General features: G+C 40.8%; 2 protein-coding genes and 1 pseudogene across 2 annotated transcripts; 1 reads left to right on the top strand and 2 right to left on the bottom strand.

Moving 5' to 3' along the window:
• Window positions 1–6,140: 6,140 nt before the first annotated feature.
• Window positions 6,141–8,180, bottom strand: LOC109428995 (uncharacterized). The gene is made up of 2 exons (XM_019704838.3): window positions 6,903–8,180; window positions 6,141–6,842 (listed from the first exon to the last, which is right to left on the bottom strand). The coding sequence occupies exons 1-2, from the start codon at window positions 7,812–7,814 to the stop codon at window positions 6,579–6,581; spliced, it is 1,176 nt and encodes a 391-aa protein (XP_019560383.3). The 5' UTR covers window positions 7,815–8,180; the 3' UTR covers window positions 6,141–6,578.
• Window positions 8,181–48,987: 40,807 nt separating this feature from the next.
• On the bottom strand, window positions 48,988–97,558 carry LOC115267715 (titin). The gene is made up of 4 exons (XM_029874881.2): window positions 97,064–97,558; window positions 59,302–59,418; window positions 50,192–52,603; window positions 48,988–50,128 (listed from the first exon to the last, which is right to left on the bottom strand). The coding sequence occupies exons 1-4, from the start codon at window positions 97,076–97,078 to the stop codon at window positions 49,862–49,864; spliced, it is 2,811 nt and encodes a 936-aa protein (XP_029730741.2). The 5' UTR covers window positions 97,079–97,558; the 3' UTR covers window positions 48,988–49,861.
• LOC115268092 (eukaryotic translation initiation factor 4E1-like) lies at window positions 69,156–70,087 on the top strand (annotated as a pseudogene).
• Window positions 97,559–144,179: the final 46,621 nt, after the last annotated feature.

Genomic DNA, 144,179 nt, shown 5'->3' with positions numbered 1-144,179 from the left:
ACAAACAAAAAATTCGTATGAACAAAAGTCTACGAGGGGGAGGGGGGTGGTCTGTGATGGCCAAGAATGAGTCGACGTAGTTTATGGACAGCGCCTGGTTGAATTCGTGAAAGTATTCCTGGAGGAGTCCCTGAATGAAATCCTGGAAGAATGCCTGGATGATTCCCTAGTGGAATTCCTAAAGCAATCCTTAGAGGAATTTCGGGAGGAATGCCTCGACGAACTCCGGAAGAAGTTCTTGGAGACATGCCTGTAATAATTCCTGGAGGAATCTCTAGAGAAATTCCTTAAGAAATATCCAGAGGAATTCCTGAATAAATTCCATGGGGAATTCAGGGAGCAATCCTTAGAGGAATCCCCGGAGGAATTCCTGGAGGTTTTTCTTGAAGAAACACTGGAGAACTTTCAGGAAGAATCCCTGGAGGAATTTCTTGAGATATCTCTAGAGGAATACCTGGAGCAACTCCTAGAGGAATCTCTAGATGAATTTCTAGAGGAAATCCAAGGATCGATTTCTGAAGGTATTGTAGAAATTGAAGAGAAATCACTGAAATTTTTGAGGAAATCATGAAAGAATCCTGAAAAGAAAACGTACAGGACACATTCTACCGGATCGTTACAACGTTTTGATGCCTTTTCTGTCAGATTTTCCACTATAACTCGTAAATTCGACCGTAAACCCTCAAATATTTTTACATATTCGAATTCCTTGTAAAATTTCCAATAATTTTAATTTGTTGAACAGTTAGTTTTTATTGGGAAAGTATGTAAAAAATGGGAATGAGTAGCGTGTCGTTACAACGTTGTAACGTCAGGCTACTAATTCCCATTTTTAACATACTTTTCCAATGAAAACTAACTGTTTAACGGATTCAACTTATTGGAAATTTTACAAGGGTTTCGAATATATAAAATATTTGAGGGTTTACGGTCGAATTTACGAATTATAGTGGAAAATCTGAAAGAAAAGACATCAAAACGTTGTAACGTCACGGTAGAATGTGTCACAGGAACTCTTGGAAGAATCTCTATAGCAGTTTCCGATAAACCCCTGGAGAAATCTTGGGATTAATCCCAAGAGGAATTCCGAAGGAATCTCGTAATAACACCTGGAGGATGTCTTGGATTAATTCCTGGAAGAGTTTCTGAAAAAAATACTGAAGAAATCACTCCTCTACAAATGCCACAAAGAGTTCTTTAAACATTTCTTGCATGATTTACTTCTGAAATTCATCATTTTTTGTTTCCAAAATGTATCCATGAATTTGAGCCAAGGATTTTTTCAAAAATTCGTTCAGAGATTACTTCGAAAATGCACATTAGGGCAGTTCAGATTTCAAACATGTTAAAAATTCAAATCTCCCATATGTTCATTGATGACAGGTTGACGGCTGGGTTGAGGTTGCTGAGCATGTAGAACGGATGAAACAGCTGGCGGGGATGTTGAGGGATATTCGGTGCTATCACTGGTATTCATCGTCGGTGTGCTGTAAGCGGTAGACTTTACTGCAAACGCATTGAACTGAGACCGTGCATACTTGCCTGTAAAAAGTGTTTGGAAACCTCGTTCTCCATACTCATACACAGGACCGGGATGACTGCAGGACGCTGGCAGGAATGGCTCGACTGTGACGAGAGGAACAGGGGTTTCCATGAAGCCGGCAGGCATGCATCCCGGTGTCGAGAGGTTAGATATACGAAACGTATCGCAGCGGCTGTGGACAGGAGCGATATCAGGGCGGATAATGTTCTTATGTGGTGGATACTTGCCTGGAAGCACGGGCTGGAAGACCCCTTTGCCGGACTCAAACACAGGACCAGGACGACTGTTGAGCGCTGGCTGGATGGTCTCGACTGTGATGGGGAGCTCAGGGGCTTCCAATGTGCTGTATGTCGTGCGTCCTGGTTGTTGGCGAAAGTCAGTGAAAGCGGTGTAGGTTGGAGCACATGATGAAGTTCCAGAAAAACTGCGAGAAGGAATGTCTTCAGAGGAGATAATGTCCATATTTTGATTGTACTTGCCCGATAGCACGGGCTGGAAGACCCCTTCGCTGCACCCAAACACAGGACCAGGACGACTGTTGAGCACTGGCTGCGGGGTCTCGACTGTGATGGTGAGCTCTGGGGCTTCCAATGTGCTGTATGCTGTGCGTCCCGGTTGTTGGTGGAAGTAGGTAGTATATGATGAATCGCTAATAGCAGGGAGACTGCGAGAAGGAATGACTTCAGAGGAGATAATGTCCCTATTTAATTCGTACTTGCCTGAAAGCACGGACTGGAAGACCCCGTCAACCGACCCAAACACAGGACCGGGACGGCTGATGAACGCTGGCTGGATGGACTCGACTGTGATGGGTGGTTTAGGGGCTTCCAATGTACTTAATACCGTGCGTCCCAGATTCGATGAAATAGGCCGCGATTGTTCAGTGGAGAATGGTAGATTCACTTGGAGTTCTGAAGACGTACTGCTGCATCGTTTTTTGGAGTTGCTTCAAACAAACGAACTGTGATCCCCTCTGGCCAATACCAGGCATCGCTGACGACTTTGGAGTAGGATTTGCAGATAGTTATTTTGAAAGATACAAAGGAAAGATCAGTCAAATTTTTCCCGCGAGGCACAAGCTTAGTCACTTTTATCAAAGCCGGATGCGCATTAGTAATATCGGCAATGAACGCTTCGACTTCCTCTTCGCTTTGGTCTGGAGCAAAAGGAGTCACGTAATATGACTCGACATCGTTTGAAGATTGGTCTCTGCTGGCTACTTTCAAAGTGTGGTTGTTTGATCTAGTTTTTTTGTTGGTATGTTTTCCAGAAGGATCCACAATACTTCCGCTAGTACTTGGACGATTGGAGTAATTCGATGAAACAGCAGGGGTGGAATCGCCTATTCGAGGGCAGGTAGAGTTGACCGGTATTGTAGATGGGTTTTCCAGTATCTGCACACGCTTGTTACCTACGACGAACTTTTCCAAAGGTTGAGCAATGGAGCTGTTAACTTCATCCAATACTTCGAAGAAAGAAGTTTCGTCACAAGATCTTGATCGATTTAACACGTCGTCGGAAGAATCGTCTAAAATCATTTGATCGATGCTCCGAGTAATCACTGAACTATTTGTTGACTTCGATAGGTTACTGCCATAGAGGGTTTTATTGATTTTACTGAGATTCTCTCCATAATTACCTAGTCGAGTGTCCATGGAATCAGTGCGTATCAAAAGCTCGCGCAATGCTTTCATAATGATTTTCTCGCGCTCGTAGATGGTCGGATCAAAATTCAAGCGACATGAATTGCAAAACCACAGTAGTCCTACTTTTGCCGACCAGGAAGAATGGTGAGATTTGGTCATGCCGACGCAACTGTGATGGAAGATCGATCCACACGATCCACTGCAAAAAACCGCTGTTTTTGAATCCAAGTCACTGGAACATACAGGACAAGAATCCATCGTTGTTTGACTCGTTGAAGAAAAACAGTTCCGAAGCTCCGCAATGTAACGGTACAACGATGCTCAAATTAAAGCGCCTACCGGTATGCAACGTATATAGCAACAGTGATGAGCTTCTCAATTTTGCTGGCAGATGGCGCTTCGGAAATCCGACAGCGAGTGAGGGTATAGACACAATAGCAATAATCAAGTCCAAACAACACTAAACAAATCACTTAATATCACAATATGCTTAGGTCAATCGACACTTATTTCACCACACAACGATAACCGAGCCGGTAAACAATGACCGTAAAACGCTTGCACGATTTTTAAAACGAAAAAACACCGAGTGGCCGAAAGTAAAGTTCACGCGAAGGACGACAGCTGTATCGATGGGCAGAGGTTCCCAAGCAATTCTTCAGATCTCAATGGTGAATGTTGCCGAAGACCGCAACTCGTTTCGACTCACAACACAAAAGTTATTTATTAATATTCATCCATGCAAGCTTGAACAGAAGACCATAGCTCGATCGACACGCTTGACACGTAATGTAATCATGATATGCGTGTTACCTCCTTGCACACCTTGCAGGACATCGTGTATAAAGATGCGCCGGCGAGTGAGAATTTGTTTAATATCTTTTTACCCGATTGCCGATACCTTTTTTTTTTGCCTAATCATGCGCCAGCAGGCATAACGGAGCCAAGTTCATTTGAAACTTTTATATTTACAATTTCATGTTGATTTCATATACACTATGTTAGTTTTGTGAAACCGTAAAACTCGCGGTTTGGTCGAGGTTAGGGAGAACAAAATTGTTTTAGGCAGGGATGGGATTATGCACGGCATAAATATCACAAGGCAGGTTAGTAACCTATGTTAACATCATTTTTGGATGTAAACATGTGACGTCGTCCCAAGCAACACACATGTTATATAAAAGTTACGACAGCGCAAGTTTTGGTTGCATAGAAGTTTATTTTACGTTATTTCAACACAATGTTAGAATTACGTAAAATAAACTTCTATACAACCAAAACTTGCGCTGTCGTAACTCTATTATAACATGTGTGTTGCTTGGGGTTCTTATCGTTTTACGTTGATCAAATTGGAGTGGAGTACTAGATCATTGTGTAAACGCCTATGAACGATTTGAATTACGTCATCAAAAAACTGTTAGATTTCCGGAAGGTATCACCTTCTAAATATTGTACACCGTGGGATTATGGAGACTATCCGTTGACCTTCGGCAGCGTCGAGTAGAGTATTGACGTTTCGCTGCTGGTCAAACGTAGAGTGGACAAACGACCAGTAACGATACAAACAAACGGGTTACAAGTGGTAGTCGAAATACGCGTATCTGTCAAAGGATAAGCAATTAGGGCGGAATTAAAAGGTACGAAACTGATTACACTCATTCGAAGAGGGTATTCTGCTTAGAGGGTTCGAAAAGTCGGTACAAGATCTCAACTCTAAGTTTTTAAAATTGCACATTTCCTACAGTTGAAGATCGAGAATCTCGAGTAACTTTCCAAATTGGTATAAGATAGTTTCAAATTTTGAGTTGAAATATCTCTAAAACGGTTGCTTTTACGATGTTAATGAATAAGACCATTTTCATTCAAAATACACCCAAGAATCATCATTTGTATTCCAATCCATACGATTTCTTTGAACAGCCAGTGTTTTGAATATGCACCAATTTTTGACGCTTCAGATTTTTTTCATACCATTCACCATTCACCGTGGATCTAAGAGGGTTCGGGGCAAATTCGGGCTGTCATGTGACACCAGTGTTATGAATATTGTTGGAGCCGCTTTTAATTGCCTTCATTATAGGTTAAAATTAAAGCAATATCCACAGAAGTAGAAAATTTTTCACAAAATTTGGTGATATAGTTCAATTAGTAGAGGGTAGTAAGGTCGCCTGATTCCGTGGTAGTAGGGACCGTTCAACGTGTATGGGAAATTTTATTCTATTTCGTCTAAAAATGATCAAAACAACCCAGCCAAAGGAATTTTCTTCGTTTCAATTCATTTCAAATAATAACTTGCAAGATTTTATTAGAAAACCGAATGTTCAAATTTTAATTTTTTTTCTAGATACATATATGGGACAATATGGGGCACGGTGAATGGAGTCCATTGATTTTTAGGGTACCCATTTACCGTGCCTTTTTGTTTCAATTAAAAAGTACGAGTGATCGTACTTTCTTGTTAAACTTACCTCGGTGATGCAAAATACATACCTGTTATGTGAATTTAATTGCTTCTTGGTGGAATAAAAACGTTACTACATTTAGTTTATCGCTTAAATCACCTTAGCGCACTTTTCGTTTTTTCACTATGAATGCAGTTTACACGAGCAGAAATCCGCTTCATGTAAACACACTTTAGTGTCAAAATGATACTTTTAAATGTTTCTAATGAGCGTTTTGACATGGTAACAGTACATTAGTGTTGTATTGGTGAAATTGAAGGGAAATTGTCATATTATTCAATCGTAATATGGAAATAATGAAAAAATATTCGAAGGCACACGGTGAATGGCGCCTTGACGGTACATTTATTTCTCCATTGTCACCTTTACGTTAAATTGAGTGTTTTGACTCGAGTTTTTGCAGAAAAAAAATTACGAAAAAAACGGGTTTACGAGATATATGAAATCATAAGTTTAATTTGGATTTTTCTCCTAGTTACTCGAGGGTCGATATCTTTTATTATTAGTTTCCTATTTTAAAATGAATTTCAAGGTTTCATTCGAATCACGAATCATCAAATCTGGACGATCGGTGATTCGGGGTGGAAACAGTCACGAGAAGTATTATGTTAATTTCACGCTTAATAAGCCTAATGTATACCTACCAGGATACGTTTTAAAAGCACGAGCAAGGAAACAACTGTCATCTGAAGTGGGATAAAATTATAATATGATAAACGCATTTTCATCAACTATTTTGAATATGAAATATGTTATATGATGAGTAAAATTATTTTTATTGAAAACATGCAAATTCTGCCTTAAAAAATGCACAAGGTACAATTGGTATCATTATTGTTATCATTACTATACCCAATTTTACGAAGCGCATAATGTGAGTTTTCGGATTATTAAAGCTCCTCGGATTCACGGACGGACGAATATGGACTACGGTACTTCATCAATTGTTAGTTTTGTCAGGTGGATGAATTTACTGAAAATCTCACTTTCTATAGACGCACAGTATTCGAGACCGGGTCCAAAGCCGAATAGTTTCATGATACAGACATTTGGGAAAACTTTGAATAGGTTGTCCACGTAATCCTTTTCATCGGAATAAGATTCATATATTAGGAACTTGAGCTCTTTTACGCTATTGATTGGCTTATACGGTGCCAATAAAGGCATACGAAGATGGTTAGTCCTGAGAATCTGAAAAATAACTTTATTAGATATCTGTTAGACAATATGTTTAAGTTTAATCATAATTACCTGGAGGTTTGGCAAATTACACAAGTATATCAACGAACCGTTCTCCAACATATCGGTTTCAATGTTCATTATTTCCAGCTTTGTACAGCGGTTGCATATAGTTTCCAATTCGGATTTTTTAATCATAACATTCAAATGAAGTACTTTCAACTCACTTAAACCTTGGAACAATTGCAACAGTCTATCGACATCGTCTATTTGTCCTCGAAGCTTGAAAATTTCCAAATTATCGAATCGCAGCTTACACCTAGGATACTCAATAGAAAAGATGCAAAGCTTTAACGACTTCAGCTGGTTTGAACAACCTTCCAACACCTCGAACATCCGCACATTCCCGTTGGAGTCAGTAGATGCTAGATGCAAACGCTGTAAGTTCGGTGCCATGCATAGCACATCAAACTGGTACCTATTCAGTGCTTCATCGGTCCAGAACCTCACATGCACTTCATGCAACCAGCTCAAAACTGGAAACACCAACGGTTCATTTGGAATTTTTTCCATTTTCGTCATAAAAGTGGTCAGTCTCTTCAAATTAGGCATCATATCTGCGTACGCCTTCAACTGCGCTGGCTTGGCTTCGCTGTCGTTCAAATTGAACCCTTCTATCGTCGTCCCAAATTTATCCAAAAAGCCCACGACAAGTTTGAACGAATCAGTAAACATTTCATACACAATGACGTTCCGATAAAGTCGTGTACTATTTCGCAATAATTCCAGAACTGTGGCCTGATTTAAATATGTTAGGACAAATTCCACATCGGCTAGCACCCGTGCAGAGAAGGCTTCCTGCCCCCAGAGCCGGCACACCAACGAGGCCGTTTTGCGATCTGTCAGAGGGAGATAGCTGAAGATTTCCGGAAGGATGCCATCCGGCAATTTGTTGATGTGGTCATCACAATCGGACGAAGCCATTATTGAAGGGAACACGTTTACACAAGGCACACGAATGGCCACGGCGAGACTGATACTATAGCACTGAGGCCGTGAAGGAACTCGTTGGTTACTGAAAGAGACAGGACAATTGCACAGACAAGTAGAGGTAACACTTTTTCCAAGGAGCTTAGCAAAGGCACGAAATGGTTGATTCGGGATGTGGATTACTGATACTCATGTTTGAAATTTGTAAACATTTCGTCAAAGCCGTAGGAATGGAAGAGCCGACTGCTTTCCTATCGTCGTCGCACCTTTGGGTAATCCCTGAGAGGTAATCCACATCGCTGCTGTAGTATGTGTTGCAAACGTCAAACTGTAGCTGTCAAATTGGCAGATGATGTAAGAAAAATTGACATTTTTTTATTAATTTCATCATTGCATCTATTTTTCTGTGGTAAGTCAGTTTCCAAAGCAGGGTTAACTTATGTTTTTTTTTTAAATCTACCTTGCGAAGGTAGGAGAAAATATTCGACTCACTTGGATGGAGGTAGTAATATAATATCCTTTGAAAACATACCAAACCACATCTTGATAGGTGTATTTTGATGTCATTCACATCACTGACCCGATGTGGATTTTACCCATAGGTGCGGCGATAGGAAACTAGTCGGCTCTTCCATTCCTACGGCGTTCTAATGGGAGTGACGTCATGTTTACAAATTTCAAACATGACGTCACTCGCATAAGAACGCCGTAGGAACGAAGGAGCCGACTAGTTTCCTATCGCTGCACCTATAGAGATAAGTGACATTTAAACACACGAACACTAGCGTGATTTTTTTTTCCATGCACAAAAATGCACGCTTATTCAAAGGCTATTCAGATTGCATATGCAAATATCACCCAATTGATTTGGGTAAAACGGCTAAATAATGATAAAACTAACAACCGGGTTAAGAGTACACATATTTTCCCCCAAGTTTTACAACTACATCTACAAAAGATACACGCACACATTTGAACGTGTTTACCACTATGGTAATCCACATCGGTACAGGCCGAAACCGGAGCCGACACTCAACGGGCCTTTTTTGCTTCGTTCTCACCAACAGTGTTCTCAGTACTCAGTGTTTACCGGGCTGTGTACCGAGAGCTCACGAACACTATGAAACGGCTGTCATTTGTTTTTGTTTTTACTAAAGTGTCTCATGCTCGTCTCGAGTATACCAAAGTGGCGAATCCTAGCCGTTTTAACAGGTCTTCTGCTAGATTGGAACTATGGGGATGACAGCAAATCGACGGTTCCAACTTTGCCGTTTCTCTTCTTTGTTTTTCCAGGTTCATTCGATTTTACCTACTGTACCCCAAAATAGACGGCAGCAATTCAAAAAATAGTAAAGTTGCGATGAAAACTACTGGTTTTAAACAATTTTACTAGAACTTAGGACTTGTTGACTTGACACAAATAACACAGCGCAACATTGTTTTTTGTCTCAAGAGCAAACTTATGTGTCCCTGACAGATTTTGGGCTGCTGAATCACTATTTTGAGCTATACCTCAATTTATAGGGCAAAATATACGATTTTGGGCTTTTTTGACTGCCAGCCATTAAGCATGGACATATTTTTTTAAGCAATCAAAAGGTAAAATGGTCAATTAACATCTAAATTAACGACTCATGCAAAATATTTCGTTTTACCAAATCGAATTTGATAGTTTTGGGCGATTAATGTTAGGTACGGTTTTTCCCATACAAGCTACCCTTCAAAAGTTGCATGCAAGTTTACCTGCTAACATAAAATGCCTTAAACTATCAAATTTTGCCGGAAAAATTTGACCGGTTTGACCGGAAGGAATGTCTCCAGAAACTTATTCTGCCACTCATCCGAAATCACAAAGGTCCTACATTATTTTGGACGGGTTTGGCATCCTGCCACTATGCACGTGACATCTTTGACTGGTATGAAGAAAACAATGTTCAATTTGTGGAAAAGGCAATGAATCCTCTAAATTGCCCGCACATAAGACCCATTGAGAAATAGTTAACTTTGATGAAAGGGAAACTGCGGAAAAAGGATAAAGGAGCAGAGGACGTCACCAAATTCAAGAAAAACTGGGTCAATCCAAGCAAAACCATCGTCGGAACGTTGTCCAAAACCTTGTGAAGAACACTAAGAAGAAAGTGCGAGAGGTGGCAAGTTCCACGAAAAAATAGATATACAATGATGTCATGGGCTTTTCTGATGTTCAATAAATAATGTTATTGAATTTAATTTACAAAATAAATGAAACATTTTCGAATACAGAATTTTTCAGGTGTACTCATAATTAACTATACAATCCTTAGTCACTGCCCAGCAAATCATATCCCTACCTCCTCGTGGTATTGGCCGGAAACTATGAGCAACCTTAGTCGTAGGCTGGCAGGAAAGGGGGAGGGGGTGGTTTGCTTCGCCAAACCTGAGCGTCTGTTCTCCAGGAGGAACAACAGCGTCCCGCATACCCGCATTCTCGCCGATCTACTGAAGGACCGCAGGTTCGGCATCGTAGCGCTGCAGGAGGTGTGTTGGACAGGATCCATGGTGCGAACGTTTAGAGGTAATCATACCATCTACCAGAGCTGCCCCAACAAACATTTTGGATGTACAAGAGTGGAACAAACCACTCTCAAGCAAACTTTAGCTTGAGAAACTGTTATTCAGCTAGTTCTGTTTCTTGGGGCGGCAACACACGCGAGCTGGGAACAGCTTTCATCGTGATGGGTGATAGGCAGAGGCGCGTAATCGGTTGGTGGCCGATCGACGAAAGAATGTGCAGGTTAAGGATCAAGGGCCGATTCTTCAACTTCAGTATAATAAACGTGCACAGCCCACACTCCAGAAGTACTGATGATGACAAGGACGCATTTTACGCGCAGCTCTACCGCGAGTACGATCGCTGCCCAAGCCACGACGTCAGGATCATCATAGGAGATTTAAACGCTCAGGTAGGCAAGAAGAAGGAATTCCGAGCGACGATTGATAAGTTCAGCGCCCACCAGCTGAAGAACGAAAACGGCCTACGACTCATTGATTTCGCCGCCTCCAAAAATATGGCCATACGTAGCACCTTTTTCCAACACAGCCTTCCTTATCGTTACACCTGGAGATCACCACAGCAGACGGAATCTCAAATCGACTACGTTCTGAATGACGAACGGCACTTCTCCGACATTATCGACGTCAGGACCTATCGTGGCGCCAACATCGACTCCGATCGCTGTCTGGTGATGGTCAAACTGCGCCCAAAACTCTCCGTCATCAACAATGTACGATACCGGCGACCGCCACGGTACACCCTAGAGCGACTGAAACAACCGGATGTCGCCTCAGCATACGCGCAGGATCTTGAGGCCGCGTTGCCAAACGAGGCCCCTCTAGAGGACTGCTGGAGTACAGTGAAAGCAGTCATCAACGACGCAGCCGAGAGCACCATCGGGTACGTGGAACGGAATCGACGGAACGAATGGTTCGACGAAGAGTGCAGAACGGTCTTTGAGGAGAAGAACGCAGCGAGGGCGGTAATGCTGCAGCAAGGGACCCGACAGAACGTGGAACGTTACAAACAGAAGCGGAAACAGCAGACCCGCCTCTTTCGGGAGAAAAAGCGCCGTCTGGAAGAAGCGGAGTGTGAAGAAATGGAACTGCTGTGCCGTTCCCAAGAAACACGGAAGTTCTATCAGAAACTCAACGTATCCCGCAACGGCTTCGTGCCGCGAGCCGAAATATGCAGGGACAAAGACGGAGGCCTCTTGACGGACGGACGTGAGGTGAACGAAAGGTGGAAGCAGCACTTCCATCAGCACCTGAACGGCGTGGAGAACGTAGGCACGGGAGCCCACGGCAACGGAAGAAACGACGACGCCAGTGCAGCGTAGGACGGAAATGAACCAACTCCCACGCTGAGGGAAGTTAAGGATGCCATTCGCCAGCTTAAAACCAACAAAGCAGCTGGTAAGGATAGTATCGCAGCTGAACTCATCAAGATGGGCCCAGAAAAGTTGGCCACCTGTCTGCATCGGCTGATAGTCAGGATCTGGGAAACCGAACAGCTACCGGAGGAGTGGAAGGAAGGGGTAATCTGCCCCATTCACAAGAAAGGCGACCATTTGGAATGTGAGAACTTCAGGGCGATCACTATTTTGAATGCTGCCTACAAAGTGCTATCCCAGATCATCTTCCGTCGTCTGTCACCTAAAACAAATGAGTTCGTGGGAAGTTATCGAGCCGGCTTCATCGACGGCCGGTCGACAACGGACCAGATCTTTACCGTACGGCAAATCCTTCAGAAATGCCGTGAATACCAGGTCCCAACGCATCACCTGTTCATCGACTTCAAAGCGGAATACGACAGTATCGACCGCGCAGAGCTATGGAAAATCATGAACGAAAACGGCTTTCCTGGGAAGCTGACTAGACTGATTAAAGCAACGATGGACGGTGTGCAAAACTGCGTAAGGGTTTCGGGTGAACTATCCAGCTCATTCGAATCTCGCCGGGGACTGCGACAAGGTGACGGACTCTCATGTCTACTCTTCAACATCGCTCTGGAAGGTGTGATGCGACGAGCCTGGCTCAACAGCCGGGGAACGATTTTCACAAAATCCGGTCAATTTGTATGCTTTGCGGATGACATGGACATTATCGTCAGAACATTTGGAACGGTGGCAGAGCTGTACACCCGCCTGAAACGCGAAGCAGCAAAGGTCGGACTGGTGGTGAATGCCTCAAAAACAAAGTACATGCTGGTAGGCGGAACCGAACACGACCGGATCCGTCTGGGTAGTAGTGTTACGATAGACTGGGATACTTTCGAAGTGGTGGAGGAATTCGTCTACCTCGGATCCTTACTGATGGCTGACAACAACGTCAGTTGTGAAATTCGGAGGCGCATCATCAGCGGAAGTCGGGCTCCTGAAGAAACTGCGGTCGAAAAAGATTCACCCACGCACCAAATGCATTATGTACCAAACGCTAATAAGACCGGTGGTCCTCTACGGACACAAGACATGGACCATGCTCGAGGAGAACCTGCAAGCACTCGGAGTTTTCGAGCAACTCGTGCTATGGACGATCTCCGGCGGTGTGCAGGAGAACGGTGTGTGGCGGAGAAGGATGAACCACGAGCTCGCTGCACTTTACGGCGAACCCAGCATCCAGAAGGTGGCCAAACAAACTTTTGATAGATTAATGCTAAGACTCTTCTGCATACACCAATCATCTCATTAATAGGTTCCCACTTCATGAGCGCAGCGGGAAACATACTCCGTGGTAGTAAGGAGCGACAGGTCCCGCGGGACCTCATTGGGGACACTTCTGGTCTTCAACCTAAACACGCCGTCCGACATATCAATCTCCATGACAGAAGTATGTATCAACTGATATGATCGTTTCGGAACACCTGGAACAGGTTCCGTGGGAAGGGGGGGGGGGATGGGTGTTGTCTCTTAAACACAATACCACACGGAATAATCACTTTTAGTCATTTTGGAACCCCCTTTTTCAGACCTCAGTTTAATCCGGAATGGTTCCGGATAATGCATGGCCTCTTGAGTGTAATAAACTTGCCCCAGTTTATTATCGATTGAGGGTGACTTCAAAAAAAATTCGAATGAATATTGACGAATTGTCGGGGGTCGGGTACGTAAAGGTTAATAATATCTGTAGAAATTCTCAGAAACTCAAATCAAGATAAAGTCTACGTTTCAGTAGAAAAGTAGTGCCATATAAGGTATAGCTTGTCGCAGCTCCTTATTCCATTTGTTTAATCAAGATGCGTGTCATTTATCCATTTCCTAAAACGGCTTCCATAATTGAAGTTTTTACCAAAATCCATCCCCATTGTGATGGCAAACAAATTGCTTACCTCACTTCACGACCCGACCTTGAACGTCAACTTGTGCTAATTTACTCAGCATGGGCTACAATTTGATATGCCCCTTTCCAATTCAGGAGGAATGGCTGTGCAAATTCTTATTTCGAGAAGCGCCAATGCAAAGGTCACACCAACGCCATCCGTCCGTCCCTGGTCTGGTCATCTAAAAGCTATTCCCATTTAAATAGCACTTTTTGCCACTATCTCATTACTATTGCAATTAATGGTGCTGACAGATGCGATGGTTCTGATAATGTTCAGCGCGGGGGTCGTCCACGGCTGATGGGTATTTATTTATTTGCCCCCAAGGGTCAACTGCTTCTTGGTCGCCGCCACGGTGCTGCAGATCATCATCGTTTCGCGAAATGGTAGTAGCGATTACCTCCCGCAAGCCGTGTTTATTGTTGTCCGCGGCGCAGATGATCATGAATCTGCGAGACCTCGGTGCACGGGACCATTCACTTTCGGGACCAACAAAACGAGAAACCGAATAGAGAGTGCAGTGCGGACCGAACCGAAAATTAGACCCAGACATCTTCATGGACTCGATCTGACATCGCATCGGACACACAATGTGCAGTGGAATAGAATCGGATTTTCGCCGGTTGCACTTCCACCAAACTGAAGCCGGAGCGGAGTGCAGCGGGGCCAAATCGTGACCAATGGTCCCAATTACTTGGGGCTGAAGCTGTGCGATTAATCATATTTTGTTCCATCTAACGTGTCCAATGGATCACACGTTTTACATTTATCGAGCAACAAAGTTGTATCGAAATGTTAATATATAAATTCAAAAATCGGATGTGAACTCAAACTGATTTCATTTAGATGGAATTTGATCATTAGTATGTGTGAATGTATATGCGTATGTATAGCCATTTTTATATACAGCAAGGAAGGCGATATCCCCACTAGGTGAATTCATCAAAATTTTCCCATCAACCCCAACCCATGCACAGCGAATAGTACTTTGTTTAGTTAGAAGATGGTGTTTTGATTTATTGTTCTCCGTTTGAAGGATCCGATCACAACATAATTATTTTTGGGTGAATGGGGAGGCATACACAACCGCCAATTTGGCGCAAGAATCTGCCCGAACAGGTTCGTGCAACACAATGGACCATTGCCGCGTTTTCATGATTCGATTTGCAAATAAAAGTTTAGATAGATGGGTAGATCCAACTAGCTAGCATCCAACCGGCGCACGATCTCTCGAACGTGCAACCACGGAGGTTGGTTCGAATAGCAGCGTTGGCCAAATGAATTGCACAAATCGTGAAAACACTAATAATGGCTTCCTCAATTTTGGGAAATGGTTGCTAATCGATACAAAACATGTTCGCTCTCAGGGTTAATAATTGGTTGGGGAGTGTTTCGTTGCGTGGCCATGGAATACAATTTATTTGCGTATCGGAAGCGATCGCAACTAGTAATCTGAAATCAACGAGTGCAGTTGTATACTCGAGTATGTTTCTAAACGTTACTTCAATAAAATCAATAATATCCCAGGTCCTCGACGTGAGAGTCAAGTGTTCTCACCATCCCACCACGATGGTCCCCATTGCCAGTAGTATCAAATATGGTCTGAGCCTATTTTCATGCTGACCGTCCATCAGTTTATCGAAAATGCCGCAATTTGGTGTGTCACGTGCATAGGTTTGGTCCACGTGTGATTGATTTCTGCGAAAAAACCGGATCTGATACTGGAACACTATCGGTAGTCATGCATGTGGTTCGAGTTATTTACTTGCTTGTCGTTCATCAGGTAGTCGAAAAGCCACGATTTGGTGTGTCGCATGAATGGGTTTGGTTCACTTTTATATTTGGCCACTTCCAGCGGGACACACGGAACAGGTTCCGTCATCAAGTTGTAGAAAATGCAGCAATTACATGTGTCACAGCAGTATTCTAGTGGAGGTTCGACTGTATCGTTTCAACTATCATTAAAAACGGCTACGCAGTCTCGAAATTAGCAAACGATGTTTATTACTTGCCCAACGTATCGACACGGGGTTAGTGTCTTCTTCAGGGAGAACTAGAATTTAATACATGTACTAATTGGTCTGTTACATAATTTTGTCACGGTAACTTACACTAATTTGGTCGTTTTTGGTCTTGTGTTTCGTCTAACTGTAACTGTCCTGTCCTGTCCTCCCAAAATTATGTAACAGACAAATTAGTACATGCATTAAATTCTAGTTCCCCCTGAAGAAGACACTAACCCCGTGTCGAAACGTTGGGCAAGTAATAAACATCGTTTGCTAATTTCGAGACTGCGTAGCCGTTTTTAATGATAGTTGTCACAGCAGTTTGATGACCCGGTTCCAGGACATTCCTTCCGGCGGGGTACATGAAGCCGGTAACATTGCCGATAAGTGGTCTGTGTCTATTTTCTTACTAACAATTCATCAGGTTATCGAAAAAGCCGCGATCTCATGTCTCGCATTATGGGTTTGTTCCAAATCAACATGTTACCACCTGCGGCGGGATACCCGGAACCGGTTCCGGGACAGCACCAATTGTCTCAAATATGGTTCAAGACTAGTTTCTTCCGAACTGTTTATCAGGTTTTCTAGCAAGCTGCGAATTGATGAGTTGCATTCACGGGGTCGGTTCATTTTTTACATTGGAGCAATTCAGTCGGAAAACCCGGAACCGGTTCTGGGACACTACCGGTAGTAATACGATCTGAGGCAATTTTCTTGCAAGCCGTTCATCAGATTATCGAAAAAGCTGCAACTTTATGTGCCGCATGCATGGAGTTGGTTCACTTTTACATTTGGCAACTTTCGGCGGGATGCCCAGAACCAGAACACTACCTGTAGTCTTAGATGTGGTCTGAGACTTACCATTCTTCAGGGTATCGGAAAAGCCGCTATTTGGTGTGCCGCATGCATGGGTTTGGTTCTCTTCTACATTTGACTACTTCCGGTGGGACACCCGGAACCGGTTTCAGAGCAATACCGTTTGTACCAAATACGGTCTTGCTCACTGATCATCAGGTCACCTAAAGAGCCGCGATTTGATATGCCGCATGCATGAGATTGGTTCGCATTTATATTTGACCACTTCCAATGCGGCACACGGAACCGGCTCCGGAACATTACCGGTTTTCCCAAACACGGTCTGAGGTTATTTTCCTGCTTACACTTCATTAGGTTATTGAAAAAGCAGCTATTTGATGTACCGCATGCATGGGTTTGATTCACTTTCATATTTAGCCACTTTCACCGGGACACCCGGAATCGGCTCCGGAACACTACCGGTTGTCACAAAACATGGTCTGAGGCTATTTTTCTGGTTACCGTTCATTAGGTTATTGAAAAAGCCGCTATTGTATGTGTCGCATGTATGGGTTTTGTTCACTTTTATATTTGGCCACTTCCGGTGGAACACCCGGAACCAGTTCCGGATCACTTCCGGTTCGGATTTGAACTGAGGCTATTTTCCTACTATTTGTTCATCAGGTTATTGAAAATGCTGCTATTTGATGTGTCGCATGCATGGGTTTGGTGCACTTTTATATTTGGCCACTTCCGACGGGACACCCGGAACCGGTTTCGGAACCCTACTGGTTCAAATATGGTCTGAGACTATTTCCCTGCTTATCGTGAATCAGGTTATCAAAAATGCTGCGGTTTGCTGCGGTATGCGGACGTCGCATACATGGGTTTGTAGCATTTTTATATGTGACCACTTCCTGGGGTACCGATCCGGAACACCTAAATGGCCATAACTCCGGAACGGCTGGACTAATACGAACCATTTTCAATAGGAGACAATGGGACCAGATTCTGTGTCGAATGAAACGTCGATCAGTAAAATCGGTTGAAGTTTACTGCCAAAAAGTGACGTGAGTTAATTTATACACACAAACAGACATCACCTCAATTTGTTGAGCTGAGTTGATTGGTATATGTGACTTGACTCTCCGGGCCTTCTATCAAGAAGTCATTTTTGGAGTGAAAATATAGCCTTTCCAGCACACATAGTGTACGAGAAAGGCAAAAATGAAGTACGCAAGATAAAGTTTGCAAAGGGCAGCTTGTTAATCCGAAGATTCCTTTAAAATTACACTTAAAATTCGATCTTAAAATCTACCTGGAATTACTTTAATTAATTTAATATTCGATTGTATGTGATCTTTTATGTTATATTGTATTATGTTTTCTGAAAACGCATTTGTGATCGTTTCCGGTCAGGTACTAAATTCCGGACTGCTAACTTTGGACCGAGTTTTCTTTCCGATAGGTCATACGAATGTGTGGGACTAAGTACACTAGAACAAATCGCGTGGAGAGAATATTAAAATTTCAAGCACAATATGTCATTAAACAGAAACCTAATCCATGCGACAGTTACAGGTTCTGCCGAATCACACTGCATGGAGCCGCCAGTTTCCGTTAACTCCAGCAAAAAAATATATAGGGTTTCAAACTACTTGGGCACCCGCGTCAATTCCCGGCACCTCACATCAAAACAAATCAAAATATCACTTGCCGCATATTTTCCAAACGCACTCCAGTAGGTAATAGGCAGACAATTAAACGTTCCATAATAAATACAAAATTTCCCATAAATAATTCGAAAAGTCCCGTGAAGAAATAGGGGTGTATGCAGTAATAAATTACAAAAGTTCCATAAACAAATAAAAAAATGCATAAATAAATCAAAAGTTTCCATAAATAATTGATTTTCGAGCAATTAAAAAAGTCGAAAATGCAATGAATAAATCAACTGTTGCAATAAAAAAATCCATTTTCCCACCAAATAACTTCAAATTTTCCATAAATAAATCGAATTTTTCCATAATAAATTTGAAAACTCACAATAAAAAAATATCGAAAAAGCAATAAAAAATTCAAAAAATGCAATAAAAAATGACTAAATTACCCATGAAAAACAAATGCAGGAAAGTATGTGAAATGCTGAATCGCACTTATATGACTGTAACGACTGAAAAGCTTGCGTAACTATGATTGCAATTTACCGAGCAATTGCTTGCTGTCCGAACTCGCTATCGCTCGTCGGACCTAAAAAGGGGATAACATCTATGTTTGCATTATACCGGGCAAATTCTTGGATCTGTGGTTTGCCTAGAACCGAAACGATGCAGTTGCGGTGCATCGGATATCGGAAACTTCGGCGGCCTTCTGCCGCCTCAGTTCCTCAATCCTCTATGCGGCTTCGCCGCATGGTCTACATATTTTTTTGCCTCAAAATGCATTTACGTTTATTGCTCGTTTTTTGACATTTATTGATAATTTATTTTTTAATTTATTGCACTTATTAAATTATTTATTGCTTTTTCGATATTTTTTATTGTGAATTTTCTAATTTATTATGGAAAAATCGGATTTATTTATGGAAAATTCGAAGTTATTTGGTGGGAAAAATGGCTTTTTTTATTGCAACAGTTGATTTATTCATTGCATTTTTGACTTTTTTAATTGCTCAAAAATCAATTATTTATGGAGACTTTTGATTTATTTATGCATTTTTTTATTTGTTTATGGAACTTTCGTAATTTATGACTGCTTACACCCCTGTTTCTTCACTGGCACTTTTGGAATTATTTATGAAGAATGATCACTTTCTTATGAGTCGTTTATATTTTAGCCGTAGGTAATAATCTCCCGCAACATTTCCGCAACGGGATCCACAGTCAATGAGCTACACATTCACTATGAAGCCGCACAAGTGCTCAAAACAAATATTACGAGCAAACGAGTGCACTTCGTCAGCACAAAGATGGGTGCCGAAGTGATTTCCCATTTGATTTTGCTGGTAGTTCGGCACTGGTGCCGAGAGTTAGCGCTGGACTAGGTGCAGTAAACTCGTTTTAAATCGACTTTCAGGCAGAAAATCTTCAAAACAATCACTGCTAACAACAAGTTTTCGCAATAAGGTACCTGATTGAGATGGAAGAAGTGGACGAAAACGGTCGTTTCGTTGTGAATTTAGGTAATGCACAATTTTGTTTACATGTTGTGCCGGGAATTGGGTCAACAACCCTACTCAAGAGTAGGTAAATTCAACCCAAACGTGAGTTTTTTCAACCCAATTTTGACATAAACGGCATTTACCCAAAATTGGTTTTTTTGGGCCAAAGTACCCCCAGGTCGTTTTCTTTTTGACAACATCGGTGGGAAAAAGAGAAAACAACCTCATTTTGGGTAAAAAGTTTAATCGATATACTTACTTTTGAGTGAAATAAACCCGAAAAATAGGTAGTTTTAGTTCTTCGTGTGAACGAGAACACTGTAACTATTGGTAAAAATAATGTTTTGAAAGCTTTGAAGCAAATTATGAAAAAATAAAGCCAACAAATAAACATTTCCAGAGTCCCAGAAGAAGGTCCCAAACGGACCGAAACGTCGGACAATATAAAATAACAGCGTTTTGATCTTGTCAAGACTGAGAAGCCCTAAAATATCAGTTTCAAACTACAATCAAGCACACCAACGATTTGCAGATCCCTGTAGATTTTGTGTAGACAATTCTCCAGGAATTTTTCTGACGTTCTTCCAGAAATTGCACAAAAAATGCTGTAGAGTTATTCGAGCAATCCCTGTAGGAATTTCCAAGAAATCTCTGGAAATCATTTAAAAAACTCCTGGAGATATCTTTGAAAATTCCTGGAAGAAAATCTCGAAAATTTTCTGGAGGAATTCCTGAACAAAAAATCCTGAAACAACTTCCTGGAGTAATTCCTGGATGAACGCCAAAGATAAAAGCTAGGAAAATGCATGAAGATGCACCTTGAGTTACCCCTTGATTGTCAGAATAATATCATGAGAGACTTCTGGAGTTACTCTGCAAATAGTTCAAAGGCAAACTAGAGTAAGCAATTTCTGAAGGGATTCTTGGAAAATCCGAAGAGAAATTTCTGATGGAATGCTTAAAAAATGTCTGCAGAAAATCGCAGGTAAAGCTACTGAGGAAGTTCTTGAAGAAATCCCTTAAAAATGTTTTGGGGGATCCCTGGAGGATTTTCTGAAGGAATCCATGAAAGAACTCATCTAAAGGAATTATCACAAAAAAATCTCGTTCAATTTCGGAAATGATTTGTGCACAACCTCCTTAACTACTACCAGAAGAAATTTCTTTAGAAAACTCTACTGAAACTAAAATACCTGAAAGTATTCTGTTCGGGTGCGGTGTGCTAAAACCGCTGAAGAAATTAAAAAAAAAAACATTTTTTGAAGGAATCTTTGGAATAATACCTGGAAGAACTGGAGAACCATTTGCATAGTAATAGAACAATTTCTTGAAAAGTTCCTTGAAAAATTGTTGGAAGAATCTTTGAAAAAAAAATCTTAAACTCTATTATAAATGGAGTTAAACCTGAAGAATCCTCAGGAAAAATTCAAGCAATAATTTATGAAAAAGTTTCTGGAAAAAAAAAATCTTAAATGATCTCCTTGACATAGGGTGATGAAGGGTATTATCGGCAGGATTGTTCTTTTTATTATGAGGGTTTTTGTGTTGGCCAAAATGCTTGAAATTTGGGCATATAACTCAGCTTGGTTGGGAAAGATTTGAGGCCAACTCTGAGTTCAACAGGTTTCAAAAAAACCCCATGGCGAAAAGAACAAAACTGCCGAAAATACGTAAGTTTTCCTATTTTAGGAAGGATTTTCGGAGAAATTTGAAAGAAAAACTCCTACAAAATAATCTGACGAAATTTTTGGAGGATGTCTTTTAGCAATGTTTGAAGAAATACGTGAAGAAACACAAGGATTCTATGAGGAATTTCGAAAGGAATTTCTGAGGAAACCCGTGGATCTCTTTTGAAAAAAAAAAAGACTTGAGAAACTACCGAAGAAGTTCCAAGAAAAATTCCTGGGATAATGTGTCAAATAAATGCATAGAAAAAGGAATCCCTGAAGGAGTCTTTGGAAGAAACCCGGAAGGAATTCATAAAGAAACACGAAAGAATACCGAGAGAAATCCCAAATGCTAGAAAAAAAAATATCCTGGTATAAATCCGTACAGGATTATCGAGAGGAGTTACAAGATTAAACTAGGTGAGAACGTAAAAAGAAACCCATGGCGAACTATCGGGAGAAATTTCTAAATATTTTCATAGATACAATATAAACTAAAGTAGACCAAATTTTGATCTTGGAATCTTCCTGCATTTAAATTAACAAAGCTAGAAAATTACAAGATCAAATAATTGTTATGGTAGATCTTACGCCGTAACGCACCATTATAAGGTGATCTACCCGCGTTACGTGATTACTCACGTTACGGGATTTTTTGTTACTGTTACCGAAACTAGAATCATTATCGATATGAAAATTTTGAAAATCGGTACAAAAACAACAAAGATATATTTTTTTTAGTAATTAGACGTCAGACAGTTAGCCTAGTGGTTAAGGCTATGGATCGCCAATCCGGAGACGGCGGGTTCGATTCCCGTTCCGGTCGGGAAAACTTTTCTCGACTCCCTGGGCATAGCGTATCATTGTACTTGCCACACAATGTACAAATTCATGCAATGGCAGGCAAAGAAAGCCCTTCAATTAATAACTGTGGAAGTGCTCAAAAGAACACTAAGTTGAAGAGAGGCAGGCCAAGTTCCAATGCGAACGTCGAGCCATAAAGAAGAAGAAGAACGTCAGACAAAAATGTATCACAACTGGGCCGGCTGGGTCTAAAATCTACATATTTTAAGTCTCAGAAGTACTGACGGCGTCGACTAGAATTGAACCTAGACCGACTGGGATGAGAGACAACCACGCTTACCACTATACCACCGGCGCTACTGAATACCTCATTCAGGTTGTAGGTATTGGGTTTTGTATACCTGAGTTTGGTATTCTACAGCTATTTTCTCCAACTCGGGAATCATTTTTTTGTCAATTTCACTTACTCAAATACTCAAAATTAACGTTTTATTAGCAGAATGAAACACGTTCAACAGTTTGTTTTTTTTTTATTATTTTGGCTTTGACTTTCCTATCGTTTGTCACTATTCCTTCTGAATTTTATTCGGCACATTTCTTTGAGAGTTTTTTTTTTTCAAAAATTAGAAGAATAAGAGATATTTTTTTTTAAATTTGTTCAGTAACTCCTTGGCAATTTTTCTGGGAATTGATTTAATTGTTTCCATAATTCCATGACGAATTTCTCTGCCAACTTCTTTGAAAATTTCTTAGACAATATCTGCAGTGATACATCCGACATCCTTATTCCTTTAAAGTTGTTGAATTCTTTAAATAATTGCCTAAGTAATTCTCATAGAAATTGCCTAAGCAATTCACAGTGGAATTCCCAAAAAAAAGCTTCCTGTGAAACTTTCAAAGACAATTTTAAGAAAATTGCCGAAGGTTTTTCCAATAAAATTTCCGTGTTTACAAAGAAATAGCAGAACAAATTCTCAAAGAGTGCTAGAATTCTCAATAAAAAACGGCCAAAGAAATTCCCAAAGAAAGTTCCAGAAAAAGCAATCGGAAGACTTTGGAAAGACAGTTTATGGAGGAGCAAATATAAATAAAATAAAATTCAAAAGAATTTCAGAATAACCTAAATAAAATTGCCGCAGAAATTTTCAAAGGAATTGCAAAGATATAACCGAAGGAGTTGCCGAATGATTTCCGCTCAAACTTCAAAATAAATTGCTAAAGAAACTGCTGAGTAAACTGCAATGAAATTACTTAAGTTACAAATCGCACGCCTTTAAAGTTTAAACTGCCAATAAAACCACACCCATTTTCTTTCAACGTGATAGGACAACAAAGTTTGCTGGCTACAGCTATGACCAACAACCTATGGTTTGGTGTACTGAATACAGCATTTGGTATGGAGCAATTTTCAATAATTAATTTCGAGAACGTGTGTTTCTTAGAACTATTGTGTAGTGGTTTGATATAAACATCCTCATAAATTATAAGCCTGCATGTGTTATACTTCACAGAACAGCAGTTGCTACCCAAAACTGTGGAAGTGCTTCACCTAAACCACGAGCTTATAATTTGAGATTGATTTTCATTGTCGCGTGTCGAATATTGTCAATCACTTTGCGGTTGCTTGATTGAAAGTTGTTTCCTGCTTTTTTCCATGATAGAACTAGTTGCTGTGTGATATGGGTGCATCAAGGCCAGGAGTACGCAAATCGTGCGAGTTTTTCCTATACCATAGAGATGCTCATCGGAAGAGGTGTTTACGGTTTCATGGTTAACGATAGGGAATCGCTACCATTCCGCTTTAGTTAATTTGAGATCATATTCCTACCGGTTCTTGTATAAATCAATGTGCTGCGTGCAAAAAGTAAGCATCTGCAAAAAAATAATACGCTAAATTGTTTCATCCTTTAGAGCACCGTATAACCACCAATTAGATGCTGAATTAATTGTTTTAAACTCGAAATCTTCAGTAGGGTGTTCGAAACGTGTTTTTACTTGAGCTCACGAGAGGCGGCATACTTATCGACCCTCGTGGAGAGCATCACATCGACCGTCCGACACCAGGAACTAATTTGCACTTGATTCGATCGCAAAAACAAGACACTTCGATCTTTCATTGCTATAATGACCCTCGTCATGAACGGTTGCTCTCCATAATCTCCATCCATCGACCACGAACGGGTGGATTGGAGGTATGTACCACCTGACTGACTGTTCTAAAGTAGGAGATCCGCTGCCGATAAGGGCCTCCAGCGACTAGGATGGAAGAGAAGATGCGACTTCGATGACGACGACGACGGTTAGAGATGAGCAGATGATGAGGTTAACGAGTCGAACTGTCTTCCCCATCGCTGTGGCTGGCGTCGAGTCACCGAAGTGGTAGATTGAAAACCTGCAATTTACTCAACCAGGCAACAAGTGTTATATGTAGCGTGTGGTCGAGTTTGTAGCCCCCAGGCGAAAATGTTCTTTGCGTTTGACATGGACGCTTCCATCTCGATCTCGATCGGTGATCGCTCGATGGAATTGGCTTCTTCCGCAATGCTCTCCGATCCGACCGAGCTCGCTGGGTGGTTGTTATGATTTATGGGTGGCTTGATGTGCGACTGTTAGAGCCATTTCTCAGAAAGATCGTGGCGTGCTGGCGGCTGACAGTTTGATCTCATCGGGTCTTATTAATGTGGGAGTTGGTATTGAACTTGATTCTGAAAGAAATTGAAAGGGGTTGATGTTCAAAAGTTGCAAACTGAAGTCTTTTAGCGTATCGAAGCGCCATCGCCATCGTTTTAGAGCCTATTCGTGACATACAAACACCTCTTCATTTTTATTTATATAGATTGATCCCAAATTTTGTCATCCTTACGTGCTTCTATAAATAGTCATCATCTTCTACCATGAGTCATTGGACTTGCCAGTCAGCACGCTCTTGAAAGGCGATCCTTGTCTAAAACCATCAGTGTCATCTTATCACCCACACAATCCATTCTCCTGCTCAGACCACCTGCTGCGAAATCGTTAGTTCCGCAATAGTGGCATAATGGAGTATTATTCTTCGCCAACAGCCACAGCCCTCCTCTACCAGACCCTTCCCATTTTCGACATCTTCGATGGAATCACGAATAACATCATGCATTCCATTCGCTGCGCCGAGCACCCGAGATACCGGATTCCATCAGGCAATCACCCACAAGATATGTACACCAGACCAGACACCGTGCAATATGAGAAACGTTCACGATCGTCGAAACCGATCGTCTTTGATGAGCGACATTTGACAAACGGAAGGAATTTCGATTTCAACTATTGGTTCGGATTCGGATGACGGCTCCCATGATCGACATTGTGCCAACCTCGAATCAGGCGGCTTCAATATTCTATATCTTCAGGACACCAATCCCTCCCAGCAGAGCATCACGCGAGCGGCAAGGCAAGCCCCAATAATGTTACTCCCACTAACACGGCATTCGGCGAATGAATCGATCCGGTTTGTTATGTTCTGATGATCGTCAGTTTGTTCCGAATACGATCGTGATGATGGCCCTCCAAAAGGCCCCGAAGGAATGTTTCGCCAACTTTTGTCGTCTGTCGTGTTTGATGGCTGTGCTTCCAGCAAGGCAGTATTGATTTATGGTTGAGATTAGTTTAACATTTTATTGAAATGAATTTGAGTCTGAGTGGCTCACGTCTATCAGGCAGGGCTGTCAGCGATAGGACACAATTTGCATGGATTAGGTCGATTCAAGCTAATGGTTAGGATGGCAACACTGTTTCTGGGAAAATCTGTCACAAATTTAGAACGATGACGATCTTGCTAGGAAATACCTCAGAAAGGGTTAGGCAATCATCGAAAAATGAAGCTCATCGTCTGCTATTGATTCAAACCATGAGCTGGTTCATAGGCGTTTCAAAGCCTTCAGACCGTTTTAGAAGGTTTCAGATGGCTTTTAGGGGGTTCTGCAGGCTCTCAGGTTAGCTTCACCGGTCATCAGGTGACTTTTCAATGGAATTTCAGGAATATTTCAATGCATTTCAAAGCGCTTCAATGCGTTGCAGGGTGTTTCAGGGCGTTCCAGAAGGATTTTAGGGAACTTCACAGGCACCCTGGTGAGTTTCAGGGAGACTTTAGAGGCGATTCAGAACATTTCAGGTGGTATCAGAAAGACTTTGAGGCGTTCCAAATTAATTACGCTTGTAGATCCGATGACCAATACTCACTGGAGTTTTTGGAGATTCTTAAACATCCAATAAGTTTAGCACTTGACAGCACATAGTTTCGTGAGCCTGTACAAGCATGACTTCCATACTAACACACAAGTTATGCATGTAGATTCGGTAATTTATACACATGAAGGTTTTTTTTCAATCTTTATTATTTCAAACCTCTCTCATCTCTCACCTCTGAACACACCCCAATTTTCAATCGCTACTTCTTTCCCGTACACCAACTTTATCACTAATCTCAAGTATTCCAACTGTTTTAAACACCATCTAGGTAACATTACCTGAATGGAGATACCTAAATAGATCTTACCTCTAAGCCTTCGCACTAAACTTAACAATCGTCGTAGGGAGTGACAATGGGTCAGAGGGGCGAAATTACTTACTTATTTACTCTCAGTCCTGGGCACCCACGGTGGTGCAGAGGGCCGAATTGAAATAGTTTCATCCTGGGCGATTGCCAGCCATCGCCTTGACCTGTGGCCAGGCCAAATTTCAGTCGACTTGCTTGATTTCACATGTGCCTCTGGGGCTGCCTCTGCTGCGATGTCCTGCTGGGTTTCAATCTAACGCTTTTTTGCAGATTTCATTTCCGCCCCTGCGTGGAGTGTGACCGACCCACCTCCACTTTCGCTCCCGGATTTTTGTCGCTATCGGCTTTTGATGACATCGACGATGAAGCTCTACGTTGGAGATCCAAATGTGAGGCCACCATGCACGAATTATATAACGCAGGCATCTATTGATAAAGACCTACAGCCGTTGCATGTTCTCCGCTGATACACACCAGGTTTCACTGGCGATCTGGTTGTTTTTCTATACATTCCTTAAACTCGCAAAAGCAGCCCTTGCCTTTTTGATCCGTGCACTTGCATATGTCGATCTTGGTGCCACCATCGACCGCCATTTGGCTACCAAGATATTGGAAGCTTTCAACATTCTCCACTGATTGCCCAGCTACCGTAAAGCTGGAAGGATCGACCGTGTTTGCATCCAACGATTTGGTCTTGTTGACGTTGATGGTAAGATCTGCCGCCGAGGAGCGATTGGCATATCAGAGCGCCGTTGAGCTACAAAAACAACATCATCAGCCAGTTCGAAGTCATTTAGGTGCTCCATGGTAATGGGGTGCCACAGTAATCCACGATTTGGTTCACGGTCAATCGCACCAACCAGGATCTCGTCGAATACGATGAGGAACAGTAGCGGTGATAGTATACATCCTTGCCTCACTCCAGCAACGACCCGGATGGGATCGGACAAAACACCGTTGTGCAGTACTCTGCACTTAAATGCTCTGTACTGTGCTTCAATGAGGCCGATGATTTTCTCAGGGACACCCTTGCGCCTGAGGGCATCCCAAATGTTTCCGTGTTTGAGACGGTCGAAAACTTTTTCGTGATTAATGGACACCAGGTAGAGAGACTCTTGGAATTCATTAATTTGCTCCAGAATGATACGGAGCGTGACAATATGGTCCACACAGGATCGTCCGGCACGGAATCCTGCTTGCTGCCGTCGGAGAGTAGCGTCAATTTTCTCCTGTATCTGGTTAAGGATAACTTTGCAGAGGACTTTGAGAACGATACACAGTAACATGATACCCCGCCAATTATCGCATACAGTCAGGTCACCCTTTTTGGGTACCTTTACTAAGACGCCTTACCTTTACTACGTCGGTCGTTTTCCATATGTTGATAATTAATGCAGTAATTGTGCGGATACCACGGGGTCAGCTTTGAGCATCTCAGCTGATATGCGATCGACCCCTGGGGCCCTGTTCGATTTCATGCTACGGATGGCTGTTTCTATCTCCTGCATTGACACGGGTAATGCGTCGAACCCTTGGCAGATCATGCTGAGGTGTTGAAAAAGGTTTCCAAAGTGCTCGAACCAGCGTTTCTACTGGTCAGCCTGGTTGGTCAGTAACTGTCTAGACGTGTCTTTTGCGGGCATCGTGGCATTCATCTTGGTCCCACTAAGGCGACGTGAGACATCGTACAGGAGACGGATGTCACCGGTGATTGCGGCTTTCTCGCCTTCGTCGGCTAGGGAGTCCGCCCACGATCTTTTGTCCCGTCTACATGAGCGTTTCACTTCCTTTCCGAGAGCCGAATAGCGCTGACGGGTTACGGCTTTGGCTCGTCGTATTTTCGCTCGCTCTATCGCGGCTTTGGCGTTCCTTCGTTCCTCTATCTTCCTCCAGGTATCATCTGTGATCCACTGCTTTCTTCGGGTGCGTAGCTGACCCAATCTCGCCGGTGGCGATGAAGGCGTTCGTGATGGCGCTCCATTGATCTTCTACGCTTCCACCTTCTGGAATATTCGTGGCACGATTCTCTAGCTCCTCGACGAAGGACCTTTGCACCGCAGCGTCTTCCAGTCAGCGTGTGTTGAACCGGTGCCCGATTTTCTCCTCCTGTCGCTGGACCCTGGCAATGCGCAGTCGGATCTCGCCGATTAGGAGATGATGGACGCAATGTCGACGCTACGTTTATTCCGCACATCAAGAGGGCTCCGTCTGCATTTTCGACTGATGCAGATGTGGTCGATTTGATTTTCCGTGACGCCATCACGGGAAACCCATGTCACTGCGCTGGTCGATGAGGAAAGATTGATCCCCCCATCACCATATTACTGTTGCCACAAAACTCTGCAAACAGCTCTCCGTTTTCGCTCATTTCTCCGAAACCATGGCGTCTCAGGACGTGCTCATAGTCCGAGTTGTCGGAACCAACATTCGCGTTGAAGTCGCCCATGAGGATCTTGATATCACCTTTCGGAGTCTTTTCCACGACAGCATTCAGTTGACTGTAAAAGTTCTCTTTATCATGCAATTCGGCAGCATCGGTTGGCGCGTAACATTGGATCATGGTAAGGTTTCGAACCCGTGTTCTGAATATGGCTTTTATCCTCTCATTTATAGGTTCCCACTTCATGAGTGCAGCGTCGGCGTGTGCCCTGAGCAAGAAACCAACTCCACGGTGGCGAGGAGCGCGTTCACCTCGTACGGCAGAATATAGCAGAACTTGACCCAATCTGTGTTCTCCAAAGTTCGGCCAACGGACTTCGCTCAGTCCTAGGATCTCAAGCTTCATACGGCATGCTTCATTGGCTATGCCAGTTTACCCTGCTGGGCTAGTTAATACATTCCAAGTTCCAATTCTTGTCCGTTGTTTCGCGCTAAAAGTCGTTGCCGTTGAATCAGTTCGTAATCTTTCATTTTCGGTTTCTGTAACGTTTTTTTAGGGTTTCGGAAACAGTAGGTTGTTGATCAAAGGTCCCCTATCCACTGTGGTGGGGCTGCCACCTTAGGTATAGCTTCCGGTGGAGGAGCATTTCATATTCAGCCGCTGGATGCCAGAACAGACGCTGTTTGAGCCGCACCTCCTTGGTGAACAGACGCTCGTACCTCCTCAATCTAGCTGAAGTCAGAAGGACAACAGTGCCCAGGCTGCACTACCAGCTAAACACACAACTCTTAGCTGGCGGTTATTGTCATTGCTTGACCCGTGGAAGCATGAGGAAGGAACTTGTTGGACGCTCTCCTTTTCGACTCACCATTTTGCAGCTCAGACGAAAGTCAGAAGAAGAATAGGGCAATTGTGGGTAAAATGAACAGGATGGCGTTTTACAGCATTTAGGCTATTTTTGCATATTTTAACGATTGGGTTCTATGCAACAACATAAATCATTGTACTTCTGCTGATATTGGACTTAAAAATTAACTAAACCACTTTAAAATGAGGAAAATAGCGAATACCATGCAAACATTATGGTCTGATGTAAAATTGAGCCAATCGTAATTAAGGTCCATTTGTCCAAGATGTAGTCGTCGTCTTCGCATTTCAACCAAAAAATCTTTGGAAAACTTAATACACTTTACGTAATAACACAAAGAGAGGATCGATGAAGAGAAATCGAAAATGTCAGTTGGGCCCTAATGTAGAGGTGCCAACCGCGAAAGGAAAAACACAAGTATTTGTGGCGTCTGCGTATTTTCCTGGCGATGTTGAAGAAGTACCTCCTCCAGAAGTTGCAGCATTTGTGTCCCATTGCAGAAACCAAAATAAAGGGTAAATCATCGGATGCGATGCTAATGCCCACCATACTGTATGGAGTAGCACCGGAATCAACAGCAGTAGTGAGTCTCTTTTTGGTTTCATAACTCAAAACGATATCGATATATGCAACGGCGCAGTATCATAACGTCCGAGGCCATAAAGTCCCAGGACTTTATGGCGCATTTTTTCGGGGCATAACGTCCGAACTTGCACATACGCCACGAAGTCCAAGGAAAGAAGGCACATAGGATATTATGACGCATCCAAACTTTTGGACGCTATTTCGCAAAAAAACGCGACTTAATGTCCGGGACTGTATGGCCTCGGACGTTGTGATCCGGCCCCATATGCAACAGGGGTAATTCTCCTACATTTGTCAATGCTATAAGAAAAGTGGTGCTGGACTTAACTCTTTGTAATTCAGTTCTATCAAGTAGTATAGAAAATTGGCAGGTATCTGACGAAATTTCATTGTCAGATCATAGACAAATTCTATTTGAACTTGGTTCAAAGAAAATACTAAGGGAAACTTATAGAGATCCTCGGAAAATAAATTGAGAGCAATATGCCCGAATACTAAACCAGAGTGAACTCATTTCTGATACTATAGTCACAAGCATTGAACTTGAAAAGGCAGCTGACTACTTAACTACTGCAATTGTAGATGCTTACAATGAAAGCTGTCCATCAAAGGAACGCTCCAGTAGCAGATATGTTCCCTGGTGGAATCAAAGATTGTAAAAACTAATAAAATTTGCTCGTAAACAGTTCAATTGAGCTAAACTTACATTTAACTGGTCTCCCTACAGAGAGGCCTTAACTAATTATAATAGAGAAATAAGAAGATCAAAGCGGAAAAATTGGAGACACATGTGCGAAGGCATAGAAAGTGCCCCTGAAACTGCAAGACTTCAAAAAGCTCTCTCGAAAGATCATGTTAATGGTCTCGGAACGCTAAAAAGGACGAACGGGTCTTTTACTGTAAATACTCAAGAAACTTTGGAATTAATGATGGAAACTCATTTTCCAGGATCTATTCCTTTTACCTCTGATCAGAACAGGGATCAAGATATCAGTTGTGATGGTTTAAATAATGGATCGGAAATGTCCAATATAGAAGCTACTGATGTGGCAAACTACGTTTTCACTTACTCAAAAATCGAATGGGCATTAGACTCTTTTGATCCATTTAAAACACCAGGTTTAGATGGAGTTTTACCTGTGCATTTACAAAAGTGCAAGGTAAAAATTATTCCAAGTTTGATAACACTGTTCAAATCTAGTTTTCTACTGAAGTACATTACATCTAAGTGGAGACAAGTTCGAGTAGTATTTATACCTAAGATTAATAAAAAAAATTAAATGTCGCCGAAATCATATAGGCCAATAAGTCTTACATCGATTTTCTTAGTTTCAGGAAAAACTTATAGATGAGTACATTAAATCGACTTAAAGATAAACCATTAAATGGAGCTCAATTTACCTATCAGATTAGCAAATGGACTACATTAGCTCTACATTCATTAGTTGCAAAAATTGAAAAACCCTTATTAATCCACCTAGCGGTGATGGTGCCTTTCTCGTGCTTTAAAATATCCTTTCAACAAAACTCGAGCGACATGTTGATGACATTGACATAAATACAAAATGGAAACTGCTTGCTAAATCTACTCAATATGGATACATTTTATATTAGCATAACATCCAACATTCAGAATATAAGACAACGATTCAAAACTCAAACCAAACAAGTGTCATGAAGCCGCAAAATTTTGAAACGTCATTTTAGATTTTCCGCGCATCATTTTATGACTCCGGATATCTACCCCAACTAAACTAACCGCCATCTTGAACATTGAGACATCATCTTGGATGTTCTGGTATTCATTTTTGGACTCTGCACCTAAAATTACATAAAATAGTCGCCGTATTGAATTTTGGCATGTCGTTTATGATTTTCTGGTTACCAGTTTTGGACGAAGACCGGCATTCTTCCCCATTCAAACTATAGTCATATTGCAGACCTTGTGAAACAGCGCACAGCTTGGGTTTTCTGATTACAAATTTTGAATTCTGGACATATTTTCATACAAAATATGCCCATAATGTAAGAATTAAAAATCCTATAAAATAGGCACTAACTCGAATACTGGGCCATTATCTTGGACTTTGGACCACTTTCTTGGATACTCTGGTGGACTCCGAACATATTTCCCATACCAAATACACTTATTTTACATAGTTTTAGAGCTCAAAATTCCTTAAAACAGCCACCATCTTCTGTTGACGCGATCAAATTCATATTTTTTTTTATTCAACGTTGACCCATCCTGCTATAAATTTACACTTTAGGAATCTGAAATGGTACGATTTGATGTGATCGCTTTAGTTTTGTCTATATTTTGTTCTCATATATGAGAACTTAGACCTATTCGTCACTGTTGTTCATACCTAATGTTTATCAGGTCATTAAACAAAGCCATGATTTAATTTTTCACATGAACGTTGGTTCTGCTACACAACAGCTAGTCTCGAATGTGATCTACGGCTATTTTCTTGCTAACCGCTTATTAGATTATCAAAAAATCTGCGATCTAATGTGTCGTATGTATGGGTTTGGTTCATTTTTATATTTGGTAATTTCCGGTGAGATAGCCGGATCTGATTCCATGAGTCATGGACCATGACACTACCGGTTGTCCCAATTATGGTCTGAGAATATTTTATTGCTATTTATTCACCTTTACCTAATCACCGCGATTTGATATATCGCATGAATGGGTTTGCTTCACTTTTACTTCTATCCACTTTCGAAGCCACAGCTGAACCCGCAACACTACTGGGAATCTAATGTGGTCTGACCCTATTTTGCCATCAGGTTGTCGGTAAGTCGTGATCAGTCTTGTTAGAGATCATAGTCATTTGAACCTTTTCGTCGATATTCGGCCTCCTTTGTCTCCGACATTCGCAACACAAGCAATCAAACTACTGTTCGAAATAAAAATGTCAAACGAATGCACTTCACCACGATAGCGGATTCGGGAGACGGTTCGGCTTTTGTTATTCCTGTCTTCTTCCATAATAAGAGCTATGTTCCCCATCTGTGTGTCGTATTCAATGCAAAATGAAATAATAAACTAATATTAACATTCATAATCGGAATTTGCTGAAAATCTATGCGTAAAGCTAGAATTAGACACATGTCATCGTGTCAGATGACATTGATTTGACCCTTTCTTATGTTTATTGATCTTCGTTCTACTGCTCGTGTTGTGTGTAGGTAAGAGGTAACGATAGCGCACGAATGTAACAAAGCCGACTGACACCCGACTGCGGCAACGAAATGAAGGTAGTTAAAAGTGTCGAATGTTTACAAGACTGGTCGTGATTTGATGTACCGCATCCATGGGTTTGGTTAAATTTTACATTTTACTACCCGGATCAGATTCCGGGTAACTACCGGCTGAACCAAATATGGTCTAACATTATTGTCTTGTTAACTGCTCATCGGTTAACCAAAAACGCTGCAAATTGAAGGTGTCACATGCAGGGTTTGACAATTTCGACGGGACTCTCGGAACCAATTCCGGAACACTACCAGTTGTCTTTAGTGTGACGTAAGGCTATTTTCTAGCTAACTGTTCATCAGGTTATCGCAAAAGCCACGATTTGATGTGTCACATGCCTGGATTTGGTTTACTTTTACATTTGGCCTCTTCCGGCCACTCAAAACCGATTCCGAAACACTTGCTGGCCGTTCATTAGATAATCTAAAAAGCCGCTATTTGATGTGACGCATGTACGGGTTTGTTTCTCTTTCAGATTTAACCACTTCGGCGGGAACCCCGGAACGGGTTCCGAAACACTACTGGTTCAGATATGGTCTGAGATGGTTTTCCTGCTCATTATCCATCAGGTCATCGAAAATGCCGTGATTTGATGTGCCGCATGCATGGGTTTGGTTCAATTGTATATTTGGCCACGTCCAGCGGGACACCTAGAACCGGTTTCGGAACACTACCGGTTCAGATATGATTTTATTTTTTTTTTCCTGCTTACCGCTCATCAGGTTATCGAAAATGCCGTGGTTTGATGTGTCGCATGCATGGGTTTGGTTCAATAGTATATTTGACCACTTCCAGCGGGACGCCTAGAACCGGTTCCGGAACACTACCGGTTCAGATATGGTCTGAGATCATTTTCCCGCTCATTATCCATCAGGTCATCGAAAATGCCGTGGTTTGATGTGCCGCATGCATGGGTTTGGTTCAATTGTATATTTGGCCACTTCCAGCGGGACGACTAGAATCGGTTCCGGAACACTACCGGTTCAGATATGGTCTGAGATGGTTTTCTTGCTCATTGTCCATCAGGTCATCGAAAATGCCGTGGTTTGATGTGTCGCATGCATGGGTTTGGTTCAATTGTATTTTTGACCACTTCCAGTGGAACGCCTAGAACCGGTTCCGGAACACTACCGGTTCAGATATGGTCTGAGATGATTTTCCTGCTTATTGTCCATCAGGTCATCTAAAATGCCGTGGTTTGATGTGTCGCATGCATGGGTTTGGTACAATTGTATATTTGGCCACTTCCAGCGGGACGCCCAGAACCGGTTCGGGAACACTACCGGTTCAGATATGGTCTGAGACTATTTTCCTGCTTACCGCTCATCAGGTTATCGAAAATGCCGTGGTTTGATGTGTCGCATGCATAGGTTTGATGCATTTTCATATCTGGTCCCTCCCTGGGGTACCGTTCCGGAACACCTAAATGGCCATATCTCCGGAACGGCTGAACCGACCCAAACCATTTTCAATAGCAAACAATGGGACCAGATTCCGCGTCGAATGAACCGTCGGTCATTGAAATCGGATGAGGTTTACTGCCAAAAAGTGATGTGAGTTTTTTTTGTACACATACACACACACATACACACACACATACACACACACATACACACACACAGGCATCACCTCAATTCGTCGAGCTGAGTCGATTGGTATATGTGACTCAACCCTCCGAGCCTTCTATCAAAAGTCATTTTTGCAGTGAACATATAGCCTTTCCAGTACACTTAGTGTACGAGAAAGGCAAAAACATTTGAACATAAAGATATACTTTTGGCAGCAGTACTCGACGTAGAAGGCGCGTTCGACAACGCTAGCTTTGCGTCGATGAAAAGAGCCATGACACAAAGGGGTTTTTCTAAAAACATAATCGATTGGATTGAAGTGATGCTTCCAAGAAGGGAAATATCTGCATTTCTTGGGAATTCACTTGTAAAGGTAACAGCTGTCCCCAAAGAGGAGTAATTTCTCCTCTCCTCTGGTCCCTGATTGTTGATGATCTTCTTGGAAAATTACAGCATCAAGGATTCGAAGTAATTGGATTTGCGGATGACATTGTGTTGCGACAACGTCGTCCATCGAAGCACCCCCCGGAAGCTTTGGCGTTTCTCATGCGAATGTGTGAGAGCAGCAACGAAACGAATGCGAGATTGCAGATAGACCGTGATAATTAGAATTTCAAATCATTGTTTGGATGCTGAATTGTATACGCAAAATTGAAAAGTGAATTACGAATTATATTATTTAATTGCCAAATTCTAACTTAATTTCCTATTAGAGTTACAGATCATTCTATATTTCCCTATATGAGCCTTATTTGTACCGATATACAGGATTCGAATTGCCTAGTAAGAAGACCAATTGTGAGTACGAATTGTTGTTACATTATGCATCTATTCTTAAACAATAAATTTACAGCATTGAGCTGATTCTACCGGGAACATTGGTGAGTCTGCTAAAAAGATCTCCGAAAGGTAATCTCCGTCCCCAACAATCTCAAAGAATTGAGGCATCGGTATGCAGGGATCATTTGTTCGTCAGACACGATCGAAATCACGAGCGGCCGCCAGTCGTTCTCAACCGACCCGCGGCGACGGTACACATCTCGAAATTCCGGAACCGATTGCAGAAGTTTTTGAGCCCTCGGTGATAGACGTTGAACACGGCGATGATAACGATTGTGTCGAATGTAGGAGACCCAACAGCGCTGAGTTGTACATGGTACGATGCGGAAATTGCAAGCATTGGTACCATTTCTCGTGTGCGAAAGTGGATACAGTTACGGCACAATCTAGCGATTTCGTTTGCGGTAAATGCAAAGCAAAGGATCCACCTCCTCCCGCCAGCTCGCGTACCGGGCGTTCGAGTGCTGCCAGTTCAAAAAGAGCTCAGATTGCTCGGGAACTACAACGTTTGGAAGAAGAGAGGTTGCTTGTCGAAAAGGCAATTGACGAAAAGTTGGAACGCGAGAAGGAGTTCTTGGCTCGGAAGCATGAGCTGCTTCGCCAGCAGGACGAAGAGGTGTTTAGTATACGGAGTAGCCGCAGCAGCCGAAGTCAAGCAAGCAGTAGGCAGAAAGTGGAAGCTTGGTTCAACAACCAAATGTCCGATTTACCCACCATCGGGTCAAACCAATCAATTCTTCAACAGGTCCCAGCGACTGGACCTGCAGGGCCTGTTGGTTCGTCAACTCCTATGGAAATGAGCAGAGTGGCGGAGGTTGGTCTTCAGCGGGATCAAGCTGGAGCAACGGAAGTGGCGTCAGTTCCGCGTACCACCGACAGCATTTCGATTGGTGAGAGTCCTGGTGCCGAAGATGATTTCCAACAGCGAGGTCAGCAACAAAATGTAGAACGGCCGGAAAGTGTCCCGAATTTACCGTTAGTGAAAATTCAACCGTATATTCGTCTCCTCGAAGAAGCGAACCCTACATGCTCGCTAGTTCCGAATTTGGGAAAAACAGATGCGTGTCCGAGGATCGTGAAGAAGATAGTGGGACCGTCTTTACCCTACGCAGTGTGGCATCGTGAAACAAGCGAAATGCGGAGACAGCATACTCGCGGACAGCAGCGCCAAGAAGAGGTAGACGATTATCGATATCAGCGCGAACAGGAGTTGGCTGATCTGTTGAAGCGTTCCGAGGAACAGCGGGAGCAAGACAGGCTGCGAATGCAAGAAATTGAAGTACTGTTGAAGAAGCAGCAGGACATAGAGAGACAACACCGAAGGGAGAACGATGTGCGGCGAAGTCGTGAAATGGATTTAGTCAACCGACTGAAGCTCTACGAACAGCAGTACACACAGGAAAAGGCCAAGCGAGATGAGGAGAAACAATCATTTCTGGCGATGGAACAGCAACTGACTGAGCAGCTGGAGTTACTGCGTCTGCATAGCGGGAAGGCACCAGTCGCGGCAGAGTTCGGAACACCTCCAGAGATAGTTCATCAGCAAGTCCCCCTAGTGAGTACTAACCCACCGGCAGCTCCGGTAAGTAGTTCTCAAATCGAGCAAAACGACACAAGCCAAATACACGATGGTGATCCGAGTCGACTGACACCTTGTCCAAGTGTCGCTAATCAGTACAGGAGAGTAGGGCCCCCCTATACACCATTTGTAACTTCCCAGTTAGGGCCTCCTATTGGCGATACAGTAAGACAGTCAGGCTTTAATGTAAACGATCCAGCTGGTTTCAACCTTTTCGGGCCGGCCTACCCTCAACCGGTGGCGCAGGGGCCTACACCTCATCAGATGGCAGCAAGGCAGGTGATATCACGAGAGTTGCCAGTATTTGGTGGTGACCCCATAGAATGGCCGCTTTTTATCAGTAGCTACAACCATTCTACCGAGGCGTGTGGCTATTCATCTTCAGAAAACTTGCTGCGTTTGCAAAGATCACTGAAAAGAGCTGCGAAGGAAGCTGTCAGTAGTTTTCTCCTCCATCCATCTACCGTGCCGCAGGTCATATCAACCCTCCAGACGTTATATGGAAGACCTGAGCAGATAGTCCATAATCTAGTTGCGAAAGTTTGGAGTACACCCGCACCGAAAGCAGAGAGACTGGAGACGTTAATTCAGTTCGGTTTGGCTGTGCAGAACCTGTGTGGACACCTAAAGGCGGTGGGAATGGAGAACCAGATCGTGCGTGACTCTGTTTAGAATAATCAAAACTTCTTCGCCCGCTTATCTCTTGGAAAAGCTTGTGCCACTACGAGGAACACGGACGAAAAGCTTCAGAGTTCCGCAGCATAGTTCTTGTTACTATAGCCAATCGTTTTTTGTTAGGGGTGTTGTAAGCTGGAACAGTTTACCAACTTATTTGAAAGAACTTAATTCTACATCACAATTCAAGAAGGATCTTCTGCAGAATCTGCGGTAATTGGGTATGATTAGCAAAAGAGAACAAATTATAGTTTTAAGAAAATACGTGAATTCCAGATGAAGAACCACATTGTAACATTAAAAAAGATGATTATCTTAAGTTACATGCATTTGAATGCCAAATAAATAAAAATAAAAATAATGCGAGTGAAGATGTCATCTTTCCAACCCTATCCTCCTGCAAGAGCTCGTGGACAAGCTTCCGGCAAACATCAAATTCAGCTGGGCGCTTCATCAGGAAACTCTACCACTGGTTGACCTGAACGGGTTCAGCGAGTATATGAGGAAGGTCACAACCGCTACCAGTGGAGTTACAAACTTCTGCACTCCGGCAAAGTCTACGCAGGAAGAAAAGGTTAAGATAAAGGATAAAGCATTCGTGAATGCTCATGCTACGTACGAGCGCAAGGAATCGAAACCATCCTACAAATCAGTAGCTGGCAATCGACGAGAACAGGCCCAGGATTCTAGAGGAAAGATCGCCGAAGGAAGCAAGTGTTGTCCATTATGTAGCGCTGATGGACACACTACTGCGGAATGCACAGCCTTCAAGAAACTTTCAGTAGATGGACGGTGGAACTTTGTCAAAGACAATAAACTGTGTAGGAGATGCCTAGTGTCGCATACTCGCTGGCCATGCGAAGGCGAGCTTTGCGGGATCAACAGTTGCCAGAAACGTCACCATCGCTTACTTCACTATGAGCCATCCAAGAGGCAGGTTGTGAACTCCACCGACGCTACTGTTACTATTCATCGTCAACCCGTGTCACCAACGTTGTTCAAAATCCTACCAGTGACGTTGTATGGATTGAATGGCGTCGTAAACACGTACGCATTCTTGGACGACGGTTCCTCGGCAACCCTTCTAGAGCAGACCATTGCGAATGAGTTGGGGATGAATGGGAAGCCACATTCCTTGTGCATCCATTGGACAAGTAGAATAAATAAGCAGATTGCGACAACGGCTCTGGAAACCTTCAGTATTTCGGAGCCCGGAAGTCAAAGGCGCTTCAACTTGTCGGAAGTATACACCGTTGAAAACCTAGGTCTACCTGAGCAATCGTTGAACTTTGAACAGCTGACGGAAGAGTTCAAGCATCTGCGTCATCTTCCCGTGAAGAGTTTCCGCAAGGCCGTTCCTGGATTGTTGATTGGATTAAGCAATTCGCACCTACTAACAACAACGAAGATTCGCGAAGGAACAGAGGGAGAACCGATCGCTGCAAGGACGCGAGTAGGATGGGTCATCTGCGGCCGTGTACGAGGGGGAGAAGAACAGTTCCAGCACCGTCAGATGCACATTTGCACGGAAACGTCCGATCGTGAACTGCATGATTACGTACGGGAATTTTTCTCCGTGGAAAGCCTTGGAGTTGCCGTAGCACCCAACTTGGAGGGCAACGAGGATCAACGAGCACGCCAAATTCTACAAGAAACAACAGTTAGAACGGGTAGCGGAAAGTTCGAGACCGGATTACTTTGGAAGCAAGATGTCGTCGAGTTCCCAGATAGTAGACCAATGGCTGAGCGTCGGTTGAAATGCTTGGAGAGACGTCTGGAGAAAAATCCGCAGTTGTACGGCAGTGTGAGGCAGCAAGTGGCAGACTACGAGTCCAAGGGCTATATTCACCGAGTTACTGATGAAGAAATGGCAAGTTTCGACCCCAGACGTGTTTGGTATCTTCCATTAGGCGTCGTGTTGAACCCAAACAAACCCGGGAAGGTACGCGTCATTTGGGACGCGGCGGCAAAAGTTGACGGATCATCGCTGAATTCGATGCTGCTAAAAGGACCCGATCTTTTAACTCCGCAGCTGTCTGTTACGTTCAAGTTCCGTGAGCGAGAAGTTGCCTTTTCCGGCGACATACAAGAAATGTTTCTGCAAGTTGGAATCCGAAAGGAGGACAGGAGCGCGCTATTGTTTGTTTACCGCAATCACTCGAACGAACCTATGGTGACGATGGCGTCCGATGTTGCTATCTTCGGAGCGACGTGTTCCCCGGCCCAATCACAGTACGTGAAGAATCTCAACGCAACGGAGCATGAGGCTCAGTACCCAAGAGCAGCTTCGGCGATCAAAAACAAGCACTACGTCGACGACTATCTTGATAGCGTCGACACTGAAGAGGAAGCCGTCGAGCTAGCGTTAGAAGTTGCTGAAGTCCACAGCAAAGCGGGCTTCCGCATACGCAATTGGGTATCTAATCGGACATCGGTTCTGGAAGCAATCGGAGAAGCTAATCCGGCCGTAGTGAAAAGTCTTTCGATGAACAGTCAGAGCGCTTTCGAGCGTGTGCTTGGAATATCGTGGATTCCAGGTGACGATGTGTTCTGCTTCACGATTAATCTTCAAGGAGACCTGGAAAGTGAGGTTGCGCCGACTAAACGTACAATGCTGAGCTTTGTTATGAAGATTTACGACCCCTTGGGGCTAGTGGGCTCACTAGTGATCCAAGGAAAAATACTGCTGCAAGACGTGTGGAGAGCTAAAATGGATTGGGATGAGCAGATTTCCGAAGATCTGTTCTCGCGCTGGAAGCTTTGGCTGCAGATGCTGAAGGAGTTGAACAACGTTCGCACCCCTCGAAGTTACTTTCGGGGTAACGATCCTACCTGTTTCGATACCCTGGAGCTTCACGTATTCGTGGATGGGAGTGCGCAAGCATACTCGTCCGCAGCTTACTTCCGTGTTCGGGATCGAGGGCAGATACGATGTGCGTTAGTTGCCTCTAAAATGAAGGTAGCTCCACTCCAACTAGTTTCCGTCCCACGACTAGAATTGCAGGCAGCCGTAATTGGAGCACGTCTGCGCAAGACCATCGAGGAGGGCCATTCCATAAAGGTAACACGCACCTACTTTTGGAGTGATTCCAGCACTGTCGTCTCATGGATCAAGTCTGACACCCGTCGATACCGGCAGTACGTTGCGTTTCGGGTGAATGAGATTTTGAGCTTATCGAAAACTGAAGAGTGGCGATGGTTGGGAACGAAGATCAATGTTGCAGATGAAGCCACCAAGTGGGGAAAAGGACCGAATTGTAACTCCGACAGCCGATGGATGCGAGGGCCCGCCTTTCTGTACGAAGAGAAGAATCATTGGCCAAAGGACAAGTTCGTGATGATTGAAGAAACGTCAGAGGAATTGAGACCAGCTTACGTGTGCAGTCATTTTTTGTCAGTTCCCATGATTGATATTTCACGATTCTCAAAATACGAAAGGCTGTTACGGAGCATGGCGTATGTCTACGGGTTTTGTAATAGGCTTCTACAACGAATTGGAAGAAGGCCTTCCGAAGGTGCATGGAGTATCAGCGGTGAAGATTTGCGGAGTGCGGAAAGGTGTCTCTGGCGGCTCGCTCAATCAGATGGTTACCCGGATGAGGTCGCTATATTGACACACAACAAGCAGTCAACACCTGAAAACCAACAATCGTTAGGTCGAAGCAGTTCGTTGGCAAATCTTCCTCCTGTGTTGGATGAGCATGGATTAATCCGTGTTGATGGTAGAATCGCAGCCGCAGATTACGTACACTACGACACCAAGTACCCAGTAGTTCTACCTAAAGGACACCCGATTACGGACTTGCTACTGGACTGGTATCACCGAAAGTTTCGTCACGCCAACAATGAAACGGTCGTAAACGAAGTGCGTCAGAAGTTTTTCGTCCCGAAGCTAAGATCATGCGTCCGATCAGTTGCGAAACGTTGCCAGTGGTGCCGCGTTTACAAAGCCGTCCCTGCAGTCCCGAAGATGAGTCAACTGCCTCGGTCCCGCGTTACACCATTCGTTAGACCCTTCACATTTGTGGGCATAGACTACTTCGGGCCCTACCTAGTGAAGATCGGTCGTAGTGCAGTTAAACGGTGGGTAGCGACATTCACATGCCTAACCGTACGGGCTATACATATGGAGGTAGTGCATTCGCTTTCTACCGATTCTTGTAAGAAAGCAGTTAGGCGGTTCATCGCTCGCAGAGGAGCACCACAAGAAGTCTATACGGATAACGGGACGAATTTCATCGGCGCGAGTAGAGAGTTGGAAGATGAGTTGCGGAACATCAACGTTAGCTTGAGCAGCACATTCACGGACACCAATACCCAGTGGCGATTCAACCCTCCCTCAGCTCCACACATGGGCGGATGCTGGGAGCGCATGGTCCGATCCGTGAAGACCGCATTGGGAACTCTGCCGGAATCTAGGAAGCTGGACGACGAGTCTTTCATGACACTGTTGGCAGAAGCGGAGCATATGGTCAATTCGCGCCCTTTAACGTTTTTGCCTGTTGACAGCGAGGAGCAGGAGTCGTTGACTCCCAATCATTTTCTGATGCTTAGCTCTAGTGGAGTGCGGCAACCGATCAAAGCGCCGGCGTGTGAACGAAAAGCGTTGAAGGGCAGCTGGGACCTTATTCAACAGAAGTTGGACGCTTTCTGGAGTCGCTGGATCTCCGAGTATTTGCCAGTAATATCACGCCGATCTAAATGGTTCAATCACGTGACGCCTATCAAGGAAGGAGCGTTGGTTGTTATAGTCGACGGGAAGATGCGGAACCAATGGATACGTGGACGGGTGAGCCGAACTTATCTCGGCAAGGATGGAGCAGTACGTCTGGCGGACGTGAATTCATCTACAGGGGTGTTGAAGAGGAGAGCAGTTTGTAAGCTAGCGGTTTTGGATGTCTGCGATCACAAAGATGAAACGCAAAGTGATCATGGTGATGTCGATTGCGGACGGCGTCGTGTGCGCAGCGGATATGGTGTCGTCGAACCAGTGCCCGTACGACACGAAGGGGAGGATGTTGCGACAACGTCGTCCATCGAAGCACCCCCCGGAAGCTTTGGCGTTTCTCATGCGAATGTGTGAGAGCAGCAACGAAACGAATGCGAGATGTCAGATAGACCGTGATAATTAGAATTTGCAAATCATTGTTTGGATGCTGAATTGTATACGCAGAATTGAAAAGTGAATTACGAATTATATTATTTAATTGCCAAATTCTAACTTAATTTCCTATTAGAGTTACAGATCATTCTATATTTCCCTATATGAGCCCTTATTTGTACCGATATACAGGATTCGAATTGCCTAGTAAGAAGACCAATTGTGAGTACGAATTGTTGTTACATTATGCATCTATTCTTAAACAATAAATTTACAGCTTTGAGCTGATTCTACCGGGAACATTGGTGAGTCTGCTAAAAAGATCTCCGAAAGGTAATCTCCGTCCCCAACACATTGTCATTATTGTCCGTGGTAAATTCGATAAGATTATATCTGATCGAATGCAAGCTGCGTTAAATTTCACTTTAACGTGGTGTAAAAATGAAGGGTTAAATATAAACCCTATAAAGACAACAATTGTACCGTTTACTAAAAGACGCAAAATCTCCATATTAGATTTAAAACTAGGAGATGTTGCTGCTTTCTGGGGCTGCAAAAGAACTTTTTGTAAAAAATGGGGTCTAAAACCACAGATGATACTATGGATTTATACTGCCATTGTAAAACCTATTATTACCTATTCATCTATTGTTTGGTGGAATAAAAAAAACAAGCAAACTTCCACGCAAATGAAGTTAACAAAGCTTCAAAGGCTTGCTACTGCATCAGTAACAGGGGCAATGTATAGTACCCCATCTATAGCCTTAGACGCTATGTTAAATCTTCTTCCACTACACGATTTCATACAAATGAACGCTGTTAAAAGTGCACTGAGACTCAAAAGGTCCTCAATGGCCACTGCAGGTGACCTAAGAGGACATATGAGCATATTAAAAACTTTTAGAGTAAGTCCAATATTCTCTATGAATGACGATTTCATGGTGAAGAGTCATTTTTTTGATCATCTCTTTTGAGTTCCTGATGTGTCCCGTCAGGATTAGGAAAACAGTGAACCGGATTTTCGATCTGGCTGAATAGTTTTTTTCACTGATGGTTCGAAACAAGATAACAATGTAGGGGCTGGAATATTCGGCCCTGGAGTTAACGTTTCATTACTATTAGGTAGCTAGCCGACAGTTTTTCAGGCTGAAATTTATGCCATTTTAGAATGTGCTGACATTTGTCTCAAAAGGCGCTAATATATGGATATAATACAAAAACGCTAATATATGTATGTGCTCGGATAACAAAGCAGCATTGAATGCTTTGAAGTCCAAGGTGTACACATCTAAACTTGTCTGGGAATGTACCGAGCTACTGCAGCAATTGTCCTGTCGCAATAAGGTTAACCTGTATTGGGTTCCTGGTCATTGCGGAATAGAAGGAAATGAAAAAGCTGATCAGTTAGCAAAAATAGGGTCATGTACTCAATTTAACGGGCCTGAGCCATTTTTTGGAATAACTCCTAGTGCCCTCAAAATGGAACTAAAGAATTTAGAAAAAGTAAAAATAAATCTTATCTGGTCAAACACTACAGATTGTCGTCAATCTAAGCGATTCATTGAACCAGATGCATCTGAAACACTAAGGTTAATGACCCTGAACAAATATGATTTAAGCATTTACACTGGACTAGTAACAGGCCAATGCACAGTAGAACCGCCATGGGCCAAAAATCGAAAAATAGATTATCTAAATAATGAGTAGGTATATTTTTTATATATCAATAATGCTCCCAAGAATGCAGAAAACCCATTTTAATGCAAGTTTCTGTTGCATATTTTGCTTGAGAGCGTGAGTAGTGTTATGCAATTGGACATTCTCAAAATTTGTCGAAAAAATATATGACTTATGAGTTGTACACCGTGTCCTCGTATAACAAAACCAAATGGATTTTCTAATGGTTTTCAACGCAGAGAATCAGAATAGATGTTTATCTTTCAAATTCAAAGCACTAAGAAATGTATCTGGATGTTTTTCAGTCAATGGGGATGTGAGTAATAGACACATAATTTTACCTATAGAATATATACATAATAAAACTTCATGTAACATTTCAAACATGTTCTTAATCACATTTAATCAATCGTCAGCCATCAAATGATCAGATTTGAGTAGGAGAACCAATCTGTGAAGGTTGTAGCTGCAAATATTTCCATACAAGTTTGCAGGATGTATTGGAAGTTACCTGTTATTTTTATAAAAATATTCATTGAAATAACTACAAAATTATATATACATACTAGTCCTTCTGTAACTTTCTGAAATGCGTACCAAAATGACTGATTTTTTGACAGGAGATAATCCAATGCTTTTTGCAATAATTGAGGGATATTTTGTTTGAGAACATACTATGTAATTTTTTTTATTTTTTTAATTGTGAAAAAATACAGTTCTGGAGGTATAGCTTGAGGTATGAGTAATTTCATAACAACCATCCTCATTTGGCCTCGTCAAAACTTACCTTTGTAATGGTCAAATTTTATAAGAAATTTCGCATTTATTGCTAACATTTCCTCAAAATCCGTCCAGTGCCTAAAACTGTAGTGATGGAAGACGAAGGAGTAAATACGTTCTTTGAGTAATATTTACTGGACCTAATTCTTCATATTCCCTTCCCGAATCTTTTACCAATTTTATCAATTTATTTATGTATTTTTTTTGTATTAAAGTTTATTTCTTTGATACTATTGCAGGCCCATTGTCGAATGTATAGCAATATAGAGATTTTTGTAAAAATTTCTTTAATTGGGTTAGAGCTGTCTTTGTTTAAAATTCCAAGTACTTCTTTACTGGATAGCATTTCCATTGCAAATACTAGAAACAAAAACGACTGGAAATACTTGAATACTTCAAAACGCAGGCCCATGAATCGTATGACACACAGTTAGCATTATATTTACAGTTTCAAATTTCCTTTTACGTACGTAGGGTATCGCGCTACTTGGGCGGTGGCTTCTATATTCGTCTGTTTCCCACTATAACTCAGTCAATTTTGAACCAATTGACTTGAAATGTTGTACACGGGTAGATACTATACCTATCTCACCGCATTCCAAAAGATGTGTCAATTGGTTCAAATTTGACTGAGTTATAGTGGAAAACAGACGAATATAGAAGCCACCGCCCAAGTGCCGCGATTCCCTATCGTGAAATAATGCCGAATAATTGTCTAAAATTTTGCAATTGAAGAAGTAGTTGATACTGTACTTGAACTATTCTACTATTGTTCCAAAATAATTACTATTGAATATTAGATACTGTAGTTATACATACTAATTCGATTTGTGATGATTTTTCTGTGTTTCGACAATGATAACTACCTTATTTCTGAGGAAATTCTTTAATTTTATATAATTTTTATTACAGCAATTATAAAACCTACTAATAAAATAATAAAATAAAAATCGCAATTATAATGCTTATACTTAGACTATTCACTAGAATCTATTATGATGCTGTCGTGTGATAGATGTTTCATCCTGTTATATTCAGCAGAAACTGATATAATTCGACCCTTTCTTCATAATAATTAAAAATATTTTATTTCGGATTTCAGTGCAAAATATAGCTTTTTAATGGTATGTATTTTCATTATCATTATTAAAAATGTCCAAAGTTAATATTTTTCAAGTGATGTTCAATCAAACGTACTTATATATCCTTTTTTAGTCATAACATGCTATTTTTGGTCACTAATAATGATTCTGCCCTTCAAAAAAGGAAGAAAATGATTTATGACCGCTTCCCTAAACAAATGGAACCACTGTGCAATGCCCTTGCAAATATTACTCTAATATAATTGGGAAATTACAAGATAACAAATGTCGTTTCTGTAAATTTGAGAGCGAAAGCTCTGAACACTTATTGTGTGAGTGTGCTGCACTTTGTCAAAAGCGCCGCGGTTACCTTGATAAAGGCTTGATGGAGCCTTGGGAAATCTGGGCCTCTCATCCCAAACAGGTATTGGATTTCATACGAAATGCAGTACCTGAATGGGAAACACGCCAATAGCTGTGAGGATGATCATTTCTCCATAGTGATGAGTCTTTTCAGTACGGAAAAAGTAAAGAGGATGACTCCACAATAGATCAAATTAATGGTCGCAGTGGTACTATGTCCCCAACAGAAAAAATAGACCCTAATGAAGAATGGAAGTTAGAAAATTAAAGACAGAAAACAGAAACTGGAAGTTATAAAACAGAAGTGAGAAGCCCAGATCCAATAAACCCGACGACAAATAGCAAAAGACAGTGACTTAATATAGAGGCTTGAAACAAAGAGAAGACTGAAACGGATAAAAGACACATGAAAACAAAATATTGGGTCACCAGTTAGCCTAATAGTTAAGGCTATGGATCACCAATCCGAAGACGGCGGGATCGATTCCCGTTCCAGTCGGGAACATTTTTTCGATTCCCTGGGCATAGTGTATCCTTGTACTTGCCTCACAATTCATGCAATGGCAGGCAAAGAAAGCCCTTCAATTAATAACTGTGGAAATGCTCAAAGAAAACTACGTTGAAGCGAGGCAGGTCAAGTCCAAGTGGGGATGTAGAGTCATAAATTAGAAGATAAGAAGAAGACAAATCATAAAAAACAGGTGTCAGAATAATAAAGAAAGTAGACAGTAGAAAAAAAGCCAGAGCCACCCGAAGTCTGATGCTAAAAACAAAATAAATGCCGGAGGGCAAACCACAAGTCAAAAACCAGCCATCAGAAGTAAGAAGGAAGAAACCAGAATTCTGGGATAAAAAAAAACAGGAGAGAAGCCAGAAATAAAAGATAAAAGACGAATGCCAGAGGGCAGAAGACAGCAGAAGACAAAAACATTCAGGTGAAAGCAGGAAGAAACCAAAAGACAAAAGCCAGAAACAAGAAAATTGAAAGCAGAATCTTGAAGTCGAATGATGGAGTCTCCATCATGGTGACTAGAAAAAACTAGATCTAGATAACATGAGTTAGAAGTCGGAACACAGAATCCAAAAGATAAAAACTTTCAGGCAGAAGGAAAAAGCTTAAAGATGAAAAAAAAGAGTGAAGCTGAGAGACGGAAGACACAACAGACAGAAAAATCTGTGGGACAATTGGGTTTTTAAATTAAAAAAAATTCAATGATTTTTTATTTTTAAACGAAAGAGCACCTTTTTCTGAGCCACTATGATTTTTTTCAGATTTTTAGAACTTTATTTTGGTATCTAAAATCAATTTCAAAGAGATTTTTTTAAATCACCTTTTGACAGCTGGGCAGCTGCTTGACAGCTCCGCTCAGTACAAAATGCGACGAGGGGTGATTCGACAAATCGCTCCCATACAAATTTCAAATTGATTTTTAAATAAGTTCCCGGGCTCCAAAATTGATGAAAATTTGGATTTCGGCTCAGTTTGGCATGCAGATTCAGAATATGGAATTATCTCAACACCACTAAAGAAGCCAATTGTCATTTAAAAGGGATGCGTTTAACAGCGCTGAATAAAACAAATACAGTATCTTACATTAACAACATCAACAATTTTATTGCAACATTTTCGACTTTTCTTCCCGTGAACAAGGTACAATTTCCTTTTTGGTTTAAATTGCTTAGTTCCTACGCAACGATAAAATTTACACTGTAAGGTGCTCACTTGATTTTGCAGTTACTTTTTACATTAGTGTAAATCTATCGGTTTAATACTTTTCTTTCTGATTCATCATCATTCTCCTGCGACTTATCCACCTAACGTGATTGCTTATGATGAATATTGAGTATTCGTTCGTTCGGTCTTACTAGGAAAAAGAAACGTAAAATTAGGAAAAAAAAAGATTGCACAAGTCCCGTAGATCACATCAACATTTTGGTGCGTCAGTTCATCAGACAGTTTTTTCTTTTGTTCTGGGATGGAGTGGTAGCTTAAAAAATAAATTAAATAATACAATTAAATAACAGTTGTAAGGTCTAACAGCAAACTGAAGAACCCGGAGGAATGATGTGTGTAACGAAATAAGTTTAACAATAAACATGAATCGGGAATGAGAATACTTATATCAATGCATACAGTCCGACAGTCTGGAGAGCGCCGAACGACGTAAGGTCAGTCTTGATCGATTTGAAATTGAGGGGAACAGGGGAGTACGCGTTTTGTGCTGCAAAGCTTCTAGTAGGTAAATGGCGGCGATCGAGTGCTTTTCTCTAGATCAGTCCTTCTGGTGGTGACTAGCAAAAGCTCGCTTGCCCTCCGATTGATGGTAATACTCAAGCTCTCCGTGACGCAGCCACGCGATTACGCCTTCCCCGAGCGCTTCTCGATCGCGATCTTTTCCGACGTCGCGTGTTTGCTCTCGCTTCTTATTTACACCGTTCCCATCTCAGCAACGTGGTTGGGAGCTTACGAGTGGCTTGACGCTGATGGCGGTGGAGCTACGACCGAAGGCGCAGGCGCCGATTCGTGGGGCGTTGGAATGCTTTCGTAGCTCACTTCCGCGTGGAAGCCTTGCTCGTCGGCCGTGTAGCGCACGTTCTGGACTCGGCCGTCCGGAAGAAGAATGTGGTACTCGCCGCGGGTTACGCCGTTGTCCCGGTTCTGAATGTGACCGAAGTCGTTTCCGGTGTGGAAGTCACGAACTCGATAGCCGAAGGCGTATCCTTCCGAGTCCTACGAGAAAGGGGTAGAGAGTATTAGTGGAGTTCGCATTACGACATGTCAAACGATACTTACGTCGTGATCTTCACTGTGATCATCGTCGTGATGGTCATGCTGATCGTGGGGATCTTGATATCCGTGGTATTCGGCGCGGACTAGCTGACCATGCTCTTCGTAGTTATGATGGTGATGTTCAGGAGCATCGTGAGAAGCATCGTAGTGATGGTGCTGGTGGTAGTGCGAGTGCTGCTTATATTCTACTTCTTTTGGTTCATACTGTACGCTAATGGGTTCAACGATAGTTTTTGGTGTACTGTGGATCGTATGAATCTGTTGGTAACTAGCTGATTCATGGCTCTTCGCATCGCTCTCATAGCTGAAGGATTCGGCGGTTGGGGTTGCCACCGTCGATCCAATAATGTACGTGGCATGAGTAGGAGCGGAAATGGTTGGACCTACGATGTCGGCATCGGAAATATCCGAAACGACCTCCTTGATCGGGGTGTAGTCCTTGGTCATTGGAACCTTCAGCTGAGGGTTCATCTGCACCGTGTGGTACAAGGTGCTCGGTTTGGGACTATCTTCGTACACAATCTTTGGTCCGTTTTCGATCTTGACACTGCGGTAGCCGGTGGTCTTCCTGGGAAGAGTTGGCGCCGGAGTGGAAGATTCCCCAGGGAACATGATCGGAGCCGTGCTGTCCTGGGGTCGTACTCTGGTTTTCATTGCTTGCAGAGGTTGTGCGTTACCCACTGGAATGGGCATATGCAGTAGTTCGTTGAGTCCTTTCAGTTGAACTGTTGGACGTTTGCCGATAAGGGCGGAAAGTGCGGCGATGCTGCTTCCAGTTGATTCATAGCTTTCTGCCGAATGCGATGATTCCGGGGCATGGGAATGTTCGACGTGGTTTCCTTCATAGTAGGAGGGAGCAGATTGTTCCTTGGAGTCTGGAACTATGATCTTAAGACTTTGGAAGGGTTTTGCTTCTTTGGGTTGCTCGTAGCGGAGTTCGACCGGTCCGTAGGGGTTGTTGTATTCGGGTTGTCCAGCTTCTTGAGATGACGATGGAGCAGAAGGCTCTTTGTCATAGGAGATAGAGATCGAAGGCTTGACTGTGATTTTGGTACGAGGTTCCTTGATACGTACGGGGACGGGTACCTCTTTGATCACGTATTGGATCTTTGGTTTATCTTGAATGATCACTTCCTTCGGGGTTTCGTATTCATATGTGTTTTCATGAGAATGCTCGTAGCCAGGCGATAATTCCTTCATTTTATAGGTTTCCATGGTTGGCTTATATGTATTGACATATTGAGGATTGACCACTAGTGGAGGATAGGAAGCCTTTTGGTGCAGTCTTTTTGGTCGGTTCAAGTTCGACACAGCCCACCACGAAGCAGGATTGCCCTTTTCCGGTTTCAAGTTTTCGCTAGAATCACTCTTGGTTGGTTTCACTGGAACAAAGCCAGTCTCTACTGGAGGGATTGGAACAAACTTAGTGTCCTTAGGGTTTTGGAAGGTCGCTTTGGCAGTCGTTGAGCTGAAGGGTTTCTTCGTCTTAGGCTTCTTGTCACCGAAGTAGAACTTTGGTGGCTTGGTAGGCTCTTCAATAGGCTTAACATTCATTCGCTCATTTTCCTTGATCGCCAAATCAATTGCTTTCTGAACGCCGAACGGCAAGTCCTCATAATTTGTGACCTTCTTCCTGTTACCTCGCATGATTTTTACCCGTCTGCTTTCCTCAATGCTCATATCAGATCCAGCTTTCGGGGCTTCCCTATTCTCCTTCTTGGGCTCCCTCTTCCTACCCTCCGGTTGTTCAACAACTTCGTCGTAAACAGATCCCCTCTTGAACGTATCCGAAGTCATAAACGGCATCCTCAAGTTCGGGTTCTCCTGTTGGACCTGCTGTTCAAACAGCTTGGCATCTCGTTCCGGAGTCTTGGCATCCTGCAACTCAAACGAAACCATCTCCCGTCCTTCCTTGTTAACTCCTGGATCGGCCGATCGCTTCCTCCTCTGATGAACCTTCGCTCCCTGAGCCGATTCCGTCTCCGGAGCCTGTGTCATTGCATCCTCCGCTTGGAACCAAATGATCTCCCGTGGAACCGGTTCGATTCGCTTTCCCGATCGACCTTCCTCACGTTTCGCCCGCCGTTTAACCTGCTTCGCTTCCCTCGTCGGTGCCTCCGGTTCCTTGTGAGGAGTGATCATCGCATCGGCCAAAGTAAACCGGAGCATCTCTCGCGGAACAATTTCCAGCCTCTTGGAGCTGCGGGGCATCGCTAGGGAGTCCAGCCGCTTGGTGCGCACCGTGGCAATCTTCTGTAGATTCTCCAACCGGATGCGATCGTTCTGCGACTCCTCGTAGTTTTGGTAGCGTTCGCTGGCTGCTGCCGTGTAGTAGGGGTTGTACCGGGAACCGGCCGTTGCCAAGTTGTAGTCCGCCAATTGGCGGTTCCTTTTGGTCAGATAGGCTTGCATGCCCTGGAATGGGGTTTGACGGGAGGAAATGGGTTAATCTGTGTTATTTGAAGTATGAATATATTCATAATCCATAGGGTCGATCTGTTATGTGGTCCAATGGAGGTCGGGTAGAGTCATCAGGTGATGGTTCCAATGACAATTCGATTGTCTGGGGTTGAAGGGTTAAAAGAAACTTTGTTGACCAACATATGTCAAAGTTATGCTGGGATTAACCTAGCATAATCTCCTGGATTCTACTTGAATCCTGTCCCTGTAACGCAAGTCGACTGGTATCATTATTAAGGACTCTACGGAAATCCTGTCCCAAGATTTGACTACAATTTTACACACCAGACCAAAATCCTGTTCAGGATTCGACCTGGATCCTGTTTAACATTCGACCAGATTCCTGTTCAGAATTTGACCAGAATCCTTCTCAGGATTCGACCAGCATGCTGTTCAGGGTTAGATCAGAATCCTGCTCGGAATGCGAGCAGCATCCTTTACAGAATTCGAGCAGAATCGTGCTTAGAATTCGAGCAGAATCGTGCTTAGAATCCAAGCAGAATCCTGTTCAGGATTCGAGCAGGATCCTGTACAGGATTCGAGCTGAATCCTGTTCAGGATTCGAGCTGAATCCTGTTCAGGATTCGAGCAGAACCCTGTTCAGGGTTCGAGCAGAATCCTGTTCAGGATTCGAGCAGAATCCTGTTCAGGATTCGAGCAGAATCCTGTTCAGGATTCAAGCAGAATCCTGTTCAGGATTCGAGCAGAATCCTGTTCAGGATTCGAGCAGAATCCTGTTCAGGATTCGAGCAGAATCCTGTTCAGGATTCGAGCAGAATCCTGTTCAGGATTCAAGCAGAATCCTGTTCAGGATTCGAGCAGAATCCTGTTCAGGATTCGAGCAGAATCCTGTTCAGGATTCGAGCAGAATCCTGTTCAGGATTCGAGCAGAATCCTGTTCAGGATTCGAGCAGAATCCTGTTCAGGATTCGAGCAGAATCCTGTTCAGGATTCGAGCAGAATCCTGTTCAGGATTCGAGCAGAATCCTGTTCAGGATTCGAGCAGAATCCTGTTCAGGATTCGAGCAGAATCCTGTTCAGGATTCGAGCAGAATCCTGTTCAGGATTCGAGCAGAATCCTGTTCAGGATTCGAGCAGAATCCTGTTCAGGATTCGAGCAGAATCCTGTTCAGGATTCGAGCAGAATCCTGTTCAGGATTCGAGCAGAATCCTGTTCAGGATTCGAGCAGAATCCTGTTCAGGATTCGAGCAGAATCCTGTTCAGGATTCGAGCAGAATCCTGTTCAGGATTCGAGCAGAATCCTGTTCAGGATTCGAGCAGAATCCTGTTCAGGATTCGAGCAGAATCCTGTTCAGAATTTGAGCAGAATCCTGTTCAGGATTCGAGCAGAATCCTGTTCAGGATTCGAGCAGAATCCTGTTCAGGATTCGAGCAGAATCCTGTTCAGGATTCGAGCAGAATCCTGTTCAGGATTCGAGCAGAATCCTGTTCAGGATTCGAGCAGAATCCTGTTCAGGATTCGAGCAGAATTCTGTTCAGGATTCGAGCAGAATCCTGTTCAGGATTCGAGCAGAATCCTGTTCAGGATTCGAGCAGAATCCTGTTCAGGATTCGAGCAGAATCCTGTTCAGGATTCGAGCAGAATCCTGTTCAGGATTCGAGCAGAATCCTGTTCAGGATTCGAGCAGAATCCTGTTCAGGATTCGAGCAGAATCCTGTTCAGGATTCGAGCAGAATCCTGTTCAGGATTCGAGCAGAATCCTGTTCAGGATTCGAGCAGAATCCTGTTCAGGATTCGAGCAGAATCCTGTTCAGGATTCGAGCAGAATCCTGTTCAGGATTCGAGCAGAATCCTGTTCAGGATTCGAGCAGAATCCTGTTCAGGATTCGAGCAGAATCCTGTTCAGGATTCGAGCAGAATCCTGTTCAGGATTCGAGCAGAATCCTGTTCAGGATTCGAGCAGAATCCTGTTCAGGATTCGAGCAGAATCCTGTTCAGGATTCGAGCAGAATCCTGTTCAGGATTCGAGCAGAATCCTGTTCAGGATTCGAGCAGAATCCTGTTCAGGATTCGAGCAGAATCCTGTTCAGGATTCGAGCAGAATCCTGTTCAGGATTCGAGCAGAATCCTGTTCAGGATTCGAGCAGAATCCTGTTCAGGATTCGAGCAGAATCCTGTTCAGGATTCGAGCAGAATCCTGTTCAGGATTCAAGCAGAATCCTGTTCAGGATTCGAGCAGAATCCTGTTCAGGATTCGAGCAGAATCCTGTTCAGGATTCGAGCAGAATCCTGTTCAGGATTCGAGCAGAATCCTGTTCAGGATTCGAGCAGAATCCTGTTCAGGATTCGAGCAGAATCCTGTTCAGGATTCGAGCAGAATCCTGTTCAGGATTCGAGCAGAATCCTGTTCAGGATTCGAGCAGAATCCTGTTCAGGATTCGAGCAGAATCCTGTTCAGAATTCGAGCAGAATCCTGTTCAGGATTCGAGCAGAATCCTGTTCAGGATTCGAGCAGAATCCTGTTCAGGATTCGAGCAGAATCCTGTTCAGGATTCGAGCAGAATCCTGTTCAGGATTCGAGCAGAATCCTGTTCAGGATTCGAGCAGAATTCTGTTCAGGATTCGAGCAGAATCCTGTTCAGGATTCGAAAAGAATCCTGTTCAGGATTCGCTTGGAAACCTGTTCAGGATTCGAATAGAATCCTGTTCAGGATTCGACTAGAATCCTGTTCAGGATTCGACTAGAAAATTGTTCAGGATTCGACTAGAATTCTTAGAATTCTGCATAGGATTCGCTTGGAATTCTGCCGAAGATTCGCTTGGAATCCTGTCCAGGATTCGCTTGGAATCCTGTCCAGGATTCGCTTGGAATCCTGTCCAGGATTCGCTTGGAATCCTGTCCAGGATTCGCTTGGAATCCTGTCCAGGATTCGCTTGGAATCCTGTCCAGGATTAGCTTGGAATCCTGTCCAGGATTCGCTTGGAATCCTGTCCAGGATTCGCTTGGAATCCTGTCCAGGATTCGCTTGGAATCCTGTCCAGGATTCGCTTGGAATCCTGTCCAGGATTCGCTTGGAATCCTGTCCAGGATTCGCTTGGAATCCTGTCCAGGATTCGCTTGGAATCCTGTCCAGGATTCGCTTGGAATCCTGTCCAGGATTCGCTTGGAATCCTGTCCAGGATTCGCTTGGAATCCTGTCCAGGATTCGCTTGGAATCCTGTCCAGGATTCGCTTGGAATCCTGTCCAGGATTCGCTTGGAATCCTGTCCAGGATTCGCTTGGAATCCTGTCCAGGATTCGCTTGGAATCCTGTCCAGGATTCGCTTGGAATCCTGTCCAGGATTCGCTTGGAATCCTGTCCAGGATTCGCTTGGAATCCTGTCCAGGATTCGCTTGGAATCCTGTCCAGGATTCGCTTGGAATCCTGTCCAGGATTCGCTTGGAATCCTGTCCAGGATTCGCTTGGAATCCTGTCCAGGATTCGCTTGGAATCCTGTCCAGGATTCGCTTGGAATCCTGTCCAGGATTCGCTTGGAATCCTGTCCAGGATTCGCTTGGAATCCTGTCCAGGATTCGCTTGGAATCCTGTCCAGGATTCGCTTGGAATCCTGTCCAGGATTCGCTTGGAATCCTGTCCAGGATTCGCTTGGAATCCTGTCCAGGATTCGCTTGGAATCCTGTCCAGGATTCGCTTGGAATCCTGTCCAGGATTCGCTTGGAATCCTGTCCAGGATTCGCTTGGAATCCTGTCCAGGATTCGCTTGGAATCCTGTCCAGGATTCGCTTGGAATCCTGTCCAGGATTCGCTTGGAATCCTGTCCAGGATTCGCTTGGAATCCTGTCCAGGATTCGCTTGGAATCCTGTCCAGGATTCGCTTGGATTCGCTTCGAACCCTGTCCAGGATTCGCTTGGAATCCTGTCTAGGATTCGCTTGGAATCCTGTCCAGGATTCGCTTGGATTCGCTTCGAACCCTGTCCAGGATTCGCTTGGAATCCTGTCTAGGATTCGCTTGGAATCCTGTCCAGGATTCGCTTGGAATCCTGTCCAGGATTCGCTTGGTATTCTGTTCAGGATTCGCTTGGAATCCTTTCCAGGAATCGCTTAGAATCTTGTCCAGGAATCGCTTAGAATCTTGTCCAGGATTCACTTGGTATACTGTCAAGGATTCGCTTGGAATACTGTCCAGGATTCGTCTGGAATCCTGTTAAGGATTAGCCTGGAATCCTGTTACGGATTCGCCTAGAATCCAGTCCAGGGCTCGTCTGGAATCCTGTCCAGGAGTAGCTTCGAATCCTGTTCTGGAGTTGCCTGGTATCCCGTCCAGGATTCGCCTGGAATCCTGTCCAGGATTCGCCTGGAATCTTGTCCAGGATTCACCTGGAATCCTGTCCAGGATTTACCTGAAATTATGTCCAGGATTCGCCTGGAATCCTGGCCAGGATTCAGCTGTAATCCTGTCTAGGATTCTCGTGGAGTTACTTCACCTGGAATCCTGTCCAGAGTTCGCCTGGAATCCTGTTCAGCATTTGTGTGGAAACCTTTCTAGGATTCGCCTGGAATCCTGTCCAATATTTGCGTAGAATCCTGTTCAGAAATCGCCTCGAATCCTGTTCAGGATTTGCCTGAAATCACGTCCAGGATTCACGTGTAATCCTGTGCAGGATTCGCCTGGAATTCTGTCCAGAATTCGCCTGGAATCCTATTCATGATTCGTCTCAAATCCTGCTCAGAGTTCACCTGGAATAGTGTCCAGGATACGCTTGAAATTTTGTCCATGAATTGCCTAGAATCTTGTCCAGGATTCGTCTAAATCCTGTTGAGGATTCACCTAGAATCCTGTTCAGGATTCGCCTGGAGTCCTGTTCAAGATTCGTCTGTAATCCTGTCCAGGATTCATCTGTAGTCCTGTCCAAAATTTGTTTGGAATCCTGTTCAAGATTTGCCTGGTATCGTGTCCAGGATTTGCTTGGAATCCTGTTCAGGAATTGCCCAGAATCTTGCCCAGGATTTGCTTGGAATCCTGCTCAGGAATCTTCTGAAATCTTGTCCAAAATTCGCCTGGAATCCTGTCCAGGGTTCCCTGTGGAAAACTGTCCAGGATTCGTCTGGTATCCTGTCCAGGATTCGCTTAGAATCCTGTTACCGATTCACCTAGAATTAAGGCCAGGGTTCGTCTGGAATCCTGTTCAGGATTCGCCTCGAATCCTGTTCAGGATTCGCCTGGAATCCTGTCAAGGATTCGCCTGGAAACCTGTCCAGGATTCACCTGGAATCCTGTCCAGGATTCACCTGGAATCCTGTCCAGGATTCACCTGGAATCCCGTCCAGGATTCACCTGGAATCCTGTCCAGGATTCACCTGGAATCTTGTCCAGGATTCACCTCCACTCCTGATCAGCATTTGTTTGGAATCGTATCTAGGATTCGCCTGGTGTCCTGTTCAGCACTCGCTTGGAATACTGTCCAAGATTTCACTGGAATGCTGTTCTGGAATCGCCTAGAATCTAGCCCAGAATTCGCTTGAAATCCTGTCCTGGATTCTCCCAGTATCTTGGCCAGGATTTGCCTGAAATCCTGTTCAAGATTTGCCTGGAATCCTGTTCATGATTCGCCTCGAACCCTATTCAGAATTCGTCTGGAATCGTTTCCAGGATTCGCTTGAAATCCTGTCCAGGAATCGCCTAGAATCTTATCCAGGAGTCGTCTAGAATCTTGTTCAGAATTCGCTTGGATTCCTGCTCAGGATTCGCCAGGAATCATGTCCAGGATTCACCTGTAATCCTGTCCAGGATTTGCCTAGTATCTTGTACAGGATTCGTCTGAAATCCTGTTAAGGATTCGTCTGAAATCCTGTTAAGGATTTGTCTGTAATCCTGTCCAGGCTTTGTTTGGAATCCTGTTCAGGATTCGTCTAGGAATCCGCCCAGGATTTGTCTGGAATCCTGTCCAAGATTCGCCTCGAGTCCTGTTCAGAATTCACCTGGAATCGTGTTTTCGCTTGGAATCCTGTTCAGGAATCTCCAAGAATCTTGTCCAGAGTTCACATGGAATCCTGTTCAGGATTCGCCTGGAATCCTATCCAGGATTCGCCTTTAATCCTGTCCAGGATTCGCCTAGTATCTTGTTCAGGGTTCGCCTAGAATCCTGTTCATGATTCCCCTCCAATCCTGTTCAGAGTTCGCCTAGAATCCTGTCCAGGAATCGCCTAGAATCTTGCTTAGGTTTTGCTCGAATCTCTTGTATTCCTCAGAATCTGGCTCATGAATTCTGCTCAGGATGCGCTCAGAATTTTGCCCAGCATACGTTTTGACTCCTGCCTAGGACTGAAATCCTCAATTTATCTGGAATCCTATCTGGGATTCGTCAAAAAGTGTCCGAAAGTTTGAAATCGTTATGCCTTTTTATTGTATCAAACTAGTAGTCCAAAAGTTCGTTATCAAGTAATGTGTCTGAAACTGTTAATAGTTGATCTAGTTGATGTATCCGTTTCAGTTTAGTACGTAGATGTCTGGTCCATGGTGTTGTTTCAGGTTCGTGTCCTTTAGTACCATCTGAAAGCTCTGTTTAACTAACATCTAAAATCTAAAACAAGAAGCAAAAAATGTGTAGTTATGGGTGTTCGTTGAAAAATAACTATTTAAGAATGATTCCTTGCACACGTTCAGATTTAGCACCTCCCATCACTCACATTCTGACTGCCCGGGTTGGCCAGGTAGGCAATATTCGGTCGTCCCAGTTCAAACACGTCCTCGAAGACGGCAGCCGGCGGCCGTGTCCCAAACACTACCGGTAGTAGCAGAAGAAGCTGTGAAAGAAGACAAAGAAGAAGAAGAAAATTCAATAAGTACATTCTCAATTACCCAAATCGACACAACCTTTTCCGATATGTATGTAGAATAAATAATTAAAACATTCGAAGAAGGAAGCAAGTGTGGTGGTGCAATGATCCAATTACACACGCGTATGTATCACATTCAGATGGGTTCAGTTGGTGATAATTGCTAAACCGCGTGTTGTCCACGGCGTCAACAACTGGTCAGATCCACTGTGAGGAATGTGAGGAAAAAATCATCGCAATGGAGAAGAAAAAACAAAATTGATGAAGCACCGATGAAAAAAAAAGCGTCAAACTACAACCGATATCCGAATTACTTCACCGGTCGTTCAACGCTAATTACGCTATGACTTGGTTTTGGCTTTTTTTCATTTATTATGTGTGGCACTTGCGCGCAATTCGGAAGTAGCGATGAGAAGACGTGCACCTCGATCGGAAGTGTGGAGAAATAGCAATTGAGGTTCGAGGACGGAGCTGATCTTGGGGCTTTGTTTTGGATTCGGTTCAATTAAGCGTGCGGAGCATCAGTCAGTGAGTTGGCGTTTTGTTTTGAATTTCGGGCCTACGGTTTTGGTAAAGCCGGTGAGGAGGTTTTAGTGAGAAATGCGCCATGGAAGTCTGACGGTACGCGTTCGGACCACCTTTTTGATTAGGGAAGAAAGGAATGTTAGTCAAACAACCATAGTAATAAAATACTCAAAAATTCATCTGCCTCAGTTGTCTTGGGAGTGGCAGTGAAATAAATCAAAGCGGTTAACCTTTGTTTTGTAGTCAAATCCGCATTCCATTAATAAACATTTCTTTTAACTAAATAACAAAAAAGCAACTTTTTTCACAATTGAAAAAAAAAATATGATTTGTTACTCATTCGCTACACGAGTAAGCAGGGTCAGGTTGATGGGGATGCGGAAGAAGGTTTATGGCCCGAGCCTCCACATAATCTCACTGCATGGATAAAAGTGTGGCACAAGAATAAAAATGTATTGCAAGAATCATCTCTTGATTTGTTTTTGGCAAAAAAACCTAATTAATCCACCAAGCTGCGATGGCGCCTTTCTCGTGCCTTCGATACCAATTTCAATAAACTTCAAGTGACATGTTGATGTATATCGCACTTTCATACGTGTAGCAGAAATCCATTTCATAGCACCAGAAATCATATCATTAATCTGGCTTTTGATGTTTGAGTCTCAAACTTATAAGAAAAAGCCGCTGTCTTGAATTTAGTTCCTCCATCTTGGATGTTCTATTGTTCCATTTTTGGAGTACAGGCACCTCCTATGCCAAATATACCCATATGGCATGGTTTTTGAGCCTAGAACACCATTTAACAGACGCCATCTTGAATTTGGAGCCACCAACTTGGATATTCTGGTCACCTTTTATGGACTCCGGACATCTTCTCCATACCAAATATACCCATATTACATGGTTTCAGGGCCTAAAACTCCATTGAACAGCCGCCATCTTGAATTTGAATCCGCCATCTTCAATTTTGGACTGCCATCTTGGATATTTTGGTTGCCATTTTTGGGGTCCAGACATCTTCCCCATACCAAATATACCCATTATAGCATGCTTTGAACGCCTAAAACGTTATTAAATAGCACGCCATCTTGATTTTGGAGCCGCCATCTTGAATATGAGGCTGCCATCTTCAATTTTGGACTGACATCGTAGAATTTCTGATCTCCTTAATTTCCGCACAAAATTCGCCAACCATGCTAAAGGTTACAAAAATCACCGCAGTTTGATATATCGCATGATGGGGCTTGGTTCATTTTTCATACGGCCAGTTCTACCGTTGCTGGTCCGGATCACTGAAATGCCCATAACTCCGGAACGCCTTGACCAATCCGAATCATGTTTAATAGTAAATACAGGTCAGACTCGATTATCCGGGTGACTTCGAAAAAAAGTCACCCCGGATAATCGAATTTCCGGATAATCGAGCCACACTTTTTTTTATTTTATTTTTAAGATTTATCAATCAAAAACAGTTCGATAAACATAGAAGCAAGCTTGTATGATGTTATAGTCCTTAAACTCAACGGCTGGCATGGTTATAACCATATTTGTTGAGAATGGAATTTTGGCCGAAAAATTTGCATAATAAAAATAATTCTCAAATAAGGTGAATCTGATTTATGGGTGTTGCATTTGACATTTGCTACATCTTTTGACATATTGCCATCTTAAATCTCAAACATAACGAAAAAATATTTGGTCCCCGGATAATCGAGCCCCGGATAATAGGGCCCCCGGTTAATTGAACCCCCGGATAATCGAGTCCGACCTGTACTGCGATAAATTTACGGTTCGATACGAGCTGTAATCCGAAAAGTCGGTGAATGGGAAGTGCCTTAAAAGTGAGTGACCCTTTTTGTACACAGACATACATACACATAATCACACATACACTACCCGTTATAAGTACGGACTCACTTGAAAAAGTATCGCAACACTCAGTGTCATAATGCATCACCCTCCAAAAAGTTTAGCATCACCTGAAAACAGCTAAGTTTGTGCTGCTATATCTCAAAATCATGATAATATGCAAAAAAGTCATCAATCAAGTTGATCGGAAGGTCATGGATATCATAATGATATGCAGTTTGGTTCACAATTCTGCCGCTAGGAGACACTAGTGAGCATAAAAAATGAGCATTTTTACTAGTTCTATCTCGTGATCCTGATGAAAAGGAAATGTTCAAGTTTTCGGCAAAGTTGTTCGGAAGGTCATGACAAGGTGACACAAGTGAGTATGGAAAATTGATCATCGCTGACATTCTTATTTCTCTTCCAATAATAAATATCTCTAATTCTCTCTCTCCCCTCACTCATTTCTGCACGGATGCGGAGCATCCGCATGAATCTTGAACATTACCCAAACCACTTGAATATTGAAACGAATGAAACATGAATCACATAAATATGACACGAATCAGACTGGATACACTTGAATTGGAAAAAGGGAAGATCCGAATCACTTGAAAATGACGTAAATTAGTCCCAAATCACTTGAATATGAAGTGAACCACACATGGAACACTTGAATTAAAATGACTCAGACCTGAATCACTTGATTATGTGATTATGAAGTGAATCAAACCTGCATCACTTGAATATCAAGTGAATCAGATTTGAATCGCTTGAATATGTAGTGAATGAGCCCTGAATCACTTGGATTTAAATGACTCAGACCTGAATAACTTTATTATGAAGTGTATGATCCCTGAACCACTTGAACATGAAGTGAATCAGACCAGAATCACTTGAATATGAAGTGAATGAGACCTGAACCTATTGAATATGAAGTGAATCAGACCTGAATCGCTTGATTATAAAGTGGATCAAACCTGAATCACTTGAATATCATGTGAATTAGACCTGAATCACTTGAATATCAAATAAGTCAAACCTGAATCACTTGAATATGAAGTGAATCAGACCTGAATTACTTGGATTAAAATGACTCAGACCTGAATCACTTGAATATGAAGTGATTGACCCCTGAATCACTTGAACATGTAGTGATTCAGACCTGAATCAATTGATTATGAAGTGAATCAGACATAAATCACTTGAATAAGAAGTGAATCAGACTTGAATCACTTGAAAATGAAGTGAATGGAACCGGAATCACTTGAATATGAAGTGAATCAGATCTGAATCGCTTGAACGTGAAGTGAATCAGACCTGAATCACTTGATTATGAAGTGAATCAGTCCTAAATCACTTGAATACCAAGTGAATCACACCTGAATCACATGGATTAAAATGAGCCAGACCTGAATCACTTAATTATAAAGTGAATGGAACCTGAACCTATTGAGCATGAAGTAAACCAGACCTGAATCACTTGGATTAAAATGACTCAGACCTGAATCACTTGAACATGAAGTGAATCAGACCTGAACCTATTGAATATGAAGTGAATCAGATTTGAATCGCATGAACATCAAGTGAAACTGACCTGAATCACTTGAATATCAAGTGAATCAGACCTGAATCACTTGAATATCAAGTGAATCAGACCTAAATCACTTCGATTCAAATGACTCAGACCTGAACATGAAGTGAATGAGCCCTGAATCACATGAACATGAAGTGGATCAGACCTGAATCACTTGATTAGGAAGTGAATCACTTCGATTAAAATGATTCAGACCTGAATCACTTGATCTTAAAGTTAATCAGACCTGCACCTATTGAATATGAAGTGAATCACACCTGAATCACCTTAATTGAATATGAAATGTTTCCTACTGCTGGGATTTTGCAACTTTCAAGGATTCATGAGAAAAAAGCGGAAAGGTATCCAAAATAAAAGTTTCTCTAATTTTTTTTTCTCATTAACCTGTAATTTATACAACACGATGAAAAAATCTCGCTTTTTGAACTACGCAATAACGTGGTGCTGGCGTGGTGGCCAACCACACAACTGACGGAAGACTGCAGTGGAAGGTGCACTTAATGTTTTTGCTCTTAATGCTTGACCTTTCTCTATGTTCTCTCTCCTCAGCCCGAGGCTGGTTCATCTCCGTTACTCTATGTTATTTATTTTCTAACATACAGGTGGTTTGTTTGTACGGACTCGAAATGGACAGACAACACAATTTTTCGTGCTGTGGAAAGAAAAAAGCAACTCAACCAGTTAAATAAAAAATGATTTTATGTTTTTGGAACAGACAGGAAAGCAGTTCTGTAGGTAATTTTCTATGAAATTGTTTTGTTCGTTTTATTTTCTGGAATTTATCCAGCAATCCCTTTAGAATTTCATCGGTAATACCTTCAGTATTTTATTTGGCAATGCTTTTGGAAATTTCTATGCAAATTTGTTTGAAAATGTTTTCAGCTAGTCTTTTGTAATTCCCTTTGGTTTGTTTTTGGGCATATGTTCTGTTACTGCTATGGGAATTTCTACATCAATAACATTCAGAATTTTGGCGGTAATTCTGTAATCTTTCGGGCATCCCTTTAAATTACCTTGAAAATTACAAAAGCAATTTTGTGAATAATTTCTGCTATTCCTACGAAACAGACAAATTCTTCGTGAATTTTTCAGCGATGTTTTTTGACATATCTGCGTTTCTTTGGCAATTCTTTTTGAACATGCTTTGAAACTTTCTTTATGAATGTTATCGAAAATTCCCTTAAAAATTTCCCAAGCAAATATCTTTGAGTTTTTTTTTTTTAAATTTCTTTGGAAAATTCTTTGGCAATTTTATCAGGATTCATTTGGAAATCACCTTTATTCCTTCGCCAAGTACTTTGAAAATATTTTCGGAATTTCCTTCAGATATTCCTTTGAGGAGTCCTTCAGCAATTCCTTTAACTAGTAATTTCCATTGATTTTTTTTTTCGACAAATTTATTGGAATCATTTTCCGATTTTCCTTTGTGAATTCCTTTGCAATTTCGCTGAAATTTATTTCGAAAACTTCTATGAAAATTCTCTCAGTAATTCCATTACAAATTTCTCAGGCAGATTTCAGGAAATTTCTTCGGATATTTTTCTTTGACAATTCCTATAAGAACACCATTAGTAATTAACCCTCGAGCAGTCGCGTCTTTGACTACCTGCAGTGACACCGCGCTTACGCTTGCGTGCATTTTTCATGGTGCGTGTACTCAGTACACGACGCGACCGCTCCCGGGTTAATGTCGGAAATACATTGTCAGATTCCTTTGGCAATTCCTATGTCAATTTTATCTAAAAAAACAAATGAAGATTTCTCAGTTTCCAAATTTTCAAAGGAATTATATGAGAAATATCCAAAGGAATGAACGAAGGAATTCACAGCGAAATTACCGAAGGAGCCTTAAAATCCCATATATATGGCAAATAGAATGTCTAGTATAACTGCTGTTGGCGCAGCAATGACTGCTGGTAACCCTAGACTCAGATAAAGCAGAGTGAATGATCAGTTGAAGAAATAGTGTAAAGAGAAAGGCCTTCGATAGTGGATGTAGTAGTAAGAAAACATACAGATTAGAATAATAAATTGAAATAGTAGTTGGAAAAAAAGGTTTGAAACCCAATGGAAGGTTGCACTAAGAATTGTGAGTAAAATTGTATTATCTGTAAGTTATTAGAAATTCAATAAATCTATTTAGTTAAAACTGATCAACGAAACAACGGAATGTATACGGAATTTTCTAAACAACTTTCTAAGGAAATTGTCGAAGAAATCCTTAAAGGAATTGCTGAAGCTAAGAAATTATCGTGTCAAAATTTGAAGTCCGTAACTCAAGGCTAAGTGGTCCCTCAAGGGGCCTAAAGTTGTCAAAAATAATACCTTCAGTAATTTAGCATTGTCAAGCTTTTGAAAATTGTATGGGGCCGAAAAAGCATGATTTTTTTTTTCGACGAAATAATACGCTATTCTACTAAAACCGATGATTTAAGGACCCTTTAGGGCCAACAATGTGCTCAGAATTGCGATATCTCCGCTCGTTTTTTAAGTTATTGAGCAAAATAGGGTAGGTTTCCTTCGAGATCTGAAAAAAAAATGTTCAAAAATGCTGATTTTTTATTGTTTTTGTCAATTACTCAGAAACGAGTAGAGATTTCGTGAATCTAAGCTCATTTTTGATTCTTTAGGATCCTAAAATCATCAGTTTTAGTAGAATAGCGTAATTTTTTGTCGATAAAAATTTCCGTTTTTTTGGTCTCATACAATTTTTGACAACTTTAGGCCCCTTGAGGGACACTTAGCCTTGAGATACTTGAAGTCCGTACTTGACATGATCATTTCTTAGTTAAAACGATCATTTTCCAACAATGAACTTATAACATTTCCGGTTTTTACAAAATAAGGGACGGCCTAATGGCCACGAAACCCAAATAATACAATCTATATACATATAAAAATGCAGTGGCATACGTGGGACCGCGCATAACTTGCGAACGGAAGGTCTGATTTTGGTCGTCTTAGTTTTGTTCTGTTAGTTTTCACCCAAGGAAGGTTTATGAGGCAAAAAACATGGAAAAATTGCAAAACGATCTTCTATACATTTTGACCGGGGACTTGGTCTTGGCGAGAAACTTGAAACGTCAAAAAACGCAGTATGCAAGACAAAGTTTGCCGGGTAAGCTAGTGTTTCAATAAATATATTGCGTGGCATAAATCGAGCGTATCGGGAACTGCGATAAGCTGACGGATCCTCATGCTGGCAGGCGGACCCGAGCCCGGGTCCGTGTAGGTAGTAACGTGACAGTAAAAGTTCCTTTTAATTCCACTAAGAATTTGCATCCTTTGATGGATACGTTTTTCGTCCTAAACTGTAAGGTCGTTTTCAGTGTCTTGTACTTGACTCGACTACAAGACTACGCTGCACTTTACGGCGAACGGTAGTCAAAGTCGGAAGGATACGGTGGGCAGGACATGTTGCAAGAATGCCGGATAACAATCCTGCAAAGTTGGTGTTCGCGACTGATTAGGTTGGTACAAGAAGGCGTGGAGCGCAGAGCTCACGATGAGCGAACCAGGTGGAGCGTGACTTGGCGAGCATTGGGTGTGACCGAGAATGGAGAGTAGCCCAAGTAACATTTTAAGTTTTGTTCTGCTCTATAAGAGATCTTCATGACCATTTTTATAAAACTTGCAATAAAACTGATTTATGCATCGAAACCTCTTGATAACCTCTTTAAAAGCATCTTCCGGCTAAGTGGACCACTCTCGGGGAGGTTTTGCAAACCACAATAAGAGTAGCAATAAAACTATTTCAAAAATTAGTTGAAAAATTTTCCATTCACGAAAACAGGTTATGATGATTGTTGTTTTTTTTTTAATAAAAACTATGACACCTCAAGATGTAGAAAAGTTTCTTCGATGGCACGTAAAAATCAGAAGCACACAGCATTCGTAAGTAGAAAGTGATCATTTTAAAGTCATATTTTAGTAGTTATTGTGGTGGTAGGCTTATGCGCATTCAATTTTACCGTGAATATTGGGGTTGCAAAAACATAAAATTAATGCGCTTCGAAAATAATGAATATTATCATCTTGGAATGAAATAAATCAATTTGATAATCTAGTATAACTATTTCGAATCGCAAGAAAACTCAGCTGAAAGAGTTTATTTATGTGAGCATGTTATGGAAACGGCGGCAAACGATCAATTCATTGCTTATTTGAGCAAAATTAACTATTTTCCATTCACGTCAACTAATTCTTTAACATGGCGACGACCAAAATTAGCGAAAATACCTAAAACGAAAGCAAGTTTACTTTTATGATGACCGCAATAAACCTAGCAGTGTCGTAGTTTCTGCTTCTACACCAACAGATGTCGCTACTAATCGAACGGACCGCCATCTGTTGAGAGTTTGAACAGTTTTATTGTGGTAATAAAATAATGAATGCCAGAAGGTTTACATATCGGAGAGTTTTGTTTACTCTTAAAATCTATGAATATCTTCAAGTATACTATAAAACATTTCACCAATGGTTTTCATAAAAGTAGTGATAAAACTGTGAGTTTTGATTATTGCTGTGATAAAACCCTAATAAAAATCAAACAAAACCAATCAGCGATGGAATTGTTACTTGGGAGCAGCCATAAATCGAGTATAGTGGCGTACATACTATTGTTGATTATGTCTCATCTTAAATATGATGATGAGCAAATAAATGTATGTATGTAAAACGAGCGTTTTACCCTTTTCTCCTCTAAACGTTTTGTTTTGATTCCAAAACTTTTGAGCCTGTACGGTTTGGTAGGAACTGACGAGCGGAGGCGAGGAGGATCAAGAACACCTTCCAAACGCGGATCAATAACCGATGCATAGGCAGTTAGCAAGTCAAGAGCATCACCACCGGACCGGCCTATGCCGATTGTGATTGCGGAATAATTAATAGACGGTTATGTTGTTGTTTGGCGGTGGCCATGACGAGGCGGTCAATGTCAGTGGGACGTGAGCAGTGGAGGTGCGTAGCGCGTGGATGGTGGATGATGAATGAAAAAATGTACGGCGAATTGGAGGCAAGAGGGTATGCAAATGTGGACCACGAAAGTCAGTTTTATGATGCTGCAATTTGGTTTGTGAAATGAATGCAGAGCAATTAATGAATGAACCTAATTTGGGACAAGTGACTTAAAGGAAGATGACAGGTAAATTACTTTTGGTGTTGTCACACCAGTACCGTAATTAGAGCAGTCATGAAATTTTGTACTTTTTACATGAGGGGGGCCTAAGAGAATTTAACATCCAAGAGACTGAAAGCGAATAACGACGATCTTCTTGCTTAACGTCCGTCTATTTAATGCTTTTTTTTTTCATTTGGGTCATATTTGACCCAAACCATACATTACGCCAGCAACGAGAAGAAGATGATGATCCTTAGGTCAGATCTTGAGACTTTGGAGTACGTAGAACTTCACGTAGAAAAAACATACACCTGTGAATCGACATACTTCAACAGGACTCCTACGCCCCCACTTAAGGCGAAACTGGAAGCATTTCCTCACTTTTTGGTTTTTGATTTTTTATTAAATAACGAAGCAATATTTTCAAAATCGGTTTTCGTGCACATGTGGAGTATGGATCAAGGTATCTTCGGATTTTTTTTTTCAGTGGAAAATGTTTTTCGCTTATGCAGAAACTATTTTTGAAGGATCGCAGCAAGCTGTGCACGCGCGAGGACGTATTTAAATTGTACTGTCACATTTTTTTCGTGCTGAGGAATTTCGTTTGGACGAATGGCGTGTGGAACTAATACTTCGGAGAAATAGAGGAAGCAAACGGAAAACACCGAGCAGAACCACGCCAACCAGGGAGTCATCGTCGACCCGGAATGTTTGATCAAGCACCCGCTGCAGTCGACCTGGACGCTCTGGTACCAGGAACCGGACCGCACCAAATCGTGGGAAAACACCATGAACGGTGACCAGCTTTTCCAAAGTCGAGAGTTTTGGAGTCTGTACAACCACATCAAGAGCCCGGCCGACGACATCAAGGTCGGTAGCGATTATTATTTCTTCAAGAAGGACATCCGTCCGATGCGGGAAAACGATAGCAACAAGCGCCGCGGCTGGTGGATGTGCCACGGTCGCAGCGTCAGGAGCTGGACAAGTACTGGCTAGATACGATTCTGGGTCTCATCGAAGAGGCATTGTAAGGCAATAGTAAGTTTTCAACGATAAAAGGTAAATATTTTTTATTCACGTATACAATACTTTATTTTTTCGATCATTTCATGCCATCCAAATTCAAAATCTGGTATATGTAATAGAATAACCGTCTTTCAAATGCTAACATAACAATAATATAATGCAAATATAACATAACCAGTTCTGGGGGTTAAGAGGAGGGTTATCAGAGCCGCCAGTCGATACATTATATATGGTTGGAAGAGTGGAGATGCCAACTTCCCTTTAAAACCATTATGTAGAGAATGGTGAACTCTTCTTCTTCACATTCATTGGGGCATCCTCCAATGCGATGGCTTGCACTATATATAATTGTGTGATCTTGATTTAAAAAAATCAAGTTGAGTATAATTATAATGTTTTGCTTGATCGAATCACATTGGGTGGACAGCCCACTGCTATAGGGCTTAGTACCGTGCTACAATGAATGGAGAACTATCATCATCATCATCATCATCATCATATGCAGAAACTATTTTTGAACAAAATTTCACAAAAAATGGTTTATGCAAAAATGGAAAACATTTTCCACCTCAAAAAAATTCAGAAGATACCTTGATCCATACTCCACATGTGCACGAGAACCGATTTTGAAAATATTGCTTCGTTATTTTATAAAAAATCAAAAACCGAAAAAATGAGAAAATGCTTCAAGTTTCGCCTTAAGGAATTGTTTGAAATACACAGTGCTTCCATTAAATTCAATGGTTGAACAAACTTTTCTATTCAAACTTTGTAGAATGATTTTAACTGAACCCCCTTCTAATCATCATTTTATTTCAGTCTGTATTTTTTTTTTGCAAAATCATGATAACAAGACAGTGTTAAATTTACCCCTTTTCCATCACCCGTAACCACCCTCGGAACAATCTGGAATGCCATGCACGCATTCAAGTCACCTTCCAATCAAATGGCCATTTCTCTTAGAGAGGCGACCAATTAAACGGTAGTTGACATCCAGCAAAGGTCCATTTACGTGCCACTAGCACCTGCTTCGATCCGATCGCTACTGGCTACAACCTACCGACTCGCTCAGGATGGTCATTCAGTGAAAGGTATCATAGACTAACTAAACGAACGATTTACAACGGCTGCCAACGCCAGCCACTAGCTAGCTAGCAAGCTAGCTAGACGCTATTGATGATGATGATGTCCATCATCGTTGTTATTAAGGTACTGGTCAGTTTGCCGGTTTCTGTTTCGTTGGGCCGTTTGTTTATACCGATCGACAAAGCGCTGGACAATGGTGCGGCACGGCTAAAGGCAGACAGACACTAACCACAGAAGAACTAATCGACCAATTATGTAGCTTTTGCTGCGTGTCCGCCCGGTCGTCGTCGTCGTCGTCGACGTCGATTGAGTTTGAGTGGCAAGTCTTCGAGGAAGAAAGATGGACGACTTAATTGGAATTTGTCAGGCTTCCTCATTGGGACAGGTTGTCCGTCGTCGGCAAAGGCAGCTTCGTCGTCGTCGTCGATTTCGTAATAGATGTGCGATTTGGGAGAGAGAAGGCCGTTGACCAGCGTGGGGTGCTTAAACGGTATATGCTAAGCTGAAGTCGGGTTTTAATGGGAGATACAGTTGACTTTCCAGTCTTAATATCGTCGGTAAGAAGTCGCGTGAGCAATTTTTTGAAAATTATGATTTAAATCATTAAATTGCATTTTTAAACCTGTTACACAAGAAGTAGTAATTTCGGGTAATATATATTGTTGTTGGTAAATTTGATCTAGTTTAAATAAATTGTATTATTGTATGAAGAGATTGATATTGTACAGTAGAGAAAAAGCGGCAATTAGCGTTGGGCTAGACACGTCACACGGATGCCGGAAGAACGACACATGAAGATAATATTCAGAAGATAACCAAAAGAGGCCGGCAACTCAATGACAGGCCGGGTATTCAATGGTTCTTAGCGGTTGAAGAAGACTTGGAAGCACTTAACTTGGAGGAAACCCTCCATGAATTATTATTAGATCACGATTTGTTTCTGTAATTTTTACGAAAAGAACATGTTTGCTGGAATTGCTTTTATGAGTTCAGCAAGTATTCTCCTAAAGAATTATCAGAGAATTCTTTTGGAATGTATTCTTTCTCATGTACTTCTTCAATATTTTCTCCAAGATTACCTTCAGGGACATCGCCATAAATTCTTTTATGGGTTCTTTCAGAATTTATCAAAATATTTCCGAAGTGTTTAAGAAATAAAATGGTTCCGGATCATTTGTCCAAATGCCACTTGGCCGAATGCCGTTTGGCCGAAAAGGGAGTGACGTAGTTAAGTGATCATGAACAGAGCTAGCTGAATAGCAGTTTCTTAAGCTAAAGTTTGCTTAAGAGTGCTTTATTCCACTCTTGTACAGCAAAAATGTTTATTGGGCATGTCACTGTTTTCTATATCAAAATAACTCGAAAGAACAGCTTATTATACAAAGAAGGAAAAATCCCTTAAAAATATTCACAGTTTCAACGTATACTAATCTCCTTTAGATGAAACCAAAAAGAATAGCCTATGATTGAACGAAGGAAACATTTCTGATGCTCACATTGGCAGCAAGAATGTTATCCAAAGTTTGTCTGTGCCTCTTAATTATTTTCATCATAATTCGGCCAAACGAATTTTTCGGCCAGATGTCTTTCAGTCAAATGGCGTTCGACCAAACGGCATTCGGCCAACGGGCCGAACACCAAAGAAAATACTTGCAGAATTTCATAGATGGATTTAAACAAGATTTCTTCCAAAAATTTTCAAAGTTTTCCTTCAATAATGTCTCCTGGGATTCCCACATATCTCTCAGGAATTACTTCAGAAATTTTCCAAGAGATTCTCAAGAAATGTCACAAATGGTTAATCTTGAAATAAGTCCACTCTTCTTTTTTCAAAAATTTCTTCAGCAATTTCAGGGATCCTGTAGGAAATTCTTTCAAGAAATAATTCAGAAATTCCTGCATATATTTCTTTGTGTATTTCTTCAAATATTTCTAAACCTTTAGGAGATTTTGTTTGGAATTTCACCGTGAGTTTTTCTAGAGGTTTTTCCAGGAATTTCTCCAAAGATTTCTTCAAAAGTTGAAACTCCAACATATTCTTTCAGAGAATTGGGAGGTTCTTTTAGAAATTCTTCTGGAGTTTTCCTTAAGAAGTTCAGATATTTTAAACCCAGGATGCAAAGGACCACGGAGGAGACATTGATTTTCTTCGCAACGTCACTCCCATAAATGTTCACTTACTTTGCTTTTAATAAAACTGATCGGTTGGTACAAGAAGTCTTATTCCATGATTCTATTGTAATACCAATTACGCTGCACAGTAGACCTGGCCGCTTTAATGCTTGTAATGCATTTCCGATGTACTGCAAAAATTGAAAATGACAATAAAAATGGTAGAAGTAGTCAATTTCACCGTTTATCAGGATTCTTTCAATGAATCGCTGTGTTGCAGTAGACTTGACTAGACTAGATTTTCAGATAGTTTCATGGAACTCTTTCAGAAAATGTTGTTGGAATTTCTCCAGAGGTTTCTTCAGGTTTTACTCCAAATATTTAAGGATTCTCTCGGGTACTTATTTAGATGGTCCTCTAGCAATTTCTCAAGAGATTTTTCAGAAAGTTCTTTCAGTGGTTTCTCCAGCAGTGTCTCCAGAGAATGCATATGATTTATACAGAATTTTCTTTAGAGATTCCTTAAGATTTTGTTCGCTGAAACTTCAGGAATTTCTCCAAAGATGCTCTCGAAAATTACTTCCGAATATATTCTTTGGAATTTGCCAAGGAATTTTTGAAGAAATTCTTCGTTTACTACCTGCAGATGGATCTACAGTTCTTCAAGGAAAGAAAAGAATCCTCCAGATTTCTTTTTCAGAAATTCCTTCAAGGCTTCTGTGAAGAATTCTTTCGCGTTTTTTTTTTGTTTTGTTTCGGTTGGATTCCCTTTAGAGATTGCTGCAGGTGTATAGGAGTTACTACTCCTATAAGAAATTTCAAAATAAATTCTTTTAAGAATTCCTCCAGAGGTATCTCCAGGAGTTCTTCCAAGTATTCCTTCAGAAAATCTTCCTGGGATTCCTCTGTAATATAATGAAAAATTTCTTGGTATTTTTCACCAGTACCTTAGCATGCAACTTTTGCAGGGATTTTCACAGATACTTTTTAAGAAATTCATTCAGAAATTACTTCACGAATTTTTCCAGCAATCCTTACAGAAATTCCTTAAGCATTTTCCTTGGAATTAATTTCAGAGTTCCTTAAAAAATTAATCATGATTTTTGTTTGTAAAAATCAAGAATCAAGATTTTTTTAAGAATTTTTCCACAAATAATTTAAGAAATTGCTTCATAAACTGTTGTTCAGGAATTCCTCTAGCAATTTTTTTTTTAGAATTTCTTCGAGGAATCTAAAAAGCTATCACCGGGATTTTTTCAAGAGATTTCTTTTGGGATATCGTTAGAAATTTCTTCAGGGAACCTTTCAAGATGTCTTATTATATATTTTTTGTGTAAATTCTGAAGAACTACTACTGAAATTACTTCCAATACCTGAAGCAACTCTTGCAGGAATCTATCAAGGAACCCCAGGAGATATTTCTGACGAAACTGTAGGAGCATTTTCTCAAAAAAAAATCCCTGTAGAAATATATGCAGGAATCCCCGAAGGAATTTTTTAACGAACTACTGAAGGCATTCTTAGAAAAAAATCAGAAGGAATCCTGTTACGGGTATAAATATTTGTTACATTAATAAGACAGAATAATTGTTTAATGTGTTCAAAGTTTAATATTCTTGCGTCCTTTGTGTTACATGTTGAATTTTAACTTGTAAATATTCCCCTAGTATCAATTAACATTTATAGGGTTCTAGCCGAATAGAGGCCCATGAATTGCAATCCTACTTCGATTGCCAACATTCAGGCCATTTCGGGCCGCGATTAAGTACTAGAGACGTGAACCTTTCCCTGACACAGACTTCAAGTTATAGAGCTCTAGTATCGAAACCCAAAACGGGATGCCCGATTAGGATTAGTTTACCTAGACTAAACCAAGCTATGAACACAGCGACAAATGCTGTGAACTAAAAGACAAACTGCCAACTAAAATACAATTCCAGGATGACTGATGGACACAAACCCTTACATGAAACCTCGTCATCCTGTGATCGGAAGAAGTTATCCAACTGGATAACAGGGCACATTTATGTTATACGCTGTGCTGCGTCAATTTGTGATGTTCCTAATTTGTGCATTTATAAGGTTCTATGTGTATCGTGATATGTTAATACTTTGTAACAATTAATTTCTTTTATTTTTGTAACAATCCCTGAAGGATTTTTAAAGAAATTTTCAGTGAAAAAAACACAAAAGAATAACTTTTGATGAAGTCTCTTGCTGAAATTTCCGAAAAATCTTTATAATGCTGAGAAACTTTCAGAGATAATTTTGAAGAAATCCCTGAAGAAATCTGTTATCAAACCTCCAAGAGAATCCCTGAGGAAATCTCCCTGAAGAAGTACTCTTGGGTAAATCTCTTGAGGAATATCTGAAAAAATCTCTTAAGGTAACAATTGAGCATGAGCATGAGCATGATTGACCGCCCGCGGTTGCTCCTCTGTTATTGCTAGGACAACTGCATTTACACAAAGAACCAACAGATGATGCTTGGGATTAGCTTTCTCTTCATTGTGTAAATGCTGCAATCCCATTACTTTTCAATAAGCAATACCAGCGCCGGCCGCGTCCGAATGCAGGTCAATTGAGGATAGGGAAGGAAATGATGACGTGATTCTCGCTTAGGCCAATAACCGAGGAATTCTCTGCGTTACTACGAGAAATCACTAGGAGTTTGGACAGGGGAAATGGAGATGTGTTGAGGATTTCGACGTGGTAAACGAATGTAATGTTTTGATTCGCGATTAATAATGCGCTCGCGAAGAAATACCCTTCTAAACCTTTGACGACGAACGCGATCTATTGTGGCTCAAAACTCACCATACATAAGTTATTCATTCGCAACTAAGGAGAACACAATGCTAAACACCGACGCATTTGTAGTTTGCGTTTCCGCGCGAGACAATGCTGAAAGCGATCGATTCACAAGTATTAACAAAATAACACGGGATAAATAAATCAGTAAGATCTTACCGCATGGTTCGCCGTCTATCTTTTACCGACCCTCTCTTTTTCCAGAAATTCATGCAACGTTTATTTGAGTCAAAACATTTATTCATTTGGGCTAAAATATTACAAATGTCGACACCGAAGATGACGAACCATTCAAATTTTTGTGTACATGCAAAAAATGAAAGAAAAATATTTATTACCAACTAAATGTGCAAATGGAACTAGCGCCGACACATGACGTGACGAACTTTTCAATATTTGTTAGATAAATACACAAAACCCAGTGCAGAATTTTATACATCCTATAGCATTAATTATTGTGATAAAATGGAACGAGCTCACCAATAAACATCCTTCGAAGTGTCCAGTGCGTATGTGCTGCAGCATCTTCCACAAACTGGCCTCGAAATCACACTGAACCGCTACAACAACACACGGGTACGACGATGTGCACATTCAAATTGTCGACGACGACGCGGCCGATCCGAATGAAAAAAGCGGCACTACCACTTTGCCTCCAAAAACACACTTAACCGCCCCGTACAAAGACGAGCACGCACGCAGGACGACGACGCGATGCAACGACGAACCAAGACAGACTGAAATGTCATCCGCTGCTGGCATCACACGACGGACTCGCACGGAAACTAGTTTTTTCCTCTAAAAGCACACACGCAGGACGACGACGCGATGCAACGACGAACCAAAACAGACTGAAATGTCATCCGCTGCTGGCATCACACGACCGACTCCAATCTCTTAAGGTAACAATTGGTGGAATTACTAGGAAAGATTATGGAGGATTTTTTTTAAAAACTCCAGAAAAAAGTCCTTTAATACAATTTTTGGAGATTTTTTCTGAAAGTATTCCTGAAGCAATATGTGGATGTATTTCTGAAGGATTTCCTGTTGGAATACCTGGAGAAACACCTTTGAAGGCTGTTGTAATGATAAAAAAATACTCTTGGTGTACTCCTGAAGAAATTCCTTAATAAATTGTTTAAAGAATTAGTGGATAAATTCTTGGAGTTTTGCTTAGTAGAAATGTCGGAGATGTTTCTGAGGAAATACATGGAAGAATATCTGGAGGAAATCCTGAAGAGTCCTCTATACGAACTTCAGCTGGAATTTCTGGAAGAATTTCTGCCTGAGTTACTGAAAGTAATAATGCTACAAACTCTGGAGGATTCCTGCAAGATTTTTTTTAATTAATATCTAAAGAAGTTCCTGGAAACATTCCTGCAAGAATTTCAAATGGAATCCCTATAGCAAATGCTGAACAAATCTCTGGTGAACTTCTTGAAGAAATACCTGTACGAATTTCTGAAGGAATCTTTGGAAGATTGTCTGAAGATACTATTGGAAGAATTTATGAATGAATTTAAGGGCCCATATAGCCGAGGCGGTAAACGCACGGGTATTCAGCATGACCATGCTGAGGGTGACGGGTTCGATTCCCGGTCGGTCCAGGATCTTTTCGTAAAGGAAATTTCCTTGACTTCCTTGGGCATAGAGTATCTTCGTGCCTGCCACACGATATACACATGCAAAATGGTCATTGGCAGAGGAAGCTCTCAGTTAAAAACTGTGGAAGTGCTCATTGAACACTAAGCTGAGAAGCAGGCTTTGTCCCAGTGAGGACGTTACGCCAAGTAGAGAGAGAGATGAATGAATTTCTGAAGAAACCCCTGTTGAAAATTCTGAAGTAATTCCTAAACGGATTCGCAGATTTTTAACAATAAGAATCTTTGGAGAAATTTCTGGAGACATTTTTGAAAGGTTACAAGAGGAAAAGTTGCTTCATAATACCAGGAAGAATTTCTGATGAAACCGTCGGAGAAATTTTCAAAGAAAACCTTGGTAGATTTTAAGACCGTATTCCCGAATCGATTTCTGAAGGAATCCATGGAGCAATATCGAAAAAAAAACATAGAAGGCTTTTTAAAAGAACTTTTGGGTAAATTTGGGCAGGATTCTCATAAAGAATTTCTGAAGGAATCTCCAGGAAAATTTTTGAAGCAATCTCTGCAAGAATTCATGAAGGAAATTTTGGAAGAATTGCTGAAGGAGTGGAAGATTTCCAAAGGAAATCCTCGCAGATATTTATGGAGCTATCCTGGATATTTGATTTTCTGAAGGAATCGCTGGAAGCATTTTAGTAGAAATTCTCGTATCGATTCCTGAAAGAATCCAGGGGGAATTTCTAAAGGAAACTCATGGAAGCTTTTCTAGATAAAGATTTGGAGAAATTTCTGGAGGACCCTCTAGAGGAAATTCCAAAGCAATCCATCGAAGATGCTCTTAAGGAACTGTCAAAAGAATGGAGGATTTTTTACAGCAATCCATGGAGGAATTTTTGAATGAATTCTTCGAAAAAATGTTGGAAGGAAGCTCTAAAAGATGTCTGAAAAAAAATCATGCAAGGTTTTCTAAAATATTCTGTTGAGGTATTTAAGAGGAAAAGTTATTCCTTGTTGGCTATATAAGTCACTGCGACCAGTTTTTAGATCTATTGTGACAAATGCCCCTGTTTTATTTTGCTATGTCAAGTTGAAGTATCACCATTGGTATTAGCAATAATCAAACCTTGACTGTTAGCGTGAGAGGAATAGTTAGTGAAATATCTGAAGAAGTCCCTGGAGTAAATTTTTGTATGAATCTTCAATAACTTTTTTAAAGAGTCCATAGAGGTATTTTTGGAGAAATTTGTGAAGTCATCTTTGAACAAATATCTAAAGAAATCCCGGGATGAATTTCTGAAAGAATTCCTTAAATATTGATTCGAGGAATTTCTGAAGAAATCCCTGGCTAGTCAGCGCTATTCCGTTCTCAAAAAGGACGTGAAACGCTCATGTACACGGGACATAAGAAAGCGAGTGGACCTTTTAAACAATGAAAGCAAGAAAGCCACAAAAACTGGACACATTTGGTTGCTCTACGATATCTCACGTCACCTTAGTGGGACTAAAATGTCTGGTATGATGGCCGTGAAACTTATCATCCTGGAGCAAGTCAATGAATTATACCAGAGCAGTTTTTGGACGTCTCTATCACGAAAACAAAATTGTCCGTAAGTAAATCAATGGCCTCATTAAAGCATATTAAATTGCAGCACATGACCTCCAGCCGGTCATGATGAGACTTCGTAAGTCAGCGATGGCGGCCAATCAGGACCATGATAAGCTTATGCATCTGCGGCAGCAGCAGAATCCGTGAAGCTGAAAGAGTCTAAGTTTACCTAGACGGAGACCTTCGCATTCACGGCTAGTCCAAATGGAACGCCAGATGGGATTGCTTACGACAAGCAATCTTAGAAGCGACCGAGGCAGTCGTAAAGGATGAAGCTACCAGGTTGCGCTTGCAAGGCCAAAAGGTTGTTAACCCCGAGAGTGCAAGGCAGTAAGTTGGACACCGGTCAGGCGTCCCGGGAAGGGTAAACCTGAAGAGGCCGACATGTCTCGGATCAAAGCTTTGCAAAATTAAGGAGTTACAATCATGTACTACCACAGATTAGAGCGGCTTGGGGAGGGATTCTTCTTGGACCTCAGTGAACAAGATGGTAATGGATTAGGAGAAGAAAAATGAATAGGAGCTTGAAGATACTGATCCCAAGAAAGGCAAGAAAGCAGATACCAAGCGAGAGAAAGATGACGCGCGAAGAAGGTTGTGAACCTGGTTAAGATCAGGTATCGGAAGGTCGGCACCAGAGGCACGTTATCCTCCATTTGGGACATGTGTGCCATATGTGCACTGCGGAAACTCTTCGAAAGGTGCAGGTGGCCACCGCAGCCGTATCTTTACGAAAAGGCCCGACAGGGACACCTGTGTGTACCTGTTGTGGGCGTTTACAAGCTCAAGGTGGGTTGGTCGGAATATCAGATGATCACACACGAGCCATCGCAGGCCTTGCTTCAGGTATCTGGAATCATAACACAAGTCATGGGACTCCAAGGACCCTGACAGGAGTAAACAGTGAAGGCGATATGGATGTGAATGTCATAAGGCGCAACCCTTGATTTGTTCCAGGAACGAGAGGCCCATGGAGCCTGGCCTTAAAATAAACATAATGAACGAATCACAGCGCAGGTAGGGTAATTTTCCAATTGTTGCACGGCTAAAAATTCGCCAATTGTTGCACTCCTCATAAGAATAACACGGAGTGTGCAACAATAGGCGGGTTTTTAGCCGTGCAACAATTGGAAAGTTACCCTAATGCTGCAGAACTTGAATCACTGTGACGCAGCTCAGTAACTGCTTTGTCAGACCATGTGTCAGGCATTTTCTGAGTGGGGACGTATATCACCATGATAGCGGACCCATACCGAGTTCACCACCGACAACGGCCATTGGGTCACGGATGGGTCTTCATCTCTAGTTGTTTTGCGCCTCCACGGTGGTCGATCGAGCAGTTTACGCAGATGTTGGACTGTATGTTACTGACATGGCTAACTCCAATGTTAATAACAAGTGACTTCAATGCCTGGCCGTAGATTTGAGAAGCCGTTTCACGAACCTGCGGGGTCAAATCCTGCCAGAGGCACTGGTCATGCCAGATGTCGATCTGGCTGATATCGGCATCAAAAGTACCTTTAGCCGGAAAGGTGTGGAGTCGATCATCGACAGTAATTTCTTGGTGTAACAAGCAGTTTGAAATGAAGGGTAGACAATGCCTACACTCACAGCGATCACCTGGCGGTGCGCTACAGTATCGACTACAACACGACTACCTACGGGCTTGGCAGTGGAAGCAGCGAGCATGAACTTAGGAAAGGCGAATCGGTCGGCGGGTGATGTTCGCCGCTGCCGAAGTCGCGCTGAAGACCAAGATAAGGGCAAGCAAAAGGCCCTGCTGTGAGGGTCTCTGTCAGAGTGTCAATGCGAATCCGTGTGGTGATGCCTACAGGTTCGTGATGGTCAAGACAAGAGGTGAAAAAGATCTTCCAGAGTAGTCTCAGGAGATGTTGGAGGGGGATCATCGAGGGGCTTTTTCCGCGACATGATTGGAGTCCTTGACCTCCTTTCGTAGGACAGCTGCACTCAGAATATTCTTTCGTTAAACCTCAACGAATATGTTTCGTAAAACTAGTTTTCGTAAATTGAAAGCAATTTGTGTATAATATACGGTCCATTCGTACCACCATGCTGAAACAATACAAATGGAGTAGTATCATGTACGAAATCACGAATCCGACACGCGGTCAACTTGCTCATTCGTAGACTTTAGCTCCAGCTGTGTAGAATAAAACAAAACATACAAATGTCAAACGTTTTTTACTAACCATGCGTAAAAAGAAAATTTTGCTTCGTAGAATGCAACAAAGTTTTGCAGTCATCTCTGATGATTGATTGGATCGCAGAGAAAACAAAGCAGCCTGTTTTCATGCTCATATGGCGATGCGTGTGCGAGAAGAGGAAAGGAAACATGCTCTCGGTTGGAAGTAAAAGTTATTTATAAACAGAACCAAAGTGGAAAGCGTTCTGGTTGTTTTCGGATAGTTTCAACAAGCGCCCACAGTTGGGTGGTTAGCACTGTTAGGTATCAATCAGAAGATAAGTGATTCGAAGCCTGTGATATCCAAGTGGACGAACGTGTGGTATTTTTTTTTAAGCATGTTTAATGTCATTCCGACAAAAAAAGAGACAGAAAAATGTGTCGGAGCAATTTTGTACGAAAAGAACACATGTACATTACGAAGCTTTTCGTTGCAGAAAACAACGAATGGCATTTGTAAACATGACGAGCGATTTCGTACAATGAAACAAAATATATTTTCAGTGTGGGGACTGGGGCTGGCGCAGAGAGGGTCATCAATGAGGAACTTGCGGGGATAGCAAAGTCCCATAGCGTAGGTAGGACCCCCGGGTCTGGACGAAGTTCCAAACTTGGCCTTAAAGGTAGCTATTGCAGAGCCACCCGGGATGTTCAGGTCTTCTTCTTCTTTATAACCCTAAGTGCTCATTGGAATTTGGCCTGCCTCGCTTCAACTTAGTGTTCTTTCAGCTCTTCCACAGTTATTAATTGAAGGGCTTTCTTTGCCTTGACCTCCGGACAATCTTGTCTAGAGGATGCATAGGGATGAGTTTGGCTGGAATGCCATTTCAACGACTATCACCCACATCGTCTTGGAGCTACAGAAGAGGATCCGCGTGGACTCAGAGAATGGCTAGTTCAGACGCCATACAAGAGGCGGTTCAGGGGTTCGCAGTCAGCTACGTAGGTCATACTGGTGCGGTCTAAATCGACCCTTTCAGCGATTAAGTGGCCGAGGGGAGAACATCTGGGTAGCGTTGCTGTCGTGGTGTCGGTCTACTGGGTTGGATCCGAGCCCACAGTTGACAAGAGGTCCCAATAGACCAACAGCGGGCAAACTTTGACTATCTGTACCACCATGGGTGCTCAGGACGTATAGTAAATTAACTTCTACTCAACACAAGCAAAACTATGGCTAACTTGTCACGGACATAATTTAACAGATTTCTTCATGAGGATCAAAGAAAAACACTTCATTTATTGCTACAGCCTATTGCCCTATTACACCATCACTTGAACCTCTCCAGCATAATTCGCGAACCGCCTCCAGTTTTATCCAAACAAACATCGGTTAACGCAATTTTCTTTTCAACTGCCTACAAAACTCCAAATCAAGCCACTCAGCCCGAACCAAGCACCTGCCTAGGTAAAGCTTTACTCGAAGCAACGGCCAGCGACCCACCCAAGTGCCCATTAGGGTGGGTCATCGGAACATTTTTGTCAGATCAAGGTTTTTTCGACTCCATTTGGGGTCCCTAACAACTGGCTAAAATTTGAGAGGGATCGGTTACGCCTACGTTTTGCGCATCGCGATTGAAATTTGTATGGAAATTCGTATGGGAAAACGTGCTTTTTTGTATTTTTCCTATTTCATCTACTAATTTAACTCAAGTCATAAGACTAAACCCGTTAAAGTATAATTCATGATATACCTTACAACTTTGCCGAAGACACCAGGGTGCTAAAATGCTCACAAAAAAAGTTATTATGCTCCAAAGTGAGGTATATCGAAATATATGCTGAAAATGACTTTTTCTGCCATCACTGCCCACTGGGTCAACTATAAACTGCTATAGCACTTTGTGGATGCATTCTATCAATTTGGTGTCTTCAGCAAAGTTGTTTGGATTTACATGCTCTTTGAATTGCATTTGGACATTAGTTCGAAATTTCACCGCATAGGTGGCGCTGCGATACAAACTTTTTTATTTCGCATCCTAGAGCTTTGGCGTTTTCGGCAATGTTGTAGAACACGAAAAATTATGAAAGTTTGTCGAAGACACCAAAGCTCTAGCACTTAACACAGTGAAGTTATAGCAGAAGTAGTTAATCATATTCAAAAATTTACGTTTTTGCACTTTTTTATATACTTCTTTTAATGCCATGAATCGTTTATCTTATACTAGCTATCCCGGTAAACGTCGTACTGCCTGCCTACTGTGTTTTTGACATACAGCTCCATAGGGACGTTTCCCGCAAAGTTATCTGTGCGGGAGCCCCCCGTTCCAGAGACCGGAGACGTCTCACACCAAGCTGAGAACCTTCCCCGGCCCCAGAAAAATTCACATACAAAATTTCACACCGATCGGTTCAGTAGTTTCCGAATGCATAAGGGTCAGACAGACAGACAGACAGAAATTCATTTTTATATACATAGATACATAGATATTTGTATTTTATACCAAATATAACTCTTTTATCTCCCAAAATACCATTTCCTGGAATGACACACTTGCCGGAATGATCGATCTCTTTGAATAGGATAGGATGGATAGGATGTTTATATTAACATAGTACGAAACATTGCCTTCTTTCCGTGAAATGACTTTAAGGACAACAGTCCAGGAAATGACATTTCACGAAGTGTTATTTCGGAAAATGTGATAGGGTAAGCGTTCCAATTGTGGTTATAGTACCAATCATTCGCCATAGTTAATTTTCACCCTTTAACGGCGTAAACCAGCAGAAAAAAATATGAACAACAGATCACGTTCACAAAAGACAATTGCACTCATTTAAATTCCACATTTTGCTCAAATTATGGTAGAAATAAATCATTTTCCTTAAAATTTCGGCTTCCTTGCACCCTTTTTCGCCATAGTGTACCAGTTATGGTTAATCCCATAAGGAATGCATGCAAATAGTGCGAAAAGGAACCGAAGTTAAAAAAATGTAACCATAATTGGTACAGGGTTCCTATCATTGGCACACGCTGTAATAAATTCTAAAAGTAGTTTTGGCTCCGTTTCTATATTTTTCCTGTAAAGTGTGGAAACTTAGTTATCTTTTAACATATTGATGACATTCGTAGATCTTCTCGTTATTTTTGTACAAATAGTTTTCCTTAGATAGTGCCATAATTGGTACATCCACCCTATCACTAGTACAATAGGAATTGAAAGATTTATTATTGAGTATAGTGCACATAAAAATGTTTTAGTATGTCACTATACAGGAAGTGAATCAAAAAAAACTCAAAGGGGCGACATCCTCAATAGCGTTGGTAGTTCGGTTACGCTGAGAGTTTACTACTTGAACATACATCTACCTCGCACTATAATGATTAAAAGAAATATCATTCGTAATATATTAGTTATATTGGCAGATAAGGAAGGAGTATTCAAGGTTGCAACCATTCATTTGCAAAGATTTACATTCATTTGCTATTATCTCAGTTCAGAAGCATGCTATCGAAAAACAATGTATGGATGAATTTAACCTTGTAGTTTTATCTGAAAGTTTGCCGAATAACATTGGGGTCGCACACGCATTCCAAAATCGTGAGCGAGCTGTGAAGGCAACTTTCCACAGCGTGAATGAAATTTACATTAACCGCGTGGAGAGTTGCCTTCACAGCTCGCTCACGACTTTGGTATACGTTTGCGACCCCAATGTTATTCGGCAAACTTTCAGATAAAACTGCAAGGTTAAATTCATCCATACATTGTTTTTCGATAGCATGCTTCTGAACTGAGATAATAGCAAATGATTGTAAATTTTTGCAAATGAATGGTTGCAACCTTGGGAGTCAAATATATATTTTAATATGTACAATCTTATCAAATATATATTTTAATATGTACAATTACCTACTTTCAAGGTAGCTGCAATGTAGTACATACATATGTCACACGTAGTACAAAAACGTAAACTTTGAGATATGATTTACTATTTTCGCTATAACTTCGCTGGGTTGAGTGCTAGAGCTTTGGTGTCTTCGACAAATTTTCATAATTTTTCATGTTCTACAACATTGCCGAAAACGCCAAAGCTCTAGGATGCGAAATAAAAAAGTTTGTATCGCAGCGCCACCTATGCGGGGAGATTTCGAACTAATGTCCAAATGCAATTCAAAGAGCATGTAAATCCAAACAACTTTGCTGAAGACACCAAATTGATAGAATGCATCCACAAAGTTCTATAGCAGTTTATAATTGACCCAGCGGGCAGTGATGGCAGAAAAAGTCATTTTCAGCATATATTTCGATATACCTCACTTTGGAGCATAATAACTTTTTTTGTGAGCATTTTAGCACCCTGGTGTCTTCAGCAAAGTTGTAAGGTATATCATGAATTATACTTTAACGGGTTTATTATTATGACTTGAGTTAAATTAGTAGATGAAATAGGAAAAATACAAAAAAGCTCGTTTTCCCATACGAATTTCCATACAAATTTCAATCGCGATGCGCAAAACGTAGGCGTAACCGATTCCTCTCAAATTTTGGCCAGTTGTTAAGGACCCCAAATGGAATCGAAAAAACCTTGATCTGGCTAGATACGATCAAATTCACGTTTTTCCATATAACCCTTGACCCACCCTAGTGCCCATATATTGTAGGTAAACAGATTAAAAGCAACCGTGCAATATCTCACTCCAACATGAAAAGAGCATAGCGCCAAAAATAACCGGACAATAATAACAATAAAAAAGTAGCGTTTCGGCAAGTGATAATCATCATCATCATCATCATCCCAAAACAGTGTGCCACTACCTCCAAGTGGCCGGGCCGGAGGATCACCGCGCTGCTATACATACTACCATCACCAGGTTGAGAGGTGCATGTTTGTGAAACCGCGTGCCGCTTTTTACACGTTTCATAAAACTATCAACCGACACCGATCGCTAGCTAACGCGCATACGTATATATGCTACGAACCGGCTATGATGCTCCCCCCGTACTGCACTGTTTGGGGATGCCGCCTTGCCGGTTTGCTGTTTTAGTAAACATTCGAATTGTGCGTATCTGTGTGCATTGTTAAAAAAAAACTACCATTATGTTAAAAAAAGTTACGTTACAAATCAGGATAGCATACACAAAGACCCATCTTGAGAAATGTGAACCGCATTGCTGTAGCTAGGGATTTGACAAGGTACGAAAATCGAACGAATCAAAATTGGTAAACAACAGATTGTCAGAGGCTCTTATTGCTTTTATTGTGATCAAAAGTAACTGTTATATGCAATGATACGAAAGAGACCATTTTGATTGAAAGGTGGAAGCAGAACAACGACAAACATCATGCAGAAGACAAAGAATGGTGTAGGAGGTTAAAAGTAACTGCTACAAACTGCTTTTAATAAGAACAAGGCAGTTGAAAAAAATAATATCAAGGCTTAGCTTACACTGCTGGACGTTTCTCTGTATGTACCTGTTTGTAGTCAAAGGAGTGACACATTGCACATGTACAGTATTACTGTGTTTCACGTTACGTGAATTAGTTTCGGAAAACGGCATCCTCATATTCAGTTTTTCTAGGGTATTGTTCCCTTATTAAGCATGTGACTACCGTTTTCATACTAATAAAAGCAAAGAATTGAAATGCTGTTGGTTTTGTTTCTTATTTTTGTATTTTTTGTTAGAAGTGATCACGTAATTTCATGCGGAACGGAATCAGTTGATGCTGTAATTCGAATAGGATGAATTTGGAAGCGTGAGATTACTTATGGCACTCGTTCGCTAGTATTAAAATACAAACGATACATATTGAACGACCGCACAATTCAGTGAACGACTGTATCTAATGTTGTACGTCTCAACATGCATGCAAACATTTGGTGCGCGTGTGAAGACGCATATCTACGTCATACGACGTTGATGTTGATCGGATTTTGACTCTCCGTGTTTTCACGGTACATTTTATAAAGCTTACATTGCCTAATAGTGTTTAAGTAGGACCTGGAAGCACAAGCAACTTCACTGATCAGAGTATATGAGCATTGGGCATGCATGTGTATTATGAACAGGAAAATCCATTGCCTGAAGCATCAGCTTATTGATTTATTATATTGACCCTTTGGCGTTATGCAGGAAATTACGTTACGGTTTCGGAAACGCCTAGTGCTTGAGAAAAAATAGTATGGAATTTTGATAAATGAAGAAAATCGTTACTGAATTATAACACAATATTGGTAAACATTTCCAAGTACACTCAGATAGTGCTGAAAGTGTGATTTCGACATACACTCCCGTTCAAAAGTTTGGGGTCACCCCCTCAAAAACATGTCATTTTTTTAGGCCCATATCTCCGCTAATTTACGTCCGATTTCAAAAATCTAGGTCTCATTCAAAAGATAATAAGTCAAAGAAACTTTGAACATGGTTGTGGTGAAACTTTTACAAAAATATTTATATGTAAACTTAACCTAAACTTGCAACATTTTCTAAAAAATAAATTTAATTTTACGGCAGTGTCGCTGGAAATTGGGTCGACCAAATTTTAAGTCGAGAGCGGTAATATAACCTATTTTCTATTGACTTTCGACTGCCTTTTACCGAACTTAGCGGAAAAATCTAGGAAAAAAGTTATTTAGGAAATTAATAATTGATGTCATCGACCAAAAGTTTGGGGTCACCCCTCAATATGATGCATCAGCCGAAACTTTCGTAAAACATGGAAAAATGATTTGGTGATATCTTCGTCATCTTTCATTCGATTTTAATTCTTCTTGGCTTATATTAAACATAATGAATGATGCTTACTGCATAGACATTGAACCAAAACAATTTTTCAAAACTTACATACTTAAACTTAGCATAAAAATGCCTTAATTTTTGAAATGTGTTACCTTTACATAATATTTTTATATAAAAAAATTATTGAATACATCAAATTAAAGGTGTGATATGTAAGTTTACTTTATTATCTCCAAAATGAGCCAAAAAGATTTAAAATTGAATGGAAGATGACGAAGATATCATCAAATCAGTTTTCCATGTTTTACGAAAGTTTTGGCTGATGAATATGATGCATCATATTCATCAGCCCCAAACTTTTGGCCGATGACATCAATGGTTAATTTCCTAAATAACTTTTTTCTATATTTTTCCGCTAAGTTCGGTAAAAGGCAGTCGAAAGCCAATAGAAAATAGGTTATATTACCGCTCTCGACTTAAAATTTGGTCGACCCAATTTCCAGCGACACTGCCGTAAAATAAAATTTATTTTTTAGAAAATGTTGCAAGTTTAGGTTAAGTTTACATATAAATATTTTTGTAAAAGTTTCATCAAAACCATGTTCAAAGTTTCTTTGACTTATTATCTTTTGAATGAGACCTAGATTTTTGAAATCGGACGTAAATTGGCGGAGATATGGGCCTAAAAAAATGACATGTTTTTGAGGGGGTGACCCCAAACTTTTGAACGGGAGTGTATCTAGATTCAATCACCCACAGCTCATTTCAGCTAGACTAATTCTACAAGAATGTCACGGAAAAATCACTCTCATTTTAAAATTTATGGTCAATGTCATCGACTATCTTCGAAATATGCCAATAGATATTCATGATGAGTATGCCATCAGAAAATTCAGGAAATTTTGCGTAACATATCAAAAAATCAGAAATGTATGTTGTTTTGTTTTTGACATATGATTTTTTGAATATAGAGAGTCATATATTTTAGTACTAGCTACTCTAAAATTGCTTGAAATTGCAAATTCCCATAAAACTATGCATAGTATTGCTTTTTAAAGTGATTACTGATGGTTTTGGTATTCATAATATTATAAGGAATCAAAATATAATCAAATTTAAAAAAGTGTCTTGTATGGGAAAATTTGACCTTTTATTTTCAAAAAATCATAGCTTAGCTTAGCTTAGCTTAGACTGACTGCACATATCTATGGTTGCTACTCCGTGATTGACCCGAACCAATGACAGTTGCGCAATGAATCAACTGAATAATTGACTGGGAGTGGTCAACATTCTCACTGTGCACGCTTCAGAGATTCTCTTCTACAGTACAATAACGGCGCCGGCCACGTCCTTGCAGTCAGGTTGGGTAAGGGAAGGTATATTAGTACCAACCTTTGTTAAGTGAAGGACCGCGTTTACCTTTTATTTTCAAAAAATCATATCACAAAAACTAAAAAGCATACATCTCTGATTTTTTGACATGTTACGCCAAATTTTCTGAATTTTCTGATAAAAATATAACACCAGGGTACCTCTTTGGTTCCGAGACCATGAAAACGTGAAAAAACTAATATATTTGCGTATTTTATAGTACTCTTTAAATTTTAGCCCCTTTAACGTATTTTTCCTGAAAACTACAATTCAATAGCTTTCAAACATAAAATGAAGTTTAAAATCGGTCAACTGGTTCAAAAGTTACGATTTTTTGAAAATTTTTAGTTTTGAAAAACCTTGATTTTTTGGACCACCCTATTTGAAAATTAGTCACCCTGATGACGAAATAAAAAATACGGGTCTAATTATTTCCGAAGAACTACAAGCCCACCAAGTTTCACGACAATTGGAGATGCACTATATCGTTTTTCTATGGAATGGCTGCTAAACTACTGTAAAATTTGGTTTCATTTCGATAACTGTAGACAGTTTACGAATCAGATGAAGGTAGGGTGGCACAATAATTAACGACTCACCCTTTACAATACAAACTAACAACATGTTCTGAACAAATTATAAACGTAACCCACTCCATGCAACAATCGACTTAGACAATGCCATTCATGCAAAAAATCTCAAAACTATTTTACAAACTATACAACTACTTTACACAAGTAACACTATTACAGATTTACGAAAATTCTTACGATAAATCATCTACGGACTGCTTCATAAATGCCTTCAGCGATTTTTTAAAATAAAAATCAGAGGTTTTTCCAGAAATCTTTTAAAGGCTTTGTTTGGAAGAATTTCGGAAGGAATATGTTGAAGTTTTAACATGTTTCTTCCGAAATTCCTACAGCGATTCTTTTAGACATTTTCCTTGTGATTCCTTAAAAAATCCTTATGAGATTCATCCATACATTTACCCAAGTATTTCAAGTCCACGGAAATTTTCTATAGGTTTCTTGCAAAATTAATGCATAGATCAGATCAGATTTTTTTTTTCAGATATTCCTCCAGGGATTTTCAAGAAGTTCTTCAAGAAATAGTGCACACATGTCTGAAGAATGCTTTAGGAAATCCCCGAATGAATTTTAAAGAAATACCTGGAGGGTTGGCTGCATGATTTCTGGAGGAATTACTGGACAAAAATTTATTTATTTAGTAATTTCTGCAGTTGCCTCTAGAGCAATTGCTGGATAAAAGCTTACCTGGGAGAAAATCTGAAGGAACCCATTTGAATTCCCCCTTTATTCTTAGAAAAAATGAGAGACTCATAGAAGAACTCCGCGAGTTATTCCAAGGATTTTTTTTTATTCTTGATGTGATAGTATTATAATGATTTTTTGGTGGAAGTGGCACGAAAAATAAAAAAAAAACCGATTGTTGAATTTAATAAAGATTAAGTCCTACTCTGCAAGTATGAAAGTTCTTCTTCTTCTTCTTCTTCCGGGCTCTACGTTCTTGGGACTTGGCCTGCCTCACTTCAACTTAGTGTTCTTTACGCATTTCCACAGTTATTAAATGAAGGGCGTTCTTTGCCTGCCATTGTACGAATGTGTATTGTATATTGTGAGGCAAGTACAATGATACACTATGCCCAGAACGGGAATCGAACCCGCCGTCTTCGGATTGGCGATCTATAGCCTTAACCACTAGGCTAACAGGAGACCCTTAAAAGAAAGAATATCTACAGGACCTTGAACTCTGAAACCGGTAAAGAATCAATGAAGGTATCCCAGGAAGAATTAATGAAGGAATCTTGGGAATTAAAATCCTGGGAGAAAGGAATTCCTAATATATCTGGAAATCATCCCTCAAAGAATCTCAAATGAACCCATTTGAAAATCCTAAAATAATCCATGAAAGAATCCTAGTAGTAATTTCTGGAAGAATTACTGAAGAAATACTTGGAGAAATCCCAAGAAAAACTAATAAAAGAATCCCAGGAGAAATGTCTGGAGGGATCTTGGAAGGAATCCCAGAAGAAATACCGGAAGGAATCGCAAAGGGATTCATTCCTTCTGTTGAGTTGGGGATGTTTCTCTGCCACGGACGATCACCTATTGAGAGCAGCTTTTGTAGAGCAGCTGTTAAATGTGTTTATTAATAATTACAAATAATTCAATTTACATACATTAATGACTTACATTATAGTGAACACATCCGTGTGTTCGCAAAGGATCCAGTTATTCATCTAACTGGTTTTTCTTCGAACTATTCTCATCCATACTTTCTCTATTCAGTGTTGCCGGTTTCACAGTAATTAGCAAAGCTTCATGGATTCATTTCCGGAAGGAGTCTCTGAATAATTTGCAGGAGAAACCTCTGAAGGAATCTCTGAAAGAATCCCTGATGGAATAATTAAAAGAATTTGTAGAAAAATCCGGAAAGAAAACTGAAGTTCTTTTAGGAAACCTGGGAAGAATCAATGAAGGAATTGAGGAATGCATTTCTGAAGGAATCCCTGAAACCGTCCAGGAGGAATCTCACTAGAAATCCTGAAGCGGATTTTGGAAGGATTCCTTGAAATAAAGTCTGAAAAAGTTCCAGAAAACAAGTAGGTAATCAGCTTTTTCTTTTTCCTTGCTCACTCTCCTGAACAAACTAGGAAAAGAGAAGGACGGAGGGAAGGGCCATTCACCCTCACCTTCGTCCCACTCTCGTCATCTCCGCCATCGTGTTTGTTTAGGATAGTGAGCAAGGAAACATAAAAAGCTGGCTACGCCTGTATCACGAAAATAAAAATAAAGAATCTAAGAAAGAATTCCAGAAGAAATGCTTGAAGCAACTCGAAAGGAAAAGTGAATGAAATCAATAAAGAAATCCCTGGCGGAAGCCCAGGAGATAGCCTAGGAAGAATCCAGGCGGAATCTCTGATGTAGTCTCGGGATATTCTGTGAAAGCAACCCGGTAAGTGCTTCAGGAAGAATCCAGAAATTCACCGCTAAATGAATTTCGGAAGTCATTGATAACGGAGGTCTCCAAGTCTTCCTGGGGGAATCCCTAACAGAACCTTAGGAGAAATGCTTGAAGAAAATGCGAGAAGGATGAATGAATTTATCACTAAATCAATCAGGGTAAATACTGAAAAATCATAAATGATACCCGGAAAAATAAAACAATAAAGGAACCCTTGGAGGCATCAATGACACATATTGCCCATTTTAATGGCATTTTACCAGATTTGCTGGTATGTCTGAAATAAACTGGAAAAACTTGTAATTAGAAGGCACGAAATGTTGCTAATTGACAAATTGAGAGATGAAACTTGTGAAAATAATCACAAAAGGAGTCCCGGAGGAAATCGTTCAAAGAATCCCGGGAGAAATGCCAAAACAAATATCTAAAAAGTCTCAAGCAAATCAATGAAGCATCCCGTGAAGAATCCTTGGGGCGGTCCATTCACCACGCGGACAACTTAGAGGGGGGAGGGGGTTTGGGAGAAGTCCACGTCTGTCCACGGGGAGGGTTGTAGGGGTCTGCAAAATGTCCCCGTGGACAATTTCATTGTATGTACAACTCCTATACAAATATCAATATTTGCTTATACTTTTACCCGCTGACAAGACTAACTCAGTAAAGAATTACTGCCAAAGTCGTTAGTAGTGTACTTCTTTTTTCCATGGCTCATGAGTTTTGTATGAGTTTAAGGACAAAGGTCTTAAAATCCTGTTCCAACAGTGCATGAGAAATTCAGACACAAATCACAAGAAGCAAGCAAACAACAGTGCATTTTTATTATGTTCTTGCTCAATTTTATTAAAATTAAAACAAAAGGATCAGATGCGCTGGTTTTGTTTACGAAGAGATTTGTGCGCTCAAAATCGTGAGAAGGTGCCAAAGTCGGCCATTATTGAGGCCATTTTGGGTTTCTAACAAGTCTGTCCTTAAATAAAAGCTTACCCTGTTTCCTTTTTCACAAATTTTTGAATTTTTATATTTGTGTTGAATTTTTGATCGTTAGTCCTAACAGTTGTACATTCGCACTTAATTCAGATTGCCGCAATTTCAGAATTTTGGTCGAAAGCCGCACAACCAAATAACCAGAAAATTGTTTTTTTTTCCGAATTTTTTGATATTTTTTTACTATGATTCTGAAAACGTTTGGAAAGTCAGCTAAGTTTAATGTTATAGAAACTTTGGCAATTTGAGGGTAAAAGTTTGAAGCTTCCAATGTAATATCATGTACTGGCCGAACTTTCTAAATGTCGAATGAATTTCATAATGTCTGACATTTTTCACAGATTCCTAATGAACTAACAAAAAATACAAAATAGATATATTGATTATATAGTTGGCCAACAACAACGTCCAAAAAGAGGATAAATAGAACTAATAGAAATTCTTGAGGCAGAAAAAATGAATATTCTGTATTGAATGATTATAATTCTTTTAAAACTGTTCAATTCAAGATACTTTTTACAAGAAGCAAGCAACTTTATGAGATGAATTGAAAATATAAAATATATCATTTATTTTCGAAAGAAATAGAAGTTTCCATTTTGTTTTTGTGTTTTGGTTCACGGGGACATTTGGGGAGGGGGGTGGGGGTTAGCAAAATGTCTACGCTTGTCCACGGAGAGAGGGGTGGGGGTAAAAATCAAGGTTTTTCTGTCCACGTGGTATATGAAATTTTAACTTCATACTGGCCGAAGTGGATTATTCGGAGTCGGGTTTAGAAGGTTACCAAATATCTTGAAAACGGAATGATGTACAAAGCTGAAATTTTAACTTATTCCTAATCAAAGTTGGTTTGAAAATACTTCAAAACGTCCGCTTTATGCAGCATTCCGTCTGATATTCTTCCACAGTGTCCAAATTTCTGCAGAAATTCTTTAAAAAAGTTTCTCCAAGAAAAGTCCTCCACAAGTTCCTTAAAAAGTTCTTCTAGGGCATGGTTTCCCAAACTTTGGGTCGAGACCCCCCAGAGGGGTCGCCAGCCTTCATCCAGGGGGTCGCGAGGGACAGATTTTTTTTTACTGTAACAGACAACAAATGAGGGAATTTCTATGAGGGGTCGCGAAAACTACGTCTGCTGGCAAAAGGGGGTCGCGCGACCTGCAATGGGAACCTATGTTCTAGGGGTTTATACTTCTATTTCACGAATTTATCAATGATTTTCCTAACAAATTTTCCTACGTTTCCTTCAGAAACGCATATAGAGATTCCTACAAAACATCTTTGTACATTACTCAGAAGCCCTTCAATAGATTTTCTCAGGAATTCTCCATAGATTCCCATAGAAAATCCTGCATGTATTCCCTTAGCAATCTCTTTAACTCCGAAAATCCCTTCAGAATATTTTCCAGAGATTTTTTAAGAGATCTTCTACAGATTTTTTTTTGAAATTCGTGAAGTTTCCTTAAGAAAATCTTTAAAAGATTCTTTAAGGAAGAAAAAATCACTCACTTTACACATCAAATCTCTCACTGATTCCTTCTGATATTGTTCCATGGTCACTAAAAGTTGCTCCATAAATTTCTGCTAGATTTCCAGTAGTAAACCCGTTAAAAATTTCCTAATAAATTTCTTCAGAAAATCACAAATTTGAAATATCTTTCAGAAATTTATCCTGGTATTTCGTTAGAAAACCTGCCGTTGATTTCATCCCAAATTTCTTTTGAAAGTCTTCTATGGATTTCTTTGAAAATTCCTCCAGGGATTCCTCTATAAAGCTTTCAAGAGGTTTGTTTTAGAAAATCCTCCAGACATTTCTTAAAAAACTTTGTTTTCAGAGATTTCGTCAAAGTTCTTCCAAGTATTTTTTTTTTCAGAAATTCTCCCAGTCTTCAGGCCTTTCTTCATAAACTCCTTCAGAAATTTCGTCTACAATTCCTCCACGAACTCCATTGAAAACTCTTACTGAAATGCTCTCCGGATATTCCTGCAGAAATTCCTCAAGAGATTCTACCAAAAAACCTTTCGAAGATTCCAACAAAAACTCATATAGAGATTTCTTTAGGAGTCCCTTCTGGCATTCTTCCATGTCCATGGTTAACTTTCATGGAAAACTTTCTTACAGATCGTCTGGCAAATATTTTGATTAAACTTCCGAAAAAAAACCTTTGGTAAGTTTATTGGAAAACTCTGGTAAAACCAACTGAACAAATCACCGGATATTGGTAAAATAGATTTTTGAAGATTCTTGAAATCCCCAGAAACTCAATTAACCCTTCAGGACGCCCAAAAAACCTTGCTCTTAGTATTCAAATTTCAAATAAACTTTGGAAAATAAAATGAACATTTACATTTTTTTTTTCAAATTAACAATAGGGGTACTCACTAAACAGATTAAATTGCTGCGTAAGCCATGATTTTCTGATGATGATTAACCTGGGCTTGTTAGGGGAATATCTGTAAATAAAAAGAAAATCGGGTTAAGTACGGTTCCTTTGAATTCCACTAAGAATTTGCATCCTTTGACAGATACGTATTTCGACCTTCAGTGTCAGTCGAGTCAAGTACAAGACACTGAAGACGACCTTACAGTTGAGGTCGAAATACGTATCTGTCAAAGGATGCAAATTCTTAGTGGAATTCAAAGGAACCGTACTTAACCCGATTTTCTTTTTATTCATGATTTTCTGCTTATTTGAAATGTTTCATGATTTTGCTAGTGAAATAATCAAAGATTGCCTTGGTGATCGCGACGTTTAATCAGTTTAATCAGTTTACGCTGTTAAGTGAATCCCCCTAATGTCAATTGTCGAGGGGTGTCAATCTGAATGCTTGCCAAGGGCGTCATGGGACCACGCTAGGGCTCTGGCTAGACATACGTACCCAAGTAACACACATGTTATATAAAAGTTACGACAGCGCAAGTTTTGGTTGTATAGAAGTTTATTTTACGTTATTTCAACACAATGTTTGAATTACGTAAAATAAACTTCTATACAACCAAAACTTGCGCTGTCGTAACTTTATTATAACATGTGTGTTGCTTGGGTATGTTCAGAAAGACTCACAACGCGACTCCGGATAATCATGTCTTGTTAGTTATAATTAAATAAGTTCAATATAACAAAGTTTAATGTAATGCTGTTAGGATTATACTTCACTTTGTTGTATTATTGTTTCAATTTGAGGGAGTTTTATTCAATCTTTTGTTGTTCTAACTGCTAACGACACCTGTTTTATAACAACTGTTGTCACAAAAACAATTGTAACAAAACATCAGCGGCAGTTATAATTTTGATTTGCTCCATCTAGTGGGGCTTCTAAACCCCAGGAGTTCGTCATAATAAACTGTTGCTAATTCTCTGCGATGGCGCAAGGACAAAACATTAAAAATAATTTGTTCCCGGGAAATCCACCTCTTTTGAAAATTTTAATTCAACGTTTTGCCCCGCTTTTGCATGTCGAACATTTGTTGTGTTAAAATATTGTTGTTTTCGTTTGTCATAGACAAATCAATGATGGTATTCTAATAGTTATTAAACTTCATTTCACATGTTAAAATATTACATTGGCATTCAGAAGCTTTCAAATACATCCATCCAATTTTATGAATCTGTCCCTGCAATAGGCCGGCTTCTTTCACATATCTGCAAAAAGTCATGTGGCACCCTCATAAGATCAGTTTATCAACATTCTCAACACCTCACAATGCTTCGCCGACACTCGTTTGCCGCCTTTTATCGCAGCAAATCTCTGCCATAAATCATCTTCAGCAATTTCCCAAGTCTCTCCGCTCCACACTTAATCACATCGGAGTCCACAAGCAGCAATTCTTAGCTAGTGCATATACCACACAAAGCAGCCCCAAAGTACAGAAACGAAAGAAATTGATTATCTATATGTCTTCTCCGCGTGCCTCGCCACCACACTTGCTTCTCCCTTATCTTTTGGATCAGTCTCTCTCGTAACAAACTATGTAGATGCATGCTGAGGCTTCACACAGCACTCTGCCGAGTACGAGACGAGATACGGGTTAAGTAAAATCAACTTTAATCACTTACGTAGCACTTCCTCATTTTCTCTCCCTAGTGAAGCGTCTTGGTGAAATGGCTGGTACTCTCCGATCGATGGATTCGACGTAATTATCCAATACTTGCTGCCTGGGGGTGTGCTCCCCGTATTCCAGGGAAATCGTTCTAACTTCTTCGAAGGAAACTGATCACTGTTCTTCAAAATCCTCTACGATCACTTCTTCCTCAAGTCCGGAAAACAGTCCATCCGATTCTACACTAAGCCCGAAACGGAATGATTCTTCACACCCGGAAACGATCTCCTCTAAGCAGGATTCTCTTCTTCCCCCTGTGGCCACTTCTACACAGAATCTTTCTCTTCCCTCCGTCTGCGTTTTGTGCTTCACTTTTTCGCGACAATGAGCAAAGATGAGCTAGAACACCGCTTCCTGTCGTCAGCTTCTTCGGCTGCTTCTCGGCGACAACGGCAAACACATAGGATCCGAAACGCGTCCGTTCACGGTTACGGCCAAAACGATACTGAATTTAAAAGAAAGAAATGTTTACTATAAAATCTATCTCTTCCCCAGAGGTATTACCGCAGAGACCGCGTGTGGCCGGGGGCTCCCGCTTCGAAAGCACTTCAGTTCGGACGCGATGCGCGCGCGCGCTCTTTCTCTTGGCTCTTGGCTCACGCGGGCAAAGCACACGCGCGGCGTGCAAGGGTCTCTCAGCCCGGGAGGTCGGGTTGTTGGGGTTCGTCTCTGTTTTTTTTTTTTTTATGTTTTGCTCGGCAATCGATCGTGGAGTGCAACCGGTCGCGTGGTTTGTTCGTGGTTGTGAGTTCAGGTCTTCTGCATGGACGTTTGCGCACATGTGCTTTGACTGCAGTATGATGCACCGTGCGTCTTTCACCGGTGTGCCATGTCGTTCCCAAGTATCAACAACTACAAGTTTGGTGTTGCTGCGGAAAGTTGAATTCGCGGGGAAAAGAGCAGAAGATGCAAACGTGTATTTTGCTCGGTACACGCAATGTTTACATTTTTGTTGATGGGCCTAGGGATGTTTCGTTTACTGCAAATAGTGTTTATTTTGATCGGGCGTGTACAGGCTTGAAAGGCTATAATATAGAAGTATAGTAGTATAATTATTTATAATTTTTATGAGCCGAATATGCTCTTCAATAATTTATGGATAGCCCTTAAAACTTGTATTATTCTTAAAGCTTGATAATATGCAATGATATTAGTTTATATGCTAACACAGTATTGTTTGAAATACAGTGTTGAGCCGATTTTGTCAGCCTTTTTTGAAGTAGAAAAATAAATGTGCTTTTCATTCAGCGTTTTAATTTTATAATCAATAATAATGCAGTCGATGTCTTTAGGCGTCATAGAAAAAATACGCAGTGAACAAAACTCGAGTAACTTTTGAAAACGGCCAATTTTTTTGCAAACTAACACATTTATGCCATTTTAGGACACAACCCCAACCAATGCTTCAAACCTATATTGTTTTAAATTGATAGAAGATTCCAGCTCTCTCTCTCTTTTCTTGGCGTAACGTTCCAACTGAGACACAGTCTGTTCCTCAGCTTAGTATTTTTTGAGAACTTTCAGAATTTTTAACAGAGATCCCCCACAGCCAATGTTTGTTTTGCATATGAATATCGTGTGGTAGTCATGAAGATATTTTATACACAAGGTAGTTTAGGAAATGTCGATTATGAAACAGATTCTGGGCTAACCGGGAATAAAACTCGCCACCCTCAGCATGGTTTTGCTGATTGTACGTTCACTTAGCACATATGGGCTTAAAGACTATTCTTCTTAATTTCCTCTGGAACAGAACAAACAATAAACGCTGCCTGTTGTTGTGATTACAAGTTAACTAATTTATTTCTTATCAATTAGAAACCCTTAAGGAATTCGACGTGGGATTTCCCCATTAATTCTTGCTGTGATTCCTACAAGAGTTTTTGTTTGGTTGTCTTGGTCTTTTTTCGCTGGTGTTTCTCCAAGAATTCCTCCTGAAGTTTCGAATGCAATTTTTTCGGTGATTTTATAAAGATTCATTCATATGTGTTTCTTTAAGATTTTTCTAGGCGTTCCTCTTGTGATTTTTTCCAGAAGCTTTTCTTGAGATTCGTTCATGAACTCCTGCTAGGATTCCTCCAAAAAATGTTGCTGGTATTCCTGCAGTTTTATTTTCAAAACAAAATCTACATGAATTCCCTCAGAGATGTATCCAGATTCCAGGGGTTTCACCAAGGATTTCTCCAATATAATTCCTTCTACAATTCCTACGTGGATTCATCCATGAATTTTCCTAGCGATTCTTTCAAGACATCCTGCTAGAATTTCTCCATGCATATCTGCTTCGAGTGTCCAAGAACTTATGCTGGAGTTCCTTGGAAATTTCTATAAGAACCCTCTCAGATATTTCCCTAAGAATTATTCATGCATTCTCCCTATGATACCCCCAGGGATTCCTTCAGGAACTCCTTCCTCCAGAAATTATTCCTGGAGTTCCTGTAGGACTTAATCCAGTAATTTCTACAGTAACTTCTCTGATGTGTAACTTCTCTGATGATGTATTCAGAGAATTCTGATATTTATGTAATTATTCCGCATTACTCCATGAATAAATATACGGAAGGCACAAATTTCCAAGAGGAAGAGAACATGACCCTGGAGCCATCCTACTGATGAATAATTCTAGCGATTTTCCTAAGAATATTTTCAGGAATTCCTGATATGGATTCCTTAAGGCAAGCTTCTAGGAATTTCTTAAATGTTCCTGTATTAATGCCTTCAGTTAGTACTCATTCCTCTAGAGGTTTCACTGTGATTCCTCTGTAAAATTTCCCAATTGGATATCCTCTGTAGATTTTTCGGGAACCCCTCTTGAGATTTTTCCAGGGTTACCTCTTGGTATTCCTATACGAAAATTTCTTGGTATTGCTTCTGAAATTCCGTTAAGAAAATCTCGTTGGAAATTATCCTGGAATTCATGCTAGAATTAATCAACCCATTTCTGCTGTGATTTCTCCTCAAACTACTCCAGATATTTCCCCAGTGCTTTTTTCAGCAACTCCTCCATGGATTTCTCAATGAGATTTCTTTAAAGATTGCAATAGGGATTCCTTCAACGATTTTTCAAAAAATGTTTCAGGAATTCCTCCAGGGATTCTTCTAGGAATTTCTAGGGGGATTGCAGTAAGTATTCTTTCAAAAATTACTTAAAAGATTCATTCGGAGCTTCTGTTAAGGTTTTTGCAGAAACTTTTGAAGGTTACGTTCCGTAATTATTCGGGTAATTTCTCCAGAACTTCCTCCAAACATTTCTAAAAAAAAATCTCCGGAGATTTTTTAGAGATTCGGCTCTTGAAATTTAAGTTGAAAGGTAGCGGAAACGTAGCCAGTTCGAGCAGTATAAGTGTCTATACTTGTCAATCAGATGTTGTTTCATTTTCACTCGGTACTTCTGTAGACCACAATTGTTATAAGCTAGGCGAAGGCTTTGTTCCAGTAGGGAAGTTACGACAAGAAGAAAAAGAAATAAAAGAATTTATAATTCCGTAGTAGAAAGCTAACATTCACAACTTTACCAAATACCATTTTTTCTGTGCCCTTTACTGCCGTGAATCGCATATCTGTCCCATTTGCATATGAAATCCAGCAAAGATGGGACTGATATGCGATTCACGGAAGTTAACACCCATTAGATTTTTTTACCACAAAAGATCCGTTCAAATATTACGTAACGCAAAATTTGGCAATTTTAGACCCTATCCGATATCCCTCCCCGCTTATCTATTTTGCAAGAGAAATTTTGAAATTTTGTATGAAGTGTAAGGACTGTATCGAAAATTAACTATAAACGTTCACAATTGCCTAAAAAATAATCTGTTCGAAATAAACATAACTTTACTTTTGGAGGTACTATAAAAAAATCTTTTCAATAAAGAATGGAAGCTCTGATTTTCAAAAAAATAATCATTTATCTTGGACTTTTATCTCAAAGATTGCACATATGTTCTTAAAATTTTGGACACCTCTTAAAAAATTGAAATTGCGAATACTGTGGGGGAATATTCTATTTTTTCTCTTATTTTTGCGCAAATATATTCTTTTCCAAGAAAATCAAGAAAAACTCCCTCCGCAGTTTTGGGCAATTCTTAAAATTGAAAAAAGAGGCCATTTTTCGAGGAACTCTTTTTTATGCGTCTCCAAAGAACGATTACGCAAATAAAAAATGCATAAAGTTGAATATTTGCATTTTTTTCAATTTGGTATGTATTTTAATCTATTGAAGAGGTAGTTTTACCAAAGAACGGAATTTTATAACCTCTGAAAATATTTGAAACAGAGCGTCAAAGTTCGACCAAAAAGTAGGCGTTTTTTGGGATAGACCATATTCTGAATGTTGGAGGTTTTTCTATCCAAAATAAGAATTTTAAAAGTCGGTATTGAGTGATATGTTACGTGTGTGTACATAACTGCTAGTAATAATCATTATTTTCCAGATTTTTCCCCGTACAATTTTTTTTCGCTACAAATTAATGAAACGTTAAAAAAATTTAAAAAAATGCAGTTTGTACAGATTGTTATTTTGTGTGGTATACTCATAGAACCATATTTTCAATAATACAAAATATTTTCTAAATTTCTTCAAGCTGTTCTAAACTTACCTATATTGTGAAGATTTCATAGAAGAACCGGAATGAAAATACCAACCGTGCTTCGAGATAGAGCATTTTAAGCGTTTATAGTTAATTTCCGATACAGTCGTTAACACAGCGCTGGAGCCCCCTCCCGTCATTGGCGTTACGTAATATTTGAACGAACCCAAAGCAGACCCTCCACACCTATCAGTGACGTGCTTAGGACATTTTTTCATGAATAAAAAATTATTTTAAAAAATGTTCCGATTTTGTCAGGTACCCGATTTTGTCAGCCCAAAATGCTACCAGGGGCTGACAAAATCAGGTCCTTACTGTACTAATTTTTTAAGTGAGTATTTTAAAAGGTTTGAAATACTTCATTCTTACTATCTGACAGACATACTTTCTTACTTTTCTAGAATAGTATATTTTTTTCTCATATGGAATGACTAAAATTGAAAAAGAAAAAGTTTTTAGAAATTTTAAACAAAAATAACGATACCATCGTAGAAGAAATTCTACCATGAAGTAAAAATGCTTTAAAAGTGTGCTCGTGGCTTTACATTTTTCAGATTTAGTCGTTATTTATAACAGAGTTCCTAAAGAAATTTCACAAGCCTCTGCCTAGCAAACCCGGGTAGAGCGAAATGGCAAATGAAAGGCAAATTTTACCAATAAAATAGAATATTTGAATGGCAAAATTTGCTATTAGTTTGTTTGAAATAAGAGGTAAAATAACAAAACTAATAACTGAATTTCTATGGCATAACAACTAAAGAATAACTGATTTTGCCATTGTAATAACAAAATGATAGCAAAACGAATGTCTAAATAATAACATATTTTAATATGATGGTAAATTATGTTATTGTTTTGACATAGTGGCAGGATAGTATGATGTAACCTTTCCCGGGTAGAGGTGAATAACAAACCAATAACTAAAGAATGACATATTTTGTCATCATATCTAAATTTGCAATTCTTTAGTTCTTTATGAATAGCTCAGAATGACACATAAATTACAAAATATGCTATCATTGTAAAACTTATAATTGACGAGTTATTACTAAAAAGTATAATAACATAATAATAACAAATGCTGCTATCATACTTTCCTGCCACAATATCAAAACAATATCATAATTTACCATCATATTAAAATATGTTATTATTTTGACATTATTTTTGCTATTATTTTGTTATTACAATGGCAAAATCAGTTTTTGTTTAGTTGTTATGCCATAGAAATTCAGTTATTAATTTTGTTATTTTAACTCTTATTTCAAACAAACTAATAGCAAATTTTGCCATTCAAACATTCTATTTTAATGGTAAAATTTGCCCTTCATTTGCCATTTCGCTCTACCCGGGTTGTGTTATTATACTATTTAGTAATAACTCGTCAATTATAAGTTTTACAATGAGAGCATATTTTGTATTTTATGTATCATTCTGAGCTATTCATAAAGAACTGAAGCATTGCAAATTTAGATATGATGACAAAATATGTTATTCTTTAGTTATTGGTTTGTTATTCACCTCTACTCGGGAACCCTATCCCTACGTACCCGTGGTACCAGCCGAAAACTGCGAGCAACCACCTTAGGGTAGATTGGATAACCCACCCCGGTTAGAATTTTGGTCGTAGCCTGCCGGGAAAAACAAAGGTTTGCTTCCGTTAATTTAAGCGTATATTCTCCCATGATGATCAGGGCTCTTAACAGCGTCTTATATGCGGCTTATCGATATCCACAGAAAGACTCTAAGGTGGTGACCGTAATAAAGCATTGCAACGAAAAACCAGCATCAGAATAAAATGAGCCGAGACCAATGGTAACGACCCCAGAGCAGCATTCTTATCCAAGGGATCGACACTGAGGTGTTTTATATTCTTGGATATTCTACGTGTCCCAAACTGTTCTGCAGTAAAGTCCTTTAAATCTACAGTAATAATTTTAAGTGTTTTCGCCATAAACAATAGCACTACATAATCTACTGGGATCTGCGAAGCTCTCGAAATCTACAATGTCATTTGTAGACACTATAGAGAGATTCCAGGTCAGCCAAACTACCTTGCAGTTTAGAACTTCAGGTCTACACTCGTAACAGTAGACAAATCTGTTATACTGAGTAAAAGTGCATAATCAATCGCGGTCACTGGACCAATAAAAGTCTTCTTGATACTATTATGAACCTTTGGGACATTCAGGGTTGTCCAAACTGTACTATAACGAAGTCCTTCAAATCTACGAGAATAAATTTTGTGTTTTCGCCATAGATAATAGCATTGCCATAAATAATGGCACTGCTGTAATCCTTGAAGCAATTGAAATCTCAAATGTCATTTAGGGACACTATAGGGGTATTCCAGGTCAGCCGTACAATCTTGGAGTTCAGAACTTCTGGTCTACACTCGTAACAGCAGCCACATCTGATAGACTGGGTAACTTTGCATAATCAATCGCGGCTACTGGACCATCCTGAAGTCCACTATATAGTATTATAAGGGCAGCTATATTATCGCTCTATTAAAAAAATTGAAATTAGCAATAAACTTGATCAAAAACGCCTAACACTTTGTATGGGTGAAGCAATAAAAATTCAGGTTTTTGTTGAATAACTGGAAATTCTATGGATATTTTTTCAATAGTTTTTTGTGCAGATGATAAAAAGAAGGAACATCTCTCTGTTGTTAAAGACTTTGAATGTTTTGAAATATTTTTTCTGTGAGATATTGGCTATCGCTAGTTTTTGCCGTTTCAGTGCGCGTTAATATTTTAGTCTTCAACCTTTGGGACTTTAAGGGTCGCCTAAACTGTTCTGAAATTTAGCTATTGACAGTAACAATAGTTATACTCTCAATGAGCTATATCATTACACATCCAACTGTTATCTGTAATCCCCCTGGCATTTTATGAGTCATTCCAAGATAGTTTTAAAATATTCTAGATCAACCAAACTACTTTGGAGACCATAGCTTTTGCCCAGTAGTTTTGTCAGTAGTGTTACATCCACTGTATTTACCAAAGTAGATCGAGGAACAATAAACGTTATTACATATTGTTTGTACACCATGCACCATCTCAGTCTTACTGCCACCTATGTAGAATTTAGCGATATCGATAAAAATCGGTTGCTCACATGCCTCCGATATGGCAGGACGGCAAATAATTAGCAGTGTTTTATTCCCAAAATCCATCACAACAAAAAGAGTCCAGTCTGTTGGACGAACACATATTTTTGAAATATTATGGCCCATCCTTACTGTTATGGAGCTTGGTTGATAAAAACAACCACTGTAACATTAGATGATTTTGTTTTAGATAGTAACGTTACACACTTAAATAGGATCCATGATCCTGTTAACTCTCACTTAACTGGTCACCTCATGATAGATTTGTGATAATTAGATATTATTACGACTGTAGACTCCATGGTGCATGTTTTCTATATTTCAGGACAGTGCACAGTGGTACCGCCATAGGCCAAATATCGAAAAATTGATTGTCTATTGTATGAGTTTGCATAATTTTTATAAATCAATAATGTTCCCAAGAATGCAGAAAATCCATTTTCATGTAAGTTTCTGTTGCATATTTTGCATGAGAGCCTGGGTACTGTTATGCAACTTTACATTCTTTAAATTTGTCGAAAAATCACATGACTTTTGAGTTGTACTCCGCGTCTTCGTATAACAAAAGCAAGTAGATTTTCGATTGGTTTTCAACGCAGAGAATTAGATTAGATGTTTATCTTCCAATTCGAAGCGCTAAAAACCGGTTCTGGATGTTTTTGGATCAATGGGGATGTGAGTGAGAGGCACATAATTTTACCAATAGAATATATACATAATAAAAATTCATGTAACATTTCGAACATGTTCTTAACCACATTTAATCAATCGTCCGCCAGCAAATGATCAGATTTGAGTAGGAGAATCAATCTGTGAAGGTTGTAGCTGCAAATATCTGCGTACAAGCTTGCAGGATGTATTGGAAGTTACCCGTTATTTTTATAAAAAAATATGTATTAAAATAACTACAAAATTATATATATACTAGTTTTTCTGTAATTATCTGAAATGCGTACCAAAATGACTGAAATTTTTACAGGAGATATTTCAATGCTTTTTACAATATTTGAGGGATATTTTATTTGAAAACAATCTTTGAAAATGTTTTTTTTTAATTATGAACAAAAAATACATTTCTGGAGGTATTGAGGTATTCATACCTCAATAGTGGCATAACAACCATTCTTATTTGGCCTCGTCAAAACTTACCTCTGTAATTGTTGAATTTGATAAGAAGTTTTGCAATTGCTGCCAACATTTAAAAAATTCTTCAAAATCCATTCAGTACCTAATACTGTAGTGCTGGAAGAAGAAGGAGTAAATACGCTCTTTTAGTAATATTTACTAAAAGAGCGTATTTACTCCTCATATTCCCTTCCCAAATCGGAATATTTGATAAATTCATTAACGTCAAATCTTAGTGTACAAATTAATTTCTTTTAAAATAGCAGGCGCTGATTAAACTGCAATGACGAGGGGTATTTGTATATATTTTTTTATTGGGTTAGAGCTATACATGAATAAAATTCCATGTACTATATTACTGGATAGCAATTGTAAGAAGCAAATACGACTGGACAGATACTTGAATCTTTTTTATTGTGCAAAACGCAGGCCCTTGAATTATATGACATATAACTGTGTAAAACAATATTTGTATGGTTGGAAAATTTCCTTTTACGTACGTTTTGTGAATTAATCCGGAATATTTGTTTGAAATAATTTCAGAAGTAATTGATCTTGTAATTGCACTATTGTTACATACTATTGTTTCAGAATTATCGCTTTTGGGCATTAGGTACTGTAGTTATACATACTAATTCGATATGTGATGATTTTTTCTGTGTTTCGACAATGCAAACTACTTTATTTCTGAAAAAAAAATATTCAGTTTCATATATTTATTTTATTGCAGTAGAAATAGAACCTACTAATAAAATCACAATTATAATGCTAATACTGATTCTATTCACAAGAATCTATTATGATACAGTCGTGCTATACATGTTTTAACGTGCAATACTTATCAGAAATTCCTCAGAATTTGACCCACTCTTCATAATAATTAAAAATATTTGATTACTGATTTCTGTGCAAAAAAAAAAAACGGTTTTTTAATGATATTTTCATTTATCATAAATAAAAATGTTCAAAGTTCATATTTTTCAAGTGATGATCATGAAAATGAACTGGAATATCCTTTTTTAGTCATAACATGCTATTTCTGTTCACTTATAATGATTCTGCCCTTCAAAAAACAATGAAAATGATTTATGACCGCTTCCCTGAACAAATGGAACCACTGTGCAGTGTGTACAATTCTAAATATCCCGAAGCTAGATCATTGTCTCTGATTGTATTATGTGAGCTCCAGTAAGAGTAATAGATGCCGGCTGTTCGGGCTCTGAAGAAGTTGATCATCAATATTAATTTCTATTCCCGATCAGCCTAGATAGCCGTGTAGTGGCGGTAGCAGTTCCCTCAACTGGCTAAGAATATCACTACGGATTGCCTGATCCAGTGGTAAAAGTCCACCAAACAAGCGACCCCTAATTCATGGTGTTAAGCGTACCGTGCCTAGGAATGAATGGTTAGGGGGGTCTTATAAAAACTTAACCGTGAACGGAGCCTGTGGAGTACCAGGGCACCCTCCACAGTATGTTGCCCTTACTGTGTTAAACGGAGCAATGACGCAGTGGACCTTATTTGTCTCCGGGATAATCGGCCACTTTTCTTACGTCTCAATTTCGAGGCTTAATAAAAGTGGGTAAATGAAAATTTTTTTTTTTTATGACAGGAATTAAGTTCGTACAGGTAAACCTTCATCACGCAAAAGGTGCTTCTGCTGTGTTGAGTCGAAGGTTTAAAAAAGAAGGACTAGAATTGGCGCTTATTCAAGAGCCATGGTCCAATAAACGAAAGATTCTTGGAGTTCTGACACAAAATAGTAAACTATTTTATGATGAGCAACAAGATTCACCCAGAACCGCTGTCTTAGTACGCAAAACGTTAAAATGCTATCCTATTACAGAGTTTATCAGAAAGGACATTGTTGCGATCATGGTAGAGGTACCAACCACTAGGGGTAAAACTGAGATCGCTGTGGCTTCAGCTTACTTTCCTGGTGATGTTCCTGAGGCACCTCCTCCTGAGATCGCATCATTTGTCCAATTCTGTAAAGAAAACAACAAATCATTTATCATTGGCTGTGACGCCAATGCACATCACACGGTTTGGGGTAGTACGGATATTAACAGTCGAGGTGAGTCACTATTAGAGTATCTGTCTTCGAACAATATAGACATTTGCAATAATGGTGATAAACCTACTTTCTCAAATTTAATCAGACAAGAGGTCTTGGATCTAACACTGTGCAATGCTGCAATCTTTGACAAGATCACAAACTGGCACGTGTCAGATGAGATTTCTCTATCTGATCATAAACACATAATCTTCAATTGGAATGGTGGAGATTATTCTAGAACCGCATTTAGAAATCCCAGGAGGACAAACTGGGATCAATATGTAGAATTGTTGAATACGCATTCATTTACAATGGGAGAAACTATTGATTCAACCCAAAAGTTAGAATCATTTTCTCAAAGGGTAAATGAAAGTATCATCAATTCCTTTAACAGAAGTTGTCCCACCATACAATCGTCTTCTACTAGAGACGTGCCATGGTGGAACTTTAAACTGGATCGCCTTAGAAAATTTTCTCGTAAAATGTTCAATAGAGCGAAACAAACGGGAGATTGGACTCAGTACAGGAAAGCCCTGACTGATTACAACAACGAAATACGAAAATCGAAAAGAAAATCTTGGATGCTGACATGTGAAAACATAAACAGCACTCCTGTAGTTGCAAGACTACAGAAAACGCTTGCAAAAGATCATTCAAATGAATTGGGAAACCTGAAGCGCGACGATGGAGCTTTTACCAAAACTCCTCGTGAAACATTGGATTTAATGATGGAAACCCATTTTCCAGGTTCGGTTCTAAGTGTGGATTCCAATGACACTATATCTCTGGAAGGTGAAGGATGTCCTAGTATAAACTCATCAGAGTCAACTAGTACAATAAACACCGCCTCAGATTTAGCTGATGAAATCTTCACGAAGGCCAGAGTGGAAAATGCAATTAGATCTTTTCAGCCTTTTAAATCTGCAGGAGTTGATGGAATATTTCCAGCACTGATTCAAAATGGAGAAGCGGTGTTGGTTCCACCACTAATTGAGATGTTCAAGGCTAGTTTAAGATTGAATTACGTTCCATCAAAATGGAGACTTGTAAAAGTTATCTTTATACCAAAAAAGGGGAAGCGAGACAAGACGCATCCCAAAGCATACAGGCCAATTAGTCTTTCTTCAGTTTTGTTGAAGACTATGGAAAAGGTTTTGAAGGATTTTATCAATTCTTCTTACATAAAAGAGCATCCCCTATCTGACTTCCAGTTTGCTTATCAATCTGGTAAGTCAACGGTTACGGCACTTCATTCGCTAGTAACAAAGGTGGAAAAAACGTTTTCAGCAAAAGAAATAGCTCTATGCGCCTTTTTAGACATAGAAGGAGCATTTGATAATGCCTCCTATTCATCTATGAAGCGTGCCATGGAGAACAAAAACTTCGACCAATGTATCATACATTGGATTTATACTGTGCTTGCAAAAAGAGAAATCACCTCTGAGCTGGGAAGTTCTTCTATAACAGTAAGGGCAACGAAAGGTTGCCCTCAAGGAGGAGTCCTCTCACCACTATTGTGGTCCTTGGTTGTAGACGATCTTCTAAGAAGCTTGAAGGAAAAAGGTTTCGAAGTTGTGGGCTTTGCAGACGATATAGTCATAATAGTGAGAGGAAAGTATGACGAAACTGTTTCGGAGAGAATGCAAAGGGCCCTAAACTATACACATTCATGGTGTATTAAGGAGGGCCTTAGCATCAACCCGTCAAAAGTCGTAATTGTCCCTTTCACTAGGAGAAGGAAGATCAACCTAAAAGCTTTTCGGCTTGGAGGGATACAAATTCATCCTAGTGATCGAGTCAAATACTTAGGTTTGATACTGGATGCTAAACTGAACTGGAATGCTCAAATTGAGTCCGTGATCGGTAAGGCAACAAGTGCGTTCTGGTTATGCTCCAAAACTATTGGCAGGAAGTGGGGCTTGAAACCAAAAATGATAATGTGGATTTATACTGCCATAATCCGCCCAAAAGTCACGTATGCTTCGTTTGTCTGGTGGCCAAAAACAAAAGAGGCTACCACGCAATCAAAGCTTGCGAAAATTCAACGTCTTGCGTCCATTGCTGTTACAGGAGCGATGCGAAGCACACCATCAAAAGCTTTAGATGCGATTCTCAATCTGCTACCCTTGCACGAGTACGTGCAATTAGAAGCAGAAAAGGAATTACTGAGACTTGAACGAGTTGAAAAGTTTATGCCAGGTGATCTTGTAGGTCACCTGAGCATTTCACAATATTTCCAAAATAGGCCAGTAATGAAAATGATTAAAGACTGGATGAAACCTGTGGAGAACCATGATGTTCCTTACAAGTTGCACGAAACAACTCGTGCAGATTGGGAAGTCGGAGGTCCCACTGTTCGTCAAGGATCAATCAAATTCTATACAGATGGCTCAAAAGTTGGAATAAAAACGGGAGCAGGAATCTACGGCCCTGGAATAAAAATTTCAGTGGCGATGGGACACTATCCTACGGTGTTTCAAGCAGAGATTCTTGCTATTTTGAAATGCACAAATATCTGCCTTGAGAGAAAATACAGATATGCAAATATTTGTATTTTCTCAAATAGTCAAGCTGCACTAAAAGCATTGTGCGCTTACAAATGTACTTCAAAGCTTGTCTGGGAATGCATTCTTTCACTGCGCAGGCTGTGCCAAGGGAATTCAGTAAACTTATACTGGGTTCCAGGTCACTGTGGCATTGAAGGGAATGAAATGGCAGACGAGCTTGCTAAAAGTGGTTCCAATTTACAGTTTGCTGGCCCAGAACCATTCTGTGGTATATCAAACTGTACAATTGAAATGGATCTGAAACGCTGGGCTGAGCAGAGGGTGATATCCAATTGGATGGATGTCAAAAATTGCAATCAGTCAAAACGATTTATAACACCAAATGCTTATAAAACCAAAAAGCTCTTAGAGCTCAACAAGAGAGCTCTATGTACATACACTGGCCTAGTAACTGGACACTGCCCGAGCAGGTATCACTTGAAAAATATAGGCCAAATTCAGAGTGATATCTGTCGTTTCTGTAATATGGAACGTGAAACCTCGGAACATCTGCTTTGCAGTTGTGGTGCTTTATACACGCGCAGGCAAAGATTTCTAAATAGTGGTTGCTTGCAACCCAGTGAGATCTGGTCTGCAAAACTTGGGAAGGTCTTGGAGTTTATCAATTCCATTGCACCTGACTGGGAGACGACGCGTCGTGGCAGTAGCTGATTACTTGACACATGGTAATTAGCTGGCTAGATGCGAATATCAAAACGGGACATGCCACAAAAGTTCAGCCTATTGGACGCAGTGGCTTAATTTCCCCAACAGGGGAGGAAAAAAAAAAAAAAAAAAAGAGTAATAGATTATACAACGTTACTCTATATAGCCAAAACAGAAACATCAATTTCTGTAGATGCTAGATTTTAAACGTCATAATAGTTTGGATGACCCCAGCCCATCTGAATATGTCCATTGAACATTCAGAAGACTTACTGTACATGAAAGATTGCAAATCGTAGCTTTGTATAATATAAGAAGTTACCATTACACCCGTAGACTTCAGGACCTAAGCTCAAGAACAGTTTGGATGACATAGGTTATCCCGACTGATCTGATACTGTTTTTGAACTTTCAGAAGACTTACATGATGGAATACAAAGTATAATGAAAAACGTTACCGTAACACCCGTAGACTTTGGGATCTGAACTCAAGAACAGTTCGGATGACCTAGGATATCCCGACTGTTCTGATACTGTCTTTTGTACTTTCAGAAGATTTACTAGACATGATAGATTACAAATCAAAGCTTTATGTAATGAAAGAAGTTACCGTTACACCCGTAGACTTTGGGATTTAAACTCAAGAACAGTTTGGATGACCTAGGTTAACCCGACTGATCTGATACTATCTTTTGAACTTTCAGAGGATTTACTAGACATGATGGAATACAAATCGTAGTTTTGTGGAATGAAATACGTTACCGTTACACCCTTAGATTTTAGGATCTGAACTCAAGAATAGTTTGTATGACTTAGGATATCCAGAATAGGGATGTAGTACCGGTAGTACCGGTACCGAAAATCCCGGTATTACCGACCAATTTTTGGTACCGAAATACCGGTACTGACTGAAGCTTGGTACCGGTACTTTCGGTACCGGAAAATATCTCCCGAAACGCTGAAATACGATCATAAGTGTAGCTAAAATGCTAAAATGGAAATAAACGAAAACATGTAAAACCAAGTACTTTGACAATTATCGTTTCATATATGCAACCTTTCTGCAAATCCAGGATATCGTTCAACGTACGCTGAATTTTGAAAATAGATTTACTAGCTTTGAAAAAAAATATAGTTTAGGGTTTCTGGTTATTTCTTTAGTTTTTAGAATTCGTATATAAAATCATCAAGGTAAAATCAGTTAAATCTTCTGCTGTCTTCACCTTGTAGCTATGTATCTGAATTTAGTACATGTAAGGTTGTTCCTGTTTTGTTTTAGACTGACTAACATAAATACTATCTGTTAAACTGTGCAGAGGATAAAAATAGCTTTAATACAGTTCCATACAACTCATTTCTTTTAATCTATCTATATTTTTTGTTTAATTTAGTATTTTCTTGTTAGATTTTATGATATCCCTGAAACCGGAATTCACAAATGATTGGTATATTGTAGATGTTCTGTACAAAATAGATTACTCTTAATTTTAGTGACATTTTTTTTCAGTACCGGTATTTTACCGGTACTACCGGTACTGTAAGCTCCAGTACCGAAATACCGGTACTCACCGAAAGTGGTCGGTACTGCGACCCCTAATCCAGAAAAAATATGCTGCATCATATTCTACATCTTCTATGACAACGCTTGGAAGAATTCCGGCTTCACAGGGTAAAGCAATTGGAGAAATTGAGTCAACTAAATCAAGAATAGCCTTTTATGAATGAAGAAGGAGTAAACAGAATGAACAGCCGGATCGTAGTGCTGTCTTCCTTCAAAACGAAGTCTACCAAATAATCACGAACTCTCTCGCCTATTAGTTGATCACCGATGCTTCCTGCACATACACAACGACACGGTGTTTAACGAAATGTGACAGCGGTTCAGAATTCCACAGCTGCGTCCAGTCATCAAGCGGACAACTGCGCCAAATTATGAAAGCCGTTCCGTTAGCACCAATGATGGCAGCACTTCCGGTAGTCCTGCTTACTCCTTATATTTGTTCGTTTTGTTACCCGCTGGATACTTCGGCCTAATAATGGTTAAGTAGGATCAGTGTTTGGCTATGCGCTGTGTGGCATTGTTCACGTGCCTGACTATACGTGCGGTACACTTAGAGATCATCCACGCAGCTTATCGACGCCGTTTTACGTAATGACAATTTCGTCGGTTTGCTAATCGTAGAGGGTTTCTATCAGCTTTCTACTCCGCCAAAGGAACTTGCTTCAAGGGAATAGCAAGCTACTGGCAGAACAAATGCAGACCATTCATCAAGGTTATCAAACGCCAGAACATCTCGATATTGATGCTGGAGAGAATGACCCGCCCCGTCAAGGCCGCTTCAGCGGCCATCGCTGAATATTGTTGTTATCCAAGTGACGAAGTACTTGAGACGGTACTGTTAAACACCGATGCTATTGTGAAGCTCACCCGTTAACTTACATCCCGCTGGTCGACGCAGACCAAGGGGCTAAGACTTCAAAACACTTTCTTCTTCACGGTACCCAGGGAATCGTCCAACCCAAGGCAACGTTCTTGGCCGATGATTTGACATCAAGGCATAGTTGGAAGCGCGTCCTATATCTTCGGATCAATACTGAAAACGATGAGTCCGTGAATACATGCCGACGATAAGTAGATGCATTTAGTAATTCCTACCGACAAAGCCATTAGACACGGAAGACCTTGTGTTCATTGTAGACGAGAGACAACGGAATGGAAGGATATGAGTCCGCATCATCAAGGAAAGGATAGACAGGTTAGAAGTGCGAAGGTCCAAACTATGGAAGGAGTTCTAAACCGGAGGGCGGTGAAGCTGACTTTGCACGTCAAACCGAAACAGGGAGATGGTGGCTCCAGAGAGGCACGTTGCTGCGTTTGCTGCCACAAAGAACGTATTTCTTCAATTGCTGATTGCCTCTAAACCTTCGATATTACCTCTAAACGTTCGAAACACATGGTGCGAACGTTTAGAGGTAATCAATTAGTATGATTACTTATCATACCATCTACCAGAGTTGCGGAAACAGCTTTCATCGTGATTTATCGTGATCCAGCTCCTTGAACTTCGCGGTCCATGAACGCCATCGCAGCAGGATCCACCGTGTCGTCATCCCATCCAGCTTTCGTACGTCAAATGTCCTGAATAATAACGCGAAAATGGATGAGGAACGAAGTGGGAAAGAAGCCCAAGCGGATCGAACTGGCTCATCACACACCGCAGAATGCTTCGCTTGGTCGGTATAGAGTAAAGTGGGGCAAAAGTTCGAGTGGGGCAAGAGTTTCTTTTGAAGTTTTTGAGCTCAATTCAAATTATTTCTTTCGGGTGTCAAGGTTGTTCGAAGCCTTTTTGAAAAAGAGTCTTTCACTCCAAAACTTATGAAAATTGATCAATAATTCGAAAAGTTATGACAAAATGTTGGTTTTTGATCAAAAAATTGTAATATGCGATGGTCCTTCCAACGCATGGAATGAAATTGTAATGGAATCGAATTCGATATTTTATTTTGGGGCGTAACTAGGTATATTTTGAAGATACTTTAGCATATATAACTTTTTGCAAAAAATATTTGGATATCATATTTTACACATAGTGGGGCAAAAGTTCGAATTGTGGGGCAAGAGTTCGAGTCATGTATCAACTTTAGGTAAAAGCCTAAAATTCTGCAAAATGTATATATTATCTCTAAAAATGATGGAATTAGTGAGAAAATTCGATCAAAGTTGAAAAAAATTTTGTTTCATCTGAATTTGGCGGAAAACTACTAATTTTTGGTGTACAAAATTTAACCCTGATTTGGGTAAAATCCAGATCGAACTTTAAAGTGTATTTCAGTTCCAACATGAAATATTAATTGGTTTTCGGTATTCAGATTACCAAAGTGTCGAAATAGTGTGCTACGGTTAGTGGAATTCCATAAACACTAGATTCGAACTTTTGCCCCAGTGGTGGGGCAAGAGTTCGAATTAGACACACACATACAAAAAGTGTTGTAACTCAAAATTGAAAAGACATTTGGCGTAACTTTGTTCAGCAAATTTTTAGCTCATGGATGGTAGAATCACCACACGGTATTCATTTATTTTTATCTGCTTAGACTTCTTGAAAAAAGTTGAATTTTCAACTAAGGTCGAACTTTTGCCCCACCTTACTCTAACTGTCTCCACGTCGATTTCGCTGGAGAACCCGAGTACGTCCTCAGTTGACTTCCACTGCATTCTCAGCACATGTTCTATCTGAGAGCCTTTGCTGACGATCTTCATTGAAGCGGCCTCGGTTTCCCCGACCCATTTGAGAACTGCCCAAGCAGCACACAAGTTGCAAAGGAGTGTCGACAGCGCAAGTTTTTGGTTGGACACGAGTCATTTTCAAGTTATTCTGCCTTTGAGTTAGAATTACATGAATGTAACTCCTGTGCTATCAAAAACCTGCGCTGTCGACACTCCTTTGTAACTTGTGTGCTGCTTGGGTGTCGACCATCATCGACAATTTGACCTCTTCTACAACCTGACACGCTTCTTCCTCGCTGTCGAAGCTCTGCAGATAATCATTGATGTAATGTCGGCGCACAATCGCCTCTGCTGCTCTCGGGTATTTCTCTGCGTATTCAATTGCGTTCACGTTTTTCACGTATTGCGCCAATCATGGGGAACTAGTGGAGCTGAATGTCGCTACGTCGATTAAGAATGTCTTTGGAGAATACCCGGGATCATCGAGCCATAAAAAAGGCTGACTGTATTGGCCTTCTCATTGGATTTTCAGTTGAAGGAACATGTTCATGATATTTCTCGCCACTGCGAGCTTGCACACCCGGAATCCGCAAAGAACATGCGGAAGTGGTTGAACTAAATAAGGCCCTTTCAGCAGCTGGCTGTTCAGAGAAACACCATCCACCATTGCCGCCACATCCCACACGGTTCGGATCGTCCCAGACAACTAATTTGCACGTAATATGATGAAGTTTATGTTCATGTTATACGTACTTTTATGCGGTAAAGTTACATCACATAAGACCCGAGCAGAGGAGAATAGCTAATTGATAACAACAGAATCACATAGCCTGTTTTTATATCATAATTTGTTATAGTTAACTTATCAAAATATATCTTTTTAATTACATGTTTTGTTGGGCACTCTTATATTGTTGTGTTCTAGTTTTTGGGATATATCCACAAGATAACATTTCAATTATATATTTTGTTGTATAACAAGTTTAGTCATTATTCTGCTATAGAAGATGTAAAATGTATGTGATGAAGAATAACACAACAGTAACAAGTTCACAAATTTCTTGTTATTAAGTTGTAGTTGGTCTAACATGTTATTGAATTAGTCTTCCAGGAATATTTTTTTGTTATGATATTTGTTATTTTGCCGCTTATGACAGACAAGTTTATAACATAATATGTTATGCTAATAACATAAAAAATACTGATTCCATTATACAGTTATTAAGCCAAAATCACATATTTTATTATGCTGTTGATATTTTCTTCTGCTCGGGGATGCAGTAAAAGTGCCTAATGCGTACAAAAGTGGAGGTGCTATACGTGCATTGACGGAAAAATAATAACGCTATATGACTTCAGGCGATATCTTATGCGATGAACGGTGTGCACTATTGCGACGTAATATAGCATCTTATGCGACTTAATAATAATAAAAAAAAACAATTCTTGTCACCACAGTATCGAACTAAGAACCTTTGGATTTTCAAGACACACTTCACACTTAACACACTTATGAAACACACTGATTAATTGTCATTACATTCTAACTCACCTCAGTGTTTGTTGGAATGCACTTGGTTTCCCTGTGCTGTACGTGTTCGACAAGCTATCTGGGGCTCAAATGACGAAGAGCACAGTTATCACTACCCCTCTGTTAATTATCAGGTCAACAAAACAAAAATGATGACTTTGTAACTTGTTTTGTAACCATAATGATGACTGTTAACTTTCTTGTAGCTTTTTGGCACTTCAACAGCACCCCTTTCATTGTTATCGCATATCACATCGAAATATACCAACGTTAACAATTCTAGCTTATGCGAGTTTGTATGCACATTCTAACGAGTTGATGTTTGCTTCTATGCGATTTAGTTTGTTCCCCAATGCGAGTTTAACTGACATAATAAGAATAGTACCAAGCGAAGTCGTATAATCATCGCAGTACGCAATAATGCGAATTCGATTGACACTTTGCGAGTCCGCTCGAACTCTTTTGCGAGTAAGTAAAGTTCGTCACGTCACAATAAAACATCAGCATATCGTCTACTACGATGTAGTTATACATTATAAAAGTTAATTTGCACTCTTATATGATTTTACCAGATACATCGCAATAAGTTCAAAAAATAACATCCTATCCGATGGAAATTGTCCCTCAGCCGTATATGTATGCGATAGTGAGTAAAAATAGTAATTTATACGATGTACATCCTTATGCGATTTCTGGTTGTCTGGGTCGTTTGGCTTCTTCGGGTTCCGTACTATTTCGAAAGGAAGGTACCACAACCGTCTTGGGTCGGCCATCGCCAGCTCGTGCATATAAACTTTCTCCTAGTACTGTACTATCTGACGCTGGATGTTCGCGAACAAGGCTGAATCTGCAATGAAGCGCTTCTTCAAGAAGCATAACAGTCGTGCAGCCATGGTGTAGTTATCAGGGAACTATACGTGATCGTAGCGCCACAGAAGCCCGGTCTCGAATCCGCCTTCAACTCGCCTCGTTGTCTTCTCAAGAAGTGTGTTTGCCCGCTTGTCTTCGTCCGATTCTGGACTTTGATCCATCGAAACGCCTACATTCTCCACCGTGAAGGACTGCTTCACTAGCTCGTGCAGACTGTTGTCGGAATCACAGCCACAAATCTGCAGGTTGCAACTTGCGAAATTCGTCTCGTTTGGCATTGATCCGCAGATAGCTCATCCGAGACTAGTCCAGCTACGGGCTTCAGAAGAAGTTGCGGTCTGAAAATATTCCCCTCCGCACCAAACGCACCAAGTACAAAACTTTAATTAGACCTCCACGGACACTAAACATGGACCTTACTCGAGCCGGACTAGCACTTGGAGTTTTTGGAATGACGCGTACTATGGACGATCTTCTGCGGTTTGCAGGAGACGGTGTGCGGCGGAGAAGGATTAACCACGAGCTCACTGCACTCTGCAGTGAACCCAGCAGCCAGAAGAAGGCCAAAGCCGGAAGTATACGATGGTGTAAGAATGCCGGACAATAACCCTGCAAAGTTGGTATTCAAGACTGATCTAGTTGGCACGAGAAGGCGGGGAGCACGATTTTAGATTTTTAAATAATATAATATTCAACTGAAATAATTCCACAATGGATATACTTTTCAGCATCCCTATTGCTCATAAGTTATTACGCTTCATATAAAAAATGCAAACTCTTCAAGAATCAATAAAACCAACATGGGGACAATCTTCTCTTTCATCGAAGGCAGCTACCATAACATCCACTGCATTACAATGTTATCGCTTGCCCGCTCAATCTTGTTGTCTTTCCCCATTCTTCCACTGAAGAAGCGCTTCTTCATTCATCCATTCATGAACGACACCCTTAACCGACAATCCTACAGCCGCGTAGTATCCCCAAGTGCCACCACGACAAAGCCATTATGTTGTTGTTTTATTGCTCCACTTCGTCGAGTCGTTTTTTGCACAACTAATCGGTTCCTCATCGACGACGACGACGAGCCCTGCTTGACTCATTAGGCCACCGATCACCGTAAAATTTGCCTACCCCTGTCGATCGGTCAGCCGTCCGATCATCCGCCCAAGTTGGACTCATCGATGGTCGATGATGCGCTCTCGTCGTGAGGTGCCGGCCTAGAGCAGCATACTAATGGGGGACACCATTCGAGAAGAAATGCATAAAAACGCGCGAGCCTTGAACAAATTTCTCCGGGGTAGCATTTGACACGGTTTCGGGTGTGGGCTCCCCCGGTAGCAAAAAAAAACGGTGGTAAATTGAATAAAACCCGATTGATTTCGCACGAACATAAAAATGCACCAATGAGAAGAGACGGGCCAGCAGCAGCGGGGAACTCACGCATAGGAATGCTAATACAAGCTGGTTGGTCGGTAGGTATTATGTCATGTTCGATGAAATTGAACCGAGAAGAGGTGCAGTCCGGGAGGGTTCGTCGCTTGATGTGGCCGTGTCCGTTGAGGTCTATTGTTTGGATTGGAGCAAATTTGCATATCTTTTCTATCTTTGATCGGTATGGATTCGCATCGTGAACGTTGAGGTGAAAGGGCTTATGAATGGGCGCTTGTGAAGAGTGTTGTTGCTTGATTGAGTAAGGTCGATATCGATGTCAACAATATGACATTGCGTTGGAATTGAAATCTAAGTGATGTTTGCACAAGTATCATCAATAGATGTTATAAACCTTTGAGCACCAGATTTGAACTACAACTCTTCTCCTATTTTTTGGTTGACGCCCCAACATTTTTAAGTCAAATAAATTCATGGAGGTCATTACAATCATCATGAATCTCAATTAAGCCGTTAGTACAAACACAGGGTCCATGAAGTAACAATTGCTGAAATATCTTGTTTGACTCGATCGAATTTTCATTAGTGTCAAACTGATGATGTTACTTGTGTTTTTTCCTTGCCAAATATTTGACCCTGTGTACTTCTGGCCTTGGAATCATTTATGTTCATTGCGGTTCTCAGGTCATTTTTAAAACCTAATAGACTTCAGATTGGGACTTTACTGAATCGAAGTCTGCTATATGTTCAATACGTACCTTCAAAGATATTAACTGAGAGCTTTCTTTGCCTGACTTTCTTGCATTCGGTTGTCGGCCGGCAATAAGGCCCAAGGAAGCTAACACAATTGTCCTTTAAAAGAGGTACTGGACTATAAAGGATATAGAACCCTCGATACCAATAACATACTTACCTTACCGATCCGGCTAAGGCCGGGGTGGCCTCTGCTGTACATAGTATCCGTCTCCTTTCTACTCGGTCCATGCCTATGTGTCTCCAGTTCCGCACTCGGCGAATGACCCGCAGATCGTCCTCCACTTGATCGACCCTAGCTCGCTGCGTGCCACGTCTTCTTGTACCGGTCGGATGACTCTCGAGAACCATTTAAGTCGGGTTTCTATCCGACATCCTGATGACGTGACCCGCCCACCGTAGCCTCCCGATTTTCGTGGTATGGACGATGGTTGGTTCTCTTAACAGCTGATGCAGCTCGTGGTTCATTCGCCTTCTCCAAGTCCCGTCTTCCATCTACACTCCGCCCTAGATGGTACGCAACAACTTCCGTTCGAAAACTCCAAGGGCGCGTTGGTCCTCTGCACGTAGGGTCCATGTTTCGTGTCCATGGAGGACGACCGGTCTAATCAGCGTTTTGTAGATGGCGAACTTTATTCGATCGTAGAGTTCTGCGGAGTCCAAAGTAAGCTCGATTTCCTGCCACAATGCGTCTCTGTATTTATCTGCTGGTGTCATTGTCGGCGGTCACCAGTGAGCCCAAGTACACGAATTCTTCAACCGCCTCGATTTCATCACCGTCGATACAAATTCGGGGTGGCGGGCGCGGTGATTCCTCCCAGGAGCCCTTTGCCATTATGTACTTTGTCTTCGACACATTAATGACTAATCCGATTTGCCTGGCTTCACTCTTTAGTCGGATGTACGTTTCCGCCATCGTCTCAAATTTACGAGCAATAATATCAATATCATCAGCGAAACCAATCAGCTGAACGGACTTCGTGAAAATCGTTCCACTCGTGTTTATCCCCGCTCTCCTAATTACACCCTCTAAAGCAATGTTGAACAGCAAGCACGAAAGACCATCACCTTGCCGTAACCCTCTGCGAGATTCGAAGGGACTCGAGAGTGTCCCTGATACTCGATCTACGCACATCACTCGATCCATCGTCGCCTTGATCAACCGTATCAGTTTATCCGGGAATCCGTAACCGTGCATAATCTGCCATAGCTGTTCTCGATCGATTGTATCATATGCCGATTTGAAATCGATGAACAAGTGATGTGTGGGCACGTTGTATTCGTGGCATTTCTGCAACACCTGGCGGATGGCGAACACCTGGTCCGTTGTAGCGCGTTCACCCATAAATCCAGCCTGATATTGCCCAACGAACTCTCTTGCAATCGGTGATAGTCGGCGGCATAAAATTTGAGAGAGTATCTTGTAGGCAGCGCTCAGTAGTGTGATCGCGCAGTAGTTCCCGCAATCCAACTTGTCGCCCTTTTTGTAGATGGAACACACGATACCTTCCATCCACTCCTCCTGTAATACTTCCTCCTCCCATATCTTGGTATTTAATGACCCAGTGTAGTGCTCTAACCAGTGCTTCTCCACCGTATTTTAATACCTCGCTTGGTAGTTAATCTGCTCCAGCGGCTTTGTTGTTTTACAACCGGCTAACCTCCTCTTCAATCTCTTGCAGGTTAGGGGCTGGAAATCTATCGTCCTGCGCACGTACTCCTAGATATGTTACCACGCCACCTTCAATACTTGCAACGTTGCCATTGAAGTGCTCATCGTAATGCTGCCGCCACCTCTCGGCCACCTCACGCTCGCTCGTGAGAATATTCCCGTGATTATCTCGGCACTTGTCGGCCTCTGCGCGAGTGGTTCAGCTTTTCGTATCTTGGAAAATCCTTTTCCAAAGACTGGACTCGAAAAAAATGAGACACTCAAAATAATGTATAACTTTTGATTGCGTTCACAAAAATAGCTGATTTTTTATCCAGGACTAGCATGTTATGTGTAGTTAATGCCCCAAAAAATTTCATCAAAATCGGTTCAGTATTGGCGCAAATACTGTCGATACAATAAAATGTGATTTTGGAAATTTTGGGCTTCCATTTTAAAAATTGTTTAGGCTATACTTTGGTTGTTAGCTCATCAAAACGTCTGAAAATTTGACTGTAAGTTCTTCAAGTAAGTCATAATAAGTCGTGAAAATTTAATTATAATCGGTTCAGTACTTCTGTTTTTAACAATTCAAACAAAAAACGGGGTTTTCAAATTTTGGGCACTTTTTAATATTTTAAAACCAGTGTGCATTATTTTGACTGTAGTATTGGCAACACTGTCCCGATTTTATTAAACTTTTAACATTTAACATTTTAAAAGCTAGAGCAGTTTGAATGTCACTATACCAAAAACGACATCTGCTTATTGTGACATAGTGCTACATATATGGCTATAACTTTTTAAAGGTCAAATCAAATTGAATGAAATTTTGACACAATACATCTACACACATACTTTTCGTACAGAAAAATTTTCATTGAAATCGGTTCAGTATTTTTGGCTCTACAGTTTTAGGTAAAAAATGTGATATTTTTTAAAGTGATTGTATGGCCCAAGATTCTCAAATGATAAGTAGCCAAGGGCTGAAAGTCTCTCTAATAAAGACAAATCAATCAATCAATCAAATGATAAGTCTCTTTTTTCGACGATATCTCCGCCAACACTTAACCGATTTTGATGAAATTTTTATGGTATATGCTACATTTCATGTACTATTCCTGGTCAAAAAATCAGCTATTTTTGTATACGCAATCAAAAGTTATACATTATTCTTTGTGTCTCTTTTTTTTGAGTCCAGTCTTTATTCCTGACTGGCGTGCAAAATAAATGATTTATTTAACTCGTATTTGTGTAAAACCTTTTAAAGCATCGGCAATTTGACACAAAGTTTGTGCTGCTCTTATCAATTGCGTTCCACTCCGGGTGGAGATGCATGTGAAATTTTAAAGAAATAGTTAACATCGGGGTTATTTGAAGATATTTCAATTTTTGAGGCCGTGCGGTGAGCCAAACCAGCTCCATTCGGTTCTGCGGAAGTTTTTACACAAGTACGAATTAAATAAATCAATTATTTTACACTCCAGGATTTTTCGAAAAAGGTGAAACACAGAGAGTGGGGTAAAACGGGCCCGATACACTGATTTCCAGCATCGTGCAGCGAATGACACCCTCCTTATCTGAAACTGTAGATACTTTTGCAGTTTGTGTCAAAAATTACTTCAAATCCATTCACTTCGAGCAGAGAGATTGAAATTATTCGCGTTTTATACATATTTTTCACATTGTGCGACGGCTACCCAACTAACCATTGCAAGTCACAAACAAGCAAGCTTGCTGAATTGTTGCTTAATAATGGTAATGGTAGCTGAACTAAAATTATGCTCCACACATTACTGTTTAAATGATTTTTCAATTGAGAAAGTAGTCAATGTTCGACTTTTCTCATCGGCATCAACAATGATAAATTAAAACACTTTTCAAAAGTTTAACAAGAAATTTATTCGACAAGCATTGATTCTTTAACAAAAGAGTTTAACAAAACATTTGTCTGCATCTTATTAAGCTGATGTATCGATAAGCATATGCTCCTGAACAATGTGCTTTTCACTTGTCAAATAAGAGCCTTCAGCCCGTCATAGTTTGACTCGGAACTTTGTTCGGATTATGGGATAAATCATGGCTAAAACTGTTTAGACATCCAAGTTATTGAAGAACCAATATTTTAAACAAATCACATAAAATAAAACAGAATAGAATTATGTAGTTTAACATTGAGTGCCAAGAGACGTAATCAACGTAAAAATGAGGCATTCATTTATTATTTATTGTCTGTAACAAGATATTTTGTACCTTGATTATTATATTTTTACCCTTCTTACACCCATAAGAAGGGTATAAATATCGCTCGAAAAACCGACTTTCGATCCGAGGCCCAGAGGGCCGAGTCTCATATACCAATGAACTCAGCTCGACGAACTGAGCAAATGTCTGTATGTGTGTGTGTGTATGTGTGTATGTGTGTATGTGTGTGTGTGTGTGTATGTGCGTTACAAAAAAAGTCACGCACGTTTCTCAGCCGTCTGTCAACCGATTTGAGTTCTCTTGGAAGCAAATGAAAGCTACTACATCCTAGTAGAACGCTATTGAATTTTTTTTCGATTGGACGTTTGGTTACCGAGATATCTCTCGAAGAGTACTTATGAGTCATACATCGAAACTTTTTAAGATTTTTGACCAAGTGTATCATAATAAATATTTCGGCCGTTTGTCAATCGATTTGGGTTTTCTTGGCATCAAATGAAAGCTACAGCATCCTAGTAGATCGCCCAGAAATTTTATTTCGATTGGACATTTGGTTACCGAGATATCTTTCGAAGAGTACTTTAAAGTAATATAGGTTAGCTTTTTGAGAGATTTTTGACATTTCGCGTATTGATGAATATCTCAGTCGTCTGTCAACCGATTTGAGTTCTCTAGGCAGCAAATGAAAGCTACAATATCGTAGTAGAACGCTCTGAAATTTTATTTCGATTGGACATTTGGTTACCGAGATATCTTTCGAAGAGTACTTAGGAGTTATACAACTAAACTTTTTGAGATTTTTAACAAAGTGTATCATACTAAATATCTCAGCTGTGTGTCAATCGATTGGGTTCTCTTGGCATCAAATGAAAGCTACAACATCCTAGTAGATTGCTCAGAAATTTTATTAAGATTGAACATTTGGTTACAGAGATATCTTTCAAAGTGTACTTAGGATTTATTCAACTAAACTTTTTGAGATTTTTGACCAAGTGTATCATAATTAATATCTCAACCGTCTGTCAACCGATTTCGGTTCTCCTGGCACCAAATGAAAGCTATAACATCCTAGTAAAACCCACAATTTTATTAGGAGTGGACATTTGGTTTTCGAGATATCTTTCAAAGAGTACTTGGGAGTAATACAGGTTAACCTTTTGAGAGATTTTTGACCAAGTGTATCATAATAAATATCTCAGCCGTCTGTCAACCGATTTGGGATCTCTTAGCACCAAATGAAAGCTACAGTATCCTTGTAAAAGGCCCTGAAATTTTATTTCGATTGGACATTTTGTTACTGAGGGGAGACGAAGTAGGCCTTGGCCGAGTAACAAGTATTTTTTCCGTGCTGTCAAGTTTCTGCTGAAAAACATCTGAAAAATTTCGAAGACGAATTGGATCATTGTCACAAGGTTTCGAATACAGGCCGTTTTCCGGATTTTTGGTTTGGACGTGGGTCATCGATCAAGTTTTGTTTCCTGCTATTGGCGTTGTGGAAGTCCGTTGGTTCCCTCCGAAAGGAAAACTTTGAAATTCGAAGGAGACCATTCAAGCGTGAAAACACATTCGAGGAGAAGAGGAGATTGCTGAGAAATTTGGTGTTACCAGCTGTTTTTATCTGCTTAGACTTCTTGAAAAAAGTTGAATTTTCAACTAAGGTCGAACTTTTGCCCCACCTTACTCTAACTGTCTCCACGTCGATTTCGCTGGAGAACCCGAGTACGTCCTCAGTTGACTTCCACTGCATTCTCAGCACATGTTCTATCTGAGAGCCTTTGCTGACGATCTTCATTGAAGCGGCCTCGGTTTCCCCGACCCATTTGAGAACTGCCCAAGCAGCACACAAGTTGCAAAGGAGTGTCGACAGCGCAAGTTTTTGGTTGGACACGAGTCATTTTCAAGTTATTCTGCCTTTGAGTTAGAATTACATGAATGTAACTCCTGTGCTATCAAAAACCTGCGCTGTCGACACTCCTTTGTAACTTGTGTGCTGCTTGGGTGTCGACCATCATCGACAATTTGACCTCTTCTACAACCTGACACGCTTCTTCCTCGCTGTCGAAGCTCTGCAGATAATCATTGATGTAATGTCGGCGCACAATCGCCTCTGCTGCTCTCGGGTATTTCTCTGCGTATTCAATTGCGTTCACGTTTTTCACGTATTGCGCCAATCATGGGGAACTAGTGGAGCTGAATGTCGCTACGTCGATTAAGAATGTCTTTGGAGAATACCCGGGATCATCGAGCCATAAAAAAGGCTGACTGTATTGGCCTTCTCATTGGATTTTCAGTTGAAGGAACATGTTCATGATATTTCTCGCCACTGCGAGCTTGCACACCCGGAATCCGCAAAGAACATGCGGAAGTGGTTGAACTAAATAAGGCCCTTTCAGCAGCTGGCTGTTCAGAGAAACACCATCCACCATTGCCGCCACATCCCACACGGTTCGGATCGTCCCAGACAACTAATTTGCACGTAATATGATGAAGTTTATGTTCATGTTATACGTACTTTTATGCGGTAAAGTTACATCACATAAGACCCGAGCAGAGGAGAATAGCTAATTGATAACAACAGAATCACATAGCCTGTTTTTATATCATAATTTGTTATAGTTAACTTATCAAAATATATCTTTTTAATTACATGTTTTGTTGGGCACTCTTATATTGTTGTGTTCTAGTTTTTGGGATATATCCACAAGATAACATTTCAATTATATATTTTGTTGTATAACAAGTTTAGTCATTATTCTGCTATAGAAGATGTAAAATGTATGTGATGAAGAATAACACAACAGTAACAAGTTCACAAATTTCTTGTTATTAAGTTGTAGTTGGTCTAACATGTTATTGAATTAGTCTTCCAGGAATATTTTTTTGTTATGATATTTGTTATTTTGCCGCTTATGACAGACAAGTTTATAACATAATATGTTATGCTAATAACATAAAAAATACTGATTCCATTATACAGTTATTAAGCCAAAATCACATATTTTATTATGCTGTTGATATTTTCTTCTGCTCGGGGATGCAGTAAAAGTGCCTAATGCGTACAAAAGTGGAGGTGCTATACGTGCATTGACGGAAAAATAATAACGCTATATGACTTCAGGCGATATCTTATGCGATGAACGGTGTGCACTATTGCGACGTAATATAGCATCTTATGCGACTTAATAATAATAAAAAAAAACAATTCTTGTCACCACAGTATCGAACTAAGAACCTTTGGATTTTCAAGACACACTTCACACTTAACACACTTATGAAACACACTGATTAATTGTCATTACATTCTAACTCACCTCAGTGTTTGTTGGAATGCACTTGGTTTCCCTGTGCTGTACGTGTTCGACAAGCTATCTGGGGCTCAAATGACGAAGAGCACAGTTATCACTACCCCTCTGTTAATTATCAGGTCAACAAAACAAAAATGATGACTTTGTAACTTGTTTTGTAACCATAATGATGACTGTTAACTTTCTTGTAGCTTTTTGGCACTTCAACAGCACCCCTTTCATTGTTATCGCATATCACATCGAAATATACCAACGTTAACAATTCTAGCTTATGCGAGTTTGTATGCACATTCTAACGAGTTGATGTTTGCTTCTATGCGATTTAGTTTGTTCCCCAATGCGAGTTTAACTGACATAATAAGAATATTACCAAGCGAAGTCGTATAATCATCGCAGTACGCAATAATGCGAATTCGATTGACACTTTGCGAGTCCGCTCGAACTCTTTTGCGAGTAAGTAAAGTTCGTCACGTCACAATAAAACATCAGCATATCGTCTACTACGATGTAGTTATACATTATAAAAGTTAATTTGCACTCTTATATGATTTTACCAGATACATCGCAATAAGTTCAAAAAATAACATCCTATCCGATGGAAATTGTCCCTCAGCCGTATATGTATGCGATAGTGAGTAAAAATAGTAATTTATACGATGTACATCCTTATGCGATTTCTGGTTGTCTGGGTCGTTTGGCTTCTTCGGGTTCCGTACTATTTCGAAAGGAAGGTACCACAACCGTCTTGGGTCGGCCATCGCCAGCTCGTGCATATAAACTTTCTCCTAGTACTGTACTATCTGACGCTGGATGTTCGCGAACAAGGCTGAATCTGCAATGAAGCGCTTCTTCAAGAAGCATAACAGTCGTGCAGCCATGGTGTAGTTATCAGGGAACTATACGTGATCGTAGCGCCACAGAAGCCCGGTCTCGAATCCGCCTTCAACTCGCCTCGTTGTCTTCTCAAGAAGTGTGTTTGCCCGCTTGTCTTCGTCCGATTCTGGACTTTGATCCATCGAAACGCCTACATTCTCCACCGTGAAGGACTGCTTCACTAGCTCGTGCAGACTGTTGTCGGAATCACAGCCACAAATCTGCAGGTTGCAACTTGCGAAATTCGTCTCGTTTGGCATTGATCCGCAGATAGCTCATCCGAGACTAGTCCAGCTACGGGCTTCAGAAGAAGTTGCGGTCTGAAAATATTCCCCTCCGCACCAAACGCACCAAGTACAAAACTTTAATTAGACCTCCACGGACACTAAACATGGACCTTACTCGAGCCGGACTAGCACTTGGAGTTTTTGGAATGACGCGTACTATGGACGATCTTCTGCGGTTTGCAGGAGACGGTGTGCGGCGGAGAAGGATTAACCACGAGCTCACTGCACTCTGCAGTGAACCCAGCAGCCAGAAGAAGGCCAAAGCCGGAAGTATACGATGGTGTAAGAATGCCGGACAATAACCCTGCAAAGTTGGTATTCAAGACTGATCTAGTTGGCACGAGAAGGCGGGGAGCACGATTTTAGATTTTTAAATAATATAATATTCAACTGAAATAATTCCACAATGGATATACTTTTCAGCATCCCTATTGCTCATAAGTTATTACGCTTCATATAAAAAATGCAAACTCTTCAAGAATCAATAAAACCAACATGGGGACAATCTTCTCTTTCATCGAAGGCAGCTACCATAACATCCACTGCATTACAATGTTATCGCTTGCCCGCTCAATCTTGTTGTCTTTCCCCATTCTTCCACTGAAGAAGCGCTTCTTCATTCATCCATTCATGAACGACACCCTTAACCGACAATCCTACAGCCGCGTAGTATCCCCAAGTGCCACCACGACAAAGCCATTATGTTGTTGTTTTATTGCTCCACTTCGTCGAGTCGTTTTTTGCACAACTAATCGGTTCCTCATCGACGACGACGACGAGCCCTGCTTGACTCATTAGGCCACCGATCACCGTAAAATTTGCCTACCCCTGTCGATCGGTCAGCCGTCCGATCATCCGCCCAAGTTGGACTCATCGATGGTCGATGATGCGCTCTCGTCGTGAGGTGCCGGCCTAGAGCAGCATACTAATGGGGGACACCATTCGAGAAGAAATGCATAAAAACGCGCGAGCCTTGAACAAATTTCTCCGGGGTAGCATTTGACACGGTTTCGGGTGTGGGCTCCCCCGGTAGCAAAAAAAAACGGTGGTAAATTGAATAAAACCCGATTGATTTCGCACGAACATAAAAATGCACCAATGAGAAGAGACGGGCCAGCAGCAGCGGGGAACTCACGCATAGGAATGCTAATACAAGCTGGTTGGTCGGTAGGTATTATGTCATGTTCGATGAAATTGAACCGAGAAGAGGTGCAGTCCGGGAGGGTTCGTCGCTTGATGTGGCCGTGTCCGTTGAGGTCTATTGTTTGGATTGGAGCAAATTTGCATATCTTTTCTATCTTTGATCGGTATGGATTCGCATCGTGAACGTTGAGGTGAAAGGGCTTATGAATGGGCGCTTGTGAAGAGTGTTGTTGCTTGATTGAGTAAGGTCGATATCGATGTCAACAATATGACATTGCGTTGGAATTGAAATCTAAGTGATGTTTGCACAAGTATCATCAATAGATGTTATAAACCTTTGAGCACCAGATTTGAACTACAACTCTTCTCCTATTTTTTGGTTGACGCCCCAACATTTTTAAGTCAAATAAATTCATGGAGGTCATTACAATCATCATGAATCTCAATTAAGCCGTTAGTACAAACACAGGGTCCATGAAGTAACAATTGCTGAAATATCTTGTTTGACTCGATCGAATTTTCATTAGTGTCAAACTGATGATGTTACTTGTGTTTTTTCCTTGCCAAATATTTGACCCTGTGTACTTCTGGCCTTGGAATCATTTATGTTCATTGCGGTTCTCAGGTCATTTTTAAAACCTAATAGACTTCAGATTGGGACTTTACTGAATCGAAGTCTGCTATATGTTCAATACGTACCTTCAAAGATATTAACTGAGAGCTTTCTTTGCCTGACTTTCTTGCATTCGGTTGTCGGCCGGCAATAAGGCCCAAGGAAGCTAACACAATTGTCCTTTAAAAGAGGTACTGGACTATAAAGGATATAGAACCCTCGATACCAATAACATACTTACCTTACCGATCCGGCTAAGGCCGGGGTGGCCTCTGCTGTACATAGTATCCGTCTCCTTTCTACTCGGTCCATGCCTATGTGTCTCCAGTTCCGCACTCGGCGAATGACCCGCAGATCGTCCTCCACTTGATCGACCCTAGCTCGCTGCGTGCCACGTCTTCTTGTACCGGTCGGATGACTCTCGAGAACCATTTAAGTCGGGTTTCTATCCGACATCCTGATGACGTGACCCGCCCACCGTAGCCTCCCGATTTTCGTGGTATGGACGATGGTTGGTTCTCTTAACAGCTGATGCAGCTCGTGGTTCATTCGCCTTCTCCAAGTCCCGTCTTCCATCTACACTCCGCCCTAGATGGTACGCAACAACTTCCGTTCGAAAACTCCAAGGGCGCGTTGGTCCTCTGCACGTAGGGTCCATGTTTCGTGTCCATGGAGGACGACCGGTCTAATCAGCGTTTTGTAGATGGCGAACTTTATTCGATCGTAGAGTTCTGCGGAGTCCAAAGTAAGCTCGATTTCCTGCCACAATGCGTCTCTGTATTTATCTGCTGGTGTCATTGTCGGCGGTCACCAGTGAGCCCAAGTACACGAATTCTTCAACCGCCTCGATTTCATCACCGTCGATACAAATTCGGGGTGGCGGGCGCGGTGATTCCTCCCAGGAGCCCTTTGCCATTATGTACTTTGTCTTCGACACATTAATGACTAATCCGATTTGCCTGGCTTCACTCTTTAGTCGGATGTACGTTTCCGCCATCGTCTCAAATTTACGAGCAATAATATCAATATCATCAGCGAAACCAATCAGCTGAACGGACTTCGTGAAAATCGTTCCACTCGTGTTTATCCCCGCTCTCCTAATTACACCCTCTAAAGCAATGTTGAACAGCAAGCACGAAAGACCATCACCTTGCCGTAACCCTCTGCGAGATTCGAAGGGACTCGAGAGTGTCCCTGATACTCGATCTACGCACATCACTCGATCCATCGTCGCCTTGATCAACCGTATCAGTTTATCCGGGAATCCGTAACCGTGCATAATCTGCCATAGCTGTTCTCGATCGATTGTATCATATGCCGATTTGAAATCGATGAACAAGTGATGTGTGGGCACGTTGTATTCGTGGCATTTCTGCAACACCTGGCGGATGGCGAACACCTGGTCCGTTGTAGCGCGTTCACCCATAAATCCAGCCTGATATTGCCCAACGAACTCTCTTGCAATCGGTGATAGTCGGCGGCATAAAATTTGAGAGAGTATCTTGTAGGCAGCGCTCAGTAGTGTGATCGCGCAGTAGTTCCCGCAATCCAACTTGTCGCCCTTTTTGTAGATGGAACACACGATACCTTCCATCCACTCCTCCTGTAATACTTCCTCCTCCCATATCTTGGTATTTAATGACCCAGTGTAGTGCTCTAACCAGTGCTTCTCCACCGTATTTTAATACCTCGCTTGGTAGTTAATCTGCTCCAGCGGCTTTGTTGTTTTACAACCGGCTAACCTCCTCTTCAATCTCTTGCAGGTTAGGGGCTGGAAATCTATCGTCCTGCGCACGTACTCCTAGATATGTTACCACGCCACCTTCAATACTTGCAACGTTGCCATTGAAGTGCTCATCGTAATGCTGCCGCCACCTCTCGGCCACCTCACGCTCGCTCGTGAGAATATTCCCGTGATTATCTCGGCACTTGTCGGCCTCTGCGCGAGTGGTTCAGCTTTTCGTATCTTGGAAAATCCTTTTCCAAAGACTGGACTCGAAAAAAATGAGACACTCAAAATAATGTATAACTTTTGATTGCGTTCACAAAAATAGCTGATTTTTTATCCAGGACTAGCATGTTATGTGTAGTTAATGCCCCAAAAAATTTCATCAAAATCGGTTCAGTATTGGCGCAAATACTGTCGATACAATAAAATGTGATTTTGGAAATTTTGGGCTTCCATTTTAAAAATTGTTTAGGCTATACTTTGGTTGTTAGCTCATCAAAACGTCTGAAAATTTGACTGTAAGTTCTTCAAGTAAGTCATAATAAGTCGTGAAAATTTAATTATAATCGGTTCAGTACTTCTGTTTTTAACAATTCAAACAAAAAACGGGGTTTTCAAATTTTGGGCACTTTTTAATATTTTAAAACCAGTGTGCATTATTTTGACTGTAGTATTGGCAACACTGTCCCGATTTTATTAAACTTTTAACATTTAACATTTTAAAAGCTAGAGCAGTTTGAATGTCACTATACCAAAAACGACATCTGCTTATTGTGACATAGTGCTACATATATGGCTATAACTTTTTAAAGGTCAAATCAAATTGAATGAAATTTTGACACAATACATCTACACACATACTTTTCGTACAGAAAAATTTTCATTGAAATCGGTTCAGTATTTTTGGCTCTACAGTTTTAGGTAAAAAATGTGATATTTTTTAAAGTGATTGTATGGCCCAAGATTCTCAAATGATAAGTAGCCAAGGGCTGAAAGTCTCTCTAATAAAGACAAATCAATCAATCAATCAAATGATAAGTCTCTTTTTTCGACGATATCTCCGCCAACACTTAACCGATTTTGATGAAATTTTTATGGTATATGCTACATTTCATGTACTATTCCTGGTCAAAAAATCAGCTATTTTTGTATACGCAATCAAAAGTTATACATTATTCTTTGTGTCTCTTTTTTTTGAGTCCAGTCTTTATTCCTGACTGGCGTGCAAAATAAATGATTTATTTAACTCGTATTTGTGTAAAACCTTTTAAAGCATCGGCAATTTGACACAAAGTTTGTGCTGCTCTTATCAATTGCGTTCCACTCCGGGTGGAGATGCATGTGAAATTTTAAAGAAATAGTTAACATCGGGGTTATTTGAAGATATTTCAATTTTTGAGGCCGTGCGGTGAGCCAAACCAGCTCCATTCGGTTCTGCGGAAGTTTTTACACAAGTACGAATTAAATAAATCAATTATTTTACACTCCAGGATTTTTCGAAAAAGGTGAAACACAGAGAGTGGGGTAAAACGGGCCCGATACACTGATTTCCAGCATCGTGCAGCGAATGACACCCTCCTTATCTGAAACTGTAGATACTTTTGCAGTTTGTGTCAAAAATTACTTCAAATCCATTCACTTCGAGCAGAGAGATTGAAATTATTCGCGTTTTATACATATTTTTCACATTGTGCGACGGCTACCCAACTAACCATTGCAAGTCACAAACAAGCAAGCTTGCTGAATTGTTGCTTAATAATGGTAATGGTAGCTGAACTAAAATTATGCTCCACACATTACTGTTTAAATGATTTTTCAATTGAGAAAGTAGTCAATGTTCGACTTTTCTCATCGGCATCAACAATGATAAATTAAAACACTTTTCAAAAGTTTAACAAGAAATTTATTCGACAAGCATTGATTCTTTAACAAAAGAGTTTAACAAAACATTTGTCTGCATCTTATTAAGCTGATGTATCGATAAGCATATGCTCCTGAACAATGTGCTTTTCACTTGTCAAATAAGAGCCTTCAGCCCGTCATAGTTTGACTCGGAACTTTGTTCGGATTATGGGATAAATCATGGCTAAAACTGTTTAGACATCCAAGTTATTGAAGAACCAATATTTTAAACAAATCACATAAAATAAAACAGAATAGAATTATGTAGTTTAACATTGAGTGCCAAGAGACGTAATCAACGTAAAAATGAGGCATTCATTTATTATTTATTGTCTGTAACAAGATATTTTGTACCTTGATTATTATATTTTTGATCTTCCGTAGCAGTTCGATTGTACGAGACGCTTGCTTGGATCGATACATTTGATATTTCAGTGCTATCGTGTTTACTGAATATTGTTCCCACAGTCACCTAGATAACCAAACAGCATTCAGAAATCGACTTAATGGATCTTCGACTGAGCATGAGTAGATTACCTGAACAGATGCTGTGAATGCACCATGTCCAAGACCATACCACACCACATATTGTCATACATTTTTAAAGATCGACATTAATAATAAAAATAAAAACATATTCATATCGCAATTAGTACGTCTGGAAACAATATCTTCATTAAGGACCAACACTTTTTGGCCGCATTCGATACAAGTTTTCTCACCGTGCGATAAAAATACTGACAGCGAAATCAGAATGGAAAACACGTGTTTTGGGCTGAACAGCTGTTGAAGCATAAGGCGTTGTTCAGTTGATTACCACATGCTGTGCTAATTCACCACTGCAGAACACAAGTTCAGGAGTGATCATTATTGAGTCATGGGAAGCTTATGTTTTGCTTTGGGTGTTGCATCTCACCATCTCTAGGATGGCGCAGATAGGAAGGCATGCGGCTGGCAATCGACAGGTCTTATTTCATAATAATTCTCAACATGAGAGCAAATAATTACTCTCGTGAGAGTTCAACATTTTTGCATTTTATTTATTTTCAGTCATTTTTGCCAAAGCTTAATAACAACTTTCCTGTACATTTGTAAAACGCTTTGAACAACAAAAAACTAAGTTGGTGCACAACATGATGCTTTATAACTTCTCCAAATTTGTGTGAACAAAACCCGAACATAGGTTGTACGTGAAAATAATTCAAATTTTATTCAGCATTATGCTGAATTAATTCGTCATAATGGTGCCTGTTAAATGAGTGATTGTTAGTTGGGTATTAACTGATGAGCAGCAAAATTGAACTACAACTATGCATTTGAGCTTTCTCTTGTTTTACTTTTAAGAAACAATTTTAAGTCAAATAGTTTTAAGGGGATAATTGATACCATCATGAATCTTTTTTTTATAACTTATTAGGCTTCAGATAGTGGCTTAACTGAATCACTGTCTGATTTTCAGCTCATTGTTCAATGAGTTCCTTCATGGATATTAACTAAGAACTTTCTTGGTCTGATACTTTTCCATTCGTTTAAGGCATGGCAAAGACAGAGGAAGGGAGTTTCAGAGGCGTTACAGGAGTCTTCAAGGGCCAATTGGGGGGGAGGGGTGGTTTGAGGATTTCAAATGCGCGACAGGGGTTCAAGGAGGTGTTGAGGCGTTTTCAGATTCGTTTGGGGGGATTTCGAAGGGTCTCGAGTGCGTTACAGGTGGTTTTGAGGAGAACTTCAGAGAGCCTACAGTTTTGGACAATACATTTTGGATCACTGTTCTCAGCTTCATGGGTATTTTAGAGGCGTTTCTATTGATTGATTTGCGCCACATATTGAGGGCGTCTGAGTTTGAATCCCGGTCAGTCCTCGCAGGCCCGTGCACAGAAAAGGCGTCCAGGGAGGGGTTTTTCCTAATTTTGGCAAAGGGCAGAGGGGCGCCTAGTGGAATATCGGCAATGGGAGGGGTTGAACCCCCAAAACCCCTTCCCTGTACACGGGCTTGAGTATTCGTACTTTTTACAAAGAAAATATCTCCGGCTTCCTTAGGTACGATAAAATTGAATGCAAAAATGGCCATTAGCAAAGGTATTTCTCAATTTATAACAGTTGAAACGCTCATAAAACTCTGAGCGCCAGTTGCTTTAGCGGTGAGAACGATACGCCAAGAAGACGTTTTATCAAGTGCCGCAGAGTACTAACTGTAAACATCTAATCCAAAGAATGAATGGGATGAGCCACAGTTACGTAAACGTAGTGAAAGCTCAATGGAAGTAATTTGCAGTTCGAACATGTGCACAGACATTCTTTGAATTGCAATTTACTACTACTCTTAACCATTGAGGTTTCCCACTAAACCTGCAAAATTTATGCACAACCTACTGCAATGAATTTACTGCGTGCCAAATGAAAGTCGAAACGCATTACAAATCCGTATCATTAGCCCTAGTGCCCCTCGTCCTCGGTAGAGCATTGTCGTCGATCATATCAAGTTCCAACAGCACGGGCCCCATCAGTGAGGACTGAGAAGCCTTCATCAAACGACTCTTCTTCTGCTGCTCAAGAAGCAGAATTGCCATCATCAATGTCGTTTGAATCGTCTCCATCGTAGTCGTTGCGGTTCATAGCCCACCTTTACGTGCTACTCTCTTGTGGTGGATTACGTGATCGGTTTAAAGAGTTTGCCGATTTTGTAACGCAGCGCAAATGCAAACACTCACCACCATCGATCGGCAGCAAGCGCATCGCATCGTCGTCGTCGTTGTGTCGCTCTGTATCGACTGACTGCAATTGGATGATTAATGAGAGTGAACGATTCAAGAGATGCAAATTTGTAGGTGATTAGGTCGAATTCAAGCTTTGTGATTTTCATTGTCTTGCGCACTTACCCACGTGGTACCAGCTGAGCGAGCCGGCCGAGCGATCGGAGACAAACATTCGAATAATGTTGGTCAAGCGTTGTAATGATCGCTGTTTGATATGTGAGCTGAAGCAGAATGAGATTGCCCCAATATCTACTCCGACGACGAAGACACTTGTTGTTGCCAATTTGATGCGTTGGTTGTGCAGTGCACCGAAGAAGTGGTCATCGATAACGATTGGGAGCTGATTAGGAATGGGGGTCTTAATTTGAGCAGCACGGATGGCTTGAGCAATGGCTGTGATCAGCAAATTGGAGGCGTCGTCGTCGTCGTCGGCCGCTGAGTTTCCGCAATGCATGCGAAATAGGCCTGATTATGCAGTACGAGCGCTTCCAGCAGTGACAAAACTGGCTCGGTTACTACGCAGCAACAGCGCAGTTGAATGATGCCATGATCAACCTATTTTCCGCCCGATGCGATGGATGCAGTGCCGATGCGAACCACGGATGACCATGCTAGGCAGAGTGGGCAACAGGATCTGCAGAACTGCCTGCGTGAAACTAAGGTGCTGAAAACTGGATTTGCTGCACGGAGTTTTCCGGTTCGATTTGTGGTAGCGTGTCATTGCTGGTGCTGTGTTATGTAATTTGGCCGCAGGCGAAAATGTAGCACGTGTGACTGAAACGTATAGGATATTTATGAACTATTTTGAATTGTATGCTTGTGACGTGATTTACGATCGTACACACTTTCTAACCTTAAAAGATAGGAACTAAGAAAAATGGATAAAGCCGTTGGGAGTAATGTTGCATTGTGAGACGATAATCTAATACTATAGCTCAATTAAATACAAAGTAGAGAAGTAAGTTAACCAGCATAAGCATTTTTCCTAACGTTAGGAGCGGCTAATCAACGCTCGAGTGGAAGTGGAGGGTTCTAAGCACAACTGTGCTCTATGGTCCTTCGGAAAGTTAGGGAGTTGATGTCAGGCACTGCAAGCCAACCGTAAAAGAATTGCAACTGAAGGTCAGCAACAGAATTATAGGAACAGAGATCATGGAAAACGACCCACGATCTCACTACTGAGCGCTGCCTACAAGATACTCTCTCAAATTGTTCGTGGGGCAATATCAGGTTGGATTCATGGATGAACGTGCTATAACGGACCAGATGTTGCAGAAATACCGCGAATACAATGTGTCCATTAGTGTGGGTAATCGGAACCGTTTTCTCAGTTCAAAGCTTTTTTGGTTCCGTTTCGGGTCCTGAGTATCTACATCCGGCATGAAGCCAGGCGAATCAAATCAATCATTAATGTGTCGAAAACAAAGTATATGATGGCAAATGGCTTTAAGAAGGAATCACGGCGCCCGCCACCACGAATTTATATCGACGGTAATGAAATCGAGCAGGTGGTCTAAGAATTCGTGTGCTTAGGCTCACTGCACAATGGTCCACGAAACAGATTTACGAGGAAAGATGCATTCAGCGCCTTCAAATGATTTTTAGACAAATATGGTCTTTTACAAAGTTGTTCCTAAAAATGGGGTGGTCCATATTTACAAAGAAATTGGAAACCAAACTTTTTATTTTCAAGAATAACTATATACATTCTTCGGAAAAGTTATAGATCTATCAATTTTGAGCAATTTTGCTGAAGACAGTTTTTATGTAGCTTTAAAATTGACCGATCTAGAGATATTTTCCTGAATAAGTTCAGGGTGATTAAAATGGTTTTTTTTGGCTTTGTCTTTTTCAGTTTCAATTTTTCCCCAAAGTTGCCCAAGAAACACTTGTAGAGCATTTGAAGACGCGTCATTTCGTGCGCTGAGATGGTTGTTATCTCTTTTGGTTCAATAGCTACAGGTGTTTTTCTTAAAAAATCATAGTTTTTGAAAAGGTGATATGACGGGTTGGGGCAAACATAAAAAATATCTTTTGCCCGCATTCAAAGGAAGAAATGTTGTTATAAAACATATCAAAAAATAGAGGGGTGTTATTTTTGTAACTCAAGTAAAAAATACTTGAAAAGTGCCTATTTTTTCTAGAAAATCATCAATATCTTTTGAACGGAATGACGTAGCAATATTTTTGAGCTCGAAAAATGGTTCTTAGACAACTTTGATGAGGAATTTGAAACGAAGAAGATAAAGCGTTTAAACTGTTTTGACCAAATTTGGAGCATTTTCCCATAGTTTTCATAGGGTGAGGCTAGAACAAATCGTTTTATTGCTTTACCTTTTAAATGCGGGCAAAATATATTTTTTATGTTTGCCCCAACTCCTTATATACATTTTCAAAAAACTTTGATTTTTTACGAAAAACACATGTAATTATTGAACCAAAAGAGATAACAACCATCTCAGCGCACGAAACGACGCGTCTTCAAATGCTCTACAAGTGTTTTTTGGGGCGACTTTGATGAAAATTCGAAACTGAAAAAGGTAAAGCCAGAAAAACGGGTTTGCTTGAACCACCCTAAGCTTTTTCAGAAAAATATCTTTAGATCGATCAATTTTAAAGCTACATAAAAACTGTCTTCAGCAAACTTGCTCAAAATTGATAGATCTACAACTTTCCCGAAGAATGTATATAGTTATTCTTGAAAATTAAAATGTTTGGTTGTAATTTCTTTGAAAATATGGACCACCCTTATTTTCATGTACATTCGAAAGAGGGCCTTATTTTTAGGAACAACTTTGAAGAAGATCATATTTGTCTAAAAAATTATTTGAAGGCGCTGAATGCATCTTTCCTCGTAAATCTGGTTCGTGGACCACTGCACTGTGCACTGGTGACCGCAGACAATGACACCAGCTGAGAAATTCAGAGACGCATTGTGGCAGGAAATCGAGTTTACTTTGGACTCCACAGAACTCTACGATCTAACAAAGTTCACCATCACACGAAGTTGACTTTCTGCAAAATGCTGATTACACCGGTAGTGATCTATGGACACAAAACAGGGACTCTACGTGCAGAGGACCAACGCGCTTTTAAACGGAAGGTGCTGCGTACCATCTACGGCGGAGTGCAGATGAAAGACGGAACTTGGAGAAGGCGAATGAACCAAAAACTGCATCAGTTGCTGAGAGAAGCAGCCATCGTCCACACTGATAAAACCAGGAGACTACGGTACAAGAAGACGTGATGCGCAGCGAACTAGTTGGGTCGATCAAGTGATGGACGATATGCGGACCCTTCGCTGAGTGCGGAATTGAAGACACACAGCCATTATTTATCGATTTGAATGGAGACGACTCTTACGTACAGCAGAAACCGAGTACACTAAAACCCTAGCCAAAACCTCTTTTCATGAACTTTTCATGTATGCATCTTTTTTATGTCCTGCCTAAAAAGAGAGTAGCTCTCAGAACCAATCGGCGGCCAAGGTTCGTTTATAGAAGAGAGCAAAGGGATGTTGCAGGGACGTTTCAGAGGGTACCAGGGGAATTCAAAGGTGTTTCAGGTGGCCCCAGCGGCAGCGCTTGAATCTGAGTGAATATGAAAAATATTACCATTTATCAGCGCCAGCAACCACTACGAAACGAATACGCAAAGGGAGCGAAGAAAAACCGAACCAACTGCGACTGCTGTGCCTCATCGGTTGGTTTGCTTGTGAAGCAAACTGACTGACCGTTCATGCTAGTTTCTGCGGTGATTGTGAAGGTGGGGAAATGATTCAGTGGTTTTATTTGGGTGTTCAGCCATTTGGCCGAACGCCACTTGACCGAATGCCATTTGGCCGAATGCCATTTGGCCGAATGGGTCATTTGGCCGAGAGCCGTTTGGCCGAATCATGATCAATCGATTTCAGAGGAAGCGTTTGACATTCCAACTGTCAATGTAATTATCAGAAATATTTCCTTCTTTTAATCATAGGCTATTCTTCCTTGTGTTGCTATTCAGAGATAAGTTGGCGTTGAAACTGCCAATATGTACTTTTCGAAGATTTTTCCTTCTTTGAATCATATGCTGTTCTTTCGAGTTATACTGAGGAGAGGAAAAGTGACATGGTCACTTGAGTTCATCATTCATTTTTCGGCCAAACTACCCTTTCAGCCAAATGGCGTTCGCTTGAACGGCATTCGGTCAAATGGCATTCGGTTGAACGGCATTCGGCCAAATGGCGTTCGGCCAAATGACCCGGAACCTTTTATTTGTTGCTCAAAATTTGTAAAAACAATAATACTGTTGGTATGGGAATGTTGTACGTAATTCATTGTACTCATTGTCTCATGTGTTAGCGAAGAGAAAGGTTCAGAGAACCACCACGCATATGAATCATCGTTCCTCACTCTCAGTAATAAATTTGATTGCTCATGCTCCCACTTGCTTCTGAAGCATGTTAGCCAATGAAGGTATGCCGCTACCGTTCTGGGTTGAAAAGCGTCGGTCAAAGAGAAGCAAATTTTGTTTTATTCGGGGGAAAACGCTTCATTTTGCAAGCATTGCCAGCGGGTTTCAAGAGGTACCTGAATCTGAGGGGCATTTCAGAGGGTTGTCAGACGCCTTAAAGAGGTCTCTGGGGGTTCCAGGGGAGATGCAGAGATTCTCAGAAGCGTTTTAGGGTCGTTTAAGTGACGTTTTCAAGAGTTCAGCTAGTACCGGTGATCTCAGAGGTATTTCAACCAGGTCCCAGGGGATTTCTGGGGGTACCAGGAAGAGATTCAGAGGCCTTCAAGGAAGCCCGATGGGGTTTCAGGGGGTTCTAGGGGGTTCCCGGTGGTCTCAGGGGCACTTTAAAGGATCTCAAGAGTTTCCAGGAGAGTACCAAAGGATCTCAGGGGCATTTCAGGGAGTTTCAGGAGGAGCATGAGATCTCAGAGACATTCCAAAGGAGGTCCCAGAGGGTTTAAGGCGCAAGAGGAGGTTTTTTTTTTTTTTTGTTTATATTTATGTGTATTTTAACTTATAGCTAATTCTACACTAGTAAGAGGAGGTCTCAAGGGCGCCTAAGGTGGTCCCAGGGTCGTATCAGAGGTTCTAGGGGATCCATTGGGTTTCAGGGATACGATGGAGTTTCAGGGGAATTCAGGGAATCTCAGGGCAGTGTTGCAATTTTTCGACAGGCCTTTATGATAGCGATATTTTGCGTTTTTCATTTTCTCCGTTTTGGTTTTCCTGTCAAAGTTGCTTTCCGATCAGCAACACGGGAGCGAAATGAAATAGGTACTCACACTCGCACGCAGCCTGCTGAAAGCGAGAGCTGACAGGGCTAAATTTCCATTCAATTTTCTGTAGTTGAGTGTTTTCACCCGTGCTAACGTATAGGGCACTCACTCTCACAAGCCACCGCTTGAGACGAATGGCCTTTCAGCATGAGTAGTGTGTGGATGATTGGAAATTGATCGTGTTGGGTCGCTCACGAATGGAGCTCTCGGACTCTGTCAGTTCTCACATCGAGGAACTGAAAACGACCGCCGCAGTCATCCATTTTCGGCTGAAAAACAGGCACTGAGACAGATATTTTGCAGGACTGGTCTAGGGGGCCTTCAGGAACACTTCAAAGGGTATCTAAGGCTTTGTGTATTAGGCCGTCTCTTATTTTGCAAAAAAAATGGGAATGTTGTAATTTCGTTGTTGGAAAATGATCGTTTCAGCTAAGATATGATCGTGTCAAAATTTGAAGACCTTATCTCAAGGCTAAGTGATCCCTCATGGGAACCTACCCTATTTTGTTAAATAACTTAAAAACGAGTAGAGATATCGCAATTCAAAGCACATTTTTGGCCCTTAAGGGTCCTCAAATCATCGGTTTTAGTAGAATAGCATATATTTTTTTCGTCGAAAAAATTTCATGTTTTTTTATCCCATACAATATTTGACCACTTTAGGCCCCTTGAGAACCACTTAGCCTTGAGATAAGGTCTTCAAATTCTGACACGATCATTTCTTAGCTGAAATGATCATTTTCCTCTAACGAACTTATGAAATTTCCAATTTTTGACAAATAAGGGACGGCCTATTGTGTATACATACGTGAAGCATGCGATTCAACGAGAAAACACAGACGGGCAGGGCCGGATGTACGGGATGTACGGGCCCCGGGCCCCCACAAAGACCTTTTTTGGTTATTACACGCCAACTTTTTGTTTCATATTGCTCAAATACTGTTTGAAAACGAAGAAATTTTGTTTATGTCCTTCGCCAAGGGGCCTCTGCATCCGCTCGGGCCCCGGGCCCCCACAATCCTTAATCCGGGCCTGCAGACGGGCTTCGTAATTGAAACAGAACCAACAGAAGGGGAGAAAACTGGTGAGTGGTTCATTTATCGCTTCTGCTTTCAAACAGTGGTATTATACCCAAGCAGCACTTGCAGTATCATTCAAAATGTGGCTTTCTATGCTTTAGTCTTAATGAGTTTCATTGAAAGCACACGCATCTTCAATCTTGTCAATTGAGTTGCATTTAAATTCTGAATTTCGTAAAGTTTCGGCTTTGTTTCAGAGAAATCACCAACTACCTCGTGTTTAACATCGATTCATGGAGGCGGAGCTGCCATGTTTCTGATAATGATAAAACAGTCAGCTTGTATTTAATATGCTATGTAACAGACATGTAACATCTAACTTTGTTTGTTTGTTAGGATTATGTTCCAAATATGTTGCGAAAAACTTGCGAGTCTTTTCATTTTGACAGTTTTCTAACGTGTGTCAAAGAAGGTACAATAAGATAACAAGTAACTTCAGTAGCTTTTATGGCGTGTTGAGCAGTAATTCTCTCACAGAGCGTTTGGTGTAGTAAGTATGTAGGGTGAGTGGAAAAGACTCCTGGTATTCATGGTTCGACTTTGGACAAAATCTATTTTTCATTTTTTTATCATTCCCACTCCAGGGTCTCCAGTTAGCCTAGTGGTTCAGGCTAGGGATCGCCGGAGACGGCGGGTTCGATTCTCGTTCCGGTCGGGAAAATTTTCTCGATTCCCTGGGCATAGTATATCATTGTGTTTGCCTCACATTATACGAATTCATGCAATGGCAGGCAAAGAAATCCCTTCAATTGATAACTGTGGAAGTGCTCAAAGAACGCAAAATTGAAAAGAAACAGGCCAAGTTCCAGTGGGAACGTACAGCCATATAGAAGAAGAATAATAATAATAAAAAGAAGAAGCCCCCTAAAGCCCCATGAAACTCCCATAAAATCCTCTGGAACTTCCCTGTAACCCTCTGAGAAACGATCCTAAGGCAACCTGGAAGTTTCCTGAAACGCTCCTTAAACCCCTGGAGCCTCCTTGAAATGCCCCTGAGACCCCTTGAAACCCCCTTAAGGCTAATCTCTTTAAGTCACGTGACCTGTCAACGAAACCTGTCGAAATGCCCTTCAAAGGCTCCTGAAATACCCTAAAACAACCCCATGAATCGCTCCTGAAGCGCCTTGGAATCGCCTTTGTTTGGGCCCTCTGGGAACTCCCTAGAAACACCCTTGTTCCCATCTGAAATGGCCAGAAGCAAGACCTATTCTCGCGTACAAACTCATTAAAGCCCTAACTTAATTAAAAGGGAATTTACGACATGAAATGTGACGCCACCACTCAGCATGTTGGCGGTCCGTCGTAGGAACAAGTGCATGGATAGAACGATGGGTAGTGAAATGTGATGACCTATCGATTGACTGTGAAACAACAAGTCCCAAGTTTGTTCG

The sequence above is a fragment of the Aedes albopictus genome, chromosome 3, assembly GCF_035046485.1.
Source record: "Aedes albopictus strain Foshan chromosome 3, AalbF5, whole genome shotgun sequence".
Classification (NCBI taxonomy): domain Eukaryota; kingdom Metazoa; phylum Arthropoda; class Insecta; order Diptera; family Culicidae; genus Aedes; species Aedes albopictus.
The sequence above is the reverse complement of the archived record's forward strand: the minus strand, read 5'-3'. Positions and strand labels throughout refer to the sequence as shown.

Bases quoted from the DNA above. Each gene is read 5' to 3' on its own strand.
- LOC109428995 (XM_019704838.3), bottom strand. From the start codon at position 7,814: ATGGCTTCGTCCGATTGTGATGACCACATCAACAAATTGCCGGATGGC. The intron at 6,843-6,902 runs GTAATTATGATT...GTTATTTTTCAG, and splicing joins GTAATTTGCCAAACCTCCAG to ATTCTCAGGACTAACCATCT.
- LOC115267715 (XM_029874881.2), bottom strand. The intron at 52,604-59,301 runs GTGAGTGATGGG...ACCCCATTCCAG, and splicing joins CCAACCCGGGCAGTCAGAAT to GGCATGCAAGCCTATCTGAC. The intron at 50,129-50,191 runs GTAAGTATCGTT...CCTTTCTCGTAG, and splicing joins ATCACAGTGAAGATCACGAC to GACTCGGAAGGATACGCCTT.